A 129,366-nucleotide genomic window follows, 5' to 3' on the forward strand; every position below is an offset into this window, starting at 1 on the left:
CATCCTGCAATGCCCCCCCTCCCCAGTATGCACTGCCTTGTAATGCCCCCCCCCCCAATGTGCACTGCCCTGCAATGCCCCCCCCAGTGTGCACTGTCCTCCCAGTATGCACCATCCTGCAATGCCCCCCCTTCCCAGTATGCAATGGCCCCCTTCTGTGCCCCCCCCCCCGGGACCCACTGCCCGGGTCTTGCCAAGCTCCCTCCAGCACACGCTGCCTTGCAAAGCACCCCCCCCCCCCCACCGCCCCTTCCCGGGTTCCCCGGTCCCCTTGCAGAGCCCCCCCCGCCCCCGGATACACAGTGCCCTGCAAAGACGCCCCGTGGGTGCCCTGGTCCCGCACAGCCCCCCCCAGCCGTGCCCCACCCTGCACAGACTCGGTGCAAAGCCCCCCCCCGCCGCAGGCTGCGGTGCAAAGCCCCCGCCAAGGGCCCCCCCCAACCCCCCCACCCCAAGCCGCAGCCTGAGCCCCCCCAGGTGCGGGGGTTCGCCAGTGCCCCGGCGGGGCCGTGGGGTGGGGGGGGTGCAGGGGGTGACGCCATGCCCCCCCCCCCCCCCCGCAGCGCGGTCGCGGTCCCCCCCCCCCCACACCCCCCCCGGGCGCGCGGAGCCCACGCCGAGTGCAGCACAGGAGCTTTATTACAAAAACGAGAGCGGCGGCGCCGCGGCCGGTGCCCGGGGAGGGGGCTCCCGGGGAGCGGGGGGTGCACGGGGGGGGCGCGGGGGGGGTCAGCCCCGGGTGCTGCTCCCGCGCTCCCCCAGCAGCCAGTACGTCCTCACCTTCCCCTTGCCCTGCGGGGAGAGAGGTGTTGGGGGGGGGGGGTCCGTGGGGCTGGGTGCCCTGCTGGGACCCGGGTGCAGCGGGGCCCCACATCCCAGCAATTTCGGGGTGCAGGGGGATGCCCGATGCCCCAGAGGCCCCGGGTGCAGGGGGGCCCCAAATCCCAGCAATTTCAGGGTGCGGGGGGGGGGGGGGGGGGCTTGGTGCCCCGCTGGGATCCGGGTGCAGGGCGATGCCCAAAATCCCAGCAATTTTGGGGTGCAGGGGGACGCCTGATGCCCCAGTGGGAGCAGGGTGCAGGGGGGCCCCAAATCCCAGCAATTTCGGGGTGCAGGGGGACGCCCGATGCCCCAGTGAGACCCAGGTGCAGGGGGGGGCCCATATCCCAGCAATTTCGGGGTGCGGGGGGGGGGGGGAGCTCGGTGCCCTGCTGGGATCCGGGTGCAGGGCAATGCCCAAAATCCCAGCAATTTCGGGGTGCAGGGGGACGCCTGATACCCCAGCAGGAGCAGGGTGCAGGGGTGCCCCACATCCCAGCAATTTCAGGGTTCAGGGGGACGCCCGATACCCCAGTGGGAGCAGGGTGCAGGGGTGCCCCACATCCCAGCAATTTCAGGGTTCAGGGGGACGCCCGATACCCCAGTGGGAGCAGGGTGCAGGGGTGCCCCACATACCAGCAATTTCGGGGTGCAGGGGGACGCCCGATACCCCAGTGGGACCCAGGTGCAGGGGGGGGCCCATATCCCAGCAATTTCGGGGTGCAGGGGGACGCCCGATACCCCAGCGGGAGCAGGGTGCAGGGGTGCCCCACATCCCAGCAATTTCGGGGTGCAGAGGGCGCCCGATGCCCGGGGGGAGGCGCCGCCGGGGCTCGGCCGTGCCGTGCCGGGGCGGCGCCTCACCTTCATCTCCACGTCGCCCCGCAGCTCCAGCTCGAAGCAGCCGAACTCCTCCAGCACCGCCTTGGTCACCGCCGAGATGTGGATCTTCAGGGCTGGCCGGACACGGCGCCGTCAGCGCCGGCGGGCGCCCGGCCCCCCGGCCCCCCCCCGCGCCCGGCCCCCCCCCCGCGCCCCCACCTTCCCCGTTGGACTCCATGCGCGAGGCCGTGTTCACCGTGTCCCCGAAGAGGCAGTACCGCGGCATCTTCAGCCCCACCACGCCGGCGCACACGGGCCCTGCGCGACACCCCGTGAGCCGAGCCGGGGGGGGGGGGGCCGCGGGGGTCCCCGACCCCGGCGCCCACCCGCCGCGGCCCCCCCCGGCCCCGCTGACCCGTGTGGACGCCGATGCGCAGCTTGAGCTGCTGCTGCGGGCGGTGGCGGATCTTGAAGGAGCGGACGGCGTCCAGCAGCGCCAGGGACATGCGGGCCACCTCGCGGGCGTGCAGCTTCCCGTTGCGCACCGGCAGCCCCGACACCACCATGTAGGCGTCCCCGATGGTCTCCACCTGCGGGGGCACCGGGGGGTTCGGGCCTGTGCGGGTGCCTCTGTGCACACGGGCACGTGCTGCACGCGTGCGCGCCCGTTATGGGGGTGCGCGCCTCTGTTTTGTGCCCTGTGTATGCGCATGTGCATATCCTGAACGTGCAGGTGTTTGCAACTCCATCTGTGCACCTTCGGGTGTGCATGGCCACCTGTGTGCACGGATGTGAATGTGCCCATGGACATGAACGTGTCCATGGATGCACTTGTGCATGGATGTGAACGTGCCCATGGATGTGAACGTGCCCATGGATGCATGTGAGCAAGGATGCATGTGAGCACAGATGTGAATGTGTGCACGGATGCACGTGTGCATGGATGCGAACGTGTGCATGGATGCACAAGTGCATGGATGCACATGTGCATGGATGCGAACATGTGCATGGATGCACATGTGCGTGGATGCACGTGCGCACGGATGTGAACGTGTGCATGGATGCATGTGTGCATGGATGCACGTGAGCATGGATGTGAACATGTGCATGGATGCATGTGTGCATGGATGCATGTGAGCACGGATGTGAACGTGTGCATGGATGCACGTGAGCATGGATGCATGTGTGGGTGGATGCACGTGAGCACAGACGTGAATGTGTGCATGGATGTGCATGTGAGCATGGATGCACACCTGCGTGCCCACTGCAGGGGCAGGCGGCGCGGGCGCGCGCTCACCTTGTAGACGTCGAAGTTGTCGATGATGGCGTCGAAGCAGGTGTAGAGGTCGTTGAGCAGCGTCACCACCTGCGCCCGGCGGAGAGGCGGCGTGAGGCCGCGGGGGCCGGTCCCGCGCCGCCCCGCGCCGCCCCGGCGCTCACCTGCATGGGGGTGCTCTCGGCCGACAGCGCCGTGAAGCCCACGATGTCGCTGAAGTAGATGGTGACGCTCTCGAAGGCCTCGGCTTGCACCGTCTCCCCGCGCTTCAGCTGCTCCGCCACCGAGCTGGGGGCGCGGGGCAGCGGTGGGTGCACGGCTCGGCGTGGGGGGGGACGCGCCGGGGGGCCGGGGGCACTCACTGGGGCAGGATCTGGTAGAGCAGGGCTTCAGCCTTGCGCTTCTCCTCCAGGTAGGCCTGGGTGCGCTCCTCCACCAGCTCCTCCAGGTTGTTGGCGTACTGCTCCATGCGCGACAGCAGGTTGTCCAGGATGTTGCTGCTGCTCTCCCTGCGGGCGGCGGGTGAGCGGCCACGCGCGGCGCCCCGGCACGGGGACAGGCACGGCACGGGGACGGGCACGGCACGGGGACGGGGACGGGCACGGGGACGCGGCGGCACCTGTTGAACTTGCGGATCTGGACCTTGATCTGGCCGAAGTCGGGGCGCTCCAGCGCGTCCTCGGCCCAGCAGTGCTGCATGAGCTGGCCCAGCTCCTCCACGTGGCAGCCCACGCCGGCCGAGGGGCGGAAGCTGGGGCGCTCGCCGCTCTTCACCCGCTCGATGATCTCTGCGGGGCGGCGAGCGGGGCCGTGAGCGGCGCCCGGCGCTGCCGCCTCCGCTGCCCCCCGCCGCCCCCCGCGCTGCCCCGCGCTCACCTTTGGGGCTCAGCTCCAGCCCCTCCACGTAGAAGACGCCGTTGCGCAGCGCGATCTCTTGCAGGATGATGCCGAAGCTGTAGACGTCGCCCTTCTGCGTGCCCCGCGCCGGCGGCGCCTCCATCCGCAGCAGCTCCGGCGCCGTCCACAGCTTCTCTGCGGCGCCGCGCAGCGGGTCAGGCGCCCGCCCGGCGCGGGTGCCGGGGGGCCGAGAGAGCGGGACCCCCCCCCCCACCCCGTGCGGGTGTTCGGGGCGAGGGGAACCCCCCACACGGGCGCTGGGGGTCTGGGTGAGCAGGGACCCCCCAACACAGGTGCTCGGGGTGAGCAGGGACCCCCCAGTGTGGGTGCTGGGGGTCTGGGTGAGCGGGACCCACCCAAATGCAGGAGCTGGGGGTCTGGGTGAGCAGGGACCCCCCTGATATCAATGCTCGGGGTGAGCAGGGACCCCCCAATGTGGGTGCTGGGTGTCTGCAAGAGCAGGGACCCCCCCAGTGCAGGTGCTCAGGGCAAGCAGGGACCCTCAATGTGGGTCCTAGGGGTCTGGGCAAGCAGGAACCCCCCAGTGCAGGTGCTGGGGGTCCAGGCAAGCAGGGACCCCCCCCAATACAGATGCTCAGGGTGAGCAGGGACCCCCCCCCGCAGTGCTGGGGGTCTGCAAGAGCAGGGACCCCCCGGTGTAGGAGCTGGGGGTCTGGGCGAGCGGGACCCCCGCAGTGTGGGCGCTGGGGGTCTGCAAGAGCAGGGACCCCCTGATGCAGGAGCTGGGGGTCCGGGCAAGCAGGGACTCCCCTGATACAGATGCTTGGGGCAGCAGGGACCCCCCAATGTGGGCGCTGGGGGTCTGCAAGAGCAGGGACCCCCCCGAGACGGCTGCTCGGGGCGAGCGGGACCCCCCCCCCCCCCCGGGGCGGGCGCAAGCAGGCTCTCACTGGCGAAGAGGGCGTGCGAGTCGTCGCCGTCGGGGGCCAGGCGGAAGCTCTCCAGCCCGTAGTCGGTGATCTTCAGCACGAAGCGGCTGTCCACCACGCAGTTGGACGACTTGAGGTTCCCATGCGACACGATGACGCCGCTGTGCAGGAACTGCATCCCCTGGGGGGGGGGGGGGCCGCGAGCGGCTCAGCGCCGGGGGGCCGCGGGCGCCCCCCCCCGCCCCCCCCCCCAAACCCGCCACCGCCGCCTCGTTACCTTGACGATGTCGTGGGTGAGGGAGTAGCGGAACATCCAGTCCAGCGTGATGCTCTCGTTCTCCAGGATGTCCTGGGGGCGCAGGGGGTGACCCGCCGGCCCGGCCCGCCGCCCTCCCTCCGTCCCCCCCCCCCCCACCCCGGCCCGCCGCGGCCCCTGCAGCCCCGACGCCGGGCTGATGGGCAGCCAGGGAGCCGCGTGCCGGTACCTGGAGGCTCCCGCGCGGGCAGTACTCGGTGAGGATGCAGATGTTGGGGGGGTCGGTGCAGGCGCCCACGAAGCGGGTCAGGTGCTCGTTTTGGACGTCCCGCATCTACGGGCGGCGGCGGTGGCGGCGGTGGCGCGTGGGGCTCTGCCCCGCGCCGGGGACCCCCGGCCCTCGGTCCCCATCCCCATGCCGTCACCCCACACCCGGAGCATCCCTGGGGAAGGGACCCAGGCGTCCCGGCCCCCAAAAACGGGAGGAGAGGGGCAGCCCCCAGGGTGCACCTACGTGCTTCAGCTCGAACAAGACCTTGCGCGTCAGCTCGATCCGCTTGCGGTTGAGGTGCTTCACGGCCACGAGGTTGCCCTGGGTGGGAGTGGGGGGAGGACGCGGGGCGGTGGGTGCCCGGCGGGGCGGTGGGCGCCCGGCCCCGCTGCCGCGCCGTTTCCCCCCCCCCACCCCGCACCTTGTAATACGCCGTCTTGGCGTAGACCTGGAACTGGCCCTCGGCGGTCATCAGCGAGCCGTAGTTGGAGCCGCGCTGCGGGAAGCGAGCGGCGGTGAGCCCGGCGCCAGCCGTGCCGTGCCGCGGGATGCCGTGCCGCGGGATGCCGCGCCGCGCCGGCTCGCACCAGCGAGAGCGTGAGCTTGCTGCCGGCGCTGCGGAGGTGCTTCTCCAGGCTGCTCATCTGCACGTCCTCCCAGCGGACCCGCCACAGCTCGGCCGCCAGCTCCTTCTCCAGCTGCAGCTTCCTGCGCCGGGAGGGCAGGGTGAGGCCCCGCGGCGCCGCCGGCCCCCTCCCGGCCCCCCCGGCACCGCTCCGCGCCCCGGCGCCTGCCCCGCACCTGTAGATGAAGAAGGAGGTGACGGTGATGGCCAGGAGGATCAGGCTGACCACGAGGGACAGGATCTCCAGGGTGGACAGGTTGGCTGCAAAACAGGAGGGGAGCGGTGAGGGGCTGCGCCGGGCACCACGCCGGCGGCCTCGGGCAGAGCCTGGTGGTGCTGGGCCCCGGCGGCGATGCAGACCCCGGCGGTGCTGGACCCCGGTGCAGGACCCCAGAGCTGCTGGACCCTGGTGCAGACCCCAGCGGTGAAGGACCCCGGTGCAGGACCCCAGCGATGATGCAGACCCCAGTGGTAAAGGACCCTGGTGCAGGACCCCAGAGCTGCTGGACCCCAGAGCTGCTGGACCCTGGCGCAGGACCCCAGCAATGATGCAGACCCTGGTGCAGGACCCCGGCTGTGCAGGACCCCAGAGCTGCTGGACCCCGGCGCAGACCCCAGCGGTGCAGGACCCCAGTGCAGATCCTGGTGGTGCAGGACCCTGGCAGTGATGCAGACCCCGGTGGTGCTGAACCGCGGTGCAGACCCTGGCGGTGAAGGACCCCAGCGCAGGACCCCAGAGCTGCTGGACCCTGGTGCAGGACCCCGGCGGTGATGCAGACCCCGGTGAGGATGCAGACCCCGGCGGCGCAGGACCCCGGCGGTGCAGGACCCCGGCAGCGCGGCGCGGGGCCCCCGGCGCCCGGCTCACCTTTGCGGCACAGCGGGTCGCTGTTGTCGAAGCCGCAGGGCGGCACGTCGGGCGGCACCACGTTCCCCGGCCAGCGGATCTCCCGCCCCGGCACCATGTGGATCTTCTTGGTGGTGCCGTTGTAGTTGGCCACGATCTGCCGGGGGGGAGAGGAGAGACGCGGTGGGAGACCGGCTCCCCGCGGCACCGGGGGGCCCGGCACCGGGACCGGGGCTCACCTGGAAGTCGCCCCGCGCGGGGTCCATGTCCCACAGGGAGTAGTCGCTCTCCCGGTCCCCGTTCTCGTCGATCTTCAGGAAGCCGGTGACGCCTGGGGACGGAGACGTGAGGGACGCGGGGGGACCTGCCGCGGGGTGTCCCCGGCAGCGCCCCGTTCCCGCGCCGGGGCCCGGAGCCAGCCCCGCGGGGATGGCGGTGCCGCTGCTCCCAGGCTGTAAATCTCTGTCCCAGTGGCTCCAATCCCAAAATACCAGCCTGGGAGCGGGGCAGGCGGGCGCTGGGCAGGCGGCACCCAGCCCTGCCAGGCTGTGACGGGGACAGGGATGGGGACGGGGATGGGGACAGGGACAGGGACGGGGACGGGGACGGGCGCCCACCGTAGAAGGTGCGGTTCCACATCTGGCGGGTGATGGCGGTGGCATTGGTGATGGAGCCGCCCCGCTCCAGCGTCTCGTTCACGGCCTGGGCGTAGAGCAGCACCCCGTCGTGGAAAGCCGCCGCGATGTAGTTCATCTGGGGACGCGGAGACGGCTCGGGGATGGGGTCCTTGTCCCCAGCATCCCCAGCTCCATCCCGTGTCTCCTCCATCTCCAGCTCCATCCCGTGTCTCCTCGTCCCCGGCATCCCCAGCTCCATCCCGCGTCCCCTCCATCCCCAGCTCCATCCCGTGTCCCCTCCATCCCCAGCTCCATCCCGCGTCCCCTCCATCCCCAGCTCCATCCCGCGTCCCCAGCTCCACCGTGGCCCTACCAAGCCGTCGCGCATGGTGAAGTTGAAGTGGGCGCGCGCCTCCTCCTTGAGCCGTGCCAGGAAGGGCCGGTACTCGGGGTTTTCGGGCTCCTTGTAGGTGATGATGGTCACGGCCTGGGGGGACAGCGGCTGGGAGCGGAGGGGACGGGGACCCTTCCCCGGGTCGCCCTCCGGGACGGGGTTGCCCGCACCCCAGGGCGCAGGGAAGCCTGGCTTCCCGCCCAGCCTATTAATAGCCTCTGTTCAAGGCAGTGCCGGAGCTGGGACCTGGGGGAAATTAATCTCGCTTCCTTCCTCCTCATTAGCTGCCAGCAACGGGGAGCGAACGGGCAGGGCCGGCGTGGGAGGCCGGGCTGCTCCGCCAGCTCCGGTGCCCACCCCGGCTCCGCACCAGGCTCCGCTTGAGCTGGGAGGCTTGGCTCGCGCGGGGGAGAAGAGGGCACGTGTGCATGCCGGGGAGCGCGCAGGTGCATGCACGGGCACACGGGTGCACGCGGGTCTGCATGCCCGTGAGCACATGGGTGCATGCATGGGCACATGGGTGCACACGGGTCTGCATGCCGGGGAGCACACGGGTGCATGCACGGGCACACGGGTGCACGCGGGTCTGCATGCCCGTGAGCTCATGGGTGCATGCATGGGCACACGGGTGCACATGGGTCTGCATGCCCGTGAGCACAGGGGTGCATGCATGGGCACACGGGTGCATGCCGGGGAGCGCGCGGGTGCATGCATGGGCACACGGGTGCACGGGGCTCACCTCGAAGGCCTGCCGGGCGCTGGCATCGTCGCGGTCGCCGCGCTTCCAGGGCCGCTGGGGCTCGGGGAAGCGGGCGCCCTGCAGGCTGGCCCCGAAGATGTCGATGTAGAAGAAGGCGTAGTCGCCGCGCGTCAGCCCCTCGCGCCAGGCCTGCAGCATCAGCTCCCGCAGCGTGTCCGGGGCGCAGCACACGTAGACGACTGCGCGGGGTGACACGGCTCATGGCACCGGCCCATCCCGGCCGGCACGGCGAGGGCAGAGCCGGGCATCCCGGGGGTCCCCACGTCTCGCGGCTCCATCACTAACGCGCGAGGCAGGAGGGGACGAGTGTCGGGGTCGTGCCGTGGACCCCATGGGGCAGCGGAGCCGGCGGGCAGAGGGAGAACCGCGAGGCCGGATGCCCGGAGGGCGGCGGGGCTATGCCGGGCGCAGCGGGGCGTGGGGGTCCCCCACGCTGCTGCTCTGTCCCGCGTGCCGCCGGCGGGCCCCTGCCCTCCGCCAGCGCCCAGGCTTCCTGTTTTCCTGACTCCGTTTCCTCCTCCACACAGCCTGGATCGCCGGCAGTGATTTATTCCCGGCGGCGCTGGGACCGCTGCGGCCCTTGCGCCCAGCCCGGCCGGCGGGTGCCGGCTCCCCGCGTCCGACAGGGCCCCGGGGTGCCGGTGCAGGATGGACCTGCCGGATCCCGGTGCGGCTGCGTGCAGGTGCCGCCGTGCCCTGGGCACCGGCTCCGCCTGGCACCACGGGGTCCGTCCCCAAAATAGCGGCCGGCGGGACGAAATGGGGGCTCGGTCAGAGCTGCTCGCCCGATGCAAAGCAGTCCCTGCTCAGTGCCGGCGGCGTCAGGGCACCCTGACGGCCGGCAGCGGCCGTGCCAGCCCGGGGCAGGAGGTGCCCCGGGAAAGCGGCCGGAAAGAGGGAAGTGCCGCGGCCCCGGGGCCAAGATAACCGGCCGCGGGCCGGGCTCCAGGTCTGGCCGGCGCCCAGCGGGGCCGGCGGCCGGTGCCAGCCTGGGACGGAGCAGCTCCTGGCGCTGCGGAGTGCCCGGGTGTCCTGGGCACGGCTGCGGCAGGGCTTGGGGTGCAGGGGCACGACATGCGCATGTGCACGCAGAGACACATGCAGCCATGCATGCACACCCATGCACACCCGTGCACATGCATGCACACCCATGCACACCCTCCGTCCCCCTGCCCGCCACCCCGCCGCCCCCGGGGGCTCTTACTCCGGCCCTTCTGCTTGATCTCCTGGATGATGAAGGAGTAGTTGCCCTTGTCGCAGAAGACCACGTCCATGACGGTGAGGTTGCGCAGCGTGGGCAGCTGGACGTAGAGCCCCTCGGCGGCGAAGAAGCAGGGCCGGTCGTCCATCTTCTCGTCCCAGTAGACGAGGAGGGCGCGGCGGGTCCAGCCGAAGCGGCGGTGCAGCTGCACGCCCAGCTCGCCCAGCTTGCGGTGGCTGGGGCCGGCGCGGGTGGTGAGCCCGAACTGCCCCCGCTTGTCGTCGAAGCCGTGGGCCTCGGCGCCCGCCGTCACCAGCGGCAGCCGCCAGTGGCTGGTGAAGCGGGCCACGGGCGCCGCCGTGTACACGCAGCCGGGCCCCAGGAAGGCGGCGGGCTGGTGGGCCAGGCGCAGGTCGACGGCGGCCAGCGGCGCGGCCATCTCGGAGCAGACGCCGTGGCGGTCCTCGCTGCTGCCGAAGACCCAGCGCAGCGTGTAGCCGGGCAGCAGGTCGGCGCGGGCGTTGACGGCGGCGGCGGCCAGGCGCACAGCCGGCCCCACGCGCGGCCAGGCCCACGCGTAGCTCAGGTTGCGCTCGGGCAGCACCACCGCCAGCGTGAGCGTGAGCGCGGCGCCGCGGCCGGCCGCCGCCAGGGCGCCGAGCAGCGCCAGCGCCGCCAGCATGGCCCGCGCCGTCGCGCCCGCCGGCACTGGGCACCGCGGCGGCGGGCTGCGCCTTTCCTTCCCCCCGCTCGGCTCGGCGACAAAGGGCTGTTATCATCCGCCGCGCTTAACCCCTTCCTGCCCGCGCCCCGACGGCGCTCCCCCCCTGCCCGGCCGCGGCCGCGCCGCCACGCGGGACGCGCCCACGGGGCGGCCCCGCCGCGGCGATGCGCCCCGCCCGCCCGCCCGCGAGCGCGGCCCGCGGAAGGGGGGGACACGCGCGCTCCCACCCCCCCCCCCGAGGGCTGAGACCGGACAAACTCACGGCACGCACGGGGGGGGGGGGGGAGCGGGAAGGCACCGCCCCCGCCGGCTGCTGGCGCCGTCCCGCCGCTCCCCGTCCCGGTCCCGCCGTGCTGCGGAGGGGTCGCCGGGCCGGGGGCGTCCCGCGGGGTCCCAGCACCACCCAGCGGCTGCGAGCGCCACCGACCCCCCGCCCCGCACCCTGGTGACATCCACGGTCCCGGCCACTACGGGGACACGCACGACGCTGGGCACCCCGCGGTCAAGCACATTGCGCGTTCCGCCGCCCGTGTGCACCACGCACACGCGTGACACCCCAGCTGCGTCCCGGGACCGTGTACGGCGCTTCCAGCGGCCACGCGGGGACGCGCGGCGCCCCGGCAGCGCGCACAACGCCTCCCGCCGCCCGGGCAGGGGGCACCGCAGCACCCGCGTCCCCGCCCGCCCAACGCGGCCCCGCTGCAGCCAGGCAGATGGGCGTCTTGGCGGGTGGCAAACGGCAGCCCGGGGAGCACCAGAGGTGCCGGCAGCAATTAATGTAATTAGCTAAGGGGTTAATGAAGAAAGAGGGAGGGGAGACCAAAACAGCTAGCAGAGGATGGTTTCGATCCATCGACCTCTGGGTTATGGGCCCAGCACGCTTCCGCTGCGCCACTCTGCTTCTTGCCTATGTGGTTTTCTCAGCGCTATATAGATACATTACAGAGGCTTATTTGATATACACGCATGCGCACTGAGCACGCGAACCGCTCCATTCATGGACGTTGTACTCCCCCCAGTGGCCGCTAGCAGTCCAGCGCGTGCGCATCACGGCGCCTCCACTGACCCCTCCCACCCCTGCCCGGAGCAGCATGTGATTGGTCACTTCTCGCCCTCGGGCTTAGAGTGATGGCTAGTCGAACCAATGGTCTGAAGCGGAGTCCTCCCACCGACGGCCCTTGCGAGCGGCGGGAGCCAATCGGCGGCCAGGTTGTTGCGGGGTGTGGGAGCGCAGCCCGGCGGGTTCTCCTCGGTGGCGGCGGCGGGGTTCATTGTTCGGTCCGGCGGAGCCATGAGGTGCGCGGGGCCGGGGACCGCTGCCCCGTGAGGGGACGAGGGGCCGGGCCGGAGGGGTGGGGGGCGCTGCCCCGTGAGGGGACGAGGGGCCCCGGGGGGGCGGGCAGGCGCGGCAGAAGGACGGGCCGAGCCCCCGGGGAGCTGCTCTGGGGCTGGCGGGGGCTGAAGGTGGTCGCCGGTGGGCGGCCTGCACGGATATGGAGCCGGGGGGGGGGGCACTTCGATGTCTTTCCCCCTTCCCTAAAACGACCCTTTGCTCTCTTCCGCAGGGGCGATCGAGGCAGAGGCCGTGGCGGACGCTTTGGTTCCAGGGGAGGCCCTGGCAGTGGGCGAGTCTGGCTTCTGCTTTAGAGAGGGTGGCTCTCTAGCGTTGCAGGCTTAGGGGGTGGGTTACAGCCGCTCTCAGAGCGAGCTGTCGGGGGTCACAGAGGCCGGGGCTCTAGTTTGCAGTGTAGCACAGGGTTACTGTGAGGAGTAGAGCGGGTTGGGGGGGGGGGGGGGGACTGGCATCTCCAGGCCAGTTTTTTCACCGCTGCTGGTGCAGGGAAACCCTGGTGTGCAGCCACTGTCTGATCACTCCAGGGTGGTGGGGCGCTAAGGTATTGTTAGAGGGGTTATGAAGAAAGCTCTCCTATTTCTGTAGGGCCTTTCTTTCATCTTGGGGACAAATCTTAAAAGAACCGTGACTGAGGGGGGTAGCGGGAGGGTGGCGATGACACGAACAGCCGCGAACAGGTACACACCTCTACAGAGAATAAAGTTCTTTTTTCTTTCCCCCTTTAGGTTCCGGCCCTTTGTGCCGCACATCCCCTTTGATTTCTATGTCGTGAGTAATTGTATCCTACCGAGCTGTTTGCAGGCAACAGCTGTAGGACTTTTGTTTGTTTAAAGATGCTGTCTTAAAGTCTTGTTTGCTGACTTAATTTGATGGTTTAACTTCTTCTAGCTTAGCTGGAGTAGAGAAGCTCACTGAAAATGCAAACAGCTGTTGGTTCAGTAACTAACCTGAAATAGACCTACTTACTATCCCTGTTGGTTTGGATTGTTTGATGTACGTGTTTCACCTTGAATGAACAGTACGCGGTTAAGGAATCATGGTTGCAACAAATAATGCCTGCAGGTTTACTGCTTTTTAAGGCACCTGCTCTCCCAAACCCTCAACTCTGTCAAATCTGTCTGTAATATGAACATTTTAAATTACTTTGATAGCTGTCACTCACCCTTCAGATGTTCTCCAGGCTCCTTTGCAGTGTCAGTCCTCACAAGGACCAAGAGGAACACAAGCCTTTCTCACCCTTTATAGAGGGAAATCGTTTCCTCCTTCTGCTGAGCATCTGTGCTTTAAAGACATGTGACTCTGTCAGGGAAAAGAAGTTTACTTATTCTTGCCTTCCAGATATTGTGCCTGTGAACACTGTCATAGCAACTGAAAAGCTCTGGCTATCTGCAAACAAAGCATGTTACTCTTAAGGGACTCTAATGTAGCTACTTTTACTACTGACAGAGCTATTCTTAAATTAGGTCCACCCTGTCTCACATGCCTTAATCCTTTGGCTTAGAAACTAAACACCATGCAGTGCAGAACATACCTAAGTGGATTCGTACAGGCACTCTAGTGGCTAATGTGCCGCTTCTAGAGACCTGCTGTTCCTGTTAGAGCATGCGAATGTATATGGGCAGGACTGCCAGCTCTTTTTACCCCTTTAGGATAATGTAAAAGTTAAATTATAAAAGCAATGAACTTAAGAGCCTGATGTGGAATCACAAAGGAACCAAGCATCAGAGAATTAAAAAATGGAAATGTTTTATCGTCTTGCCAATGAGTGGGTTGAACCAAAGTCTGTTTCTTACTTGGGCATTGCATTCTGATGTCTGATCCTGTTTCAGTGCGAAATGGCTTTCCCGCGTGTAAAACCTGCCGCAGATGAGACTGCGTTCAGTGAAGCCTTGCTGAAGAGAAACCAGGATCTTGCTCCAACTGCTGCTGAACAGGTTAATAGAAGTGTGTTGCTTCATGTTGAAAATTACCTTAAATCCTCTAGCTAGATGTTACTGCAGCATTAGAGAAACCAGAGAGAGCCTATCCTTAGGAGAATATAGCTAATATGATATTAGCAGTTACTAGTCTAAGAGCAATCATTTGCCCCCGAAATAGGTACTGCAGTAGAAATATGGGTGGCATTTCTTGAACAATGGTTTCTAAACATGCTTATTCTTATCTGTTTAATAGCTATCTTACATTGGGGCTGTCTGCATTATGCTGTGTGAGATTGGATTATCTTTATCTCAAGACTGTAGTTGTACTGGACGATGGACTGGTACTACCACCCCTCTCTAATTCCTTTTCAGGCTTCTATTCTTTCTCTGGTAACTAAAATAAACAACGTGATTGATAATCTGATTGTAGCGCCAGGAACTTTTGAAGTGGTAAGTCAAACTTTTTTACTTGAAAAAAGCTATGTGGGGAGACATTTCAGCACATGGGGATACTGGTGTTCTAGCTACCAAACTTTGTGCCAAGTACAATTACCGTGAGTTTTTTGTTGCTTAGTTCATGCTTTCTCCCAGAGAAGTAGCACGTGCATTAACCGCATTAATTTTTGCTTTGCTCTTTCAACCAGCAAATCGAGGAGGTTCGCCAGGTGGGCTCCTACAAGAAGGGCACCATGACAACAGGGCACAACGTGGCTGATCTGGTTGTGATTCTGAAAATCTTACCCACGTGTGAGTATTATTTACTTTAGTGCTGCTGGCTGAGCACAGCAGTCAATCCTGCTCTAACTGCCCCTTCTGCTTCTCCCTAGTGGAAGCTGTGGCAGCCTTGGGAAACAAAGTAGTGGAAAGCCTGAGAGCGCAGGATCCCAGCGAAGGTGGGACACTCCTGTATAACATGAGGTAGAGGGGGCAGAGTTGAGGAGGACAGATACTGACATTAGTGTTCCTGTTCCCAGTCAACATGGGGACTGTCTTCCTGTCCCTCTGTGAGAAATTCTTGCTCTTTCTCCCCAGTCCTGACCATGCTGACCAACGAGACTGGCTTTGAGATCAGCTCGGCCGACGCGACAGTGAAGATCCTTATCACCACAGTGCCTCCCAATCTCCGCAAACTGGACCCAGAACTACACCGTAAGGGCTCAGCTCGCTCTGTACTGTATGTGGGGGTGGAGGGGCTTTTACAGCTCCATTATGGAGTGGGGACAGTCACCGAGTCACCCTAGACGTTCAGTGTGAACCTTCACTAGGAGAGGGGAGCCAGCTGGCCTCCCCTGGCTTGCGGCTACTCACTGGTTGAAAAATGAATGTTTCTGCTGCTTCTTTCAGTGGATATCAAAGTGCTGCAAAGTGCTCTGGCCGCCATCAGACACGCTCGCTGGTTTGAAGAGAACGCTTCTCAGTCCACGTGAGTTGGACCTTAAGCAGGAACTGTAGCTTTAAGGCCCGGTTAAAACAATCTCATTTACAGAGAATAAAACACCTTATATTATATAAACCTTATATATATAAACCACCCTCAATGCAAGGGCGTGCCTCAAGATCTGTCCCCTACATTAGTGATACTGAAGGCTCTTTTAAACTGGATGGTGACTGAACAGCGCAGTCTTAAATCCAGTTGTAAAGCGGCACCATGCAGCAACCCTGATAAACTCAGATATCCCAAATCAGTACCCTTCCACACTTGCTGCACCCGGTGGCTGTTCTGCCCGGGTCCTGCTGAACTGCACTGTGGGGTACCTGCTGCGCAGTGCAGTAACTGCCAGGGAAAGGGCAGTGCTTTCCCTGCGCTGCAAGGAGAGCTCCTGTTCCTGCGGCAGGACTGTGAGCGACGCATTATAAACACTGTTGTCGCAATCTTCTCCAGAGTGAAGGTCTTAATCCGGCTGCTGAAAGACTTGAGAATTCGATTCCCCGGTTTTGAGCCCCTCACTCCATGGATTCTTGACTTGCTGGTGAGTGCATGAGGGGGACACTGATGTTCTGCCAAACAGAATGTTGTACCTCTGACCTGCAGATTTTCCCCCCCTTGGGTACCTGCGGTTGCCTGCCTGGCTGTTCCTTCCTCTGCTATCTTGTAACTGCCTGCACATCCCTGGGCTCCAGCACAAAGCAGCTTCTTGTAGCTCCAGCAGCAGAAGGATTTGGGATGCTTACACTTCCCTTTTATAAAGCCATTCTTGTCCTAACACCCTCTTTCTCTTTTCCCCCCTCTCTCCAGGGGCACTATGCTGTGATGAACAATCCCACGAGGCAGCCCCTGGCTCTGAACATCGCTTACAGGTCTGTTACCCTCTTTGCTTCACTTTTATGAACTCCTATTGTCACCTTAGTTTTGAAAGTACCAAATAAAAAGCAGTGGTGTCTCAGGACTTTACAGTTTGAAGGGACCTGAACCGGAGACAAAGCAAACTTCTCGTGTGCCAGTGCCTATGGTGTCTGTCTGTGACCTACCCCCTTCACCAGCAGCAGGAGCTGGATTCCTGTCTCACTGCCTGTTTTGGCCTGCTTTGCAGATCTTCAGGCTGCGTTACTGTGCTAGCTACGGGCTAGTTCCTAACGTGCAATGTCTTGTCCGCAGGCGCTGCCTTCAGATCCTAGCTGCGGGGCTCTTCCTCCCTGGATCTGTTGGTATCACCGATCCCTGTGAGAGCGGAAACTTCAGAGTGCACACGGTTATGACCCTCGAACAGCAGGTGAGCTACCTTGTCTGCTGTGCGAGGTGGGACTAATATCTGCCCCCCAGAAGTCACTTCCTGCTAGATAACTGCATCTGGGAGTATCTTGCATCCTTGCTATGTACGAACCAAATTTCCAGAGAAACTATAGGTTTAACTTGTTGCAAGCTTGTTGTTTCTGTGGGTATGGGGAAGAGCATCAGGAGGATCACTGGAGAGACTAGTAGCAGTTTTCATAAGCTAATATTCCACATCCCTGCAGAGCAGATCATTTCTTACCTGAAGCAGAGCTGTGCTGCTGAAGGACTCGGCTCTGGCTAGATCTTTCAGAGTGTTGAGTACAGAATAGCAGCTTCTCTGACCTTGCGTCACGGAGAGAAGGAAAACCGAAGAGGGCGAGTCCAGTACTGCTCAGGGCTCTCGTAGCAGAAAGCCTCCCAAGTTGCTAGCTGGGACGGGATGCTGCATGTCCTCTGACTGTCATCCCCGTACCGTAGGACATGGTGTGCTACACAGCGCAGACACTCGTCCGGATTCTCTCTCATGGAGGTTACAGGAAAATCCTTGGCCAAGAGGGTGATGCCAGCTGTAAGTACGGCCTGTGTAACGCGTGGCTCTTCCTCCATGCAGACTTGCCAACACTTCTGCCTGGGAGTGCTCCAGGAGGGGGAATGGGACTGGTTTCCCGTGTTGCTCACAAAAACCCAGAAACGGAGTGGAGAGGCCCAGTTCCTGCCAGGAGCAGCTGTGCTGCCCCAAAGGGGAGGCTGCTGCCCCGACAGGAGAGCTAGCGCTGCTGGGAAGCAGAAGCTTCCTTGCCCTGAAGGGCCCTAATGGCTGTTTGCAGCAAGCAGCAGTTGTTGGAGCAGCTGCTTAGCTTTAGGGAAGCTTCTCCTAGCTGGCGATGCGGGGTGTCGTGCTTCCCCCTGCCGGCACCTGCCACGGCTGCACGCCTTGGGAACGGGGCTTGCCCGCGCTGCCCTGACAGTGCCGGGGGGCTGCAAGCTGCCTGCTAAACGCCGCTGTTTGCAGACCTGGCTTCCGAAATGTCCACGTGGGACGGAGTGATAGTGACGCCTTCTGAGAAGGCTTACGAAAAGCCCCCAGAGAAGAAAGAAGGAGAAGAAGAAGAAGAGAATCAGGAAGAAACCGCTACAGGCGAGGAGGAGGAAAGCATGGAGACTCAAGAGTGACTTGCCCAGGTAAAGCCTGCTGGGCAGTTGTCTGTCTACTGCTGCTTGGGGGTGTCTAACAGCACCCACGGGTGAGGGGAGCCCCAGGCACGTGCCTTTCCCCATGCTGTCCGTGCCAGGGCAGCGGCTGCTAAAGTAGCTCTGCTGCAGCATGGGCCTGACAGGGGAGGGGAGTGTCTGGGCTGCCCCCACCCCGGGGCAGAGCTCCCCCCGTAGCAGCCTGTTCTCTCCCCTGCAGCTTGACTCCCCACCTCTGGACACTGCTGGCCGAGGCACATGAAGAACCACAGCAAGAACTTGGCCTCTCCTCAGCGAACGCACCGAGTTGACGTGACCCGTTCCTTGTATTTGTCTTGTTTTTTATAGGTTGACAGTAAACTGCTCCCTGTTTTGAGTGCGTTCTATCTGTTCGGGTGGAAGAACCTCCCTTATAAAAATGGGTTGGAAAAGGGTCTGACACCCTGGGCTGGGGGGTGAGAGGGGGGGTGAGTCTGGGCCTCAAAACACCCCCTGTTCTGGGGGTGCTCAACCCTGGCCCCTTCTGTCTGGCAGCAGCACCTGCCCGGCTCCGCTTTCGCCAAGGCTCACAGGGGCTCAGGCAGCCATGAGCTGCATCTGTGACCCAGCGATGGCGTTAGAGTCACGGTGCCTCACTCGGTTCATAAGCAAGACGCAGTCACTTTTATTACAGTGCCTACAAGCCTCAAAATACAATACACGGGGTCGCCCCCAGTTCATTACGCTGTAGTAGAAAAGCTGCAGCTTCAATTTGTAGGACTTTTCCCCCCCCTCCAGTGCTGCGGCCGTTAAGAAAAGCATTGCTACAAACAGAAATACCTGCTCTGCTCGGGGGTGGCTCAGTCTGTTCACTGTCCTAAGGCAGGAGCTGGGTTATGCCTGCCGCCGACCAGGGCAGCTCCTGCTCCGACCCAGCCGTAATTGGGAGGCTGTAACTCTCAGGACCGTCGGCACAGCCGCGTCCCGAGGGAGTTGTACAGGCGGAACCAGCCCAGCGCTGCTGCCGGGGCCTCACTTGCCGGGCAGGCCCTGGGGGTAGCCGCCCGACGCCTCCAACATGGCCTTTCTCCGCACCGTCTCCTTGGCCACGCTGTGGTTGAGTCTCCGCAGCCGTTCCTGCGCAGGGGAGCAGCGGCCGTCGGGACGCGGGGCAGAGCTCGCCTTCCACGCCCCGGGAAGCCGGCGGCGCTTCCCAGCACCCGCTCACAGCCCCACGCCCCGTGGCACAGCGCGCCCCCCGCTCACCTGGGCGTTCTGCAGGATGTTGTTGACCAGCACCACCCTGCGCCGGGCGTTCAGCAGCTTCTTCACGTAGGGGTCGAGGTCGAGGGCGACTTTCTGGTCCTCATTGATGCGGCACAGCTCTAGGGAGAGGACGGGGGGTGACAGCTGCAACCCGAACCCCGCTGCCCCCCTCGCCGGCCCCCTGCTCGCCCCGCCCCGGGCTCACCTGCGGCCAGGCTGTCGATGTGCTCCCGCAGCTCCACCTGGCTCTCCCTGTGGAGGGGAGGGGCTCGGCGGTCCACAGCTGCAGCTCGACCCCCAGCCCTGCGCTCCCTCCCACGCGGCTGCCCAGCCCCAGGAGCACCTGCCAGCCTCCCAATCCAGCTCCCTGCCCCTGTGCTGCCCCACAGCCACCCCTAGGCCCTCTGCTACCTCCTCCTCTCCCCCCAGGTGCCCCTAATGCCCCCCAGTCCAACAAGTTGCCCCCCCTCCTCCCCGATACTCATCCTTTCTGCCCCCCCCAAACCAACTGCCTGTTCCTCTGCTCCCCAGCCCCCCCAAGTACCTGCCCCATAGTCCTTCTCAGCCCTACTCCCTGCCCCATAGCCCCCCCCCCCAGGCGCCTCTAATACTCCTCTCAATGGGTACCTGCCCCACAGCCCCTCATGCCCCCCCACATACCTGCCCCATAGCCCCTCTCAGCCCTTAATGCCCCCACGTACCTGCCCCATAGCGCCTCTCAGCCCCAAATGCCTCCCCCGGCCCACCTCATGCGCCCGCCAGGCGCCCTACCCGTCCCCGCGGCCCCCCAGCGCCCAGACCTGACGGCGTGGACGTGTCCGTCGAGCTGCCGCACCGCGGGCCGCAGGAACTGCAGCAGCCCCTCGGCGAAGAGCTCCCGCGCCGCCACCGGCCCCGCGCCCCCCGCTGCCGCCGCCGCCGCCATCTTGGCGCCCCCGCCGCGCGGCCCGCTGGGAAATGGCGCCGCTCCCGCCCAGCGCCGCAGGGGGCTGCCGGGAAATGGAGTCCGCCCGCTGGAGCCGCCGCGAGGGCTGCCGGGAAACGGAGTCCGCCCGCTGGAGCCGCCGCGAGGGCTGCCGGGAAATGGAGTCCGCCCGCCGCCCTCGCAGCGCCGAGCACCCGGGCGCAAGGAGCAGACACAGAGGCGGCAAAAAAAACCAAACCCCGTTCATTAAATAATGGTAAAAAAAAAAAAAAAAAAAAGAGCCACACCGCCTCGGCCCCGCCGCCCCCAACCCCCAGTTTTTGGTACTTTTACAATTTTTTTTTTTGGCTTTTTCTTACAAAATTAAATTAAAAAAAAAAAGAAAAGGGCCTCCAAGGGGAGGGGGGCCGGGGCCGCGGGGCCTCTCCCCCACCGCCGGGGGCCGCCGTCCTCGCTGCCCGGCAGCGCCCGGGGGGGCCCGGCTAGCGGAGGGGCGCGGGGTCGGCCATGGGCATGGTGTGCAGGACCTCGTCGAGCAGCTGCAGCGCCCGGTGCAGGTGCACCTCGATCCAGCACGGCGTGTGCTTGATGCTCTGCCGCGGGTAGTCGGGCCCCCAGCCCTTGACGAAGCTCAGCCGCAGGATGCAGAGGCGCCGCAGGTCGTCCACGCCGATCCCCGCCGCCGCCGACAGCCCTGCCGCGGGACACGGCCCGTGGGTGGGGGGCCCAGGCGTCCTGCCCACCCCCCTCCCAACACCCGCTCCCCGTGTGCTGCTCACCGACAGCGGGCGCGATGCCGCCCACCGAGCCGGGTCCCGGGATGCTGCCGGCCACGGCGGCCGCCTGAGCCGCGGCAGCCGCCTGGGCCGTGGCCGCTTGCTGCTGCATCTGGCGGTGGCACTGGCGCAGGTCGAACACCTGGGGACGAAGCGGGGGGACAGTCCTGAACCGGGGGGACCCTGAAGCCGTTCGGCGATGGGGATTTGGGGGGGGGGGGGAGGCCCCCACCTTGATGTAGGCGCCGGGGTAGATCTTGTGCACGGCATCCCCGGGCGCCCGCCCGGCCTCGCGGTCCAGGTAGTAGCTCTGCACGAAGACGGCGTGGTCGCTCAGGCAGCGCATCCACACGTCGCCCTCGCCGCGGCACTCCAGCTGCACGCCCTTCCCGATGTGCAGCCTGCCGGGGGGTGGGAAGGGAGGGGGGGACACGGCACGGGACGTCACCCCGGCGCTGCCGCACTGCCCCTGCGCCCCCGGACTGCATCGGTCCCGTTTGCACCCCCGCAACCCCGATCTGCCCTGTGCGTCACTCCTGTATCCCCATTTTCCCTGAGCATTCCCCATCCGCCCTCTGCATCCACCCCCAATCTGCCCCATGCATCACCCTCCGCATCCCCAATTTGCTCCTAGCATCTCCCCCCGTGCACCCCTGACCCGCAGCTGCCCCATTTGCCCCCCCCTGCAACCCCAATCCGCCCCATGCATCAGCCCTGCATCCCCGTTTTCCCTGAGCATTCCCCATCCGCCCCTGCACCCACCCCCAATCTGCCCCGTGCATCACCCCCGCGTCCCCAAATTGCCCCTAGCATCTCCCATCTGCCCCCTGCATCTGCCCTGTGCACCCCTGACCTGCAGCTGCCCCATTTGTCCCCCTGCAACCCCAATCCGCCCCATGCATCACCCCTGCATTCCCATTTTCCCTGAACATTCCCCATCCGCCCTCTGCATCCACCCCCAATCCGCCCCGTGCACCCCGATCTGCCCTCTGCTTGCCACATTTGCCCCCCTGTAACCCCTATTTGCCCCAAGCATCCCCCGTCCACCCCTTGCACCCCTGATCTGCCCTCTGCTTCCCCACTTGCCCCCTTGCAGCCCCTATTTGCCCCACGCATCCCCCACCCGCCCCCTGCTTTTGCTCCCTGCAGCCCCACCCGCCCGGCGTTGCCCCGGCATCCCGTCTCCACCACCCCCCCATCCGCCCCCCCCCGGCCGCCCCACCGGGCCCGCTCGCTGGCGTCGGTGCGGTGCACGTTGGAGAGCTGGCCCAGGCAGAAGCGGTCGCCCCCCGAGGGGTCCACGTAGCCGTCCACGGTGACCACGGGGCAGCTGGATGGCACCTTGAAGATCTCGCCCACCTGCACGTCCATCTCGAAGTAGGCGATGGAGCACCAGAACTCCGGCCCTGGGGAGGACGGGGAGGACGGGGGGGGGTCAGCGCACCCGCGGCTGCAGGAGGGGGCAGCTGCCGGGGTTGGGGGGCAGCTGCCAGGGTCGGGGGGCAATAGCTGGGTCGGGGGGCACTTACCGGGGTGGGTGGACACCGGCTGCGGGTAGGGCCCGGAGCTATGGTGGGGGGGCCCTGGGGACGCAGCAGAGCGGCGTCAGCGCTGCAGCGAGGCCGGGGGGGAGCGGGGGGGGCCAGGATGTGCACCAGCCGCGTGGGGCCGGTCCCAGGCCCCCCATCCCCTTGCCCCCCTGTCCCCCCCCCCCCCCCCCGCCGTCCCCCCAGACCTACAGTAGTGGTTGGGGTGGTGGAGCGGGGGCTGCGGGTGGCTCCGGGGGCCGGGCTGCGGCGGGGGGCCCCCCAGGCCGGGCGCGTAGACGGCCGCGGTGCCGCCGGTCCAGCTCGCCGGCGAACCTGGGTGGGGGGCAGAGAGGGTGGTGGAGGGGGGGGGACGTCCCAACGCGGGGACCCCCAGGCGGAGTTGGGGGGGGGGGGCATCGGCCCCGGTACTCACCGCGGTAGGGCGGCTTGGGGTAGCCGTTGTGCGGGGGGGGCTGCGCCGGGGCGGCCGGGGGCGGCGTGGGGCAGGCGAGCTGCAGCAGCCCCTCGCCGGGGGGCAGCGAGAGCAGGGAGCCGCCGGGGGCCACTGCAGTGGGGGGGGGGGGGGGGCAGAGCGTGGGGCCGGGGCTGGGGGGGCTCAGCCCAGCGCCCTGCCCCGGGGCGGAGGGGACACGGTGGGGGGGGACAACGACGCGGTGGGACTCACCCGGGGGCGACATGGGCAGCGCGGGGTAGAGGCTGGCGGGGGCGCGGGGGGAGGCGGGCAGCTGCAGGGGGGGCAGCGGCTGGCGGTAGGGCTCGGCGGGGGGCAGCCGCGGCGCCCGCTTGGCCCCCTGCTCCCGGCCGGGCGGCACCTCCATCTGCACACAGTCATGGACAAACTCCTCCTTCACCAGGCGCGCGGGGGGCACTGGGGGGGGGACACCGGAGACCGTGGCGGGGGGCGCGGGGAGGCGCTGGGGCGCGCGGGCCGGCGGCTCCGGGGACGCTCCGCCACGGCCCCCCGGCCCGGCTCTCACCTGGGCTCTGGATGCTCAGACCTGCCGGGGGGGGAAGGGGGGAAGGGGGGGTCAGGGGGCCGCCCGGCGGGACCGGGGCGCCCGGGGTGCCGCGGCGGTGCCTCACCGATGCCCGGGGACACCACGCGCTCGTAGTGGTAGGGGTTGACGCAGACGCTGTCGTACTTGAGGTCGAAGGCGAACTGGCAGAACTTGGCGTGCTTCAGCTCGTTCTTGTGCAGGTCGGGCCAGCGCCAGAGCCGCGCGTAGATGACGTGCGGGAAGCCCTTGCGGCCGGCCACCTGCGGGGGGGGCGACGCACGCGGGCACCGGGCGGCCCCGGCACCGGGGTCCTGCCCCGTGCATGGGGGGGGGCGATGCTCCGGACACGGTGTCCCGCGTGCGGGGGGGGGGGGGCGATGCTCCGGACCCGGTGTCCCGTGCGGGGGGGGGGCGATGCTTCGGATCTGGTGTCCTGCATGCAGGGGGGGTGATGCTCCGGACCCGGTGTCCCATGCGGGGGGGGGCGATGCCCTGGACCCGGTGTCGCGCGTGCAGTGGGGGGGGCGATGCTTTGGATCCGGTGTCCCGCACATGGGTGGGGGGGCCCACGCTCCAGAGCCAGTGTCCCGTGCATGGGGGGGGGCAATGCTCCTGACCCAGTGTCCTGCACGCTGTGGGGGGGGAGCAATGCTCCAGAGCCGGTGTCCCGTGCATGGGGGGGGGGGGGGGCAATGCTCCGGACCCGGTGTCCCCCGTGCGGCCCGATTCCCGCGGTGCCCTGGGGTGGGGGGGGGAGTCGCTGCCCCACGGGGCCGCGCGGCGCCCGGACCCCCCGGAGGGAGGGGGGGGGCTGGCGCCGGGCCGGGGGGCTCCCGCCGCGCTTCCCGAGGAGCCGCGCTCGCTGCAGACATAACAACCCCCCGGCTCGGCGGCTGCCAGACGGTGACTCATCGCGGCAAGGGGGGCCGCGCCGCGGGGGACGGGGACGCCAGCGCGGGGCGGCCGGAGGGGGCGGCGGGGGGGACGACGGCGAGGCCCGGGGCGCCCGAGGGGGGCTCGCGCCTGCCGGGGGCGGCCGCGAGCCCAGACACTGAAGTCAGCGTGGCCGCGGGCCCGGAGCCGCAGGCTCCCCCGGGCTCCCCCCCCCCCCCCCCCCCCCGCCCGCACCCGGACGCCTGGGCCCTCCCTGGCTCCGGGAGGGCTCCGGGGCTCCGGTGCGGCGGCGTTACCTGGAGCCGCCCGTCCAAGGTGCGCTGGATGGTGACGCACTTGCTGGGGTGGGCGCCGTTGGTGGTGATGGCGGCGATGAGCGAGTCCAGCTCGTCCTTCTTCTCCTTGAGCTTCTTGACGAGGCTCTCGATGGCCCGCTTGGCGAAGGTCTCGTTCTCCCCGCCCTGCCGGTGGCACATCAGGCTGTGCACGATGCTCAGGCAGGCGTCGCTGCTGGTGGGCGCGCCGAGGGACATGGCGCTGCTGCCCTGCAAGGCACGGCACGGCACGGCCCTGCCCGTCACCTGCGGCCGGCGGGGGCCCGCCGCCCCCCTGCCCTCGCCTGCGGGGGGGCCACGGGACGGCGATGAACCACCTTGCAGCGCCGCCGGGCCCCGGGAGGGCTGGCACCGGCGGGAGGCGACGCAGCCCTGCGCCTGGCTTCCCGGGAGGGCGGGAGGCAGCAGGGGGTCAGAGCGACGCCTGGCACACTTGGGGCGGCCCCGGGCCCTGCAGCGCGTCCCCAGCCGCCTGCCGGCCCCCGGCTCCGAGGGCGGCAGAGTCTGCCTGGCCTGGAGCCGGGAGCTTGCAGGGATGATGGTCAAAGGCGTGCGCGCACCAGCGCTATTACCAGTTGTGCGTGTGCGCAGTGTGCAACGTGCACGCACAGCGGCTGTGCGAAGGGAGCGTGCCTGCATGTGAGCAGCGTGCAATGGTGCACGCACGCCGGCTGTGCGAAGGGAGCGTGCCTGCGTGTGCACGGTGTGCAACGTGCATGCACAGCGGCCGTGCAAAAGGAGCGTGCCTGCGTGTGCGCAGCATGCAACGTGCATGCACAGCGGCCGTGCAAAGGGAGCGTGCCTGCGTGTGCGCAGCGTGCAACGTGCATGCACAGCGGCCGTGCAAAGGGAGTGTGCCTGCGTGTGCGCAGCGTGCAACATGCACACACGCCGGCCGTGCGAAGGGAGCGTGCCTGCGTGTGCACGGTGCGTGACGGTGCACGCACGCCAGCCGTGCGAAGGGAGCATGTCTGCGTGTGCGCGGTGCGCAACGGTGCACGCACACGAGCGCTGGCCCCGGGCGCAGGCCTGGTGTGACAGCCACACGCTGCCGGCCCTGGCTCCCTGCAGGCTGCATGGGGGGGCCCAGACTAAACAGAGCCGCAAGCTGCTGGCGCCGCTCCTTAACCCCTCGCTGCCTCGGCCGCTCCGGGACGTCTCCCCTTCCTGCCTCCCCGTGCACGTGCCGAGCGCCGGGGGCTCCCGCGCGTGCCAGGGTCCCGCGAGCACCCTGCTGCGTCGCTCCCTCCGCGCCTGGCTCCGGGGCCAAATCCCGGTGGTGGCAGCTGGCCCCGGCTCTGAGTCACGGGCGGGCGCAGCAGCGCTCAGGGCCTGGGAAAATCCTTGGGCCGGCGGCAGACACAACAAACCGTTAACCCCTGCTCAGCCCGGCTTATCCGCGCGATGGGAGCCGGTCCGGCCTGCCAACGCCGCCGCCGCCTCGTCCCTGCCGAGCGGGCGCGGAGCCAGGGCCCCCCTGTCCCGCGGCGGGCTCCCCGGCCGCCCGTGGAGAAGCGGAGCCGGGGGCCGCTGGAGCATTCCCTCCTGGAGCCCTGTGGCGGGGCCAGGGGACGCCAGGTCTACCCCAGCCCATGGGGGGGGGGTCCCTCTTCTCGCGGCCTGGGGCAGCGACGGGGAGGGAGACGCAAAGCCCCTGGGGCTGGTTGGGCCAGCAGAGCCCCCGGCGTGGGAGCCCCAGGGCTGCGGTGGCCTCACCTCCTCGCCAGCCCCCGCAGAGCCGGAACCAGAGATTGCGGCAGGGGGAAACTGAGGCAGGGAGAAGCCAAGGACGCGGCCTTCGGGCCCCAGAGCGAGCCGCTGGTCGGGCTACGCCGGCCAGGGCGGCCCGGTCTGACGGCAGCCACGTCCCTGCCTGCAGCCTTCCCGGGCGCACTCATAACCTGGGCTCGTTTTTGAGGCCAAAGCAGGGCAAAGCAGGGCCCAGCGGGGGGGTGGGACCGGCCGTGGGCCTCGGTCTCCAGTTCCCACAGCTCCGGCAGCCCGGACTGCCGATTCCCCCCCAGGATGATGCTCCTTCCAGCTACAGCCCCCCCCCCCCCCTCCAGCCCCCTTGGAAACTCAGTGCAGACCAGTTTGGGAGAAAGCGGGGCGAGCGGGGGCCGGAGACGGCTCCAGCTCCCCCGCAGCCGTGTGAAGCCCTGGAGCACCCTCCGGGCTCCTGGAGAAGACGTCGGTCCTCCTGCCACCTCTGCCCGGAGGAAAGACCCGGCGACATCCCGGCCGCATCCCCGCCGGCCCGGGGACCCACGCCGCCCGCCCGCCTCCCCGGCGCGGGCAGGGGCTCCTGCAGCCCCGGCGCCGCAGCAAATCAAAGGAACCATCAGGCGCCTCATGTCCCCGCTCCAGATGGGAAGTGACATTTCTGCGCTCGTCTTTTGTCCCAGCCGCCGCGGGGATGCGGCGCGGGGCTTTTCACGGACCTGTCAGGGCTGCTCCTGCGGATCGAGGATCTGCCCGGTATCGGCCCGGCAATAAAAACGCCTCATCCGTCTCGCGGCCCCAAACCCAAAGCCGCAAACGTGCCGCTTCCCCCACGCCAGGGGATGAAGGAGCCGGCGGGAGCGGGGAGCCGAGTCCGGCCGCGGCCCCCGGCCCTCCGTGACCTTCCCGGCTCGGAGGCCGCTAACTTTGCTCCCGGATAATCCCAAGGGCAGGGACAAAGGCTCCGGCGAGCAGCTGGGTGGGGGGTTTCGTTCCTCCCAGCCCGGCTCCCCGGCGCAGCGGGAGTCCCCCCTGCCCTGCCCGGATTTCCAGCCCGGGAGGATGCGGAGCGCGGGGAGGAAAGCGGGAGCCGGGAGGCAGCCGGCCTTCGCCCCCGCACCGGCTCCCACAACTTCCCTGCTGAGCAGCCGGCCTCCCCCGGGGGACCCCGTTCCCGGGGGGCACCCTGCTGTCCCCATCCCGGTGGGGGGGGCACGGGGATCTCCCCCAGGCAGGCACAACGGGGCTGTTTCCCCCGGTTTTGGGGGCAGCGGCGGAGAGGGGCTCCACGGCCCGGCCAGGGCCCAGCAGGGCGAACGGGGGCGGCTGCATCGCTCGCGCTCGGGCCGCAGCCGGGCAAGTTTCCTTGCTAGCGACGGGGGCGACGGCCCGAGCGCGGCTGGGGGAAAGGGACCGGGGGGCCCCGGGCCGAGGGGGCGGCTGAGGCTCGGGCTGCTCGGGGGAAGGGGCGTGAGCGGGGCCGGGGGCAGCGCGGAGATGCTACAGCGGTGGAGGGGGGAGGCACTGCCCGTGCTCGGCTAAGTGCCCCCCTCGGGCAGGGCAGGGCAGGGCAAGGCGGGGGGGGGAAAGTCCATGGCGCCAGGGCCGGGCCGGCTACTCACCTCCGCCGCCCGTCTCTGCTCACTCCGGGCCCGGTTCCCGGCGCATCTCCTCCGGCTGCCGCGGCCCGCTGCCCGCCCCGGTCCTGCCCGCAGCCCCGGTCCTGCCCGCGCCCCCAGACCGGCCTTGCCCTGCCCAGCCCTCGCCCCCGGCCGGGCCGGGCCGAGCCGAGCCGAGCCGAGCCCTGCCCGCTCCCTCGCCCTCTCCCGCTCCCGCCGCCGCCGCCGCCGCTCCCGCACCCCCCGCTCCGGCCGCCGCCGCCGCTTTGCAACTTGTTTGCTACAATAACAAAAGGAGAAGCCGGAGCGCGTGAGGCCCTGGCGCGCCGCAGCCAATGGGAGGCGCCGTGACAGGCAGCAGCCTCGCCGCCAGCCAATAGCGGCCGCGCTAGCAGGGCGGGCGGGGGCTGCTGTCTGCTCCCCAGACTGATCCATTTCCCGGCCCCCCCCGGCCGGGCGGCGGCGGCAGCGGGCGGCGGCAGCGGCGGCGGCAGCGGGGCCCCGGACAGGGCGGAGGCGAGCCCGCGCCCGCCTTCCCCTGCCCCGGCGCCTGCTCGCCGCCCCGCCGGCACCGCGGCCGAGGTCGCCGGGCTCCGCCGCTGCCCCGGCGCGGCGCAGGGAGGGGGCCGGGAGCGCGGGGAAAGGCTCCCGGGACGCAGCACCCCCTGCCCTGACACACGCTGCCAGCAAGCGAGGTCGGGGTGCGGCACCGAACAGGGCCCCGGGGGGGTGGGGGGGGCAGCAAGAAGAGCAACCCCTTCCCCTGCAGACTTACACCCCCAAACCCGGTCCGCTTTCCTGGCTGAAGGCCTTCGCGGGAGACCTGACGCTCCGCAGGCTCAGGGCTCCCCGGAGCCAGCAGGCAGCAAGAGGAACGCGCGGGCTTCAGCGACACGCACGCTCGCAGGAGCCAGGAAGATGCCTTCATACTCAGCGCCTAATGCAATAAATACAAGAAGCAGCCAAAAAGCTCTGGTAGATACTTGGCCGAGCAGCTCTGAGAGCTGCTCCCCCCCCCCCCCCCACGGGTGCAAGCAGGCAGTCAAGCACCATCCAGTGGCCAAAATAAGAGTTCACAGAGCACAGTGTTTTGCTGAAGCTGTGATTGTGCAAAGTACTTTCCCCCCCTCCGACTTCCCAGCATTTTTAACTCCCAAGTTCCTTTTCAGTGGATTTTCCCAAGCACTTACATCTGTAAACATTAAGACTCGGCTGGGGAAGTATAATTCAGGAAGGAGACCAAAACACAGTGGTTTCCTGAAAGTGATAACAGGTATTCCAGGAAAACACAGGAAAGTATCAGTATCTTGGAGTCTTAAAGCAGGGAACAGTGTTACGATAAAGCTGGACACACCAGCACACCTAGCGAGCTAAGCCACTCTTACTTCTTTCTGCAAACTGAAGAGTTCAGGGTCCTCTTAGCCCTTAAAAATGTCCTGATAAATTTGGAAAGTTAAACATTTCAGCTCAAGCACAAAATGTTTAAAGCTCCTCTCCTAGGTGGGCAGTGTTAAGAGTATCTCGTGAATTTTTTGGCTAAGATGAAAAGCTTCCAGATGGCACCAGAAGCTCTCCCTGCCTTTTCCGATGGGGCCATTTAGTAGAACCAGTTGCTGGGAGTGTGACCTGCACTTTTACCTACGGCACTGCATCAGTGTGCAGGAGAGGGTAAGGAAAGAAGCGTGCCTGCACCATCGTCACTGCCAGCGAGAGCAGTTACAATACCCGGACGCAAGGGGTTGTCAAGGAGGAGCACGCAGCTATTCACCAGCCCTTTGTACTGTATTCCCTGTGCCAGGAGCAGCAGACGAGCAATATCCTGCATGCGGAGGCTGGAAGCAGCAAGGGTTGACCACTCCCACCCCAGGAGAACCGAGGTTTCGTGTTGCAGCCCGGCTCTGCCAGCGCAGATGAAGGCGCGATTAGGGACTGCTCTATTCCGGAGCACATTCCAAAGAGTGGTTGTGATGTCTCGTCTTGCAGTGGAGGATACAAGCTTACTGGCTTCCTTTTGCCCCCTATAAAGCAGATTCATCTCAGGGTACCAGATAAGAGACCAGCAGCAAAAGGCACTACTTATGATTTACAGCATTTCAAGGGGAAAAAGAAAAAACCCAGAGTCCACATCATTTTTACAATTATTTCTCCTTTGTTACAACAAACCAGAAATACAAGATTCCATTGAAACTGGAACAGTTCACAGAATGGCTGAACTTAAAACTTCAGGACAGAGGGAGGAGCAGACCCCTTCTCAACTTCCAAAACCAATCTGGGTTAAGTGCACACAGAGTTGGTCTGATTTGAAGATTCAGTTTTGGTTACACTGAAAGGTAACAGCGTTCATTAGCAAACGAATTTTGGACCCCGTGTTTTAAAGAGACAGTTCTACCATGATTTTCTTTCACAGGTGTAATTTTATGTTCCTACTTCCAATTTCTTTAAATAAACATTTGCTCTTTTCCAGATCAGTATACAGAAACCACTGGTGCCATCCATTCAAAACACGATACAACAGAAATTCAAACTTTATCTAAAAGAAGAAAAAAAAGCAAACCAAAAAAGCCTTCAACCTGAAAGTCCTCTGCACTACTTTTTAACAGAATGCTAGCTATCAACAGAGAGGAACTTTTGGTACGAAACAAGAAGCTTGGCAATGTCTACAGAGGAGCACTATACCTAAAACCCGACTTGACTGTTAGCCCTGCTGGGAGGAGTTTTGGTAGGCTTGCTTCAGAAGGATCAAAACAAAACTGCAGGTGTAGGACTTGACCATTCAGTCACACTAAGGGATAACACCTATCCCAAAATGTAACCATGAAGTGTAATAGGCACAAACACGTGATCCCACACCTTATATTCAGCACCAGCGAGCACTTCACCTAAAGCAGCACAGACTGTGGCATGCATGCAGCGTTTCCCTTCATGCGCGCTAAAAGAACCTTAGTGACCAGTGCCGCCTGGTTGGAGCCTTGGACACATGCCAGCATTGATGTCAGTGGATTAACTGCAACAGATCTGTCACATTCTTGTTTGGAGTAGTTAGGAAAAAAATATAAAAAAAGAAATAATCAAAAAAAGTTTCATACAACACATAGTATCAAAGTGTTAGAGGAACACACTAAAGTCTGATCTCTTGGTAGAACAGGGTCGCTCCCTATTCCTGCAGGTCCTTCCAGCACGAATCAGGGTTTCCATTTTTAGCTTATGGGTATTGACATACACACTAATTTTGACAACAGTCTCTCAGAACAACCTTCAGTCATTTGTTTCTGGGTCTGTCTGAGCCATGTAAGCATCCAGCTCAGCATCGAGGTGTCCTTTTGTTTTAGACATGTAAGCATCTAATTGGTTGTCCAGCTGCTCCTTGGTCAACGCAGGACGTGCCGATCCTCTTCCTCGTCCTCTGCCTCTGCCACGACCTCCAAAGCCCCCTCTTCCCCGGCCTGCCATGCCACGACCTTACAGTGAGACAAGATGACAGTTACATACTACACCACACAGAGCCTCAGGGTCTGGCACAGCTATATTCCTCCGGAAGAGCTACAGCAGTCACTCCTCAGCGCCTGCACATCACAGCACACTTGCCAGTGCTGCTTCAGCATCTCTGAGCTCAAGTCATATGCAGCACCGCTTAAGCAGCTCCCCCACAGCCTGCCTCCAAAGCCTGGGCAGTGCAGTTTCTGCTGAGTTAAAGTTGCTCTCCAGGCTGCTTCTGTTTCAATCTAGAAACCCAAATGGACATTTGATCCACAACTATCTGCTACGCTCTCAGCTCATGCTACCATCTCACCTGCTTGTATTCCACTTCCACCTACGCTTTGCATGTTTTTTTCTTTCTGGTGGAATGCACTAGTCATCCAATGCCTTCAGACCCGTGGGACAGATACAAGTTTTTGGCAAAGCGGTAATGCTCCCAACTAGTACAGGCAAACTTACTACAAATACCTCAAATTTAGAGCCAGTTTCAGACTACTTCTGAAGTAGAATAGCAAGAGACCACATTGATGAGTATTCATTCATCAGGCTAAGAAATACAGCTAAAGCTACAAACCAAAATTTTTGAGGGAGAGACAGGTTCCTGAAGACTGCTCTAACTCCTAGAAACATTTGGCCGATCTCAAAGTCACACAACTTTTGCTTAACAGAAAGAGCATTTGGCTGATGTTCTAATCAAACATCTGTGCAAAGCATTAACAATCTTAGCATCAACAGCTGTCTCCTGTACTTCCTCCTGTATGCCTAGTTTACTCTGATCCTTCTCTGTCGTTGTTGACAGTGAAGAGTTTATTTACCCAAGACTTGCTTCATATCAATGAAAACTTAAATTTGAAGTCTGAAATTGAATCATCATAGAGGAAGCTGCTCACTGGCATGTAGGGGTTTAGGTTCTCTCCTCTATTAGTTCTCCCCATCACTCACCAGTTATTTTAAAAGCCTTATGGTTTACAAAGGCTAGACATAATTTGCTCTTTCAAATGCGAGAAGACAGTGCAGTCTTCAGTTCATGAAAATACTCTGTCTCTACTACTATTCAAAGCATCCAAGCAGCTACAGTGCTATCTGCAGGAGTGGACAACTTCACTGATACTCCCCAAAACCCCTCTGGCAACAGTGAAACAGTTAAGGATCTCATTTAGGCACAAGGCTTGCTAAAATGTTTCAGAAGAGGAAGCCTTCCTTTAGTACTACACTGAACACCACTTCAAGAATGGAGGGGTTTTAAGTCTGCACGTACTTACATATGCTAACCTGAAACAGGAAGATAAGAATTAAAACTTATTCCGACTTATTCAGCAGCAATGCCCTCACTCCTGAAGTTTGTGCTCACTAACCTCTGCCACCGAGTCCTCCACGGCCCATGGCTCCTCTGCCTAGACCACCTCTTCCAGGGCCACCACGACCTCTAATGCCACCTCTTCTCAGGCCCATCCTTGGGGATATACCACGTCCTCCCCGAAGCAGACTCTGACCTTCAACAGAGTAAAGAAATTCAAGTTAGGCAAAGAAATTATTTTTAACACTGAGCAAGTCATTGTATTAATCAATGCTTAGAAGGCAACAGAATCAGAGTCAAGCTGTAAAAAAAAAAAGACGGTATCACTGTCTGCTCACACATGAGCAGCTACAATTCAGCTACGGTACTGACCTCTGAGTGGGATTCCTCCTCTCAGCAGAGCTCTTGCTCCACGCCCACCACGCATGGCTCCTCGTGGCAAGCCTCTCTGCCCCATAGATATTCCTCTTCCTCCCATGGCTCCACGAGCAAGCGGTCCCGCTGGTCGGCCTAACCGTGCCTGAATGTTACTTTTACCGAGGCGCTGCTTTAAGCTCTTCTGGAATAGAAGATTTTTAAGGAACAGGAAAGTCATGCAGCAATCCCAGACTTACAGTGTAAACAGCATAGCAAGAAGCGTCACAGATCAGCAATAAGTCCGTGTGCGTGTATAACTACAGGGTCACCACCTCTCCACAATATACTCAAGTCTCAAAGGGAAGACAATCAAACCCGCTTAGGGAGGGATAATCTGTGAAGGTCAGAGAACAAAGACCTTTCCTGGAAGAAGCTCGCAACTTAAAAGGAAATATTTTTCTCCATTTTTAGCAGTGCTGCCCAGTCCAAATCAAAGCAGACACTTAATCCACAAGGCAGCCTAATAATGCTTTTTGCTGGAAGGTTACAGTATCAGCGATTAGCTCAAGTAAGCCTCTGAGATAGAAAGTAACTACCACCCCTACTGCAGAACAAGCCTAACCTACCTCTCCAGAGCTGGTGACATCTGTGCAGCCAAATGCCACGACCATCAGCCCCACTGACCTACTGCTACAACCCTTTCTTGGCTGGCTTCCACAAAGACTAACAGACAGCTAGGAAATGCATGAACTTTTCCACATGTTTTAAAGAGAAAACTCTATACAGGAGGAAGTCATCCTCACCAAAGCAACAGCATAATAATGATCTTGGCTTGTGCAGCTTTTACAGTGGAGTTTGTGTCCCGTATGCCCAGCCACCACAGGCTCCATTCCACAGGCAGAGCTGGCTTACCTTGGGACACTGTAGCTGCTCCTGGCCTCAACTGCCTGTACCAGAACTGCTGCAGGAATACCTCAACTGCCAATTTAAATCTCAGTTTGTTAACATACCCTGGTACCAGCAACCTGGTCTGTCTTTGCATGGCAGGCTATGGTTTCTGTAGCAACTGCTGAACCCCACAAAGAGCTTCCCCTGAAGCACGTGGGAACCTTTATGGTTGTCTCCAGAACAAGAGCTCTTGGTCCAAAGAAGTTAAAGCAACACGGATCAGTCTTTTACCACAGGTTTCAAGACTCACTTAAATTGACTGCTTGACAGCTTTACAAGCCCAGTTGACCCAAGTCTGTGAACAGCTGAACTGGTCCCTCTAAGAGCAGTATCTTCTGTAGCAGTAATAGGATTTAAGATTCACTGCCTCAGAGCTTAGACATTCATTCACTTTTCCAACAGCTGCAGCAGACAAAGATGTTAGCATCTCTTTTGCCCAGCTGAGCTGGCAGAATGGAACTGGAAAGTATGTTTATGTTCCAAATCCAGTTCTTAGTTTACATCACTTACCATAGCAGTTTAAGATAAGCTGCTGGACTTTGCACTGGAAGAACCTAAGAGCGCTTGCCTTTCTGCTTTACTAGAAGTGCTCAGCATGGTAGCATCTTGGTCTGCTCCAGCTACTAAGCAAATGCACGTCTAGAACCACAGCAAGTATAAAAGCTTTTAGATAAAAAACACAGCAGGCATACATAAACACATATGCACGCAGATGTGGAAGATGCAGAACACAAACCCACAAAGCCAGCACAAGCAGTGCTCCACAGCAGTTTGAAGAAGTACTTTTCTGAAGCACAGGTGACCCAGCTCTGAAATCAATGCTCCCCTACACTTCTGGATGTAGCGCACCCAAAGGCAGCAAAAAAAAAAGCTCCCGGTGATACCATGTATATTACTTGTGGAAAAACAAATCATGCACTACATCAACTTCCAAAGCAGCTTGCGATCGTCAAAGGACGACCCAACATTAACTGGATTTCCCCACAAGGCCCTTCCATAGTCCTCCCTTGCAACTGGGCAGAATTCAGGGCAGCATTTAATCCTAGAAGATCATGAAAGTACACCCACGCCAGACGGGCTAATGAAACAGGTAGCAGAGCTAAGCCCAAAGGTTAGTTCTTTCCTGTTCTTCCATAGCACCTCAATTTAGCAAGCAGTCACTTTACACTATAAACCCAGTTTAACTTACCACTTGTGACATTCTTTCTTAAGGTTTCAACAGATTTTTTTTTTTAAAACAGAAAATCATTTAGACTATCCATTTACACAGCTTTTGTTTACAAACTCTGTAAGGATAACTGGCACCGCAGTCTGGTTTTTCCAACAGAAGTCTCAAAAGATCTTAGAACGCAGTTATATTCCTCTTTATCACAGAGCCCCCAGTGCTAGCATGTGTGGCAGATTTAAGTATTCCAGCTATTCGATGAAGCAGCTCAGCTAAAAACCTTCCAGGGCTTTCTCCTGGTGTGCTAGATAACATAGAAAATTGCATTTAACTACTACTGTAGTCAAGTCATGCAGTGCTGCCATTTAAACTCAGTACACAGCTGCGTACCACTACCCTGCAGGTTTCAATTTGCACATACATTTCCAGCGAATCATTCCAACTCTTCCATTTAAACAGGTTTACAACTTGCAACAATCCTTTCAGTCTCACAATGAACGAACTCTAGTAAAACAGCTAACTCTTCTGTATGTTATTTTTAATTATTGCTGTAGCATGGTATTGCCCACCTCAACCGCCTCCCCCATCTTCCCTAAGTCCAGAGCTATGGACAAGCACATTGAGTACAGCAGAGGAATCAAAGGCGTTTGTTTTCTGTTCTACAGACAAAAGCCAATATGAGGGCCACACAGTAACCTGCAGTACTAATCACCAAAATATGGAATGATAAAACACTTTTATATAAGGAGAATGTTGCACTATTCCTTAATTTAAGTGAGCCCTGAATTCTAGTATGCACGAGCAATCAAAATCAGAGTTTGTTCATCTGGTCCTTGCAGCCAGCTGTTATCAAGGGAGTGCACCAAGAGAGGGTGGTGTTGGGGATGGGAGCAACCAGCCTCAACTGGATAGTAAGTACTGGAAACAATCTGCAGCAATTGTAGCTGCAGCTAGATTGAGAGGTGAAGCACTCAGCAGATCCAGAAACTCAGAATGAGAACATTTCTCTGAAAAAATAGAGAGGAGATATGAACAGCCAGCACAAAAATGATTAACTCAGTAATATTAACCATAAGATACAAAGCACTACTTATCTTAAGCAAAAATGGAATTTTCTGTTAGCCCCTTATGTCTCATCTTTAACTTTCAGGGACATTTTCCAAAATCCACCATATCCTGAAAAGCCATCAGCTGGCGACAGGCATCATCAACTGGCTGCACTAGAATATGATACTTTCTCTCACCTGTTTAAGTTTCAAAGCAGCCTGGACAGAAGGTCTATTCTCCATCTGCTGGGCCAGTCTTCTGTTTCTGGCACTGGCTAGCTGCTGCTGCTGCTGCATGGTAGCCCGAATATTCACTGGCATCGGCTGTTTGTTCTTCAGCATGTTAGTAAAGCTTCAAGGTCGAATAAAATGGGTGTTTAAATAAAGCTTTATTACACACATTTATTGGCATTTCATGGTTCTCAAGACTGGATCTCCAGATCCCATGAACCTTATGTAAAGAGTGGTACTTAGGTCACATCATATGCGAGTTACGTATTTCTTGTTTTCCACAAATGTGCAAGAACTGGAAACTTAGAAATGATGTGTATTAATTCAGAAGTGATAAAGTTTTAGGTTACTGATTTTAGAAATGGAAGAAGGAATGAAAACAAGCAATAAGCAGAGATGACCATGACAGATGAGAGAGGACACTGCAAAGAAGTAGAAAAGCAAACTGAAATCTGACTGCAAAATCCAAAATAACCTCAAGGAGTTTAGAAAACTATTTAAAGACTCAATGCCAGAAGACAGTTTTATAAAAGACACTGCCCTGAGAACAGACTGGTATGCCTCTGGCACACCACGGAAGTGGTGCCATAAGAAACACCACCATCTGAGGGTACTCATTTATAAAAAACAGTTCATTTGCCAATTTCTTTGGTACATGAAGAATCTGCTGCCTTTAAGAGCTATAGGGATTAGAACATACAACAAGATGGTAAGCTTCCTTAGCAGCAACCCAGCAGCTTTCTACTGCGTCCTGGAAGCTACCCAAGACAGCAAAATAAAGCTCTACAGAATGAGTAATATGGACTGACCAAACCACAACAGGCAAACAGGCATTCACTGCACTGCACCTCACTATTCCTCTTTCCAGGATAAAAGCCAAGCACTGATTCAGACTAAATCTCACTGCAGCACTTGCTGGAACAGGAACTGCATACAAATGGTTCATTTTTCCCTGGCTTAATGATATTAACATAGTTAATCCAAGAGTGATTAGTGAGAAAATGAAATATAACTGAAGCACCACTGTTAGTTGTCACTGTAGAACCACAAAAAGCTTAATGGCGTGGAAAAGCAGAAGGATATTCAACAGAAGTAAAGAAATCAGCACCAAGAAAAGAGAGAGATGGAGATGGAGCAAAGCATTTGCCTCTTACAAGGCCCCAAACATTGTTAAAGGGTCTTTGGGCTTGTTTAATGGCCGGCTGCATGCCTCTTACAGGCCAGACCACATGCACGTGTGTCTGCCTCGGACAAAGCAGCAGGCCTACTGCAGCTTAGGTAACATGCTACCATACTGCAGCGTCAGCTATATAAATGTAAAAACATGTGGAAGAAAAAGGGAGGGTGCGAGGTTTCTCTTTTTTGTTATAACACATCCCACCATATTTATGTGTTGAATAGTTTAATATTAACTGCTATGGATAAATTTCTCCAAAACAATTGCCCTTTTAACCTTGTGTACCACATCTGTTGCAGTTTAAGACAGAGGTGCATAGCCATCTGCTTGTTTTAGTGAGGTTAAAACAGGGCAGAAACCACGTTGGTTTTTGGAAACCAGACAGTGATAATTAAGTAAAAAATTTCTTATGAGCTGAAGCTGCTGTTGGCTTCCTCACCGCTCGTTCAGAGACATCTTGGTGGTGCTCTTTAGCACAACCTTCGGTGCTGACTGTGCAGCCATCTTCAGATCAAGAGAATCTGCAAAACACGAGAGCCCGATTTAAAAAACAGCAGGAGAACTCACATTTACTTGGTTAAACATTCAAAAACCTGCATTCCGTTTCAGGTTCTTTTGTGGAGAGAGCCAAGAACTTGGCAAATAACACTCTATTGATGCTTTTCTCAAGTTTCCTAGGCCATTATCATGATATGGTAAGCTTAATAGACTAACAAGCTATGCTATCTCATCCCTTATTAAATAGTCTTCTTTTCAGAAAGGGAAGATTTGCCATTGGCAGGAATAACACTGCAGAAATAGTTCATCAGCAGCCAAGATGGCACCCAAACATCTTGCTTGGTACTGCACCTAGTGACACTTCTACAGCTTCTAAGCAGTTAGCATCAATAAAACAGAAAAATGGGGTTTCCATCTTAAACAGATGCATACCATGCATTTGGTAATAAAATTCAAAGCTTATCTGAAGACTCCTTTTCCTACAGAAGACCTATATACTTTCAAAATATTACAGTCACATCCCCTCTTACTACCTTAAGATTGCCACAGCTGGGCTGGACAGGGTCACCCGTATGTTTGTGCAATTACTTCAGCTTCCGAGTATGTGATACTCTAATAGGCAGCTCACCAGCGGTCACAATGCGGCTCTCTAATACGAAATCTTGTCACGCTGCTCGTGAAAGCAGCAAAGGGATTTAAACTCAGCTGTTATTATCTTTGGATCAGAGCGCAAGTTTTAGCGGTGATGACTACAACTTAAAACGCTACGGACTACAGCTCAAACCCGCTAGCTGTTCAAATCAGTGCCTCATTTTTATAATTAGTAATGCATCTAGCGCTTAGATGACTAGGGAAAGCACTTATTCTCAAACTACCAGTAACAAATAAAATTTTTACGATGTTCCACAGTCCACTCAGCTATAAATTGAGCTAATAATCTGCTGCACCACTTTCTCCTCCCCCCCCCCCACCCCGAGGGATGGGGGCAAAGAGGTGTCTCAAAAAAAGCCTTTTTCCCCTGCCCACACAAACTCCACAGTGCAGGTGGCGGAGAAACTCCGCTGACAGGTGCCCACCGAGCAGCCGGGGCGGACGGCACCCGCCGAGCACCAGGCCCGGGGAGCAGGGCGAGGCCTGGCCCTGCCGGTCCGGCCCCATCCGAGCCACCTTGCGAGGCCCCAGGCGGCGAGCTCAGGGCAAAGCACCGCATTTCCCCCACACGCGGCGGGGACCCACCGCCTGAGGCCACCCCGCGGCCCCCCGCCTCCCCTCAGAGAGACGAACGGCCCCGGGCTCCGCCGCAGAGGCCCCGGACAGATCCGGCCGCTCTTACCGAAGCAGACGGTCGCCAGGTCTCCGGTAGGGGCTGTCTGGATAGCTGACGGGTGCGTGGGTGGGGTGCGGGGCTCGCTCCGGTCCCCTCCGCCCGCTCCCGCCGCACTCGAGCGCCCGCGACAAAATGGCGGCGGCAGCAGCCGCAGCGCCCTCCCTTTTCCCCCTCTACCGCCCGCGCCGAGCCGGGCAAAATGGCGGCGGCAGGGCGCAGGGCGCAGGCGTCGGGCCGCGCGCGTGACCACGCCCCCGCCGGCAGGGGGCGGGGACGATCTGCTGACGCAATCACCGCCCCCCTCGGCCATTGGTGCCCTGAGGCGCGGAGGGAGGGGCCTCGGGGAGGGGGCGGGGCCACGGCGGGGGCGGTGGGGCCAGCGGGAGGCGCGGGCTGGCGGCAGGCTGAGGCCGGCGGCGCGGCGCGGCGCGGCCCGTCCCGCTCCGTCGAAGCCGGGCGCCGTTTTCACACCCCTCCGCGGCCGTGGCACGTGTGGGGCGGGAGCCCCAGGGGCCCTGCCCGCCTCCCCCGCCCCGGGGGGGGGGGTGCACGGATGCCCCGCCGGGCCGCCCCAGGGTGGGGGCGCGGGGGGGGTGAAGACCCCCGAGGGGGCCCACGGGATGCTCCCGCCGCCCTCCCTCCATCCCTCCCTCCCGCTCCTGCCGCCCCGCGCTGCCAGACCCGGCGTGTGGGGGGTCCCCGGCGGGAGGGGAAGGGAACCTCGACCCCCCCCCTCCATGGGGGCACAATGCCAGCGAGTCCCAGCCCACGGACACCCCCCCCCCCAATGCCCCAATCCCGGTGCCCCCCACGCCGCCCCCATCCCGGCAACCAAGGAGGTGACCACACGCCGCCAGCCGGGTCGCTGCCTTTATTGCGGAGCTGGATGCCGGCGGGATGCTCCGGGAGCGAGGGGGTGCGGAGGGGTGGGGGTTGCGGTGGGGGGGGGGGAAGCTCCGCGTTTCGTGGGGGGGGGGGGGGGCCGGACGGGGCGGCCCGGCTCAGGCGTTCTCCCAGAAGAAGGTGTTGCAGGCCACGGTGAGGGCGGCCACCAGCACCACGTACTCCTGGAAATCCACCTCCCCGTCGCCGTTCTCGTCCAGGTCCTGCATGATCTTCTCCACGGCGCCCGCGTCCTTCTGCGTCTGCGGAGGAAGGGGCAGAGGGCGAGCGTCGGGGCTCGGCGAACCCCCCCGGAGGCGCCCGGGCGGCCCGCGCGGCCCGCGCCGGCCCCTACCTCCAGGAAGCAGCCCAGCTCGCTCTGCAGCAGCTCCTTGAGCTCCTTCTTGCTCAGCTTGTACTTGTCGCCCTCCTTGCCCGAGTAGTGGTGGAAGACGTTGATGAGCGTCTCCATGGCCCCCTCCAGCTGCGACGCCATGGCTCCGAGTGCGCCCGGCTGCGGCCGCCCGGGCACCTTAAATAAGCTCCAAGCCCCCTCCCTCCGGGAGGATCCGATGGCCGCAGCTGGACAGCCCGGCTGGCACCGCCGGGACGTGCCGCGGGGGCCGGCGCGCGGGGTGCCCGCTCCAGCTCCGGCCCCGGCTCCGGTGGCCTTTGCACCCCGCGGATTTGGCGGCACGGATGCCAGGAGCTCCGCGTCCCCCCTGCGCTGCTAAACCTCCGTCCCTAATTGCCCCCCGTGCCTGAAATGGGATGAGCCGGGCGCTGCCCGGAGCGAGGTGCCGGGTGCGGGGGGGGGGGGGGCACATCCATGCATCCATGCACGCCGCGGGGGGCAGCGGGGACCCCCCACCCCAGCCGGCTTCGCCCGCCGGGTCCGGCACCTGGCGGGGATCCCCCATCCGTTGGCCCCCTGGCTGCCGGCCCCCGGGGTATCCGGTGTCCTCGGAGCCGGCCGCGGCTGGGGGGGGCCGGCGGGGGCTATCGGGTGACGCAGCCCTGGCCCCTCGGGGCCGCCCGGCCCCCGCGCGCAAAAAGGCCTTTTGTTAAATTAAAAAAAAAGCCCCACTATCCCTGCTGGAAAGGTTGCTGCAGCAACCGCGGGGGCCAAGAAACCGGATTCCCCGGCTGGCATCAGCGGGACCGATAATCCCGGCTCTCGTTACGGGCCAGCGTCCGCGCGGGAACGGCCCCGGAGCGGGCACCGGGCGCCCCGGGCTGCCGGGTGGGTGCTGCCTGCGCCGGCACCGGGCGCCGGGGCCCTCGCCTTTTCGCAAGAGCCGGGTGGTGCCGGGCTCTTTATCCCAGATTCCGATCCTCGTTGGGAGCTAATTATATCCTGCTCCCTCCGTCCCGCCTCCCGCTTCCACCATGCGCCACGGCCTCCGGCTTCCTGTCCCTGCGGTTGCGCAAGGTGGGGAAATGGGAGAGATCCCGCCGTTTCCGAAGCCCGGCGCGGGGGCGGAGGGGAGGGAGGAGGCGGTGGGGTTCCCGCCGGACCCCCGGCCGCCTCGCAGCCCCGGGGGTCTTGGAAGCGGCGGAGGGGAGCGGGATCCGCTTGGCGCACGCGCGCGGCCGCGCGTCTCCGTGCATCCTGCGTCCGTCCGGCTACGCCGTGCGGTGCAAAAAACCCCCTTTGCGGCGAGGGCAAACGGCGGCCGGACGCGCCGCGCCGGCCTCTGATCCCGGCTTCCCGGGGCGCGCCGCCGTGGCGAAAGCACGCCCGACATGTCCGCACTGGCGGGCGCCCCGGACGAGCTCTTACCAAACCGGGAGCAGCGGGGGACGTGCCAGCGGGTTTACACACACCTTGGAACAGGTTCCAGCCTCTGCGACTCCCCTGCTCTCCAGTTAAACCAGTTGCTCCAGTTGCTGGTGCCGGGGCTGGGCCCATCTCGTCTCCCCGGCCCACGGGCTGCGCGCGGAGGAGGCTCGCGGGGAGCTTTTCCGAAGGCACCGGCGTGCCACGGCCTCCGGGAAGGGGCTCGGATGCAGGGGGCCGCCGGCCCTGGGATGCTCTGCTCCGGCGGTCCCGGGAGCAGCCGCTGCTCCCGGCCCGGCTCCGGGGTGGCCGCGGCGGCTGCTCCCGCCTGGCCCCCATCCCGGCACCCCGAATTCCAGGGCCGGCACGTCATGGTCCCGCCTGGCACCCGGGGCCGGTGACTCACCCCCGGGCTGTCCCCGTCCCCGACCCCGCCGGGCCTGACTCACCCCGGCGCTTCCCCAAAGCCGGTGCCCGTGTCCCGACGTGGGGCTCAGCGGAAGTCCCGGCTCCGGCCGCTGCCGTCACCCCGGGGCAGAGGGACAGGCCGGATGGGACCGCAGGAAACCAATTCCTGCCCCGTGAGCTGGTGCCGCGGGCGGGTGGGGACCGGGATGCTCCGTGCGGGCAGGAGCCTCCTATCCCCGTGCCCAGGCGGAGTGAGTGCGTCAGGGCTCAGCGAAACCGGGCTGGCCCCAGCGGGGGCGTCCCCTGGGCCGGGGTCCCCGGAGCGCCTCCGGCAACCGCGGAGGCATCGGCGGCAGCCCACCCGGCTTTCCCGGCGGATGCCACCTCGGCACGGCCCGGTCGCCTCCATCCCCTGCCGGGACGATGCCGGGGCCTGGGGGTGGCCGGGCGTTTCGGCGGCGGGTGCCCACGTCCCGCTCCTGTGGGAACGGCCCTTCCGGAGTGGGGACCCGCTCCGGCTCCTGCGCCAGGTGGAAACCGGCCAGGGCTATCATGTTAAAAATATATGATGATTAAAGGAAAACACTCGGGCAATTCCCACCCCCTAATTAATTTGGATTAATTAATTTTTTACAAAGCCCACTATTAATAGGGATGATGTCAGCGGGCGGCTGAGTCACCACTCTCACTTGGCGCGGGTCGAGCTCGCCCGGGTCCGCGGCGGCGGTGCCGAGGCCGGGCTGCGGGAGCCGGCTCCGGGGGCGAGGGGACGGGAGCAGGAAGATCCGGGCCGCGGTGCTGCGTTCGGGCCCCCGGAGCAGCCCGCTCCGTGTCGGAGCAGAGCCCGGGCTGCGCTCGGTGCACGTGTGGTTTAATGCTCCCCAAAAAGGTGCCGTTTGGGAGCGAGTGGCGGCTTTCGGCCGTGCTGAGCCGAGCTCTCCCGGCGAGGTGGCGTGGGCGCCCGGATCTGCCGGCAGGTGCCGAGCTCCCGGGGCCGCGGTCCCATCCGGCTCTGCCGGCCGCGTCGGGGCCTGGCGGGATTGCAGCAGCGCCGTGGACTTGGGACCCTGCCTGCTCCGGGAGGAGGGAGGAGACGGCGGAGGGGGGCTGGCTCCGCTGCCGGGCGGTGTCCGTGCGTCCGGCCGCTGCGGGAAACCCTACACTCCGGGCTGGGAACAAAGCGCCGCGCTCTGCCCGGCTGCACTGCCGCCGCGCGTAAAACCCCGCGGGGGGCCGCGGCCGCCCGCAGCGCTCTGCCCGCCGCCGAGCGGGGTAAGTAGGGTGCGCTGCCCCGGCCGAGCGGCGCGGCAGCGCCCCGGCCCCCCCCCCCCCCCCCCACCGGGATCCCCCCCGGCCCCTTCCCGCTGCCCCCACGTGCAGAGGGGCCCCCGAACGGCTCCGACCCCTCGCTGCGCCGGCAGAGCCCCTCTCCGGAGCGTTTGGTCTGCGCGGCATGATCCCGCTCAGCCTCGCGGGGGCCGGCAGGAGCTGGGCTGAGACCTCGCAAACTCGTTGCACCTGGGGAAAGGGAAAAGGCCCCGTTCTGCCCCCCACCTCTTGCCCAAACCCGACTCCGGCCAGCCGGCCGCCCTCCCCGGCGGCACCGCGCGCCCCCCACCTCCGGCTCCGACCCGCCGCCGGCTCCTCTCGCCCCGCAGCCCGTGCGCCATGGCCGCGGCGGAGCTGACGGAGGTGGAGAGGGCCATCGAGAAGATCGTCGCCGTCTTCCTGAGCCACGCGGCGGAGCGGGGCCGCGCGGGCGCGCTGACGGCTGCCGGCTTCGAGGAGCTGCTGCGGCTCGAGCTGCCCAACCTTGCCAAGGTGACGCGCGGGGCGGCCGGGCGCGGGGTTCCCCGGGGCGGGCGCTTCCCGGGATTTGCAAGCCGGCGGGGAGGGAGGAAGGAAAAAGCAAAAGCAAAAGCGCTTCGTGCCCGGCCGCGCCGACCTCGGCCCTCCGTCCCCGCAGGACGCCCCGTCCCTGAACGCCAGGATGCGGGAGCTGCACGGGAGCGGTGACGGAGAGCTGCAGTTCGGCGACTACTGGCGGCTCCTCGGGGAGGTGGCCAGGAGCATCCGCAGGGATGGAGCTGGCAGCAGGACGTGACGGCCCCGGCGGGGGCACCCGGCCGCACCGCCCAGCGCGGCCCTAATAAACGAGGTTTTCCTGGAGCACCGGCGTCGCCTGGGTTATTAGCGGGGGCTAACGGGTGGGGGGGGTCGCGCCGTGTCGGGGAGGGGGGGGGAACTGCCCTCCCGCTGCCGTTCCCAGCGCCAGCCCGGCTCCCCGCCGGAATCATGGCGCAGGATGGGGGCAGCGGGGCCGTTCCCACGCGCGGCCGTGCCGTGCCGTGCCGTGCCGTGCCGTGCCGAGGCTCCGCGGGGAGCAGCGGAGGTGGCCGGGAAGGAGGCGTTTCCCGGCCCCACGCTGGCGCGGGGCCAGGCTCCGAAACGCGACGCCTTGCCCCACGCCGCAGCCGGCGGCGCGCAGGGAGCTGCCGCTCACGCCTCCCCGCCGTATAAAACCCCGGCGCGGCGCAGCCCGGCCCGCGCACGCCCCGGCCAGCCCGCCGAGCAGGTAAGCGGCCCCGCGCCGGGCTCCGCCGCCCCGGGGGGCCCCGCCGCCCCCGGCCGACCCGACGTCCCCCCCGCCGGGACGCGTCCCGGCAGCTCGCCGCGTCCCTCTCCCGCGCCCGGCCCTTGCCGGGACTCGCTCCCCAGCGCCGCGCCGGGGCGAAACCCTCCCCGGGGCCGAGCGCTGAGGCTGGTTTTCTCCCCCCCTCCCCGGCCGGACCCCAGGATCCCGCGCGGACCCGTTGGAGAAGGCACCGCAGGCAGGACCCCGCCGCCGCCACCACCGAGGAGCTATCGATCCGCCGGGAGCAGCATGGGCCAGTGCAACTGCCGCAAGAAGCGCAAGGTTGCTGTACACCGCCGCGGCACGGCCCCGGGCACAGGGGGGTGCGGAGCAAGCCGGGAGGCTCCCGGACGGAGCCGGGTGCCCGCGGAGGGGCTACTCCGGCGGGGGGGGGGGGGGGGCGGATGCTGCCCCGGCGCCGGGCTCGCGGCTGCTTGAAGGCTCTGGGAACCAGGCGGCTTTCTGCAGCCGGCGCCTTCGGAGCCCGGCTCGCTCTTTGCAAACTCTCCGAGGATCCCGAAGGGCAGAAAGCCTCCTGCTTTCCTCGGCTTTCAAACGGGAGGCGCCTCCCTGCGCGCCGGGGCGATGGGCATGCCAGGCCCCGGCTCTGGCGCAGGATCCAGCCCCAGCTCTGGTTTGCTCCGGGACAAGGTGCCGAAGATTGCTGGTTCCTTCTTAATGGGCACCTCCTGATGTGGTTAAATGGTGTTTAAAGGGGAAACCGCGGCGCCAAGTGAATCACCATCGTTTGGCTTCGGCTAATTAGCACCGGTGTCCGGGGAGCCCTGGCCGAGCCGCGCGCCGGGGGTGAGGGCAGGGACCGGCCCCGGCTCTCCGGGAGGGAGCCGGGATGGCAGGGAGCGGACCGCGGCCCCGACCCCGGCCCGGCGGCCGCCCGGGCACTGACTCACGCCTCCCGCCGCCGCTTGTGCAAACGAGAGGAAGAACCAGTCGGGACGGCGGCGGCGCCCCGTGGGTGTAGCGCCCGGGGGACGCCGGGGCGGCAGGTCCTGCCGGGGCGAGCGGCCTCGCGGGGAGGAGCAGATAGGAGGCAGTGCCACATCTGTACGGGGTATCACATCTGTATGGGGCATCACATCTGGACAGAGGGGCATAGCACCTGCATGGGCTGGGTCACAGCTGCATGGGCTGGGTCACAGCTGTATGGAGGGGTATCACATCTGTATGGAGGGGTATCACATCTGTATGGGGGTATCACGTCTGTATGGGGCGTACTGCAGCTGTATGGGGCTTGCATGTTGGGATGGCACATCTGTATGGTGGGATGGTGCATCTGTATGGTGGGATGTCACATCTGCATGGTGGGATGGCACATCTGTATGGAGCGGTAGCACATCTGCACGGCGGGTATCGCGTCCCCGCGGTGCTGTCCCCTCCGTGCGGGGCTGCCGGCTCACCGGCTCCCCCCCCCCCCCACCCCCGCGCAGGACTGCCAGGAGCTCACCGACGTGGAGCGGGCCATCGAGACTGTCATCAACCAGTTCCACTGCTACGCGGTGAAGGGCCAGAAGGAGTACCTGACCCCCAACGAGCTGCGCGAGCTGGTGGTGCAGAAGCTGCCCCACCTGGGCAAGGTAAAGGCGGCGCCGGCGGGGGGCCGGGGCGGGCGGGCGGGCGGGGGGGCCGCCGGCTCCCTGCGCCCCACTGACGCCCCTTCCGCCGCCCCGCAGTGCGTGGGGCCCCTGGATGAGAAGATCGAGTGCATGGGCGACCCCGACGAGGCCAAGCTGGAGTTCGGCGAGTACTGGGACATGATGGGCGACGCGGCCAAGGGCTGCCGGAGGAAGTAGAGGGCGCCGGGGACGGGAAGGCGCGCGAGGCCGCCGGCTCCGCACCGAGATGCTGCCGGCCCCGCCGGGCTGCGCGCGGGACCGGGCAGCGCCGCTCCGCGCAGGCTCGTCCCCTCCCGCGGCCCCGGCCGGGGCGCCTGGGTCTCCCCTCTGGCTCCGTCCCTCCCCTCTGCCGCCTCTCCGTCCCGTCAGGAATCGTCCTTCCCATCGCCAGCTCTGGCCCCGCCGCGGCGGAGGGAGGTGTGAAGGGTTCCTGGCCCCGGCCCTGGAGCTGCCCGTCTCCGTCCTTTCCTCCAGGGCCCCTGCCCCCGGGGTGCTCCCGGCTCTGCTCCCCCAAAGCCCTCCGACTCGCACCCGAAAGCCTCCGGTTGCAGGTTGCCGGCCCGGAGCGGCGCCGCAACAGGAGCTCGGCCCCGGCCCGGAGCCTCCTTCCCGCCCCGGCACGCTCCGGCCTGAGCCCGGCTGTGCCGCCGGCTGGGAGCCGGGCCGCGTGTGCCGCCGCTGCCCCGCGCCTGCCCACGAAGGTTCAGGATGCGGCGCCGAGGTGCTGGCTGCGCGGCGCTCCCCCGCCTGCCCCTCGCCGCGGCCTCCCCGGCCGGCGGCTTCTTACCAGCTCGCATCACTTGCAACCATTTTTGTATAAATTAATAAAGGAAAACATGGGAAAAGACAGTGCTGGGCAGCCTTGTTTGTCCTCCTTCGTGTGAGCGGGATGGGGGGGGAGCACGGAGGGACAGAGGCTGCAGCCGGTCCAGCTCTGAGCATTGCTTGCTGCCTGGCCTCATGGCCGCGCTGGCTCCTGCATGGAGCGTGAGGGTGCACAGTGCTGCAGGTGTGCACAGGGTGCTGCAGGTGTGCACAGGGTGCTGCAAGTGTGCACAGGATGCGGTGGGTGTGTGCAGGATGCTGCAAGTGTGCACGGTGCTGCAGGTGTGCACAGGGTGCAGTGGGTGTACACTGGACAACGCAAGCGTGCACGGTGCTGAAGGTGTGCGCAGGACGCTGCAAGTGTGCACGGTGCTGCAGGTGTGCACAGGGTGCTGTGGGTGTGCATGGTGCTGCGAGGGCACTGCCGTGCAGCAGGTGTGCATGATGCTGCAGGTGTGCGGGGTGCTGCAGGTGTGCGTGGTGCAGCGGGTGTGCGTGGTGCAGCGGGTGTGCGGGGTGCAGCAGGTGTGCGGGGTGCTGCAGGTGTGCATGATGCTGCAGGTGTGCAGGGTGCTGCAGGTGCGCGTGGTGCAGCGGGTGTGCGGGGTGCTGCAGGTGCGCATGGTGCTGCAGGTGTGCGTGGTGCAGCAGGTGTGCATGGTGCAGCGGGTGTGCGGGGTGCAGCAGGTGTGCGTGGTGCAGCAGGTGTGCGTGGTGCAGCGGGTGTGCGGGGTGCAGCAGGTGTGCGGGGTGCTGCAGGTGTGCATGATGCTGCAGGTGTGCAGGGTGCTGCAGGTGCGCGTGGTGCAGCGGGTGTGCGGGGTGCTGCAGGTGCGCATGGTGCTGCAGGTGTGCGTGGTGCAGCAGGTGTGCATGGTGCAGCGGGTGTGCGGGGTGCAGCAGGTGTGCATGGTGCTGCAGGTGTGCGGGGTGCTGCAGGTGCGCATGGTGCAGCGGGTGTGCGGGGTGCAGCGGTTGTGCGTGGTGCAGCGGGTGTGCAGGGTGCCCGGTCCCCGTGGCCAGCCCCAGCCCGGTGGGTCCCCTCCTGCGGGGCCGTGCCGAGCCGGCGCCTCGGCGGGTGCCCCCGTGCCGGGCTGCGGGAGCTCGGAGGAGACCCAATCCTGGGCTCAGAAAGACTCGTGTGCCACAACGCCAACGGTGAGATCTGCTGGGATCCTCCAGGAAAGCCTGGGATTCTGTGCGATGGCCCCCAGTCCCCCGCATCGGGCCGAGCCAGGGTTGGCGTGCGGCAGCATTCGTCGAAGGAAAAATAGAGCCCAAACCCGGACGCGAGGCGACGAAAGCTGCGGCAGCGCCGGCAAGGGGAGGGCGGCAGGCGCCACGGCCGCCGCGGCAGCGCCGGCACGGAGACTCGGTCGCGGAACGTCTTCTGCCGCCTCTCACCTTGGGGTGGATTTCACAACGAGAATGACTATTTATTGTTCCTGCCTTGGAAATAAATACATGGAAATTAAGCAGAAAGGTGTGGTGTGCATTTAATTAGAGGCAGGAAATGTGTCAAATGATTGGAGCGACGGGAGGGGAAAGGGGGGCCGGACTCCTGGGCCCTCGTCCCGCTCTGGGCAGGGAGCCCCGGGGTGCAATCGGGCCGTGGGAGTGGGGACTCCTGGGCCCTCGGTCTGGTTTGGCGACTGCTCCCCGGGGTGGACGGCGATTCCTGCGGCGTGAGCCAGCCGCGATAAGTATCTGTTGTATCTGGGAAGTCCTGGGAGGCGGCAGGACGGCTCAGCCCACGCCGGGGCGGCCGGTGCCCCCTCGGGAATTGCTCCAGCCGCGGCCGCCCCACGCGGGGGGAAACGCGGAGAAGCCCCGGCTCTGTGCAGAGCCGGGCTCCCCGGCACAACATCCCCCCAAAGACCCCCGAAAGCCAGGATTTGGCGTCCCCCTGCCGCACGCAGCCGCCGCGGGGCAGCGCCGGGGGCAGAGCCCCCCCCTGCGAAATGCCCAGCTGCTGGGGGCCCTGCAGGCCGGGAGCGGGGGGTGTGTGTGAAAAAAGCCCCACGGTGCAATCGAAACGGCTGGGAACCCCGATTGCACCGGGTTTGCACCGCCGTGGCCGCTCCGAGCACACGCACACGCCCTGGATGCCTTGTAAAAATAAGGGCCTGGATGCGGTTGTGACATCTGCCAGCTCCAGGAGGGGAATGAAAGGCGGTGACGCAGCGGTGAGCTGTTTGCCTGCAGGGGCCGGGAGGGATGGAGGGATTCCCACCCTCCCGCGATGTTGCATCAACGGCACCGGAGCATCTCGCCGGGGCCAGGCTCCCTTCCTCCCGACCGCGACGAGAAGGAAGTCGGCCGGGAGCGGGGATGACACACGGCGCTTTTCCCCGCGCTCCAGCCCCAAAGAGGCCAGGTCGGCTGAGCAGGTGGCTTCTCTCCATAACGTATCGCCTCCAATTTTGCACCTATAAATGCGCAGCTCCCAATAAGCCCCGTATCTTATCTCGGCATCAAATCTCTGGGCCATTGCTCTAGCAGACGCGCAGGGGTACAATTTGCCGGGACAATTAATTATGGATGTAAGTTTACGAGCGCAGCTAGCAGCCAAGAAGCGCCTTATCTGCCCCGGCGCATCTGGCGAAGGCTGGGAGCTGGACCCGGCCCTGCTCGGAGCCGGCGCCTGGGCTTCCCGCCGTGGCAGGAGCCGGAGCCAGGCCGTCCCGCGATCCTGCCTTTAGAACGGCTGCTTTCGGTTAAAAGAAATGGTGCCCGCAGCACTGCCGGGAAGGCGCCCGGGCGGCGCCGGCCTCGCCGGCTGCGGGCGCGCGGGGCGGCGGGTGCCGGGGCGGGGGCGCGGGAACGCGCCAGGGCACCGGGAGGCCGCTGCCGCCCCCGCAGGGGTTTCGGGCTGGCGAGGTGTTTAATGGCCGGGAAAGGGCCGGCGGGGACCTGCGGCGCCTGCACCGGGGAGGGCGGTTGCAAATGGGGCAAAAAGCGGGGAGCTGCACCGCGCCGGGGAAAACGGGGCGCGAGCCCCTCGCCCCGGGCGGCAGCCGCGGCCCCGGCCCAGCACTGCTCGCGCCAGCCCGGCCGGGTGTTGCAATTGGCTGGAGCCTCTTCCCAGGTGAGCCCCAGCCCGGGAACGCCCCGGGAACGTCAGCAGCTCCCGGAAGGGCGGGAGCCTCTTTAAAAGCCAGGCCGGGCCCTGGCGATATGGGTGCAAGGTGAGGCGAGAGCGGGTCCCGTTGTGCCCGCGCTGCAAACCCGGAGCGAGCCGGCAGGGCACGGATACACGGAGCAGGACCCCCAGGCGAGGCCAGGTAAGGGCCCGGGCTTGGGATGGGAATTGCCCCTCGGGTGAGTATTTAGCAGGGAAAAGCCATGTGCAGCGGCAGCCCCTTGCGTGGCGGGACGTGCCGGAGCAGGTTGGATGGGAATACCCTGGAGCCGGAGGGGAAGCAGGGGCCGGCACAGGGCTCGCTGGGGGCTTGCAAAAGCCATCGGCGTCTCCTGTGTGCAAAGAGCCTCGATGTGCGGCGAATGCCTCGGCTCGCCCCACGGGACCGGCTGCCGCCGCCGAGCCCCCGGGAACGGGGCGTTTTCCCTGGCTTCCCCACGGCAATGCCGGGCCATGGCAACGCCCAGCTGCCGGCCCCGGCTCCGGATCCCAGGGCTTGCAAGGAAGGAAGGAGAGAGGCGAGAGAAGAGGGGTGACGTCGGGCATGGAGACCCGCGTCCTGCCTGCGTCTCCGGGGGTGGCAGGCGGGATGCGGAGCTGCTGGCGAGCCCCGGCTTGCCCGGCCGCTCTGCTTCGCCCCCGCCGCAGCCGCACGGAGACACCCACATCCCGGAGCTGAGCCGGGATGCCCCAAGGATGGGCTGGGCACGGGCAGGAGCCAGCTCCAGGGTGATCCCACCCTGGACGGGGATCCCACCCTGGGCACCGCGACCAGGGGCCGGGGCTGCAAAAGGACGCTCCGTCTGCAGACATCGTCCCCCCATGCCGGTGGGGCCGGGATGGCGCTTCCGAGCTCGCCCTGCGCCTGCAGGGCCGGCGCAGGAAAGAGCCGAGGCCGGGCCACGCCACGCAGTTCCCCTTCCCGTCCGCACGCATCCTGCCTGGGATGCAGCCGCCCGACCCCGTGACGGGGTCCATCCTGCTGGGCCCTTCCGTAGAAAAGCGCTTCCTGGCAGGGGGGCCGCAGAGGGAGGCTCGGACGTCCCCGCTTGCGGGCAGGATTGGATCCCGGGGCTCGGGGGGGGGACTCTCGGCTCGGGAGCAGGTAAACCCCTGCGGACGAGGGCCGGAGCCCGCGGTGCTGCCGGCCGCGGAGCCAGAGGAGGGCCGGCCGGTAATTCCTGCCCTCGCACCCGGGGCTGCTTCCCGCCCGTCTCTCCCAGCCCCATTCCTGGCTAATGAGCCCTGGGAACGGGCTGCCGGGAGCCGGCGCCGTGGGGCCCCGCGGCCCCGGCGCCATAATTGGGACCGCGGCCCCCGCGCGTGGGCGGCCGGCCCGGGGCGCAGGTGGGGCGCCCGGCTCGGGGCGGACGCTGCGCCGGAGCCAGGGCGGCTGGCACAGCGCGGCGGGCTCAGGAGGGATTTGGGGGTGAACCTGTGGGAGCAGCACCGGGGGGTCGCGGATGGTGCTTCCCCCGGGATGCGCGGCGCCGGAGCGCCCCGCGCGTCCCCTCGCCGCGGCGGGAGGACAAGGGGGTGCCGCGGCGTCCCCCACAGCCCCGTCCCCGCAGGCGACGGCGGGCGGCGATGGCGGAGGGCACGGAGCTGGAATGGGCCATCCAGATGCTGGTGAAGAACTTCGACAAGTACTCGAGCCGCTGCTGCTGCTGCCGCAAGCCCCGGCGCATCAGCAAGAAGGATTTCCGCAAGATGCTGAGCTGTGAGCTCAACCACATGCTGACGGTGAGGCCGGGCCGGGGCGCGCGGGGCGGGTGCGGGCGCGGGGGCCGTCGGAGCCGCCGGCGTGAGCCGCCCCGCTCTCTCCCCGCAGGACACCGGCAACAAGCGGGCGGCCGACAAGCTCATCTGCGACCTGGATGAGAACAAGGACGGGCGCATCAGCTTCGAGGAGTACTGGACCTTGATAGGCGGCATCGCCAGCCCCATCGCCCACATCATCCGCCAGCAGGAGCAGAGCGTCAAGTACACCAAGTAGCCGCCGCCGCCGCCGCCGCCGTGCCCCCCTCCCCGGGGGCTGCCCCTTCCTCCCGCCGCGCCGCCCTCGCCCCCGTTTCTCCCCCGTTCCAGCCCCGTCGGCGCGGCGCCCCCCGGCACGAAGCCCGAGGCAGGTCCCGCCTCACCTGGGACGCAAACGGTGTCTGGTCTCAGCCCCCCCACGCTGCCCCGCTGGCAGAAACCCCGCGGCTACAGGGATTCCCTCTTCCCTTGGGGAGCTTGGCCCCCTTTCCCCAAAACCCCCACCCGGACTCCTTGGGAAAACGGCGCCTTTCCCTCCCGTCCAAGCTGGCAGCGGCCCCCGGCGCTGCCCGGTGCTCGGGGACCCGGCCGCCGTCGGGGGGCACCTGCCTGGTTATTTATTGCAGCAATAAAGTGTGGAGGAGCAGCGGGTCGCGCCGAGGCTCTGCCTTCCCGGGGGGGGGGGGGACGGGACCGGGGGGGGACCGGGGGGGGGACGGGGACCGGGGGGGACCGGGGGGGGGTGTCTATTGCCCCGGCCGCCGCCGGAGCGGAGCGGCGCTCGCCGCGAGGGGTCAGCAGACACCGCCGCCTCCCGGCTCCGGCGGCCCGGGGGGGCCCGGGGGGGGCAGCGGCCCCGGGGCGGCGCCTCGGGCCGGGGAGGAGCGGGGCAGCGGGGGAGGAGGAGGAGGAGGGGGGGGGGGTTTGGCCTCCCTGATCCCGCCCTTTCCAGGCTCGGGCTTCCCCAGGGATCATCCGTGGGCAAAGGAGCTGCGGGCGCTTCTCCGCGGGGACACGGGGGGTGGGGGGACACGGGGGCCCCCGGCCCGACGGGGCGTCGCGTCGCGGTCCAGCTGCGCGGATCCCGATCCCCATCCCGATCCCGAGTCGCGGCGCCGCCTGGGGATTTTCCACTGGGAGGAGACTCAAGGGGAAGGAGGAGGGGGGGAAATGCCAGGGCCTGGGGGCCGAGCCCTCCTCCTCCTCCTCCTCGCCAGCCCCCTTGCAGCCGCCGCCCCCTCGAGCCGAGCCGAGCCGAGCCGCGCCGGGGGTCCCGGGGGGGCGGCGGGGCGCGGTGCCCGGTGCCGTCCCGGGGCTGAGTCAGGCCGCAGGAATCCTGCTCCGCCGGGGCAGGGCCGTGCCGTGACTCAGGCGCCTGTTTGCGGAACCCGGCTGCGCCCCGCTGCCGTGGGAGTGGGGGCTCCTGCCGCGACCCGCCTCGCCTGCAGGTGCGGACCGGCTGCTGCCCATGGGGCCGATCCCAACCCCCCCCTGCTCCGCACACGCTGCCCCGTCGGACCCAGGCGTCCGGGCCGGGGCTCGGAGCCGCGGCAGCTTCCCGTGCTTGTTTTGGTCGAGGCCGGGCCCGTCGTTGTGCGCTTCATGTGCCTGCACGGGTGCTGGGCAAACGCCCACGCGCAGGGAGCCTGGATGCTCCCGGAGCCAGGAGGGAGATGCCGAAGGGCTCCAAGGGGTTAGCAGGGCTGCCGGGGGGAAACGCACGTGCCAGGGTGGTTTGTGCGCCGGTGCACGGCGCTGGGACTGCCTTGGCCCTGCAGCAGAGCTGGTTTAGGCTGGACCTTTCCCTGCAGCAGGGCTCGTCTCCCACCTGCGCCTTGGGGAAGCGGCCGCGGGGCGGGTGCCCGGCTGCTGGCAATGCCCGGCTGCACCCCTGGGTGCTCCTCCCGGAAAGCCTGGGGACGCTTTGCACGGTGCCACGTGGCAGAGGAAGGGCTGCAGGGCCCCGGGGGTGAGGACAGGGCCACCAGGCTCTGCAGCTGCTCCCAATTTCGGGAGCTCAAGCGCTCGCTCCTGGCCGGATCGCCCCCGGGCACCAGCTGCTAGCCGAGTCCTGGCGTGGCATCAGGCACGAGAGGAGCCGAGCTGCCTGCCGCGCCGGCAGCCCTTCGGCAGCTCGGAGCCCCACGCACCCCCCCGGGTTCACCGCGGGGTTACCCTCCGGCTCGTGTTTCTTTACCCGAGGATTTATGCCGGCTCCCTCCTCCTAATCAAACAGGCTCTCGCGGCCGTGCAAACACACCCGGGGGCTTTGCGGGAGCCCCGGGCGGCTTCGCCCGCTCCTCTGCCCTCGCCTGCCCTGCAGATTTGCCGGCCCTGGCTGCAAATCCCGGCTCCCCTGGCCAGTCTGAGCCCGCGGCCTTGACGAAACCCTGCTCCGGCCTTGCCCATGCGGCTGCGCGCTCGCCTGCACCGGGGCCTGCCGGCACGCGGGCGCCCCGGGAACGTCCGCCTTGGCGGGACCGGAGCGGCCGCGAGCGCCCAGCAAAGGCGGCAGCGCTGGGGGGCCAACAGCTCCCCCCGCCAGCGCCCAAACCCAACCGCCGCCCGCTAACCGGATCACACGGCCCGCTAGGCAAAAACGAGGCGTGGGCGAAACCGCTGGCGCGGAGGCGCTGGGAAAGCCCGGGGGCTGCGCGGGCAGCGCCTCCCCGGCCGGGTATAAGTGCCCCCGCGCGCGTGCGCTGGCCGCGGCACCCGGCTCCTCGCAGCCCCCCGCGATCGGCGCCCACCCCGGTGAGTCTTCTGCTCCGCGCGGTTTTGCTTTCCGCCCCTGCACCCGTTGCACCTCGGCCGGGGGTGCCGGAGGGGCCGCGCCGTCCCCGCCTGACCCCGGCTCCGCGCGGCAGGAGCCGGCGATGGCGTGTTCCCTGGAGCAGGCGCTGGCCACCATGGTCTGCACCTTCCACAAGTACTCCGGCAGGGAAGGGGACAAGTACAAGCTCAGCAAGGCCGAGCTCAAGGAGCTGCTGAACGAGGAGCTGCCCGTCTTCGGCAGCGTGAGTGGTCCCGGGAGGCGGCGTTCCGCGGCTCGCGCTCCGGCCGGGGGCCTTCTCCTTTGCTTTGGGATAACCCCAGAGGGACGAGCCGCGGGGGGGTCCCTGCGCTGCGCCAAGCGCCCTGCAACGCTCACAGCCCACCGGCGACGCGCGGAGCAAGCCCCGGCCAGAGGGACGGGAGGAACCGCAGCCCTGGGGAGGAGGAGGAGGAGGAGGAGGAGGAAGAGACCAGGAGGACCTGGGCTGGAGCAGGCGCAGCTCTTGGGCTCAAACGGAAAGGAAACTTGGCTCTTCTCAGACCCACAAATCGTCATAGAAATATTTTGATTGGCAAAAAAAAAAGTTGTGCTCTGATTTCAGTTTATCTTCCCCCTTTTTTTTTTTTGCGCTTCCCCTTGTGGTTTCCAGTTTAAATTGGGAGGGGGGAGGTGAAACCTACCGACAGATTTTTTTCGTGATCGGGAATGACATTTGCTATAGCCACGTGCAGAAGCAGCCAGCACGCCCCAACCGCGGGCAAGTCCCTGCGCTCCTGAAGGCCCCCCCTTCCCACGGGGACGGGAACCCCCCCTTAAGAGCAGGGAGGCACAGGAGCCCGGCCGGCCGCTGGGATCGCCGTGGGCACGAGCGCCAAGTGCTCGAGCCCTTTTTGCACCCTCCCTTGCAGCAGCGGGGCCCCGGGATGGGTAACAGGGGCCTGCGGCTCTGCACCCCCTAAACCCCAGCCCCACGTTAGGCGAGCGCGCCGTCACCCCCGCGCCGGCCGCGTCCCCGCTGACCGACCCCGCTCTCCTCCCGCGCAGGGGCAAATGGACGAGGGGGAGTTCAGGAGGATCGTGAACGACCTGGACCACAACAAGGACGGCGAGGTGGACTTCCAGGAGTTCGCCTGCTTCATGGCCTGCATCGCCATGGGCTACCACGAGTTCTTCAAGGATTGCCCTGGCAAGCAGCCCCGCAAGAAGTGAGCCCCGGCGTCCCCCCTCCGTGGGCACCGTGTCACTGCTGGGCTTTTAATAAATAAATAAAAAAAAAGCTTCCTAAAGTGTCCGAGTGCATCTGCAAGGGGCTTCTCCGCAGGGACGGGTCTGGACCCAGCGTGGGGCCGTTAGCGCAGAGGTGGCATCAGCTGGGACGAGCGCCAGCAGCCAGGCCAAGCGCCCGGCCGGGTGACTCACCGCTTTCTCCAGCAGGTTCTTCCCTCCCCTCCCCTCCCTGTGATTTTCCATGCTGCAGCTCGGAGCCGGGAGACGTCGCTGGAAAACTTTGAGCGAAGTTGCTCAAAGCCGTTTCTGAGCGACGCACGCAGCCCGGCCGATCAGCCGGCCGGAGGCAGCCCTGCGGGAAGAGCCGTAGCACACGCTTAACTCGAAACACATGAGCGTCTCGGAGCCCAGCCTGGCTCGGGGCTTAGCACGAGCCGCCCCGGACAACGCATCGAACGCGAGCTTGGGGAGCGAAAGACCACGTGGAGGAGCCGGGGGGGGAAAACCAAGGCTCCTGCAGAGCATGAGGGCCACAGCACAGGGAAGAGCCGTTCCCGAGCGGCTGCAGGAGACCCTTCCCCGCAGCCCCCTCGGGACGCGGAGGAGCCCGTCCCGGGGTGCTGCCGTGCAGGAGCCGGACCCGAGCCTGCCTCGGCCTCCCCCAGCCGCCACGGAGCGGCGGGTGACAGCGGTTTCCGGGCCCGTTGCCCTGCGATACTGGCTGGGCAGGATGTGGCTCATCCCCTCGCAGCTTCGGCAGCTCCTGCAGGTCCAGGCTTGCTTGCAGGGAGCGTTGCTGCTGCTGCTGCTGCTCTCCAGCCATGCTCAGCAGCCCCAGACCCCGGAGAAACAGCCCTCGGGCTGGAAACACCTTTGCAATGCTTCTGCCTCGCTGCACAGCCAAGCCAAGCCTACCCCCCCCCCCCCCCAGCATCTCCCTGCTCCCCCAGCAGCTCCAAACCCTTCCCTCTGCCGTCCTGCTCTTTATAAAGGCAGCCGGCCCCCGGGAGCCTCTTCCCCCGCCCCAGGGATCTGCCCCAGCTTGCACCCGTTTCTTAATGGGGAGACGAGGCCCAGGCTTGGGGCTCTGTTTGACCAAAGTGGTCCTTAAAGAGAGCCCTCCCCGCGGGGGGGCCGGTGCTGACCACCTCGAGCAAGGGACGTGGCCCCGGTCCTCGCACCCGGGTGCACGGCGTGGCTTTTCCCACGCGCGTCCCTGCTTCGCCCCCCCCCCCCGAAGGCTCCCGGGCAGCTGCTGTAGGCAGCAAGGGGGCAGGAAACCCCCCAAAACGGGGCTGGGGTCCTTGCGGGACCCAGCGCTGCTCCGGAAGCAGTCGGGAACCAGGGAAGGGCCGTGGGAGCCGGCTCACGGCGGGAGCACGGGGAAGGCTCCTGCCGTGACTCACCATCCCCGGCCCTTCCCCAAGGCAGGCATCTCTGGGGACATGGCTTTTCCCAGCTCCGGAGCTGGACTGCGGCTCAGGGCCCTGCCAGCCGCTGCGTTCCCAGTGGAAACCCCCTCCCGCACCTGCCCCTCTCTTTTTCCTGTGGGTTTTTCCCCGTTTTTCCTGCCCCGGTGCCAGCGGCGGCGGGCGCCTCTCTCCCAAGCGGGGCGCTGGGCTCGGCGCGACTCGCAGAGGAAATTCCCGGCGTGCGGGCAGCAGGATGCGCGGAGAGGAGCGCGAGCGCCGGGACGCAGGGACCGCGGCCGCGGGCTTTCCCGCGCGGCTCCCTGGCACATGCCGAGGCCACGCAGCGACCAAAATAGCGCCGCGTTACACAACGAGGCGCCGCGCCGCGCCTGCTTCGCCGTTAGGAAACGGAGATCCCGGCACGCAGCGTTAGCTAAAAACAGAGAGGAAAAAAGAAAACAAGCTCCAGCGCTGCCAAAGCCAGGAACAAACCGTGCTGGGGGCTGCGCGGCTCCAAGCGCCGCCGCTGCCGGAGCAGGGCTGGCAGCTGGGCCCAAGATGCCTCTGGTTTGGTTGTGATTTCCGTGGTTAGACTTGCTGCACCGAGGGAAGAATAAATGCTTGTGCGCAACGTGCTGGCGGCGACAGCTCGCTGCAAAGGGGTCGGCGTTGTTCCCGGGAAGGGGTGGCGTTTTCCTGGGATTTCGCTGCGCACGGGGCATGGAGGGGCTGCCAAAGCCCCCGTGCATGGCATCGCGCTCCGCACTGGCATCTGCCCCCGGCTCAGCGCCCGCAGCCGCCTCCGACCCTCACCGTGCCCAAGAGGCCGGTTGTGCCCCCGTCCCCCCTCCTCGGCTGGGGGCCCCCCAGCCCCTGGCCCAGATCTTGCTCTTTTTAACCCAAAGCAGCCCCGAGGCGCCCTGGCCGGCCGGGGGAGGGGCAGGACGAGCCGGGGGGGGGGCTGCGCTGGGGGGCCGGGGCTGCCCTCGGGGTTTCCTCTCTTCTCCTGCCAGCCAATGCCTGGACGGACGCTGGAGCAGCGTCGGCCCCTTTCCATCGCCGTAGCGGGGGGGCGTCCCCGGCGGGGCTATAAATGCGGCGGCCTCGCGCCGGCTCCGCTCCCGCCCTGCCTTTCCTCCAGCGTGTGGTTTGAGCTGCTGGTGAGTTGTTTTTTCCTACGATGCTCTGGCGTCCCCCGCTCCGCCGTTCCTCCAGATGTTGCTGTGCGGGGGCCGGCGGCTGGCAGCGCGAGGCGCTCGCTGCGGCGGCCCCCGGGAAGCGTGCGCCCCTTCCCGGCCCTGCTCCAGCCCAGAGACGCGGGGATCGGGGGTGGCCGCTGGCTCCTTGCCACGTTTCCCCCTCCGCCTGGCTTTTCTCGGCAGCGCCCAGCCCGGCTGCCGGCGGGTGGATTTGGGAAGGAAACGGTGATGCATCCCTGTGCATGGGGTGGGCGGGGGGTGCCCGGCCCGCACGGGGGGCTGCGCCTGGGGGGACACCGCAGGCCCTGGCGCGGGGTTTCCCCAGCTCTGTGTCCTCATCCTCTCCAGCTGTTCGCACTCCGCAGACTCGCCGGCATCCCCATGGCTTGGCCGCTGGAGCAGGCGCTGGCCGTGATGGTCTCCACCTTCCACAAGTACTCGGGGAAGGAAGGGGACAAGTACAAGCTCAGCAAGCAGGAGCTCAGGGAGCTGCTCACCAAAGAGCTGCCCAGCTTCATCAGCGTAAGTGTCCAGAGCTGGGGCCCTGCTGCATCCCACGGGCCACGCCGGGCTCCCGGACACCTGGGCCCCTCAGTGCAAACATCCCGGTTTTCCCCATCTCTCCCCTCTGCAGAAACAAACGGATGAGGCTGGTTTCCAGAAGCTCATGAGCAACCTGGACAGCAACAAGGACAACGAGGTGGACTTCCAGGAGTACACGACCTTCCTGGCCTGCGTGTCCATGATGTGCAACGACTTCTTCCAGGGCTGCCCGGACAAGATGCCACGCAAGAAGTGAGCCCGGCCGCCTCGCCGCTCGCCGCCTCTCCCTCGCCGCTGTCACCCCTGCCCCCTGTTCCTCAGATTCTTTAAATAAAGGTTGCTTTAAACAAAGCCCTCTGCAAGCAGGTTTTTTTGGGCTGGGGATGCGGGCTTGGACGCTGTCGCGCCCTGTTTCCCCGCAAACTTTCACCTGCAGTTTGCAGGAGCAGGTGGTGCTGGACGGCGCCGCTTCGGAGCTGGATTTTGCCCTTGGGGTGCCGGAAGCGTGGGCACCTCGCTCCGGTGAGCGTGACTCGCCTGGGAACCGAGCCCTGCGGCTCTGCTTGCTGGCGTGAGTCAGCCCCGCGGCGGCACCCTGCCCGGCGGTGCCCGGCCGCTCTCGGGCCGTGCCAGCGTTTGCTCACTTTATTACCCTGCGGCTGCGCAGGGCTCGGGATGGGGGGGGGGGCTTTGCCCCGGGCTAAAGCCTCCCGACAGGCTGCGAAGGGCGATAACGGGGACAGCGAACCACTCTTTCGTCCCTAATTATTAATGACTCGCGGGCGCAGCGGGTCCCTGGTGCTCGGCGCTGCGCAGCCCGGCGCCCGGGGGCTGTGCAAGGGAGGCGGCGGGGGCGGCCGGCAGCCCGGGACCGGCCCCCCCCCCCCCCCCCGGGTCCCCGGCCGCTGGGGCCGGCGCCGATCGCGGCCCGGGGGCGGTCTGGCCTCGCCCGGCGCGGGGAGGGGATCGGGAGCGGCTTCCCGGCCCCCCTGGCGTGGGAGGACCCGGCCGCGGCTATAAAAGCGAGGAGGAGCCGGGCGGCGCCGTCGCTGCTGCCCCGCTCCCGCTGGTAAGTGGCTTTTGATTTCCTTTCCCCTAATTCCCCCCTCTCGTCCCCCCCCCCGACGGCCGCGGCCGCCCCGGGGGGCTCCGGATGTGCCCGGAGCCGCTCCAGATGTGCCGCGGAGCCGCTCCAGATGTGCCCGGAGCCCGGCTGGAGCTGCTCCCGGGCCGCGCAGCGGAGCCGCCCCTCTCCCCCCCCCCAAACCCCCTCCCCTCCTCGCACCCCGCTGACCCCCCGCTCCGGCCCGCAGCCGCCAGCCATGGCCGCCCCCCTGGACCAGGCCATCGGGCTGCTCGTGTGCATTTTCCACAAGTACGCGGGGAAGGAGGGCAACAAGAACACGCTGAGCAAGAAGGAGCTGAAGGAGCTCATCCAGAAGGAGCTGACCATCGGGCCGGTGAGCGCGCTGCATCCCAGCCTCCTCCTCCTCTTCCTCCTCCTCCTCCTCGCCGCTGCCGGGGTCTGGGTGCATGAGACGGACCCGGAGAGCCGGCGTGGGCAGGGGGCAGCGGTGCCGGGGGGGGCCGGGAGCCGCCCCGTCACTCGCAGGGCCCAACGCGGATGCCGGCACTTTGCAAGGCGGGGGCGAGCGCGGGGGTCCCCACCCGGCCGCATGGAGCGGGAAAGCGCATGGGGGCTGGGGGGGGTCTCGCGGCATCTCCCGGACCCGCATCCCGCCTCCCTGCAGCAGCGGCTCCGGCTGGGATGGGCAGGATGGGGCAGCGCGTCCCGGGAGCGATGTCCGGGCCTGCAAAGCGGGGAGGCTCCTCCGTTCCCGCGCGGGCGGGCGCGAGGGGCGGCTCGGCATCGTCCCGCGCCCACCAACGCCTCCGTGCTTTTCTCCGTGTTCCAGAAGCTGCAGGAGGCCGAGATCGTGGGGCTCATGGCGGACCTGGACCGCAACCAGGACCAGGAAGTGAACTTCCAGGAGTACGTCACCTTCCTGGGCGCCCTGGCCATGATTTACAACGAGGCGCTGCAGGAGTGCAGAAAGTAGAGCCGGGCCGCGGAGGGGCCCCCAGGCCTCCTGGCGCCCAATAAAATTCCTTTTTTGTAAAGTTTTGCTGCTGTGTTTGGGGTCATTTTTGAATCTAAAATAAATGAGGGGCCGGGGCCGCGGAGGAGGGGGAGCCGCCGGCGGGAGGGACGGAGGTGGGAGGCCAGCGAGGGGCTGGCTGAGCCGCAGCCGGGGCTCCTGTCCCGAAGGGCCTGATCCGTCCATGCACCCGCTGGGTGCTGGTGATGCCCTGCCCATTCCCGGGACCTGTGGGGGGGGGGATGTGGTTCCCAATTTGGGCTGTGCGGGGTGCCGGGAGGAGGTGCGGGGAGGGCCTCGCTTTCTAGGGAGAGATCCTGAGCAGGAACATGAGCGCAGCCCGTTTGAGGGCTGGGGGGGATTTGCAGCGGGAGAATGGGGAATAATGTGGATTTTTCCCATCTGGGATACCGGCTCTCTGCGTTCCCTCCCCGCGCCAGTGGAGGGTGCAGGGGCTGCTTCCGAGGCCCCAGCTGCCGGGAGGCAGCAGTCACCCCAGCGTCCCCATCGGCACCAGGAAGCAAAAACCTCTCCAGCCCCCCCCCCCCCCCCCCCAGCTCAGGGAAACACCTGGCAGCATCGCTGCATCCGCATCCCGCATGAAGGGGATCCCCCTGCCCCAGCTGCCTTTCACGTCCGGGGTCTTTTTTTGTGCCTGATCTGTGATTTTTGCACGTCACAGGCTGGTGTGACTGTGCGGGAACGGGGCAAATTTCCTGGGTGTCCCAGTCTGCCCCTGCGGATCCGCACCCCGGTTACTGCCCTCCCGCCTCGCCCTCGGGGCCGTGCCGGTGCGGACGCCGATGCCCCGCGGCAGCTCGTGCCCCGCGGCCGGAGCAGGGCCCGTGCCGGAGCTCCCGGCGTGCCCAGGCGCGCTGCGTGCACGGCCCATCCGACGGCAGATGGCAGCACCAAGACCGGCGGCCGCACGCACGTCCGTTCACGCCTGCCCGGCGGCGCACGCCTGCCCTTTCGCGCCTCCGAAGGCGGCACGCGCGTGTCCCTTCGTGCCTACCCAGATGGTGCATCTGTGTCCCTTCCCGGTTCCTGCCCGGCAGCCTGCCTGGCTGCTGAGCGCCCGCAGATGCCGGAGCTGGCTCCGAGACGCCACCGTGGGCACGTCCCCCGGCCGGCTCCTTCCCACCCCTTCCAGGACGATGCTTCCCAGCATCCCGTTGAGGACAGGGCTGGCGTCACGGCGGAGGTGACAGCGCCTGCGCAGCAAAACCAGCGAGTTATTGCCAGGGTTTGAAAGGCCCATGTGCCTGTCCGAGCCGTGCCGGGTCCAACCACGCATGCCAGCGACCGGGAGCCCGCGGCGCTCCGGCGAGCCGGGCCGTCCCCGGCGCCGGGAGCGGGAAGCAGTTGCCCGTGCCCTCGTTTTCCATTGGGTAGTGATAGCCGGTGCTGGGAAATGATGCTCCGAAGAGTGTCTGGCTAATTTCCGGCACGCAGACAAGCCCTGATTTGTAACATCTTTCTTGGCTCCGCAGAAGAGCTGTTGAGAAAGAGTTTCTGCAGGGCGCTGGTTTATGGTTTCGGAGGGTTGACCAAAGGAATGAGACCCATCTCCCCACCCCAGCACCCAGACAGCGGGCTGGGGACGGGACGCACGACATGTCCCAGCGGGAAAAGCCGGTGCTGCCACCCCCTGACTCACTAGAGACCCTCAGCCGGCGCCTTTCGTGCGCTCCAGGAAAACCCGTCTGTCCGCAACTCCCCAGCTGCCGCAAAGCTGCCGGGAAAGGCCCCGCTCCGGCGCAGCCCTTGCCCCACCGCTGACCGGCCACGCCGGCTCCCCGCAATCCTCCCGCTTTGCGTTTCCTTGTTTTGCCCTAACAAGTTTGGTGCTTCCCGTGGCGCCTCCCTTGTTGAGCTCCGGGAAAAATCGGTTCCTGGAGCCAGGCTGGAAATTGCCGGCTGGGCGTGCTGCGCCGCCTTGCACAACCGCCGGGGTTATCGCCCTTGAGGAAATTTGAGGGTGTCACAAATCGTAGCGCAGGGAGAGCGTATAAAAGCCACCTCGGCTGCACCGCGCATTCACCGCGCCTGCCTGCTGCTCTCGGTGCACCGCCGTCTCCGCACGCCAACCCGGGACACCTCGCCGGTGAGCGGGTCCGCACGAAGCGCTAGCCGCCGGCCGAGGCCGGGGTGCTCCTGCTCCTCCGGCGCCTCCGAACGGTTTGCTTCCTTCTCTTCCCCAGGCACAGCAAGATGAAGACCGACCTGGAGCTCGCCTTGGACTGTGCCATCAACATCTACCACCAGTACTCCGTCAAGAAGCCCCTGGACGACTACCTGAGCAGGGGGGAGTTCAGGGCGCTGCTGACGGAAAACGCCAAGCCCTTCCTCACCAACACCAAGCCGGTAAGGGCGAGCGCGAGCTTGCCGGGCGGTGGCCTCCCGGGGGCACGCGGGAGCCCGGGAGCAGCCCGAGGGGGAGGTGGATTGCTAAGATGTTCCTGAAACTGCTCAGCCTTTGCATCGACCCCCCCCAAGCTCCCGCAGGGACCGGGCTGGGGGGCGGTGGGCGAGCCCCGCGGGGCGATCCTGCGCCCTGCCGTGCTTCAGCTCGGCTCTTTTTTGGGTTTCTCCTGCTGCAGCCTGGCCTGGGCATCGATGCCTACATTGACCGGCTCTTCGTCAAAGCTGACCACAACCGCGATGGTCGCCTGAAGTTCACCGAGTTCCTGACCACGCTGAATCTCGTAGCCATCGAAGCCCATAAGAGGTCCCACCAGCATCCCAATGAGCCTGGCCACGGCCAGGGCCAGGGCCAGGGCCATGACCACAGCCACGGCCACAGCCACGACCATGGCCACGGCCCCCAAAACTGAAGCGGTTCCCGGGGTGACCGTGCCCATGGGCTTGTGCTCTTCCTGCTCTGTTGTTTGCTTCTGCCCTCGGTATTGAAATAAAATTTCTTTCTCCAAGCACCAAATGCATCTGCGTCCTGCTGTGTCTGGTGGACGCGCTGTGCACATCGCCCCAGCCCGCAGCTGCGGGGGTTAAATGCAGATTGCACGGGGAGCAATGGGGAGGGGAAGGTGGCCCAAGGGGGACTCTGCTCCCTGCAGGGCGGGGAGCCAGGACGCCTGGGCCCTGCCGCCGCGTCTCCTCGCAGACCAAGGGACGCGCTGCCTCGGGGGGGGCTGGTTTGTGCAGTTCCCGCGCCCGGCCTCGCCGCAGGCTGGGATCCCGACCGCCGCACCGCCGCGGCTGCACGCTCAGCCCATGGGACGGGAGGCGAGGAGACGGAGCGGAGCCGCACGGCTGCCGGAGCCGACGTGACACAATAGCGCTATTGTCCCAGCTGCGGCAGGGCAGCACGGTCCGGCGGCTCCCGGCCTCGCGGCACGTCCTGTCCCGCGGCACCCCACCACCGCACGGACCGGGCGGACTGCCGGGAGCCGGCTCAGGCGTCCCGGCCAGGGCTGCAGGCGCCGGGACAGGAGCAGGGCCTGGGGGCTTGGTGCTCCTCGGGCTCGGCCCCGCACTGCTGTGACCTCTGCAGGAGAAACCCACGGGTTTTTACTGATAGCAACACACTTGCAAGCCACCCCGGGGACGGGAGGCCCAAGAGGAGAAGAGGGTCTCTGCCCTTTGGGAATTGCCCACTGTCCAAGCGGGAAACCCGCAGCCCCTGGAGGTGTTGAGGCTGCTGGTGCAGGATGAAACCAAGGGCCTGGATCACGAGCAAGCACAAGTGGGGTTATTTGCTCCTCGTAGCACGGCTCTCTGCATATTACCATGGGGGAGCAGCTCTCTGCCCCCAGGGCTGGTGGGGAAACCTCAGCATCCCCCCAGCTCCTTGCAGCAAGGGGCCTCTCACCCACCCAAGGCACCTTCCCGGAGGGCATCGCTCCCCTTCCGTCCCTGCTCGTGGTGGAGGTCGGCGCAGCCTCCGTTTCCCCCCTGGGACCGGCCGGCCGCCCCACGCCACAGCAGGAAGGTGCCGGTGCACAGGGCAAACAGCCCCGGCTGCGGCTTTGCAAGCCCAGCTGGGGAACGAGGATGCAGTTTCGGATTGCCAACAGTCCCCAAGGAGAAGAGGGGGAAGATAAGGAGACAATAAGATGAGTCAGGGACAGCAGGACAAAGCTCACGCAACAGATTTTCATGCTCCCCCCCAGGGCTTGCAGAAGCACCCTCAAACAGGAATGGTGACCCTGTCAGGTTTTTTTTTTTGTCCCTACCCTCTTCCTGGAACCTACTGTGCTATTTTTACATCTCTTCATAGTGTCTTCGTCATTCTTCCAGTACCTGTTCTGCTTCCAGTACCTGTTCGTGCCCTGCAAGAGTGGTGGCATTGACCTGCTGTTGCAAAACACTTGCTGGGTAGTATTCCAGCTTGCGAGGACCCAGACAGCCGTTTTTCTTGTTTCGAGCCTGGTTTCCTCTGCAATGTTTCCAGAGAAAAAGGGAAACAAGTGGCACAAGCAATGTGCTAGAAAATCACTGGGAAAAGTAACTTATTGAAAGGTAGATACAACCTTCATCATTGCTGGTGTTTAACCAGTTAGTACTGCAGAAAATGCAGAGCCCGGGATCACATTAAGAGCAACAGTGGGAGAAAGCTGTCCTCCTTCCGCCGCAGTCCACCGCTCTTCAAGAGCGGAGAGGACAAAAACTCTCAGAACGTTACAAAACCTGCAAAGTTTCAGCAAGTCTTGTCCAAATGCACTTGCTCCTTTGGGGGTTACAAAAGCACATCCAGCGTTTCCCCCGCGCCGCGGCCCCTCGGGGAGGGTGGCGGGGCGCGAAGGGAGCCTTTCCGTGGCCCGGCGGGCGCTACCGGGAACTAGGCGCAGTGGACTGAGCCAGGGAGGGGTTCAAAACCTCCCACCTTGTAATTTCCAGGTACTGGAAATGCTAATTCAAGCTGCTGCTTGCCGCAGGTGTGTCCCGCTCGCTGATGAAAGAGGGCCTCGGAGGTGTATAAAAGGGCAGCCCGGGCTCTCGGATCACCACAGCCAACCCGTCCTCTGCAAACCCTCCTCGAGACCAGGGTAAGTGACACTGCAATGGCTCTTGCAGCTCGTTAGAAGACGAGGGAGAAGCGGGTTGGCGCGTCAGTCCACGCCGTGCATATTTGATCTCAGGGCCACGCTTCCCACCTGGGCAGGGGGAGGAGGTGGTTTTGGCTACGACAAGGCTTTTTGCCATTAAAAAACGATGGCGTTTCCATGTTGGGTCTAGTGCAGGCGCTCCGGCCGGCAAGGAGAGTGCCCTTCGTGGGTGTCACCTGCGCTGAGAGCAGGGGCTCCCTGCGCTCGTGTCCCCGGCGCGGGAGGGTTTGCAGCCCAAGGGGATGGGGGAGATGGAGATGTGCAGAGCCCGTCACCGAGCCGCCTTCGCTCCCTCAACTTCAAGCCACCCCTGCTGCTAGTGGCGCATTATAGATACGCGACTGCAACCCGACGGGTTTGTCCGACTCGCCTGTAAAATGCCTTCAGGCCAGCAAGGCTAAGCCACTTCCTGGGCAAAGCTAAAATTAGAGGTGGTTGAGTGAAGCCATAAGACGGTGATATTCCTAAAACCACTCATCATGCGCTCGGCGTCAGGGAGCTGCTAATGGCTCGTGGGCACGGAGGTGCTGCCGGCGGGGAGCTGCGGGAGCGCTCCGGCCTCGCTGCAGCCCCCCTCGGGGAGGGGATTTACCCCGGTGGGTGCCTGGGTCGAGAGCATCCACCTGGCGAAGGGGCTTCGCCCCGCACCCGACGGCCGCAAGGTTTCTCCGCAGGTATCCCGAGCGCCCAGCCATGTCCGCCACCACCCTTTCCCAGCCCCGGCAGTTCCCGGGAAACTGCACCCTGGAGATGGCCCTGAAAGGCATCGTGGACATCTTCCACCGCTACAGCAGCAGGGAGGGCGAGCTCGACCTGCTCAGCTACAAGGACTTCCAGTCGCTGCTGACCGAGCAGGCGCCCACCTTCCTGGCAGCCTGCGTGAGTGCCGCAGCGGCGCGAGCCGGGCGACGCTCCGGAGAGCGGGGAGGCTCCGGGACGCACCCCCTCCCCAGGGCTGGGCCGGGAATCCCGCTCCGCGGCTCTGCCCTTCCCGTCGGTCTCGGGGTGACCGCAGCCCAGGGAGCGGGTTTGTGCCCCGAACCAGCGTGTCCGTGCCCACGCGGAGCCACCCGTGCTCATCCCACCCGCACGCGCAGGGAGGGGATCGTGCTGCCGAGGGGGCTTGGGGGGGAGCATCTCCATCCGGGGTGTTATTTAGGAGCTAATCGCAAAGCAAAGGGGGTCACGATGACTGCGCAGCTTCCAAACGCTTCCCTGGGCGTGCAAGAGCCCAGCTGGCTCCGTTTCCACCGGCGGGTCCGCAGCCTGGGGGGAAGCAGGCTAACGCACCCCCCCCGTCCCCCCCCCCCCCCCCCTTGCAGGACAGGAACCGCCGCGGCTACCTGAAAGAGCTCTTCAAAGAGACCGACATAAACAAGGACCGCGAGCTGAGCTTCGAGGAGTTCTGCATCGTCCTGGCCAAGGTGACCGACGACGCCCACCGCATCATCCACGGGAGCGACCGCTGCGCGCCGGAGACCGACTGAGCCCGGCAGCTCGACCCGACCGGCTCCGCCTGGGACAACCGGGCTCTAGCTACTGTCCGTCTGCTTGAATCTCTCCCGCTCATGAGACAATAAAGCATTCCTTGAAGTTCGGAGTCCTTCCCATCCCGGCGCTTCCGTTCGCATCCGTATCAGTGGTGTGGGAGGGCAGGTGACAGGGGTGGAGGGCTCGTCCTTGCCGCACTTCTCCCCCTGTCCGTGCTGGACACAATCACCCATGGGCAGGAAAATGCATTAACACCCACATGGACAATTCACACCCGGACACAGTCTCCACCACGAGGACAAGCCAGGGGGCTCTTAGAAAAAACTACATGCAGAACTCGCTATGTACATAATGAGCTTCTACCCCATGGGAAATTGAGGTTTAAATTTTTCCCCCTGAATCCCAGTGAGAACTCAAAATTCAGAGTTTCCCACAAGGCTCCTGCCTGAATCCCTGCATCACCTGTCATCCAGCGGAGATCAAACGCTGGGGAAACAAGCTGCCCCGGCCGGGGGGGGGCAGCGCAAGCGGTGCATTCCCACGGAGCACGTTTCCCATCTCGGGGGTTTCCAGCAGTAAAATATTCTGACCCGAACCCTGGTGAGCTCCAGCAGGGAGCGAGGGTCTGGACCTCGGCAGGGCTGTGCAGCAGTGATGCCCATGGACCGGGGGTGAAGGCAGCCATGGCCCCACATTAAGCTCTCCCAGCAGACCGGTTCCCTGGGCACTAAACGCCCTGGGATGCCGGCCCTGCTCCTCGCAGGCTTCCCCCTCCCGGCTGCGCTGGGGCGAGCGCATTCGGCTGCTGCCGCCCCGCGGGGCCGAGCACGCCGCCGCCCCGGTGCAATCGCAGCAGCGGCGGCAGAGGCGAATGCAACGCTCAGATCCGCCCCCTGCAGAGCCGGCTCCCGGCTCCCCTTGTGCTGCCGGACGGAGCCGGGGCCTGCCAAGCTGCGGCGAGCTGGGAGCCGCCCGACGTGACCGAGCGCCTGCTTGTGGCCTGAGCCAGAGGGCAGGGCCGTGCCTTCCCCACGGGACTGCCCCGGCTCCTGCGTCCCTGCAGCTGGAGCGTCGCCCATCTAATGCCCCTCAGCAGCAAAAGCCACCAGCGGCACCCAGGGCTGAAACCAGGTCCAGGGGCTGCTCGGCCAGAACTCGCGTCCTGCTCTGATCCTGGGCTAAAACCCACGGTGAAACGTGGCCAACCGTGCCGTGACCCTCCCTGCCGTGCCCGGCCCTGCCTCAGCCCGGCGCTCGCCCTTTGCTTCGCCTGCCAGTAAATGCATATTTTGAAAGCGCTTTGCAACCGCTACCGAGCACGGGGTGCCCGGCCAGGGCTCTGCTCCTCAGGGCAGGACCTGCCTCGATTGCCTCAAACCAGATCTTTCACTCGCCGTGACTGTAGGATGGCTCGTGCCTCGCCTGACACCCACTTCCCACTCGTTCCTCGTCACAGCTTCAGGGAGCCGACGCTTGCTCAACTCCCGCAGCCCCGGTGCCGGCTTGCAGCTCGCGGCCGCTGCGGGGCACAAGGGCTGGGGGCTCCCCCTGCCCCGAGGGGGCTGCAGAGCCCAGGAGCGGCCCCATCCCATGGTCCGTAACCCATCCGATGCCCCATGTCCCATCCTCGCCAGGGGCGGTGCTGCTCCGTCTCCGGGATGCTAAAATGACAAGAACTGCAGTTTCCTGAAATTGCCACAAAATTCTGCAACTGCGCTGACGGTCCCGAGCACCCTGTTGTGAAACGCCCCGTCCCCTCCCCAGCTGTTTCGTGCGCCAAAACACCCCCGTTGTGAAACGCGGCGCATCGCCCTCGGCGAGGGCCGGCGTCCCGCGGGGGCTCCGGCACCGGGCTGCCGCGTTTGCGGCTCGCTGCGGGCTGTGCACGGCCCCGTTCCGGCCTGCGCTTCGTGTCCGAGATTAGCATCACGTTCGGCAGGTTAAACAAACCCCCGAACCCTGAGCGAGTCAGCTGAATGGGCAGGGAGGGCTTTTAATAAAGCAGCACTGGAAAATCCTGTTTCGCTCCTAATCTTAGCCGCTCCGAGCCAAACCGTCTGCAGCCGCTCTCCGCAGCGCCGAGATGAGCACGCAGCCACGCGGAGCGAGGGCTCTGCCGTTCAGCAGGGTAAAAATACACCTTTGGGCCCCACCCGGCCTCTGCGGTTTGGAGGAACACCTTGGGTGGGGAAAAAGCAGCTTTGGCACCGGCTGCTGCTAACCGCAGAGCTGAGCCGGGTTCCTGGAGCCCAGCCAGGCTGGGAACTGCCCCGTGCCGCTTGCGTTTTGAGGATAGCTGCTCGCCCCAGGGCGCTTGGGCCCAGTGCTCAGCACCAGCTGATGGCAAGCGGGAGAAACGGGGAGGTGACTCCGCAGGTCCCCTTGGCCTCCTGGCATGAAAAGCAACCCCAAAATCGGAGCAGGAGAAACCAGGCCAAGTTAAAGCAGCAGCCGAGGGGATTTGTGCTGGGAGGTGGCACAAGCTGCACCCCAGGAGCCCAGGTCAGCGATGCCACCATGCCCCAGACGCCTCCCACGACATCCGCAGGGACGTGACACACCGATGTTGCGGGAAAAGCCGCAGAGACCCCTTTTAAGGAACTACCTCCAAGGCTTAAGCAACGCACAAGTATGTCATGACCATGGAGTGGAATTGGATGAAACAGAAGCATTTCACAAGCGGGGGGACGGCACGGCCGGCCAGGCTATAAAAGATGCCGCTCGGCGAGCGTCTCCACTCCAGCCCGAGTCCGTCTCGCCGCTTCGTCAAGATGAGCCAGGTGAGTGCAAGGGCAGCGGGCTGCTGGCCGCCGAGGTCTCTTGATGCTCTTTTCTAGGTGCGCATAGGAGCTTGGGGACAGCTCATTTCGCACTCAGCACCTGCATCTCTGCTCAGGTTTTTCCAAGCCACCAGCTATGTTGGTGGCTCCAGTTTCACCTGTTCAGCTGGAGGATCTTCCCAACAGGTCCTGCCTGGCAGAAGGCATTTGAGAAAAGCAGCTTTCCGATGTTATCTTTAGTTGCACATCCCAGAGCAGTTGCAGGCAAAGACCACAAACCCCTTCAGCCTCCCTCGGCTTGTAGATAAGAGCACACCAAAACAAACAGCCCTAATCTGCTCCGACACCAGGACGACCGTAAATAAAGCCAGGCTGCCTCCTCCCCCGGTGCAAAGCAGGCGGTTATGCCGGAGCCTTGCTGATTTACATCAGCAGACCTTCCCCTCTCCCGGGGCTCCTGAAGTTATCCCACGCAATCCTTTTCCTTCCAGGCCTGCCAGACACCCCGGGGACCACTCTCTGAGCTGGAAAGGTCCATCGATACCATCATCGATGTCTTCCACCAATATTCGAGGCGGGAGGGGGACAAAGACACCCTGACCAACGCGGAGCTGAAGCTCCTGATCGAGAGGCAGCTTGTGAACTACCTGAAGGTGAGCGGCGGTGAAGCCGGGTGTCGTGCACCCTGCACAGGGAGGGAACTGGGCTGCGCTGCCGCTTGCCAAACACCCTCCGCCAGCTGCCGTAAAGGTGGAGGAGGAAAACGCAGCCCTGAACCTCTCGAGCCCTGAGGCGGTGCTCAGGGCTGGGCTGCGCGTTGGCTTTCCGCAGCATTGCCGACGCGCAGGGCAGAGCTGTGCAGCGGTCTGCTGCGGCGGGCGAGGGCAGCCGGGCCACGGCGGGACGGGGCTGCTCGGGCCGGCGGGCGCCTGCAGCCGCCCGCGTTATTAGCAATTGCCCAACTACTCCTTTGCCATCTAGATGTGAAGGAGCCAGAACTACAAACCGAAATGCATGTTTTGTCACAACCCAGAGCAGAGGGTGAAGTGCTTTTAAGCTGTCGCCAAGCGGAGATGCACAGAGAAAGCGGTTCATGGCTACGAGCGGGAGGGGGACATTCGAGCTGGTCTGGGACCCAGCCGTGCCTGACGGGGCTTCACCTTCCCTCTTTTGTCCTTCCTTTGCAGCACGTGAAGAACCAGGTCTCCATCGACCAGATCTTCAAGGACCTGGACACCAACAAGGACCATCAGCTCAGCTTTGGCGAGGTGATGCTCCTCATCATCAGGGTGACCATTGCCACCCACGACCACCTCCACTTCTGCGAGGACCAGCAGCATGGTCAGCAGCATGGCCAGCAGGGCCAGCAGCATGGCCAGCAGCAGGGCCACCACCACCACCACTGAGGCGGGCCGCGCTCACCGGCACCCACCGAGCCGCAAAGCCGGGCTGCCCCCACCAATCTGCTCTGCCTCCCTCTCTTCTTCCCTCCTCTCAGGTCCAATGGTTTTGCCACCGATTAATAAAGATTTGCTCAGGCTGTCAAAGCTATTCTGTGTGTCTGTGTGTCTCAAGGCAACAAGCCTGCACCTTCCTCTCTCCCCCACCATGGGTTAAATTAAGCAAACTGAGGTTTGAAATAGGACACAATTTTCTAGGGGCAAGGTGGGAGCTTGGGGACAGCAAGGGAGGGAAGAGCAGGGCTGGTTGCAGGGGCGTCCATGGTGCAAACCTCCACCCTCCCCATTGCAGTGGGCTCCGTAGCTCAGGGCAGATGGGATAACTGGAAAAGCAGAGATCTTCTCAAATTAAAAGAGCTCCTTTCGGGCTGGAAGCATCCTACGTCTCCGCTAGGAGCACACCACAGCGGTGGGTGAGCGAGGGAGGGGATGGAGGAGCAGCCCGCCCGGTGCGCTTCGCTCCGCAAGGCCCTGCTGGAAGGGAGCTGGGGCAGCGACCGCACCGCTGGCTGTCCCTGCACCGGATCAAACGTCCCTGGCTAACAGCACAACCACCAGGAAGGGCGCAGGCAGCACTCAGCTGCAGCTGCTTTTGCCAGGCCTGGCCCAGACCCAGGAAAAACAGCAAAAACTTTTACCTTGGCCAACTAGTGCTTTTTAGTATACTTCAGATGAACCAGGAACACCAGAGCCAAGCTCACACCGCCTCTTCGGCGGTGCTGGGTATCTAATATAGCAGCAAACGTTTCGGAGCTGGGGCAGGGAGCGTGCCAGGGCGATTTCCCCAAATGCATCTGCCAATGCCAACCAGCGCATGCTGCTGCTCGTCCGCGAGCTGGGTGTGCCAGGCTGCTGCGGCCAAGGCTTGGGTTCTGCTGCCGCATTTCATGCGGACAAGAGACAGCTATCTCCATGCCTTACTCAACACAGCGCATCTTGGCTTCGTAGTGAGGAGATAATCTGTTACTAACCACTGCTTTCAGGAACAGGCAGCTGGGAATCCCACATAACGCCAAGCTGCCTCGCACCACGAAGGAAGCAAGCCTGGCTATTGATCTGCCAATGCATTTTTAGAGGAAAAAAAGGAACAGTTGTGATTTCCTAAGGGTGAGTCGAAATCCTGAAATCACCCCATTCTGTGAAGAAACTCGCCGCAAGCTTCCCAAAAGCAGCGGCACTGAAGCAAGCGCCCCGTTTTGCACAGGGCCGCCACAAGTTTGCTTCACAGCGGCTGCCCAGGTTGCTTCAGCTTCCTTTGGACGGATTTTGACACGTGAAGTGTCTCAAACGCCTTCCCACGAGGGAGAAGGCATGCACTGGCCACAGCATCCCCTCATCCAGTGCACCGAGCCGGATCCTGCATCCCATCCCATAGCTGCGCTTGGCCAGGGCCTCCGCAAGGGAGCACGGCCCCATGCTGGGGGAGCAGCAGCAGCTCATTGCCACTGCTGGAAGCACCTTGCAGCTCAAACCCCTTTTCAAAGAGAGGCACCAGCTCAGCACAGTCGCCCACTGGTGTCCAGCTGAGCTTGTGCACAAGCCAGCACCCAAGGGCTGAGCTGGCCCCACCAGGGCTGGCCCATAAGGACGTGCTCCCGCTTTCAGGACACAGGCAGGTGGTTTGGGGCCCTGGTTCCCCCTGCCCCATGGAGGATCGGCTTTTCAGAGTGCAGCACTGGAGGGTGTTCAACCTCTGTGCTTTAGCATGACAAGGTGGAGGTCTCCCTGTGCAGGGGCCAAGTGCACATCAATCTGGGCACATCTGAGTTGCCCCCGGTGCCCTCCACCAGAATAAAGACAGAAGCCGCCCCAGAGCTTGCAGTGCTGGTGCAAGAGGATGTTTGCCAACCCAGCAGGCCATTACACAGGGCTGCTGTTGTGTCACCCTCCGGGGCAGCTGAACATCACACTGGGAAATAGCGAACATGCCAGCCAAGGTGTGCTTGGTGGGCCTGTACCTGCAGGGCCTCTGAGCAAGCAGAGGCAACCCGGGTCATCATGCAACAGCCGAGCAGTTTCCAAGCCCGCACGCGTCCCCCAGCCAAGCTCACAGCTCCCGACGGGAGGAAAGGCCAAAGCAACGCACGGAGGAAGGTGTCAGGCGCCGCAGCCGCGTTACCGCTGGCGCGGCCGGGGGACGCTCAGCGCCGCAGCCGCGGGGCTCCGCGCAAGGCGCCTCGCTGCCCCCGGCGGCCCCGGGACGAGGCGGCTGCTGCGGCGGGTTCCTGCTGCCACCTCGCGGCCCGGGGCGGCCCCGACCTGCTCCCCGGCGCCGCAGCGAGCCCGGCCCCTTCCCTTAACCACCCCCGATCCTGCGGCGTAAACGCGCCTTGCTGCGAGCAGGGCTGTTTTCCTGCCAGAAGCACCTGCTTCCCACCACCTGCAACACCTCTCCCGCGCTCCCCCTGCTCGAGCTGCATCGGGGTTTTGCCGGCGAGGGGTCGGGGTCTTCCCCGGTACTGTCACATCCTTCCACCCCTCTGACTCACGAGGGCAGTAAAAGCAAGAGGCAGCACAGTTCCTCCAGGGCAGGGCTCAAAGGAGCAAGGTGGAGGCAGGTGAATGCCAGAGCCGCCCTCAGGGGTGGTGTACTCCACATTGGTCTCCCCGAGCATCACCTCCCTGCTCACCGCCTCCCACCAGCGCTCACCCCAGCCAGAGAGTCCCTGCAAAGCTGCTCCGTGCCTACCTCCGTGTCCCCTCCAAGTGGTGGGTCCCTGCTGCAGGCACAAGCCAGGTCTCTATTCCTCACCCTGCAGCCAGAGATGCTTGTGCATCACCCCTGGTCTCTGCAAAACAGCCTCGGGGTGGCTCTGCAGAGCCCCAGCTCTGCAGATCCCCTCTCCAAGCCCCCCAACTGGATTAGTGCAAGAAACCCCTAGCCTGTGGGGCTGGGCTTTATGAACGGCCCTGAAACGAGGGGATGTGACCCAGCTGGGGCTGGGCCGTGCCCACACCTGGGCTGCAGCCCGGCACCTGGCTCGTCCCCTCTTCCGCCCTTGGCTCCCCGCTGCAGGGTCAGCAGCCCCAGAGGTGTTGGGTGATGCCCGGCGCTGTGGCACATCGCCTTCGTTATCAGTGCAGGCGCACCAAACGGGATGAGCCACCCGGGGCAAAAACGGTTGATGTTGGGGTGCTGGCGAGGGCCAGGGCCAGGTGCCGACCTGCCGCTGCCGGCAAACCAGCACCCAGCACCCAGCGAGCCGGAGCCGGAGCTGGGCCCGGCCTCCAGCAACTCCTTGGTGGCCGATGCAGCCGTGTCGGCCCCGGGGGAGGACGAGCCGCAGCGGGACGGCACCGTGGTGGCAGCCGGCTGGGAGGGAGTAGCCGGTGGGAGAAAATTGCTCGGAGTGATTCAGAGCAATTTTCCTCCTAATTCCCCTCGTTCCCTGGGCGGATGTGCGCTAATTGGGACGGCGGAGGGAGGAGTACGACCGTCGTAGGTGCTGTTGTGGTGCGTCAACGTCCCGTCCTCCTCCGCAAGTGCTTCCTGCCCCGGCGCCCAGCCGCCCCACCGACGTCCCGGGGCCGTGGCGCGCACCGTGCCGGCACCGGGTCTCGGCAGAGTGATGGATTTGGGAGCCTGCGGGGTTGTTCACATCGACCAAGCGACGGGCCAGAGTCCGTGCTGCCTCCAGCCCAGCACTGGATGGACCCGCGGTGGAGACCGGAGCAGCCCCTGGGCTGCTCTGCCCGGGCGCACGTTAACTCCGCTCCGGGGGCTGCGGCTCCTTGGCAGCCCTCGGGCTGCCGGAATGCCTGGTGCTGTGGGACGGGGGCGGCGCGGCCCAGCTCCCGTGACGCCTCCTCCCCAGCTCCACGTGGGTGCTGCCTGCGGAGGCCCAGGTCGCCGCCGGCTCCGTGCCGTATCTGACGATCTCGGGCTGCCGAATGAATGCTGGCACACCCGCGGCGGCAGCGAGGGCTCGTCACAACCCCGGGCCCGTGAGCAAGCCCGGGGTCACCGACTCCCCTGAGCCCACGCTGGCACCGGGCGTCCCATCCCAGCCGCGCTTGCCCCGTCAACACGTGCGATAAGAAATGCAGTTTTCAGGTTTTCCTGTCTGAGCTGGGGTTAAAAAAATAAACTCTGCGGATGGATGCAACTAAACACTGTGCATTTGATTTTTTGCGCCTTCAGTTTAAAGCTTGGCCTGGCCAAAAAGCCTCCCCCTTCCTCCTCCCCCCCCGTCTGCCCTCATTGCAGGCTCCCGCACCGGTCTCCCCCGGGAAGAGCCCGGGGCTCCCCGCTCCGGGCCCCCGCCACGTGCTGCCCTACATACGCCTTTCCCAAGGGAAAACATCCTCCCCAGGGAGGTTCTCCGGGGAAGTGTGGCAACACACACGGAGAGGCAGCCGGAGAACAGGACTGACCGCTAGAAATCCTCGCCCTCCGCCTACTCGCTGGCAGCCCGCGACGAGCTTGCACGGAGCCGCCTCTGCCGGCCCAATTTGTGCCCGCCGACTGGTTGATGCAGGTGAGCAGGGTGAGTCTCCTCCGTCTCTTTCTGGGCTTGAAATGAGCTTTTACGTTTCCAGCGCAATTCTGCAACTGGTCCTTTCCAGCCAGGCTCGGGGCGGGAGGGACTAAAGACACAAGCACAGGGTTAAACCACCCGGATTCCCTTCTCCCGGCGCTTAGCTCAGCTCCGGGAGCTGATTCATTAAACCCATCAAGTGTTTGAGGTGGTTACGGGGGACGAAGCTCCTTTTAATTTACTCACCTCCCCAGGGAGAGAGGGAAAGTGGAGGGAAGGAGTGAGCTCAGGGGAAAGTCCCGAGAGCAGCCAGGGCAGACGATCGCCCAGATTGCAGCATGCAGAAAATGGATATTTTCTGGTGACAACATTTAGAAAGGCTGAACCTGAACTGAAAACGTTCTGCACTGTCGGACCTGATTCGGGTTAATTAATTCTATGGGATTTCAACATTTCATCTCAATGCAGGTCAGGAAAAATGCTTAACGTGGTAAAAGTCCCCCCCCTAAAGCCCCTGCCTGGCCCGGCTGCTGTTCCGCTCTGCCTCCGGGGCTGCTTTCGTGCTGCTGCGCCGGGCGCCGGGGTGCGAAGCCGCGCGGTCCGGCAAAGCCCTGCCGCCGTGCGCCGTCCCAGCCCTCGCTCCTCCGCAGGCCCCCAGCGTCGCGCCGGCATGTCCAGACTCCTCAAAGCCATCGCGGACGTGATGGGCAGCCACCAGGGCAGCGCCGGGAAGGGGAAGAAATCCGAGCCGTTCAGCAGGAGCGAGTTCAAGAAGCTGATCCAGCAGGAGTTTGCGCCTGCCAAGGTAGCCGCGGGGGCGCGGAGGAGGGTGGGGAGCAGGGCGCCGGGCGGCAGCGGAGGCGGCCGAGCTCGGGTCGCTCCCGGCGCATCCTCCCCGGCCCGCTGCCGCCGGCCTCCCACCGGCGCTGCTCCCGGTCCGGTCCGCCCGGCGCGGAGGTCCGACGGGCCCCTGTTGCTCCTCTTCTCCCAGCGGTCGCCCACCGGCAAGTACCGGTGCGTCTCCAGCTTGGATGCGGACGCGGAGCCGATGAACCAGCCGGAGAGGGGCGCTGCCGAGCGCTGCGTGTACTGAGGCGGGGGCGGCCGTCCTGCCCCGGGGGGCACCGGCGGGTAACGCCCGGCTCTGCTTGACCCGGGGGGGGTTCAATCAGCTCTGACGGCTTCATGGAAAACCGGGCGCAAAGCTGGGAAAGGCGCAACATCCACGGGGCTTCGGAGCAACTCCCCGCTGCGTTTTCCTCCATCCCCTGCTGGATCCCTGCATTCCCGAGATGGCAAAGGAGCGGGGTGCCGGTGCCTCCGGCCAGTGCGGCGTCTCCCTGCGGGAACCCTGCTCCTCCGGGACAGGCAGCGCCTGCCCCAGCCCCTGTCCCCCTCCACTTTTGTCTAGAAAGCGAAAAACCTCTAGTCGGCAGGGCTGGAACGAGCTGCAAAATTAGTTGACTCAGGCCGTACGGTAATGAAGAGTAAGGAGAGGCAGTTAGTCCTGCACTGAGAATTAAAGGGCTATGGCTGGGAGCTCATCTGCAGCGTATTCGAGTCTATGACAAAATTCCCATGGAATTGGGGGGGGGCAGAAATTCATCCCAACGCTTACAGGAATGTTTCAGTCTAATAAATGAAGCTGGGGCCATGCACTGTCTTTCTTCTCCATTAAAAAAAGGGAAACTCAGCCCTTACTTTTATTTTGGGAAAGCTTTTACCCGTGTCTTTGCGTGATCAGTTTGCACAGAGAAATCCTGCCTGGCAGCGAGGGAGCAGCGGCCGGGGAAATGGGATGGCTCCGCGCTCCCGACTGCAAACCAATAAAATGAGGCTGTTGTGACAGCAAGAAGGGGATGGTAGAAACCATTTGTTCCACCGGGAAAAAATATTGCATATAGTAACCGGGTCTGCAGTGTTTGTATCCTCATCTACACCGTCGAGTAAAGCCGTGGACAGGCAGGTAGTTCCTGGGAAGGATCACTTTGCTGTAAGGCTGGGGGTTTTCCGTGGCAGTGTGTTCCCGTCACGGCAAGGGACGCGGGATGGGATCCACAAGCTGTCTGGAAGGGTCTGTGCATCGGCCCCCTGACCTGGGGGTTTCTGCATTGTACATATCGACGAGGTTTTTAGGGTTATTTTTCTCTTTGTTACATAAATGGTTGCAATACAATTAAAAAAGCAATAAAAATATACCCGTGAAGCAAGCCGGACTGTCATGAGAGACGCAGTGACAACCAGCGTCCTGCGGCAGGCGGAGGACGAAGCCCTCGGCAGAGCCGCCCCCGGCAGAGCCCCGGCAGCTGCCGAAACCCCGGTGCTGCCGCCGGAGGGAAGAGGGGGAAGACGCTGCGAGCCGAGAGGCCGGGGCAGAAAGGCGCCGCGGGGCGGCGGGGCGCAGGAAGAGCGCGGGACCGAGCGCGGCAGGGTGCGGCGAGAAACGGCCCGCGCGCAGCGGGGGCGAGCGCGTGCACCAGCTCCGCTGCAAGCGTGGACGACGGGGAAGGAGAGTTTAAGGAAGCACCGACACAAGGGAGGGCTCAGGAAATGGTGGTTTTATTGGCTCCCGGGCAGCCGAGGGGCCGCGGCGCAGCCTGGAGAGCGGCAGGCAGCCGGCGAGCAGGCAGGAGCGCGGCCGGGGCAGCCGCTCACTTCATCTTCTGCGAGGGCAGCTGGCGGATCTGCTGCTGCTGCTGCTGCTGCTGCTGGCACTGCACCTGCGGCTTCCCGTGGCAGCCGGAGCCGCCGCCGCTGCTGTGGCAGCCGCCGCCGCCGCTGCTGCCGCCGTGGCAGCCGCCACCGCCGCTGCTGCCACCGTGGCACCCGCCGCCGCCACCGCTGCTGTGGCAGCCGCCACCGCTGCTACCGCCGTGGCAGCCGCCGCCGCCGCTGCCACCGTGGCACCCGCCACCGCCGCTACCGCCGTGGCAGCCGCCGCCGCTGCCGCCGTGGCAGCCGCCGCCGGTCTGGCGGGTGTAGCGCTCCTGCTGGTGGCACTGGTCCCTGTCCTGGCGGGAGCACATCCTGGCGTGTCCGCTGGCCTGCGGGGAGAGGAGCCGTCAGCGCCTGCCGGGCGAGCACGAGCCCCACCGGGAGCTGCGCCTGTGGCAGGCACCCGCCGCTCGCACGGCCGGGCAGGATCCCGGGAGCGGGCTGCGCCTTCGGAGCAGCCGCCGCATCCCCGCGGCCGCCCGCCGGGGATCTCAGCAGCCTGCTATTGCAGCGCCGCGTGGCCGCAGCCGTGAGCCGCGACCCCGGCCGCCTCCGAGCGCCTGCCGGTTTGGGAGCATCCCCGAGCAGGAGGGTGCCTTGGCCCTGGTACCTGGCGCGGCAGGGCCGGGAGGGCGAGCACGGCCTCCGAGCGAAGCCTGTGCTCTGCGGCCGCCAGCGGAGGAGAAGTCCCAAGAGGAAAGCGTGCCGGTGTCGCCAGGCTTACCTGAGCTCAGAGGAGAAGCCGAGAGGAGAAGTGGGTGCAGACGACCAGGACGGGGGCAGCTTTATACGGATCCCCGGTCCCCTTTCCGGAAATGAGACAGCTCTCCGTCATAGTGATTTATTAATGCAATACCCAATCCCCATCCAACCACCCTCTGTTTACATGGCTCGCCTGACTCACTGGCGATGGATATCATTCCTATTTTATCTGTTTCCTGTGCCACATAAGTGTCTAATTGCCAGCCTCACCTGGCTTAATGGGGAAACCCGTGGGTGCCCAGGTTTCCAAGGGCTTATCTGCTTGGGTTTTGTTTTCCTAAATTAAATCCAGGCATAATTATGGGCCCATTTCGTGAGGCCTTGCTCTTGGAGTCTAAACCCTGCTGTTGGGCCGGCACTGGACAAACCCGGGAAAAATCCCAGCAAAAAGGAGCAGAAAGTCTCTCCCTTTTCTCCCCCGGCAGCTTGGCGCGAAGGCTGCGCCAAAGCGGCTGCCGTCAGCGGAGCAAGGACGTGACGTTCCTGGGCTTCCCCTAAGGAAGCGTCTCGGGTCTTCGGTCTTTCTTCTCCCCTCCATGACCTTAGGGATGTGGGTTTCCCCCAAAAGGCCCCCGAGCTGCCAGAACACGGTCTTGGAGCTCCCCGAAAGCTTTGCAAGCTCTGCTGTATCTGTGCCCGTGTCTCTGGGCACTTCACGACAAAGTCCCTAAGCACTTTGTTGGCAAAGAACAGGGATTTTCATCCTCTTAATTATAGAGACATGGAAATGAAGGCTCGGAAATTGAAAGACCCATCTGAAGTTACCTACTTCACCAGCCTGCCCAGATCTTCCCTGCAGAAGGTGCATTGACCCATAAAGAACACAGACAGCTCTTTATTTAAGGGATAAAAGCGAGAAAAAGTCTGAGACGTGGAAAATAAGGTTGGAAACCACTCAGATAGGTGCTAAGATGCACCTTGGTAATAAAGAGGAGTGCTGGAGCAGCTCTCCAAGGCGGAGGGAATAGCACACGGTCTCGGACTGTTAGGGCTGGGAGCGGACGTCTTTCCCAAGAGACACTTCAACTCATCCTGGTTTGTCACGCTCGGCACCGTTAGTGACATGGAAAATGAGTTTCTTCCTGCTTCTGCCGGAAGCCGTTGGGCTGGGTGGCTCCTGTTGGGCTCCAGACAAATTCCTGTTGGCGGGGGCTGAATCGGTGCCCGGCTCCCTGTATCCCATGGGTGTCCGTGCTTGTGGTGAGGGGACCATGACACTGAGCAGGAAGCGTCTTCCGGGGCTGCGGGTCTCCCACTTGGAAAGCGCCCGCTGGCCTCGCCGAGCACCATGCGCAAGCTGCCTCGACCGCACTCGCTGCCACCGAGGCCGGGAAATTTCATGTAGAAACTGGTGGCTGCGATCGCAATTAGCAGAGGAACTGGGCAGGCACCCAGGTACCCAGCTGGGCGCGCTGCGGGCAAGATCCGCGCGGCTCTCAGGGCGAGCGCAGACACGCAGGGAAGCGGCTGCCTCGTGCGCGGGGCGGGTGCAGCGTCCCCGAGGCTGGTGCTGGTGCCGGTGCTGGTGCCGGTGCCGTGCACCCCTCCTCGCACCCGGGCCACAGCCGGAGACCGGACTCTCAAAGACAAACGCGCGGCTGCACAAGGCACCTTTGCGCGGCTTGGAGCTGGTGCAATTTGGCCTTTCCCAGAGGATTTGGGCAGCAGTCAAGTCTCGCCCAGATCAGGGACCCATGTTGTGCACGGGAGAATTTAGTGCTGATTTCCCTGTTGGGTGATGATGTCATTTGTTCACTGAGAAGGGACATAGCAGAGTTTTTAGGGTAACCGGCTGTGCACCAGGTTTCCTAAGGGCTGGTGCTTCCCTTTGCCTGAAGGAATTAAGGAAACGTGTCTGGGAGGCTGGCGTGCAGGAAAGATTTTTTGCTGCAACGATCCCTTCGCCGAGGTTTCCAGGCTGCTTTGCTTCCCGGCGCCAGCTCAGCTCCTGCCTGTGTGCGGCGCGTCCCGGGGCCACCCGTGCGAGCGGCGCCCTGCGGCTCCCTTCCCACGCCCGTGCTGCGTGCAAGCAGCATCCCCTGAGAAAGCTGCCCTGTCTGCAATGGGAAAACCACATCCCGACCCGTTCCCCCTGGGATCCGACCAAAGACCTTGCTGTTCCTGGCTCCTAGCAGGAAAGGGGGCAGCTGGGGGACGAAGCGTGGTTCAGCCCTGTCTGCGGGAGCCGAACACGAGAGCTGAAGGCTTAACTGAATTCCATTAGCTTTTAGTTCCTCTATTATTATTATTATTATTATTATTATTATTATTATTATCCTCTATTAGCTCTGCTATTTCAGGAAACGATACCATTTTCCCCTAAAAGTGAGGCCCAACGTTCTCCTGGTGCCCGTGTTGAAGGCCGGGCACCTCCTCAGGGCGCCGTGGCGTGGATGGAGAACCGGCTGCAATTCTGGAAGTCGGGGATTCGTTCTTCCTCTGATTACGATATGTGATGTGTTAACAACGGGACAGACCTTATATTCTCATACACCCAGCTGAGCCCCCGCGGTGCGCGTGGACGATGGGGAAGGAGAGTTTAAGGAAGCACCGACACAAGGGAGGGCTCAGGAAATGGTGGTTTTATTGGCTCCCGGGCAGCCGAGGGGCCGCGGTGCAGCCTGGAGAGCGGCAGGCAGCCGGCGAGCAGGCAGGAGCGGGGCCGGGGCAGCCGCTCACTTCATCTTCTGCGAGGGCAGCTGGCGGATCTGCTGCTGCTGCTGCTGCTGCTGCTGGCACTGCACCTGCGGCTTCCCGTGGCACCCAGAGCTGCCGCCGCTGCTGTGGCAGCCGCTGCCACCGCTGCTGCCGCCGTGGCACCCACCACCGCTGCTGCCGCCGTGGCACCCGCCGCCGCCACCGCTGCTGTGGCAGCCGCTGCCGCCGCGGCACCCGCCACCGCTGCTACCGCCGTGGCAGCCACCACCGCTGCTACTGCCGTGGCAGCCGCCGCCGGTCTGGCGGGTGTAGCGCTCCTGCTGGTGGCACTGGTCCCTGTCCTGGCGGGAGCACATCCTGGCGTGTCCGCTGGCCTGTGGGGAGAGGAGATGTCAGCGCCCGCCGTGTGTCCCGCCGGCCGCAGCAGCCCCGCCGGGAGCCGGCGTTATCAGCGGTGCCGGCGCATCCCATCCCGTCCTGTCCCGTCCCTTCCCCACTGCTGCTTTCCCCAGGAGGAGGAACCGGGAAGTCGCATCGATCCCAACTCCCACGGTCGTCTTTGCGCCTCTCCCGGGGTTCCCGGGGCGCTTGCGGGGTCGTCCCGGCTCCGTCTCCGAAGCGGGTCCCACCTCGCCGTGTTTCGTACTCCCGAAACGGGCGGAGCGAGATCCCGCAGCCTCCCTTCGCCTCCGAAGCTCCCTGCCCCGCGCCCCGTCCACGCCCGCCGCTCCGGCCCCCTCCGGCTCCTGGCGTCACCGCGTCCCCGAGCCGCGCGCTCACCGAGGCGCTCGAGCAGCGCGGGGACGAGCAGCCAACGCGGCTCCCCGGGTGCCCCACGCGCTTTTATCTCCTTTCTGCGAAGCCCGTCCGGAAACGCGGCACCTCCCCGTCGCCGAGGTCTTTTTTTTCCGCCTCTCCGCCGTTCAGGCCGCTCGCGTGACGCACGCTCGCCCGGGACGGGCATCGCCTCTTTTTGCCGGTCGCCTTCCCCGCGCCACGGAGATGCGTCACCGCCAGCCCTGCCCGCGCCGCGTGCGGCCGGGGAGCCGCGTGGGCGGCCGGATTTCCACAGCGTCACCGGTTTGGTTTTTTTTTGGGCTAACTGCAGCTAGAGAGTGCGCGGCATTCGCTGCCGGGGCTCCAGAAAGATCCCGGGGACTCCAGCGGGAATGACAGTTCCTAAAAACTGCCGAATTTGCGAGGCCTAAAGGTGCTTCGGTCCCGCAAATGCCCGTGAACCCAGAGCTGCGACTCCAGGCGCAAAAGCCCTAACGGCAGGTCGCTTAGCGCCGCCGTTGGCTCGTCTCGGTTAAACCAGCTGAAATGCGGTCGAGTTGTGAAGGTAGAGAAGAGACAGTCCGGCAAAACCACGTGCCGGTCGGAAGCGCGCTGGTGTTGCGGAAAGGGCCTGGAGAAGCCGGGCTCCTTGTTTTCGGGAGGGGGAATATCTGCCCCGGGTAGTGGTCTGGGATTAGCCGAGCGCGTAGTTACGTGGTTAACTTCCACGCTGTGAGCAACCCACACGGAGCGGCCGCGCGGCGGGGAGCCGGCGGAGCGGTGGGTGCCGTCCGGCTGCCGGGGGCAGGCGGCGGTTTTCCCAAACCTTGTAGGAGCATCGGTTTTGGATCGCTTCTCCCGGCAGCCAGATTTGCTCTCCTGCCTTTCATACGTCTTCCCCTGTCCCGGCCGAGCTTGGCGTTGCCGCTGGAAGACCGTCAGGGCAAACCGTGCCCGGCTCCGGCACCGGCATCCGTATCTCCGGCCGTTTAGCTCCGCTTTGGGGAGGGAAGCGGCTGATCTCGGCCAGGACTCTAGAGGCCACTGTAATGTTAATAATAGCGGAGTTTGGATAAAGAAAAACACAGTGTCGACAAGATTCATTGCTAACCGATGGAGCTGAATCACTGAAAGGGAGAGATCCGTGAGGAAATCCCAGCGTGTCTGGGGATATTTCACAAACAGCAGAAGAATGAAAATCTGTGTGAAACTATTATTCACGGCGCAGCGCTAATTATACCCTGGACGATGACAAACATGTTTATCGTCTCTCTGGGACATGGAGACACCTCCTGAGCAGAGCCTGCCGGCAGGATGCTCACGCGCCCCGGAGACCCGGGCCACCACGAGACCTGCGGATCGCGGGTCCCGAGCGGCTTGTGTGTGGTGGTTGCTCTTCCATATTTCAGCTCCTGGTTTTCGCTCGGTGCAGCCGTGAAGCCGCCGTCGCAGGGAAGGGCAGCTGAGGCCTGTGCTCGCTGCTTTGCTTTTGCAGATCCTCCTGCTATGTGGGGCCGGGCGGACCATGGGGACGGCGATGGCGGAGGGTCTCTCCTGCGCCGGCCGTGCAGTGAGCCACCGGTCCCGGGTCCCCACGTCGGCTGCGAGCGGTCCTGCCGGGCAGTTCCTCTCCTAAACCCACCCGGCTCCGTCTGATCAGGGGCTGAGGGCATTTCGCCCCGCTAGAGCAAGCGGGTCCGGCCAGTCACTCGCCTCTTGGTTAGAAACCAAGGTTTTTTTTTCCCAGGGCTTTTTTGGAGGCTTATGAGGCAAGTCAAATTGTACCTGTTGCTTCCTCAGTGAGTGAGACGATGTGCCAAGCAGACCCTCTTATTTTTGCCTCTCTGATGAAGCGTGTGGTTATTTCATATTAGTGTTTAATTGCTGGGTTGCATACACAGCCCATGATGAAAACTGTTAGTTCCTTCCGAACAAAGATTTCTTTCTTTTTGGTGTATCTAGTACAGGAGTAAGGTGACACCAGGCTGAACCAACTAGCGACCTAGATGGGAGGGTGGCCGGGGACACCGCAGGCATCAGCTTCAGCCACCGAAGGGACAGAAGCAGTTCAAAGGGATGAAGTGGAAAACACTGATACAAGGGGACTTTATTATCTCTTTATTGCCTCCACATCTGCAGTGAAACAGAAATGTAGGAGGTGAACTTATTACAGCGCAGAGTACTTCAACATTGCATTACCCTAGAGGATAAGTTACAGCACTTAGTATTTCTCACTGAGACAGTGGGTTGCATCTTCAAAGCGTGCTACAGGCCAAACGACAGCAAGAGGGGAAATCCGAGTGACGCAGGACGTGCCGAACATCACGGCAAAGTCGGGAGAATGAAAAGTTTCTTCATTCACCCCAGCTCCTCGTGCCCATTACTTTATCTTCCGGACTGGTACTTTGCAGACCTGCTTTTGCTGCTGGCTCGGGCATTGCTTTGCCACCGGCACGCAGCCCTGCTGCATCGGCGGGGCGTATGTTTGCACCGGGCAGCACTGCTGGACACGCTGCGTTGGTTTGCCGTAGCTCGGCTTGCCCCCCTGGTACCCCGAGCCGTGGCACGAGGACGACGGCTCGGCGCACACGGCTCTGCCGCCCTCGTGGCAGCCTCCTCCGGACGAGCCGTGGCACCTCTCGGAGCAGACCGACCTCCCGTAGCTGTTGCATCCCCCTGATGACCCGTAGCTGTACGTGGGCCTCCGGACGCAGCTCGACCCACCGCCTCCCTGGCAGCCTCCTCCGGACGAGCCGTGGCACCTCTCAGAGCAGACCGACCTCCCGTAGCTGTTGCATCCCCCTGATGACCCGTAGCTGTACGTGGGCCTCCGGACGCAGCTCGACTCGCCGCCTCCCTGGCAGCCTCCTCCGGACGAGCCGTGGCACCTCTCGGAGCAGACCGACCTCCCGTAGCTGTTGCATCCCCCCGAGGACCCGTAGCTGTACGTGGGCCTCCGGGCGCAGCTCGACCCGCCGCCTCCATGGCACGAATTAGCCGTGGAATAGCCGTGGCACCTCTCGGAGCAGACCGGCTGCCGATAGCCGTAATGCCGGTAGTCGTGCCCGCACATGCCTTCGACGCCTTCGCTGTCGCACCCTGAGCAGGAGCCGTACCCGTAGCGGAACGGCGTGCGCCGCGTGTCCAGCCAGGACCCCGAGGGACCGTACCAGGTTGAGTTCAAGTTGAAGTATGACTCTCTTCCGGAAGAGTATATCATGTTTGAGTTGTAGGGAAAAACCTGAAAAACACATGGCCGAACAGGGTATGTCTAGCGTTTCCATCCCCTCTGTTTTCCTTGAATTTCCCGCAAAGCTCATCCGTGCACAGACCAGCCTCGCTTAGCGTGAAAGCCTGCACCTAAAGGCAATTCTGGCAGTTGCCCAGTGCTGGCCAGACTACGTCCGAACCCTCTTTCTGACCTTACCCTTAACCGTTTTTTCTCAGAGAACAGAAGCAGCCGTAAGGCGCTGGAGCACGTCGTGACGGTGCTGCGGATCCCGCATCCGAGCCCCCAGCAGTCCGTCTCTCGGCTTTGCCCACCATCCTCCGGCCCTCGTGCTCGGAGGACGGTCCGAAGGCCGGAGCAAGAGCGCCCAGCCCGTAACCTCCCGCGTCCAGACACACATCCGAGCGACCTGAGCTCCTCCGAGCTGCGTCTTACCCGAGAGGCGAGGGAAGGCAGGCGAAGACCAGGGGAGCAGACTGTGAGAGGCCCAGGGGAAGGAGGCCTTTTATATCGTTTCAAGCCCTCCCCTTGCAAATGAAACACGCTGTAGGAACGAGGACTAAATTATTTATTGACAAAACTTCCCCTCCATTTGGGTGCTGTTCCCTGCGCTTGGCATGTTCTCGTTGACTCATTAATCCTGATAAGCATCGCTTAATTATAATGAAGTTACTGAGCAGAGCACATGAAGGACTCACGTCGTTAAGCCGCACATCAGCTACACGAGGTGGGTAATAACGAACTTATTCACCATCTTCAGAGGACTGAGCCGCGGGGCGGAGGCTGCCGAGCGCCCCATGAGTCAGGAAGAGCCATGTGCCTGGCGCTAATGTCCCGGTGTTCCCATCTCTGCCGGCCCTCGAAAGCATTTCCAGGCGCCCGAAGTGCAAGAAGGGGATGGGGAAGAGCCCGCGGAGTCACCGGGAGCAAACCGTGCCGGCGGGTGGCTCTGGGGCGGCGCTACCTGGGCTTTCGGCGCCGTCTCCCACGGCACCTTTGCGCTTCCCCTGGGGGAGACGCGGACCGGAGGGGCAGCTACTGGGGGGGAACGGCTGGCGGCTGCTCAGGTGCTGCTGTTTGATACCCTCCCGAGCGCCCTGGACGACGGGATGGAGGGCACCGGGCAGATCCGCAGGCGGCACCAAGCTGGGGCCGTGGTGCCCGCCGGGGGTGCAGGATGGGGCCGGGGCAGGCGGAGGGAGAACGGGGCCAAGCGCCGCCCCGGGGGCTGCGGCGCCCCTCCGTGAAGCCGCTTTGCGGGAAAGATGGACCGAAGCAGGCCGGGATGCCGCAGCGGGCGCGCGTGCGTGCAACGCTGCTGCAGGCATTGCAGGCTCTGGATCGGCCACCGCGCCAGGGAGCGGTCTGGGAACCCCCCCAAGGGGCTTACGGGAAAAGAGGCTTGGAGGAAAGCAGCTATAAAATAAGGAATTTTTAAAGGTAAAGTTCAGCTGAATTTCAGTGCAGGTGGATTTCCTTTTGGTTGAAATTTGAATTTCCCACTCGCGGGTGGGAAGAGCCCGGTCTGCCGCCTCCCGCACCAAGGGAAAGGCACTCCTGGCACGCAGACACACCTCCCGTGCTGAGACACGTGCTTCCCTGCCAGGATTAACGTTTATACGAGGGAGACCCTCCCAACGCAACGCTGCCGTCGAGCTAACGAGGGCACGGCACACATCACAGAGCAAGTTGTTTGCACCCAGCTCGCTCGCTGAAAGGGCACGTGCTGGACCAGAGCGGAGTCCAGACGTCGGGCCGGTGGCGGATAACCACGGTGGAGAAGGTTTCACAGCACGCCACCGGAGTTCAGCCTGGTAGAAACGCTATAGCCAGAGCTGAAATCCTGATTTTGTTTTTAACCTTGCAAGTTTTCTTGCGAGAATTTTAATGACTTTTAATATGTAATGTTGGTGATGTTTTCCAGGGGAAAAGAAAAATCAAGCTTCAGCTAAGTTTCATCAACTTTATTCTTGAACACACAGGGAGAAAGTAAAACGGCAGGAGTCCCTGATGCCCCTGCGGTCATATCGTGTGGCTATTTTTCATTGCAGCCCTGTCTCTGTTTTCAAACAGCCGTAAAATCAGGGTTCGCAGAAGCCGTGGGAGAAGGCGAATGCGCGGCAGACCGTTTGCACATCCTCGCTCAGGCTCTTTCCTTCAGTTTAGCCATCTCAAGAGCAGGGAACTGGCTGCTCTCGCCCCAGGAGGAGCAAAGCGGGGCCTGGACGGCGAGAGCCCTGGGAATTGAAGATATCTGGCGCTAGGGCCAGGCAGGGGACGCCTGCTCCCGGCCCGTCCGTGCGGAGGGATGACTGCTGGCGGCGGCAGCTGCGCCGAGGCGGTTTGCTGGGAAGCGAAGCGCGTGCACGGTGAAGGCAGCACGTCGCACGGGGCGGGAGCGCGCAGGCACCCAGCGGGGGCTCAGCACCGCGCCGCTGCCGGCGTCACTCCTGCAGCAGGCAGGGTGGCAGGGCAGCGAGCTGCTTCTGCTGGTGCTGGCAGGGGCACGGCGGGGCGGGCGGCGCGGCGCGGTGGCGGGGCGGGCAGCACCGCTGCGGCACCCGCAGGGGCACTTTCCCGGGCGGGCAGGGCGGCGGCGCGGGCAGCTGCTCCACTCTCCGCCGGGGCTTGCCGCAGGTCCCCGGCTCGCAGGGGTGCAGCGGGGGGCGATACTGCTGCAGGGGCCGGCGGTGGATTTTCACGGGGGGGCAGAGCGGCTGCTCGGGGGGCAGCTCCACTCGCCTCCGGGGCTTGCTGGGACAGCGGCTCTGCGGCGCTGGGCAGCAGCTCCAGATGGGCCAGGGCTCCAGGGGCCGTGCGGGCTTGCCGGGCGGGCAGCCCTGCGGCTCGCTCTGGCAGGAGCCTTCGATGTCGCGGCTGAGGCTGCCGGGGTCGTGGCAGGGCGACAGGCCCCCGGCGCCCACCGGGCTTTCGGGGCACCACCCCGACGAGCCGCTGCACGTCGAGCCCTGCTCCGCACACGCCGAGCCGCCGTGGCACCAGTCCTGGTCGCCTTCGCCTTTGCGGTACTGCATCTCGCGGCGGAGGAGGCAAAACCCTCGGGGATGAGCGGCCTGTCAGCGGGAAAAAATGCCACCGACTTCTTCTCTTTTGCTTTTTCTAATGGAAAACGCTAGGAATCAGAGGCAGCTGAGAGAATCCAACTCACCGTGTGAGCTGCGATGGATGGGCTGAGCGGGGAGTCCGAGTCCTGTGGACGGCACCGGGGCCGAAAGCTTTTATACGCGGCCGCGCGCTCTTGGAAATGAGGCATGCCACGGGAATGAATAGCTGAGCTCTGAGTGCCACTTCTGAACGCGACTATTTCTTCTGGCGCTTGCTATTGGACTAATCAGCTGCAATTAGCACCTGCCTTGCTGTAATGTCAGTATAGCCCTTTGCATATGCAGTGGCCATTATCTAATTAGTTCTTCCATTGGTTGCGTTCAAATACACTGCGAGTTACATAACGTTAGTCAGATAGGATCCTGGGATAAGGATACCTGGAATACCGTGATGCTGAGTGATGTGCCCAAGAGGAGGCTCTCGTGGCATCGGGAAAGCAGCAAACAGGCCCCGGCGTCCTGGCGGCCAGCCGCACAGCCAGGCACCCCGTCGCTAATGTGGGGAGCAGAGGGGTGGGAATGGCAATGGTCCTTCATGGGTTGAAAGAAAACAAAGAAAAACTGGTCGTAGAAAACAAACAAGCTTCCTGCCAAGACAAAGAGCATTTTTAAAAAAGCAAAACTGGGAAAAACAGTAAAATCCTGTTTTAAATAAGAATTGATTTTTCAGGGGACCTCTATTTCAACTCAACCGTCCTGACCAGCTCTAAAACAGGAACCTTCACGCTTCCAGTGGGCTCCACGGAGCCGGGGCTTCTCCCCACGGAGCTCCCTGGGTGCTTATCCACAGCCACGATCCAGTCTCATGCTGAGATAACGCGCACAACGGAGAAGAGGGTATTTTACTACCTCTTTGTACTTTGCTCCATGCTTTGTGCCCCGGTATTCACTCTGCAGCTGGAACTGCCACGTGCTAGAGCAGGGGCTATGCTCATTTACCTTTTCTCCCTGAATACACTTAGTAGTGGGAAAACCTCTTCTTATTACGCCAACGGAAAGAAGCCGACTGCGTTCCTGCGACCAGGGACCGTCACTGCACTTCCCTCCTCCCAATTTCCGTGCAATCCCTGCCAAGTCATTGCTATGTCGAATCCACTAACTTGCAGAAATATTGGGAGGTTTTCTGGGGGATTGCCACAATTGCCCCTCTCTTGCCCCTGTTCCCCTTCCCGCTGGGCTGGATGACTTTGGACCTTTCCCAAGGCTGCTGTCCGGCTCCTGGAGCACCGCCACCAGCTTCCTTGTGCACAGACAGACTCTGGCAGGCACTCGGATACTGAGTCAGGCTGTGGAGGGGATGCATTTTCCACTCAGTAGTGAAAATAGAAGATATGGTTCAAAAGAATTCATTCCTTTCCAAGTGAGGAGCATCTCAGTCAAGTGAACAGCAATGACACCGAAAGCCTTTTTATGCCTCCCTCTGGAATGAGGATGCCACAGAGCAGAGATGACCTCATTAATTAACAGTTCCAAGCTGTGTCAAGGACCATGTCCACCTCCTGACTCTCGTGCTTTGACTCATTCTCCATGTAGCTGCTCTGCTTTGCATTTCTGTGGATGGCCACGGCATTTTTTAAGTACCGGCAAAGTATCTCTCGCAGCAGCCCCAGGCTGCAGGTGCAGAACGTATTTCCCCGCACCGGTCACTCTGCAGTCGTGTCTCCTTAAGAGATGCTCAGAGATTCGTCCAGCGATGGTCGGGTTTGAATCACCTGGAAAAGCATGCGCAGAATTCAGGGGTGTGAATCCAGGGCGCTGGCCTGCATCAGCCGACTTTGCTGCCATGGAGATAATTTATTCTTCAGCTGCAGGCAAACTCTAATTGCCTTCCAGGAAGCCACAGGACTTGTACATAATGATGGAAAGGGCCTTGCTATCTGCTAAGGGTGTACTAGGGGTTTTGATTCTTAACACAGTCCCAGAATTATGCTGTTTTCACATAATTTGGATTTTCATGCTAGAAAAGATATTTTGGACTCACTTTACCTCCTGAGGGCTTTATAAACCATGAAGCGCAAATATGTCACTTCTGAATCTCATCTCCTAAAATTTGCCAGATTTTAATAGGATTCCAGATGAAATTAGATAGTATTTCTGAATCCTTCAGGCTGAACCTATTTCTTCACATCTTTCAGGGACTCTCTCTTTCCCTGCACCATCTATATTCTGATAAGATGCCTGCTTGCCTATTGAATCTTACTGATAATCCATCAGGCCTTTCAAGAAGCCTGCTTTCAAGCTCAGCAAATTCACTGGAAAGACTTCTGTTAACAAAAAAAGGCCTTTAGAGCAGATGCTTCTATTGCAGACTCTGTACTTCTTCAAAGTGAAAAGGAGGGGAAACAAAGTGGGGAACCGCATGGCTGAAAGAACACTCCTGCCTCTTAGATAACGTGCTGACATTTCCCCACACGAGAGACTGACCCAAGAAGTTTCTCTTCACTGGCTCTCCTCCGGTGCTGTCATCTGTACCACGATGGATAATTGAAAATACTTTGTAATCAGAAACTAAGCAAATTCCAAAAAAGTCCCAGATCAGAGATATAGTTAGAAAAAAAGATAAATGAATGAACACATACCAGAAGTTTGCAAAGTCATAAACTATAACTTTTATTGCCCTTCATGACTACTTGGAGATTAAAGCAAGAAAGCGGAGTTTGATGCAGCAACAGCATTAAACATCCCATACACCAAAAGGAAAATTAACAGCAGGACTAAGGCTTACAAAGAAACATCTCACACTGTTGAGTGGGTAGCAACTTCAAAAGCACGTTACAGGCGTTTGGTAACGAAGGGCAGGCAAAGAAGAGGAGAGAAAGTCTACAGTCTCTAGGCAAAGGAGGAAGAGCGTAGGGCCATATCCAAATCCACATCTGACACCGTGTGAGCCGGCTGGGAAGCAGCAGGCAGTGCAGCGGCAGAGGGGGCGACCACGCTGCCTGCCCCGTGCTAAGCAGGATCAGCAGCCGCCACCACCGCAGCAGCTGCTGCTGTTGTTGTTGTTGCTGCTCACGGTGTAGCAGCAGGCCTGCATGGGCATGCAGCAGGACTGCATGGGCATGCAGCAGGACTGCATGGGCACGCAGCAGGACTGCATGGGCATGCAGCAGGTCGTGGGGCAGCAGGATTGCATGGGCATGCAGCAGGGTGTCTTGCAGCTAGACTTCTGGCCGTAGCAGCGCACGGTGTAGCTGTTCCCACTGCTGCCGCAGCAGCTATTACTACTACCAGAGCAGCATCCGTAAGCCATGATGTCTGTAGTGTAGGCAAAGCTGGAAGGGACAGAAGCAGTCTGTCTGTGACTGAGAGCATGATAATATGTTTGGAAATGCAAAATTCATTCAAAGCTCTGTTTATGCTAAATTTAGAGATTCAAGGAATCAATGCCCAATGCTGACTTGTTTTGTAGTAAATCATGCTCACAACACTTCTCTCTGTCTTTTTCCCTGAAACGTAGATGCCCATCTACTTGCACCAGGGCATCCCAAATGTCTTAGCAAGGACAACACAGCACAGTGCACATAGTCTTGGCTCTCTTCTGAGATGTCCTCGATCCCCCTCCTGCGTGGCCCACTGACCCTCCCGTAGCCTCTCCAACCTTTAACACTTCTAGTTTGTCCCCATAATTCGTAGTACATAGCTCATAAAAACCAAGCTCTAGGCAAAGTCCCAGTCCAGACACACAGTTATATTTTAGATATTGTTATAATGTATCCATACAATTTTTCTTTTGTGGAAAGGAATATTTAGATGTTCTCACTTACCCTATTGACCAGTGAGGACAGGTGAAGGGAAGAGAAGACAAGCGAATGAAGTGAGCTGGGTTGGGAGCCCTTTTATAGTCCCAAACACCTTCCTCCTGGAAGTGAGACAGCCATTGACCATTTGAAGTTCCCTGTTTATTCACGCCATCCCATACTTCTTAGCTTTACGTGTCGTCCGGTATTTACACTTTGCCTTATTATTTGTGATCACCACCTTTGTTTTACCTCATAATTATTTAGCCTGCAGATAATCAAAGGGCTTCTATGAATACTAATGAATTTTTCCTCTCTGCAACCTTGCAAGGGAGCAAAAAAATGCATCCTTGTATCTGAAAAATGCAGAGAGTGACAGCTAAAGATGCTAAGGGACTTACTCAGAGGTAGATGGTGCTGAATCAGTGTTAAGAGCCAAGGCTACAACCCGTGGACTGTGTCTTTGAGGCACGTGAGGGGCTGTTTCACTGGACTGGTGTTTGAAATAAATATTTGGCAGATTTCATGAAAATAGGTATGCTTGTTGCTGGTCACAGGACATTCACATGAGGACGGAGCAACAAAATCATGAGTTCAGGACATGGTGGGACTCATGCTGGTTCCAGGTCTCAGTCAGCTGCAGGTGACTCTGTGCTAGATCATCATCCCCTCCTGAGTGCTAAGAGCACCTCTGCATTGCCTTTGGGTTTGTCTAGACTTTTGCAAATCCTCCAGGCTGGGTGATTTAGATTTGCATGTGGGCACTGCTAACACAGGCCAGACAAGAGTGCTTAAGTTCTGCTTTGCTTTGCCGGGACTTCTTTCTTAGGAACATTTTCTAAGCCTCTGAGCTGAATTAGCATCTCTTCAGAATCTTTCGCATTTTAATTAAAAACTCAAGGGGCAGCATTACCTGTGCAAATTGCAATGCAAGCGGGCAGGGCTCTGGGGCCAGGTGTGATGTATTGCAAGTCGCAGTGTCCCTCCCGCCACCTCTCCTTGTATCCAGCTAAAATCCCATTGCATGCCAGAGCCCAGGTGCCCCTGGGACCACACTGCTGCAGCTCCTGGGGCAGCACATCGCGGGAGTGCAGGGTTGGAGGCTGTGCAGGACCCTTTGGGGCTGCTGGAAGCAATAAAAGAAGCAGCCCCACATGGACTGAGAGGGTGAGAGGAGGCTGAGGGAGGAAGAGCAGGAGAAGAGCTATGACAGGTGCAGGCAGAAAATGAGTCCCAGCTGGGGCCACGGAGCTAAACAGGAGGCAGGAACACAGAAGTGATGCAGGGAGAGACATTGCTGAGCTGGAACCATTTTCCTGGAGGGGAGGAAGGTCAAGGTAAGGCAGGGCCTTGGGCAACTGAGCCAGGGCAAATGAATGCTTGTTTAATGCCTGTCACTGCCTCTGATGCACTTTGCTGTGGGGCTTGATGATGGCAGGAACACAGGGTATTTGGGAGGAATTTTTTCCATGGCTTAAAATTGTGGCTCTTGTTTGAAGACCTCGCAACATTACCCTGAGAGGAGTGCTGCCTAATGAGAGGATGGTGGATCCTGCCTGGCAAGTTCCCTGCCTCCTGTCCAACACCCTGCAGGATCCTGAAGCTGGCTGCACCACTGTGAGCTGCTACCAGCCCCGAAAGACACAAGCCAGGACCCTGTCTGCTTTCTGCAAGCTGCGAGGGGGAGCAGACTGAGACTCCTTCCCTTTAATGCCACATTGCTCCTGCAGTAGATCCAGTCAGCTTCTTTCCAGGCTTTTCTGGAAGAAGAGTAATTCCTTGAGTAAAATGCTGAAGAAGCAAAACACGTAATGGCAACTTTTCCAGAAAGGGTAGAAGAACATCCATGGCCTTTCCTTTCCAGCAGGTACTGGGGAGGCATACACTTGCCTGTCCATGAAAACTGATTAATTTGCGAGGAATTAACTGGGCAGAAACAAAGGGGCACACTTCACTCCTGCCTGCAGAGGGGCAGTTCTCATTTGCAAATCCTGCAATTGCAAGAACAAATAATAAAGGTGGGCACATCCTGCCCATGATAGTGGTGACCAGGCTTGCGTGTAACCTAAGTATTCAAATGGTCTTTGGTGAGTGGGCTACAGATCCTAATGCAGAGCAGGGACTGAGAGAGGTTGCAACGCAGTCAGTAAAGGGCATTAGACACAGGAGGAGGACTGTGGTGCAGATCTTGCATGCTATGCTTTGGTACAAACTCAAACCTCAGCTCTTACTGACTCAGTCACTCCTTGAAGATGGTGGAGGCTTCTCAGCGTTTGTTCTAACATCTCAGCTCAAAATCCGGTAGCCCAGACATTTTAGCAGAGCCAAGACCTCCTTCTCATAAGTGTTGAACTATTTATAGGGACTCTTTATATGTTCTGAAGAAGACCCTTAGCTGATTGAAATACACAGAGCTTTCCTAGTCATGATGTGCCCGTGTCAAAGCATTCAAGAAGAAATTCAAGTCCTTTACACATTTCTATATTATTTTCTTCCTATTTCTTTGTAGTTTTACAGTGCAAGGAGAAATACTGGTCACATAGATACCAGATACTAAGTTCATTTTTGATCAGGCCCATGGATAAGCTCAGAGCTGCATCAGGGATGCACTGATTTTCTTTGTGAAGCCAAAACCCCCTAGTTAACATCTCCTAGATGGGAAGATGTGCATCATTGGAAGAAAAAGGAATGAGAATGTGACAGGCATGGTGATGCATTCTGGAAGCACCAGTTAAAAAGCAAATAAGCACCAGGAGTTTTGCAGTGTCATGAACTACAGATTTTATTGTTTTTCAGACAGATTGAAGCAAAAGAGTGATGAAAAGAATTTAACATCCCACACACAAAGAGGAAAATTAACAGCAGGACTAAGGCTTACAAAGAAACATCTCACACTGTTGAGTGGGTAGCAACTTCAAAAGCATGTTACAGGCGTTTGGTAATGAAGGGCAGGCAAAGAAGAGGAGAAAAAGTCTACGGTCTCTAGGCAAAGGAGGAAGAGCGTAGGGCCATATCCAAATCCACATCTGACACCGTGTGAGCCGGCTGGGAAGCAGCAGGCAGTGCAGCGGCAGAGGGGGCGACCACGCTGCCTGCCCCGTGCTGAGCAGGATCAGCAGCCACCACCACCGCAGCAGCTGCTGTTGTTGTTGTTGTTGCTCACGGTGTAGCAGCAGGTCTGTATGGGCATGTAGCTAGTCCTCACAGGGCAGCAGTACTGCATGGGCGAGCAGCAGGGTGTCTTGCAGCTAGACTTCTGGCCGTAGCAGCACACGGTGTAGTTATTCCCTCCGCCGCAGCATCCGGACATGATGCCTGTAGTGTAGGCAAAGCTGGAAGAAACAGAGATAATTCTTCTGATATGGAGTATGCTTTTTCTCTGTCTGAATTTCTGAGTAGTTTATGCAGGTTAAAGCACGATTATCCCTAAGTGCATCCTGAACTGGCTTTGGAAGTCCTTGCTGTCTAGTATCCCATGACAACCTGCCCCTGAGTTCTCCATGTTTCAGCATTGCTCACTAGTGCATTTGGCATGTTTTCCAGCACTGGTTCCATCAGAAGGAAGCCACCCAAGTGTTTCAAAATCAGTCCCAGATCAGACACTATAGGAAATCATGGATGAGTTCCTGCAAAAGCACACAGAAATACAGCACAGTGCAAAAGGAAAGGCAGGTAGTAAGCTCTGACTTACCCTATTGACTAGTGAGGGGAGGTGAGGTGAAGTCAAGATGAGCGAATGAAGAGCACTGTGATGGGCAACCTTTTATATGCTTCAAAACCATCCTCCTGGAAATGAGACATTCTTTGGCAATTCTGACTTCACCGTTTATCACCCAGTATATGCATTTTACATCTCTTCCGGTATTTAATCTTTACCTCTTTCTATTTGCTCATCAGCTCAGTTCTGTACCATAATTAGTTGTACACATAAACAGCAGGTGTAAATTTTCTAATGAATTTGCATTACGGGGAACCGGAGGTAGCTATAAAGTATTTGTATCCACTTCCTAAGGAATGACCTTGAGACACAGAGACGCTTAACAACTTGCCTAGGGGAGGCCGGTGCTGAAGCAGTGGGAGAACCATGACCGGAACTTGGAAATGTCACTGCTCACATGCCTCCTCTGCACGTGGTTGGGATTTTGGGGGGCAAGTGGAAACTATTAGCAAATGCAAATCCTTTTTTCCTGCCTCTGAGAGGTGGTTGTGTGGCCAAAGTTAAGACTGAAGAACTTCTCTTTTCTCAGGCTTGTGCTCAGGTCTCCCACTGTGGTGCTTTGTCATCACACCTGTGCTTTTTATTTCTTGTATTCTGTTAAGGATTTTTTCCATTTTCATTCATGGAAGGGATGGATTGAGTCTATATTAAGCAGCTTTCCAAACAGCAGTACACAAATTTCAGCTTTTATCTGTATTGGGGATGGGGAAGGAACTGGTCCGTGTAAGAAGGTGGTGTTGATGGAGTTTTCATCTGATGAGAGGGGGCATCAATATAAGAAAAGAGTCTCAAGATACTGAGGCAGCATTTATTTGTGCCAATTAAAGGTGCCATCATGTTCAGCGGACTCTGAATGTGAGGCTGGAATGGTGGCAGGTGATCCATGATGGCTGGGACACGTAGTTTCTTCCCAAGACGTGAATATGGTCTCCTATGGCATTGAGTGTCTCCCCTGGAATCGTCCCCAGGGGAGCATCGTTCCGGTCACGTGATAATAGGCAGATACCTGCCTGCAGAAGGTAATGCACTCTTTGTGTAAGTACTCAGACATGCTGTCCACTGAATAAGTAATTTATCTCCATTTTATCAGGTTTGATTATCGGAATATTGGTCAAGATGATCTCTGGATAGAAATGCATGTGGACCCTACGAGGCTGTTGCTAATCAGGGTCTTTTGCTGATGCTGTGGAGACACTGGGATTTAATGTCTATCTGTGTCAGAAATAACACCTTACACACTAACTTCCTTTTCTATAATATGCTCTGTCTTTGTAAACTTCCACAGTGGTCAAGTGAATTTGGGAATGGCAGTATTTTTTGAAGTGGGAGGAATCTGTGATCCCTTGCTCTTTCAGCATATGCTGAAATTAATATTCACAAGATCGCCTTAACAGAATATACTTCTGTTATGGTATGGTATAGGGTACATTTCTGCCAGTGTAGAGAAACTTATTTGCTTATTAATCAAAGACCCCTAAAGACCTGAATAATCTTTTCATGACAATCTAATGTGGTAGAGAAGATTATTTAAATCCAGACTTTGTATATGCTTTGAAGGTTAGCGTGAGGGAAGCAATCAAGAGAGTGCTCAAGGCATTTTCCGCAGACTGCAATTCAGAACTGTGTCCTGAATTTTAATAATAAAGGAAGTCCCAGCCAGGTATAGAGGCTTTGTTGACTCATGTGCATGCTATTTTAAGAATGGAGCTTTTAAGTTGTATTTTAGCACCTGGGTTTCACTCTGGCTCTTGTAATCCAGGAATACTGCATGCATGGCATGAAAAGCTCTGCTAATATAAAAATAATTAACCATTTTAAAGTGTCTCTTAATTTTATTTTTGAAGATGGTAGTGGAAGAAGATGGTACCCGGTATTCAATGAGTAGTGAATTCCTCTTTCAGTACATATTGAAATTCTCATTTCCAGTATCAGTGACGAATTCCTATACATCTCGGGGAGTGGTGCATTTTCAGATGGTAGAACTATGCATGCTTCATTCCCACTGTGTTCTTTATGTTTTCTTTAACATAAGCATTTAGTTTTATAGTCAAAATTACGATGAGTCTCTGAGGTAGAGGGTCAGTAGGTGCAAAAAGGTATCACACTGTTCTGGTGCCTTTAGACATGGCCTAATTTATGCCAATGGAAAGCATGGCTGAGCAGATCTTTATGTTTTCTGAAGGCTCTGACATGATATGGGAGCACATCTGTAGTCATGAGCAGTCTGACAGAAAACAGAAAATGGCACCAGAGTGAGGACGCATTCTGGGCAGAGGGTTATAAGAACAACTGAATGACAAGATATTTTAGGATTTGCTTAAGAATAAGTTTTATTGTCTACCAGCCAAGAGAGAAAATGAAGAATGAACCCATTAACAACAAACATATCCCATGTCCCATACACCAGGAAGACATACTTATGTATAAGATTTCTTTGCCTTACACAGTGGGCGATGTATTCAAGTACACTACAGAAGTTCAATAATTAAAGAACAGAGAGAAAGAAGAAGACAGCTTAATTTTCAAAACAAGAAGAAAATCGTTGGGCATTTGCTCCATCATCATGTGAACCAGAAAGTAATGGCAGGTTGTCATCTCCTTGTAGTGCCTGGTCTCGTTGCACTCCAGAGATGGCAGCTGGCAGAGCAGCTTTTCCTACCCTAAGCGGGGTCAGCAGCACTTTTTGACTGAGTAGGAGCACTGCTGCATGGGTACGCAGTACTTTCTCATGGGAGAGCAATAACCGACCGGGCTGCAACACACCACAACAGGCTTTCTCTTCACCACGGTTGAGCAGCAAGACAGAGACCCACAGCAGCAGGGGATGCAGCCACAGCGGCTACACGGTAGGCATCGCTGGGTGCAGCAATAAAGGGGCTTCTTGCATGCCTTGACACAGCAGGTGGATTGCTGGCACGGGTCGCAGCAGGTGGATTGCTGGCATGGGTCAGAGCAGCTGGATTGCTGGCATGGGTCGCAACAGCTGGATTGCTGGCACGGGTCAGAGCAGGTGGATTGCTGGCATGGGTCGCAGCAGGTGGATTGCTGGCACGGGTCACAGCAGGTGGATTGCTGGCATGGCTTGACACAGCAGGTGGATTGCTGGCATGGGTCGCAGCAGGTGGATTGCTGGCATGGGTCGCAGCAGGTGGATTGCTGGCATGGGTCACAGCAGGTGGATTGCTGGCATGGCTTGACACAGCAGCTGGACTGCTGGCATGGGTCGCAACAGCTGGACTGCTGGCATGGGTCACAACAGCTAGACTGCTGGCACGGCTTGACACAGCAGCTGGACTTCTGGCATGGGTCGCAACAGCTGGACTGCTGGCATGGGTCACAACAGCTAGACTGCTGGCACGGCTTGACACAGCAGCTGGACTTCTGGCATGGGTCACAGCAGCTGGACTGCTGGCATGGCTTGACACAACAGCTGGACTTCTGGCATGGGTCGCAACAGCTAGACTGCTGGCACGGCTTGACACAACAGCTGGACTTCTGGCATGGGTCACAGCAGCTGGACTGCTGGCACGGCTTGACACAACAGCTGGACTTCTGGCATGGGTCACAACAGCTGGACTGCTGGCACGGCTTGACACAACAGCTGGACTTCTGGCATGGGTCACAGCAGCTGGACTGCTGGCACGGCTTGACACAACAGCTGGACTTCTGGCATGGGTCACAGCAGCTGGACTGCTGGCATGGCTGGCTGCAGCACACCGTCTTTCCAGAGGAACAGTATCCGCTAGAGCACATGTTTTATATAGTTGTAGTGCAGGCAAAGCTGGATGGAACGAAGACCTGAAACACAGCGTACTCTCAGATACACCCCATCTTTGCAAGTTTATCAAGCCACCTGGCATTATCCCAGGGATATCTGTATACCTTTTGAACTCTTCTGAGAACTGCCTTTCCTATGCTGATCCATGAACATCACTTCCTGAATTCCCAACCCCAAAACTTTGTTTTCCACTCCCAAAGCCTGAGCTCTTTCTGCTTTCTTTTGCAGTAAGCAATAGACCAATACGCTAGGAAAGTCTGGATTTCAGACAGAACTGTAGATCAGATACAAAGACTCTTTCAGACTCATTGCTTGACCAAAACCCTATTAGAGTCCTTGTTAACAGAGAACGTTGCCAGTAGGTAAGACTTACCGTGTTAACGGAGTGGTGTGGTTGAGTGAGGAGCAAAAGGATGGGAGGCCTTTTATTTAGCCCGAAATCTGCCTGCCGGAAATGAGATACCCCACAGCAATTCTGACTTCATCATTTACCCACCAAACCTATACTTATTTTTTGAATGTGCCCTCATCTATTTAGTCTTTGCCTCATTATTTTTGACCACCCCCTCAATTTTGTATTATTACCAATTTGTTCTGTAAATTTTTTACAGTTTTTTAATGTCAATTTAATTCTTGTGAACTGCTTTAAAGGTATGTTTCTGCTCATTTCATATATGGTAATGTCATTACACAGAGATGTTAGGTGGCTTGTTCAGAGGCAGTGAGTGCTAAATTAACATAAAAATCCTAATTACCATTGAGAAGTGGTGGATTCCAGAGGCACGCGGAGGCCTTTTGGAGGCCCGTCACTCTGTCACCCATGTTTTGTTTTTGGATGTAGAAATGGCTAAGCCTGACGGCCTTCTTTGGGGTCTCTGGTCATCAGAAGAGCAAATATGGAACAGAAAGTTCTTGACATCTCATTTCTTGTTCAGGACATGGGAAAATGCAAGCCCTGGGCTTTGCCAGTATGAGAAATTTTAGATGAAAGAATTGTGAAAAAATTTGGAGTAGAGTTTGGGTCAAATCAGATTCCAGATTTTTTCCAATTCCTTTCTGACATCTTTAAATAAAAGCAAAACACAAAACTTTTCTGGAACTTTTGCATCCTGTTTCTGCTTAGCATAATTTGATCTGCAAAGTTCCTAGTACTTTTTTTTTTAAAGTTCTAGTATGCCCTCAAGTAAGGAAAGACCCACCTACGGATGTCATTTTTGGAATAAACTCTATGCTCAGCTCTCAGTCACCCATTGGAAGTCATTAGTGCTGATGCTAATGATCATGTTGCAATTATTCATTAATGGTGTCAGTATTTATTTTGCATGAAAGCCTGAAGGCCTCACATGATATGCTGAGCATCTTCGGGACTCCAAATTAAACTATGCGTTTTTAAAAAATTGTCTCTCTCTAGTCAGAGGGAATTCACGAGACCCAGGAACAGGACGTATATCACTAAATGTTTCGTTTCTGAGATCATTTTGGGATGGAGGGCTGCTCCTGCCGCTGTGGGTCTGAGCATCTGTGGTATGAGAGCACTGAAGGGCCCTCGGACCACCCTCCCCGATAGGATACAAGAATATAGAGTGGAAATTCACTATTACATTATTTAACACATACCCGGTAGAGCAGAGATGTTCCTCTTGGTCATCTAGAGTATTAGATGTAGAGGACTTCTTCCCTTTCAAAATTTTTATGGTCTTTGATTTTTTAGTTATTCTAAAGAGGTAAAAGCTTTGATTCTTGCTGTTCTGAATGGCGAACTTTCCAGGACTGACAAGAGCTTCTTTCTTGTTTCCAGGTTTTTTATGCAATCTCACTGTCTACTGGCTGCGGTCAGTATGGGTTCTGCGGGAACTGTACAAGGCTAATACAAGGCTCCCGAAGTTAATGGAAACTTCTTACCCAGCACAGTGGACAGCATTACCACCCCAGAGGCTCTGAGCATTTTGTGGGACTAAAAAAGGAAGAGGAAATAAAGTATTCTGTATTAGCCACAGAATAGAGAGCTCTAGACCTGGTGCAGGAAAGGAAAGTGAAGGAAAACGAACAAACATAAAAGACAAAACTACTCCTGTGAATTGAAAGACTTATTGACTTGACACCCACTAGTACACAGGCGAAGAACGAACAAGGAAAATATAGTGTTCCCAACGGCTGCATGAAAATGAGCCATCTCTTAGTAATGGTAACAACATGAATGTAGGTCTGTAATTAATTACCCTCTGTATCCCGTTTTCAGCTTTTCCTCTTTAATAGGCTGTTCCTCTATAATGACAATTTTCCCCATAACTTATAAATAAGCCATTCCAATTAGGTATTTACCAGCTGGTTATTTACTAGGGATTTCCAGAACCCCATCCATCCAGCTTATTTATTTCACATGTCTGCCCTGAGATGGATGAATCATGCTCAGGGAACCTTCTCTCATTATACACTGTAAAAAAATTTTTAATTGAGGTTGTTCCAATTCAGGTTAAAAAAACTGCAGGATTTGCTTTGTTTTGTTTCCAAATATAGCAGTGGCTTTTAAAGATCATATCTGCAGTAAAAACATGAATGTGCAAGCCAGGCCCCCGGCTGTATCTGCTGAACCCACATTGCATCTGCTGAGCTCTGTGCACATACTCCGTTTTCACACCTGGCATGTTTTCCTGGCCCTCCGCACGTGGAGAGGTGTTCCTGGTACCGTGGCAGGCGCCGTGGGCATTTCCTGCAACTTTCTTTTCCACAGCTTTCCATGAAGCTTAGCTATTTTAATCACTGACTAAAGCACAGGTCTAACCACAAGGAAAAACATGCCCAAGATGTCACCAAACAAGTAGGTATCAGGGAACGGTGACTAAATACACCCAGAACTATACGGTAGCCTTGAAGCACAACTTTTATTGTCTTGCTGGAGACAGAAGCAGAAAAGCAAGACAGAAACCATTCATAGCAAGCATTGCACTTGGCATTGGCAGAAAGAACACAAACAGCTCAAAGATAATTAAGCTGAGATACTTCACCCGATCACTACGTGACCCATCAGCTGTTTTAAAAGCATTTGCTTGCAGAGAAGCAGTAGAGCTAGCAAGTGATGAAACAGGAGATGAGCTTGAGGCCTCAAGGGAGGAGGGAGCCGGCAGATCTGGGCTCAGGGCTGGATCCTGCGGCTAGTACTTGGGGCACGACGGGGGCAGCTTGCAGATGTTCTTGGTGTACTGGGGGCAGCACGGGACCGGGGGGCAGTACTGCAGCAAAGGGGGGCAATAGCGCTGCACCGGGGGGCAGCATGGTGACACGTAGATGTACTTCTGCACGGGCTGCCTCTGGATGATGTAATGGCAGGAGGGTTCGGAGTCGTGGCAGGAGGACCGAGCACCATGGCACGAGGACCGGGAGCTGTGGCAGGAAGATTCGTAGTCGTGGCAGGAACCGTGAGAGCACATTTTTCCGGAGTACCAGCAAAGCTGTTGGGAACAAAAGACCATCCTGGTGAAATGAGCCCTATATTTGCTTCTTATTTTTTAGTTTTTATTTTTCTCTGGAGTTCCCCAGGGAGCTGTTTCTCTATTTCTTTCACCTGCCTAATCCAGTTCAGGTCCGAACGCACCCTCGTTTCTGCCTAAGCGTCAGGGGTTGCTCTGGCAATTCGTGCACTAAGCTTGGCCCCGGCAGGCAGGTGCAATAGGCCCCACGAGTTACTCCCAAACCACATTCCTAGTCCCAGGGCCCTTGTGAAATGGTGCTGAGCTTTTGCTGCCAGTTTCCCTTCGCGTTCTCCCCCTGCAGTTTCCCTTTCCTTGGCATTTGCGTTCCTTTCCTTTCCTCCGCGTTCTTCCACCTGTGCCCACCATACCTGTCTTTTAGAGCACTGTGAACGTACAGTCAGACCTCAGCTAGCTAAATCCCAGCTCTAGGGAGGGAGAATGCGTTTACGTCAATAAAAACTTCTAATGGAAGTATCTTCTCTCTGATCATAAGCAGAAATAGTAAAATTGGTCTTACCCTCTTCAGCCACAGGGAGATACGTCTGGAAGCGAAGATGAGTGACTGAGGAGGACTGGGCTGAGAGATCTTTTATACGGTTCCGAAAGTTTATCTCGGATATGAGACATCTCTTCGCAATGACAATTTAATTATTTACGTACTCAATACTGCACATGTTCACGCCATCCTATTTTTAGTGCTTCCGCTTTGACACACGGTATTTCGTCCTATATTAATTCCTAATGAATTCCCTATAAGGTTTTAGGAAGGTATTTCTTTCCCGTTTCCTGGCGACTGACACTAATCTCGGAGATGTTAATTAGCTTGCCAGTGGGCAACTGGGATTGCATCAGGGACAGAATCGTCTTTACGTCTCACAAATGCTGACTCCTGGAGTAGGCCTACCATTCTGGGCAAGTGACAGCTCAGGATTTTAATTTACAGGTTGCTTAATGTCAAGAGGAAATGGGATTACCACCTGCAATAGACGGGTACGGCACGATTCCAAAGTCTAGCTTGATCTCTTGGGTTCCCTGGAATGGTCAAAACTAAAATATTTCTGATTCTTCATCTTCTCCTCAATTTGCCAGATGACCTTGCTGACCCCAGCAGTTTTTTCAACATATATCGAAAATCACTTAGTCCTTAAGATCAGGGGAAGAGGTCTGGCACTGAGCTCTGCTTGGGGTCTGTGTATTTAAATGTTCCTATTCTTTGGTTTCTCTTTCACTTCAGTGCCTTCTGACTCCTTATAGCTGAAATTTTTTCACCTGACCTCATCTGCAGAGATGTATGGAAAGCCATGGATTCAGAGAAAGGGTGCATTTCAGCTGAAGTTTGAGCAAATTTGGGGCTCTGACACTACTGGCAAAATTATGGGATTTATAATCCTGTTTGACTTGGTCTTTGAAGTGTAAGAAAACGAAGCCCTTAACTCAGCGACTTTGAAAAATGTCACCCATTAGACTAATTCACTAACTGCTAACAAGAACCTCTTCTTCCCTCTCTCTAAAATAAGGGTGTCCTACAGCTTTTCTTCAGGCTAGAGGTGCTACAATTGCTTGTGGTGAGTTTTGTGTAGCTCAGAAGGATTGCATGAATTCCTCAGGCACATTTTGTGACTCAGTTGCGGGTCAAAAACTGAAACAGGCTGTAGCTGCCCAGTCATATGAAATTGGTGCTTGTCCGGTCTCAGTGCCCATCCTGCAGCGGCAGTTCTCATTTCCATTCCTTCGCTGCTTTGTGATGGACCTGCACACTGGTGCTCCTGCTAAACCGTTCCACCTCCTCACCAGACTTCAGAAATTGAGGTGTCGTCAGATTCCACCTACTCAAAAATGTTTCTGAATCTTTTAAATACAGGTTGTGCTAAGAAAAATGTGATCTCCAAAGAGTTCACCCATCGCTTGCAGTTTTTTTATAGGAGTAAGTAAGGAAAGCCCAGTCTGCAATGATGAAATGTAATTTTCAGTGATGCATAGGTCAGTATTTGCTCAGCTATATTCAACACTGTTTGGTTTATGATCTCTCCATAATGATATATTATGTTGTTATTATTTGTATGATGCTAGTGCAGTAGAGTCTTACATGAGATGGACCTTCTCCAGGCCAGCCCATTTCTCTATTCCAAAGTATATGCTAGTGATACAGCAACACTGGAATACAAAATGGAAGTTCATGTCTTCTGTTTTTCAGAGGCACAGAGGTATTAAGGTATTTGAAAGTATTTATATGCCCAAGTTCTGAAGTTCTGAAACTGAGTTTAAATTATTGAGTATATTGAATAAGGGTATTAGCAACTGTGAACTTTTTATCCTCCTTTCATTTAATGAGCTTGTCTTCAAAAAAAAAAAAAAAAAAAGACCAAGCCTTTACATTCAATTGTTTTTGATTTTGTTGTTTTCAAAATGATGGGACAAAATCTCTGCAGACCAGCTCATCTTCTGCTGCAAACAGGGGAAGCTTTGTGCTGCTCAGCCTTTTAGATCCATGCAGATTTTTGGTACCTGAGAACTTTTTCCCTCTACTAATGTGTCTGTTTACTTCACAAATGGATGAGGGAGTTGTTGTTATTGGTTAACAAGTATTAGGGCATTCCTAGAATACAAGGAAATTTGATTGAAGAACCCAGAAAAAAAAGTGCCTAAAGAGAAGAGTGAATAAATAAATTGAAAGACAACGCAGCTCTCATGAATTGTAAGCTTTATTGTTTCCCACACCCAGCTGAGTTTAAACCAGAAGTGCATGCACAAAAGATTCCTAACAGTAATTATGCGCTGAATAATTAGAAAGGACATTTCCTGAATAATTAGAAAGAACGACATCTTGAACGATAATTAGAGGAACACTTCATCCAGAAGAGTGGTGAGGTACATTGCAGACACCCAGAGGTTTCAGCAGAATAAGATGATTTGTGGCCATAGCATCCAAGGCAGGAGGGAGCTGGCAGCTCCAGGCTCAGGGCCGGATCCAGTTGTTAGTACTTGGGGCACGACGGGGGCAGCTTGCAGATGTTCTTGGTGTACTGGGGGCAGCACGGGACCGGGGGGCAGTACTGCAGCAAAGGGGGGCAATAGCGCTGCACCGGGGGGCAGCATGGTGACACGTAGATGTACTTCTGCACGGGCTGCCTCTGGATGATGTAATGGCAGGAGGGTTCGGAGTCGTGGCAGGAGGACCGAGCACCGTGGCACGAGGACCGGGAGCTGTGGCAGGAAGATTCGTAGTTGTGGCAGGTCCCGCGTGAGCACATCCTTCTGGAGTATTGGCAAAGCTGTTGGGAACAGAGAGGCCGTCACCCTGGTATGGAAACTCCACTGTAACCTGCAATTTCCTCAGCTGTTTTTCTGTAGGGTTCTGGGGAAGTTCATTTGCCTCTGCTTTGTAATATATATGGGAGATCACGACCCTGAAAGTGATCCTGCCTTGTCTTTTGGAAGATCTTCTACTGTTTCCTGTCTTGCATGGTCTGACTCTGATGGGAATTTCCCTAACAAGATGCTGCTGACTGCTTTTGTTAGCTATAGTTTACTTTTAAAACTTTGCACTGATTCACCTGAGATCTCTCTCTTGCTCTCTATCACCAAATAGTCTGGGAATTAATTCCTTGCTGGGCCCCAAGACTTTGTGTCTTTGCAGTTCCAGTCCTTCAATTATTCCCATTTTTCTGTCATCCTATCTGCATGAGCACACCACAAGCATCCTTTGCATAGCTTAAATAAACAGGCATCCATTCACATACCAAGAACAACAATTTTCTAAGACAAAGATAAGGTCAGACATAGAACTAATCAGCCAGAAGGTGAGTTCCTGCTGCTGAGCAGAGTATATATCAACATAATCCAACTTACCCCTTGTTGGAACAAGCAACAGCAGAGAGAAGTGAAGCTGAATGAAGGAGGAACAGGGAATGGAGAACTTTTATATACGTCCAAAGGGTTGGCAAGAAATTATGTATTTCCTGATAATGATGACAATTAATTACATAGCCACATCCATGTTTATCTTCTGTGTCTATTTTTTAGCATTTCCTATTTGACACAGTCAGGAAAAGCAATTATGATTTTTCCCATAACATGTTAATAGCCAATGGATTTCCTAATCTGCTTTATGTGGAGATTTTGAAGGTAGCTGCATATTTACATCTTAAGAATGAACCTAACCCTAGAGTTATTAAGTGATTTGGTGTTGGGCAACCAGTATTGCATCAACTTACAATTCAAAAGTGTTGACTCCTACCCAGCATGCTGCCCCTCTGTCTGCCTGGCAAGCTCACATTTTGATTGATATGTTTTTTCATAACACGAGGAACTGTAATTAACAGTCACAACTCACATGGATTGTACTTAGAGAGGTGGAAATCTAGCTGACTAGCTCCTACACACTTAATGCCTCAGCACTGGAGATGACATTAGGAGAAGGATGTTCCCATTTGCAAGGTTTTTATTCAATTTGTGAGTTTCACCAGCTATCAGATGTGTTTTTTTTTCTTGTGCCTCGATATTATTCTATTTACTTTCTTTCTAGAAGAAGAGGATTTCAAATCCTAAGAAGAAATGATTTGGGCTCGGAAACTGTCATATGTTAGCATCCTGTTTTCAGATCACTAGTAGCTTCATGCTCCTGACTTACTTAAGCAGTTTTATAATTTTTACTCATTGCAGTGTTTCACTATTTACTACTGAGCTTCTCCTACAGTGGCCTAGGCCTTGACTTTAGGATAATGCAACATGTAATTGTTCCTTTCCCATGACTTTTATTCAGGGTGGTGCTGCAGGAATTCTTTGGGAATGCTCTGTAGGTCAATCCTGATGTGATGGAATTAGAGGATTCCTAAAAGTTGCTTGCTGAGTTCACAAGTCAGGAGCTATTCCTATAGAGATGGTCTTCACATCTTCCAGGGCTTATTTTCATGTCAAATTTGAAAAAAAAAAAATCTGCTACTTTGCCAGCATTTTTGCGAAATGATAATCCATTCTGAATCTGAAAACACACCCTGGGACAACATGTGTTTATGTTCTAGTTGCTCCTCTTGATTTTGCAAGGCCACCATTCAGCAAAAAATACCAAAGTCTTAAAATGAACCCTTGTTTAAGAAAATTTGATCTGCAACCATTTGGACAACCCTGTGAGTTGTAAGTAGTGTAGAAATGCAAGTAGTGTAGAAATGTTTTCTCGAGGTTGTTAATGAGTTATTTTTTGGGAAGACCCTTGTGTCGGTTCTCTGTCTTGTAGGGTGCATTCATTTCACCTTATGTTAGACGCTAAAAGTTAGTTGTTTAAATTTAAGCTAGTTGTCTAGTTCTTGCTAAAACCAATGCAAAGGAACAGGCTCTTGGCAGATGTAAGCGAGTCACACTGTTCTGGAATAGATGTCCCAGCTACATGGCTGACAGCTGAAGAGATAAAGATAGTTTTAGGTTGTAAAAAGTAGAGAGAGATTTAGGATCTGTTTTTAAGTGTATGCAATTTTCAATGAAAACAGTAATTTGAAGATCAGTAAAAGAAGGAGGGTTAGAAAAATCTTCTAGGCACCTATTTGCATTTATTAGGCAACTCAATACCTTTGTAATTCTGAGTCTGAGTGACAAATGAAGTATGTGGCACTACTAAATGAGGGAACTGAAAATGAGAATCCTTGGCTAACAAAGGCATAGATGAACATCCTATATGCTATACATAAATACATCCACATGCAATAGAAATATATCTGGATTTACCTGCTTTCATTCATTTTTAAACTTTAGGATGTGGGTTTTATATGATATGTTTGAGAAACAAAGGACCAAGAGGTTGTGTCTAAGAAGTCAGAAACAGAGATAATTTTCAACTACAGAGGTGAATGAGTAAATACATCATGAATTTTTGCTACTTTTGGAAATGAAATTTTATTGTCTTATATGTATGTTTGGAGGCTGACACAGAAACATTGTATGTAAGCCACTGCCAGTAAAAATCATTCAGAGACTTTTACAGGAAGAACATAAACACGGACTTGCATGATAAATAAATAAAACCACATCAAATTCATACTTTGATGAAACATAGAAGAGGTTCAAGGATTTATGCAAAACGAAGATGAGAACAGGGAGCTGATGATCCACGCTTTGGCACTGAGAGCATCCATGGGAGAAGGGAGCCGGCAGATCTGGGCTCAGGGCTGGATCCTGCGGCTAGTACTTGGGGCATTGCGGGGGCAGCTTGCAGATGTTCTTGGTGTACTGGGGACAGCACGGGACCGGGGGGCAGAACTGCTGCAAAGGAGGGCAATAGCGCTGCACCGGGGGGCAACAGCGCTGCACTGGGGGGCAGCATGGTGACGCATAGGTGTACTTCTGCACAGGCTGCCTCTGGATGGTGTAATAGCCGGAGGATCCTGAGTCGTGGCAGGAGGACCGAGTACCATGGCACGAGGACCGGGAGCTGTGGCACGAGGATTCGTAGCTGTGGCAGGTCCCGCGAGAGCACATCCTTCTGGAGCACTGACAAAGCTGTTGGGAACAGACAATATGTCACCCCAGCATGGAAACTGCTGTTGCCTTCTCTAATGTGCTGTGGAATTCCTAGGAAGCTCCCTGTTCTTGTTAATTTCTAGTTCTTTGAGGATATGGCAATTTCAATGCTGCTTAGGTACTGGAAGATGACCTACATCTCCTACTAAAAACTTGATCTTTTATAGATGCAATTTGCTTTTGAGAGAAAAGATCAAAAGATCCATTGCCCATACCAAGACTCAGACTCCCCTGTCCCCTCTCCTCAAAAACTGTGGAAGTGTCTTCTCCATAAAATCCTCTGACTGTACTTCTCTCTCTGTAGCTTCATGTCTTTCCGCTGTTTTTATTTGGTCTGAGCCTCTGCCTATTAACAATATATCCCACTTGTAATTTGCATTAATAAAATAGCTTACCTACAGGGACTTGGTCTCAGGCTTGACCAATGTCCAGTGGTAAGGAGTGAATTATCATTCTCCAACTCTACCAAAGTTTGTATGAAAGCAGCTGGTCTTTACTCAGGAGAAACAGAAAAATTGGACTTACCCCTTCAGCAACAGGAACAAATGTGTGTAAGTGCAGAGAAGTGAATGAAGGAAACTGGGAAGAGAAACCTTTTATACCATTTCAAAGGGTTATCTAGGACATGAGACATCTCTTAGCAAGTGTAACCTAATTACATATTCCAGCCCATTTCTATCCACTGTATTCAGCTTCTGACATTTTTCCTTTGATGCCTTGTGTTTTTAGCATTATAATTGTCCCATAGGTTATTAATAGCACGTTAATTCTTTTACATCTCTATGAAAGAGATTGGAAGGTATTTGTGCACCTATTTCACGCGAAGTGACGCCAGTACCGACGATATTAACAGATCTGGTCATGGACAACAAGTATCAAGCGGAAGAGATGTTTGTGATTCAGAAGTACCAGTTCCTTAAGCTGTGCGGGGATGTCACATGGACCAAGAGTTAAATACTCCTGCGTGAAAGAAAAAAGATTACTAATGGCAACTCATGTGGATGATGCTTATGGCAGGAATAATCTAGCTGAATTGCTCAATGGTACTGGATATTTTAATGAGAGATTCGGCATTGGCTGTAAGAAGTCCCTCGCTTATAATTTCAACCTATCTGCACAAAGTGTCCTACGAAAGATTTGTTTTTCTCCTTCAAAAGATGCTGTTTCAATCTAATTTTGCAATATTGTGTTTATGGCAGTGATATCAAATCCTCCAGCAGAAAGGTTTGAGCCTGCCTGACCTCCCAGAGGTGAGATTACTTTCAGTTCCCATTTTCCTTTGTCCTTCTTTAAGGTATTCCCAATTTTCCCCAAGATTTTAAATAAAGCATGTTTTCAGAAGCAGTTTTCAGAAGCAGTTAAATGATTTCTGGAGCTCTTTCCTTTAGGCCCTTCTGAAATGTTTACCAGTTGTGGTTGTAAAAAGATGGGCCATGTGCCTGCCTCCAGAGTAAGGTTTAAGCTCTTTCATTTCATGATAATGTTGAGGCCATATTTGGACTATTAGCTGACATGGAGACCTCTCCTAGTACTGCTGTCCTGATTTCAGCACTCAACCCTGATGTTTCTGTAGCTTTTCTGGAAATATGCATTAGATAGGGTTGTAGTTCAAGAAAAAATAAACAAAACAGTGTAATGCTGTAGAGGTAGATGTTTCTGAATCTGGACTTTCCTGTGAATCATGGATGAACTCAGGTCTTCCTTCCCATGTCTACTTACAGATCATGCCCATCTAACCCAGCAATTACATTTTCTTGTCACATAAAAGGCAAGGATGTGTCAACACTGGGATAGCATCGTGGGATTAGACGCCAGGCACAACTGATTTTGAGTGATGCTCTACTGACTCACTGGGATCCCTTGAACCAGTTCATTTGCATCTGTGCCTCAGTATTGCAATGTACAAAATGAACCTATAAATACTTTGTTGTAAAGTCTTATGTAGGCCTTAGTTAGGCAAAGCCTTTAGAAATCTTTGATCATGTATGGGATTAACTCTATCTCGTATAAAAGGGAGAGGATGGTAAAAAAGAGTGAGTCAGGTGTAAATGTCAGGAACCAAGGGTAGCCAATAAAAATGGCTGTGGTCAGGGGAAAATGAAGCCCCCATTCTCCAGTGGTGGCTCACCACTGAAGTCTGAAAGTCTATAAAGATCTCCTGTTCCAGTCCATTCCCTTTAGTTTGAATTTGCATCGCCCTGTTGTTGACTAAGGTACGTGATTAGACTGGATCATGAAAACTTATTTTTCTATTATAGCTCTTTGTTTATCTACTATGTCTTGACAAGGCTCTGTCTAAGTCCAAACAGCTTGTTTATTATAAATAGTGCGAGAGATACTTTCTACAGAATAATCCTTATATTTCATTGTTAACCAATATCCAGTCATTGAAAATAATAACAAACATTAGTTTTTCGGACTAAATATCTCATTTGTGGGAGGAATATTACAGTGTCTGAGACTTCATTCAGAAGATAATATTTTATAGACAATGACAATACAGAATAAGAAAGTCCAAATCTGCTGTAGGAAAGGCCTCTGCTTCTGATTAGCCCTACTTATCTCAAAGCTCAGTAGTGAAAAAGTATCCCTGTAAAGGTGAGGGTGGTCAAACACTGGAACAGGTTGCCCAGAGAGGTCGTGGAGTCTCCATCCTTGGAGACACTCAAATCCTGACTGGACATGATCCTGAGCAACCTGCTCTAACCGACCTTGCTTGAGCAAGGACCAGATGATCTCCAGAGATCCCTTTCATCTCCAACTAGTCTGTGACACTGTAAAAGAAATTTGTTTGCTTCCATCACAGAGATATCTTTTCTTTTAGGTTTACCCCTTGATCCTTGACCCAAAATGACGTGCTCTTCTGGGAGGGAGTCATTCTTCAACTTGAACTCAACCTGGTATGACCCTGCAGGCTCCTGGCTGGACACCCGGCGGACACCACTCCACTATGCGTATGGTTCCGGCTGCGCAGCACGTTGCAACTGTGGCGGGGACTCATGCCAGGGCGGTCATGACTACCGGCACTACGGCTACCGCCGGTCAGTCTGCTCCAAGAGGTGTCGCAGCTCCTCAGCACCATGCCATGGAAAGGGGTCTTCCCAACGTGCCAGGACCTCCGCATGCAACTACAGGAGTTCAGGAAGATGCTTGAGTGACAAGATGGCTGTCTGTGCGGAGCGGTGCCAGCAACCCTTGGGGTCATGCCATGGGAACAGGGATGGCGTCTGCATCATGCAGCCAGTGGGTTACTGTGGCTCTGCTGGAGGGTGGCAAGATGGGGTGAGAGCCTGCTCTCTGGGGTGCCAGGGTTACGGCTGTGTTGGCGGGCCGACATACAGCTATGGGGCCTATGAGGGATGCCATAGCCATGGGGCAGCCATCTGCTCGAAGGGGTGCCAGGGTTACGGCTGTGTTGGCGGGCCGACATACAGCTATGGGGCCTATGAGGGATGCCATAGCCATGGGGCAGCCATCTGCTTGAATGGGTGCCAGAGATTTTATGGAGGATGCCACAATTAACAGAAGACCAGGGTGTGCAGGGCCTCCAGCCTGGCATGGCCTGGGATCACCATGTTGCAGCACTGTCATAAGGCTGCAGGTTCTTTGATACGCAGCTGTGGTGGCGAGGACAGAAGTGCCACGTAGCGCACCACAGAGTGCAACGTCATGTGCAGAAACATGCTCTGAGGACCAGCCCCCTTGCCTCTCGCACTCCTAATGTTTGCCTTGGGTTTATCATGCTTTTGTAGTCTGTTTCTTCCCCCTCATCTCCTGCTCACTTGAATGAGGCACTGTCCAGAAAATATCCTCTGCAGAGGTTGCCCTCTGCCCAAACATCATTGCTGATGGGGCCTTTGTGTTCTGTGGTGGGATGGGGAAGGTGAGGACTATTTTCTGCTGAATTTATGCAATCCACTTTCTGGCTTCACTTTCCAGCTGTGTATGCTGAGATGATAAAACTTACAACTACGGAGAGATTTGCTGTCTCTCTTCCTCAGGCTCATACTGAGGATCTCTTCAAATGACACAACCTGCAGCGCTCCAGGTTGGCTGACAGCGTAGGTGAAAACTTGGACTGCCTAGAAAGAATTAAGATGGGAGATTTTATCTCCCATTCCCTCAAACCTTTCTAGTCAGATTCAAACCCAGCCCAGAGCCTCATCTGGTTTGGTTTCCATCTCCTGTTTGGTGCAGGGTGGGTTCAGCATTGGCAAATGGGTGTCTGAGTATCTGGGTGGACGTGGACTGTCCATGACACCATGAAACGCCCTCCCATGATTTCAGAACTGCGCATCCCTGACTTTGCATTTGCAATCATATACTGCAACATACTAGAATGAGGCTGCTCATTATTTTAATTAACAGTAATAATAAAACAAGTGCTAATAATAAGTTTCTTGTTCCTTTCAAAGATTTAGTACAAACCTTTTTTCTAATTAAATATCTAATGCATTACACACAATACTGTACTCATCCCACAGAGGCACGAATTTCCATAGCAATCTTGCCTCTATGTTGGCAGACACCGGAAAAGAACCTAGGGATGAATCCAGTGAAATGAGAAATACAGCTGCATATTTTTATGGACAGTTGTCCATTTGCTATTCCCTCTTGTGGGATTAACAAGAGATGCAGCTCTCTGCACCTTCAGCCCTAGACAGCTTTTCGAAATCCAGCATCCAGATTTGTCTGGAAGATGCACAAGATACAGGTACCAAAGATGTGAGCTTTCACACATCACTGCTATTGAAGTGCAATGGGAAGAGGGGAGGGATGCCCTGCTGTTTGCAAGCTGTAAAAAGCAGCATTCATTAACATAGGTGGGCTTGGGAGTGATGCTAAAGATGAGACAGAGCTAATGATGGAAGCACACACTAGGACACCAGTACACTTTGTGAGCTTTAGGTTTTAATATCATATCTTTGCTACTGGAGACAGAAGCAGGAAATCAATGAATTCAAATACTGGAACACGAGAGAATAAATCACATTTCTGACATGTTAACACCACTTTGCGTTATCAGAAGAAGGAGATACTATTTGTGCTGGAGGGAAGCGGCAGGGCCTGCCCAAGCTCAGGGCTGCATCTTGAGGAGGAGAGGAGAGAGCGTAGCCCTGTAGTGTGCGCTGACCATGAGCTCGCCCTTGCTCCTTCACTTCTGCTGCTGCGGGGGCCACTGCACTGGCTGCTTGATCTGCTGTTGCTGCTGGCAGGGGGCAGGGGCCACTGGCACCTGGGTGACCACGGGGCACTGGGGAGGGAGGACCACCACCGGTGTCACATCCGGCACAGGTCTCACTTCATGGCAGATGACTTCCTCGGAGCCATGGCAGGACGATCTCTCATTATCGTGGCAAGAGGAGCCTCCGCTGTGGCAGGAGGAGCTCTCAGTGCTGTGGCAGCCTCTGTCTCCACGGGAGCACATTTTTCAGTAGGTGCAGGGAGCCCTGAGAAGGAGAAGACCCTCACAGTTAGAATGCACAGATGGCAGTGTGCTTTTCTCCTCTCTGTTTTGGGTTCAGATTTCTTCTATGTGTTTATCAGCCTGCGATTTCTGATCACTCATCTCCCGAGGCTCCACAGCATTTGCCTGTCTTCCTAGCCTGCTTCCCTGGCTTGAAGCTTCATTCCCACAGTGCTACACCAGCTGAATGCCTTCACAAACTCCTGCGGCAGCCTTAATCTCCATTTCTGCCAGGCACTGCATGCCATTTCCCTGGATTCCCTTTCTGTATCCCAGGAGGACTCGTGCAAGAGGCCCTGGGATTACTTCAGGGCTGTATAACGGAAGAGCTGATGTGCTTCAGACTGCAAATTTATTTTGCAAAAGAGTCTCAAAATCTGGAGCCTACATGGGCGCTTGTACAGCTGGTGAATTTACAGCTGGGACTACTGGCATTGGAGCCTCAGCAAAACACACTCTCAAATACAGTTGCTCAAAATGAAGAGAGTCCCATGCCTACTTCACTCCTTGTCCCCTCCTCACCCCTGCGCTCTCTCTGTGTCCACGCAGACCCGTGGCATGCCGCTACCTGGTTTCCTAGTAATGCTAAGGCGCAAGGCTCACAGGAACGCATCTATCTGCGTACATCTAATCTCCTTCCAAGCAGGTAGGCTCACAGAGCTGAGACTTCCATGGGGTAAAAGCACCCAGGATGACTCCTGCTGATTTGAAGACTCTACAAGCTATTCCTTCCTCTTGTTTTTAAAATCGCCTTCTCAGTTCAGTCTCACATTTCTTCAAGGATATCTTGATACTTTCAACTCCTGAAGATTTACATTTTCTAGAGGAATTTATTAAAGGAGTCAGGCTTGTAAATACTGTTAAAATTCCCAGCTTAAGCAGGAACTGGACACCTAACTCCCAAGATCTCTTCTGAAAAATCAGCCTACCATCTCTCATTCATTCTCACATCCCATTCTTTACTTCTTCTATTTCCAGTTTGTCCTTAGAAAACTAGGAAACCTGAACACTACAGTAATCTGAATATATTAGTACATAATAAGAACAATAAATTTTGCTTCTTGGTATTAGCAGTTTTGAAATCCAGTTCTAATTGAGCAAAATTGCCCCAGCCACTGAGAAAGATCTTGGCTCTCAACAATCTCAGCACCCACAAACAGACCTATCTTTGCAAGAATATAGCTCAGCACAGTTCAGCAAATTTTCATAGAAATTGTTAGCCATGTAGTAACAACTTACCCTGAATGTAGCTGGGAACACTGAGAAGAGGGAGCAAAGACGAGTGAATGAGGTGCTCTCTGATGTGAGAACTTTTATACGGTTCCTAGCTCTCTTCCTGAAAATGCAATAACCCCTGAGGAAAAATGACCAATGTATTTACAAAACAGCCACACCTCTAATTATCTACCACCTTCAAAAGCTTATTCAACCTGGTTCCTTTGATTGACTTGTCATATTTTAGATTGTCTTCCTTGTGTTACACAGTTTTAATTGCCACCCTGCCCCATGCAAGTGGTAATGCACGAAGAGTGAAAACTGTGTGGGTGGCTTGGCTGTCTCACTCGCTGTCATGCTGGGATGAGTTTTATATTGCAAAACTGATGGTAAAGGTGGCGCTTTTTGGGTTTCAGTTCTGCTGAAACCTCTTGCCCTAAGTCTGGCAAGGATGTGAGGTTACAATGCCTGACCATGGCTTCCTCTGACCATTTCTGGCAGGACTGGGGTTTTGCACAGTGGACAAGAGCTACCACTTCACCAGAAAAAGGGCATGTTTTTAGAAATTCCTCATCACACATCTTCTATGAATTCCTAAAGCATCTTTAAAGGTGCCTTCACCCTGTAAGATGCCTACAACTGCCCGCAGTTGTGTGACTTAGCAGTGGAGGGACTCGATATCCCCTCCCTACCTTCTCTCTCTGACTGCGGCTCATTTCCCTAACTTCATCACTTTCTACAGCAATAAAATCAAGATAATGAAACCTGCGACCACTGCAGAGGGCCCTGAAAGCTCAGAATAGAAAGTGCTCTGTGAAAACCAGAGGATCAATACTAGTAACCTTTGTAAGTCTTGGCTTGTACTCATGAATTTCTAAAACCTATAGTGCGGTTTCTGTGATTGTATTCCTTTCCTTTACACAGGTTTTACAGTCATTTCACTGATTTTGACATAATTACCACTAATCTACATAGCTGAAATCTTTCCTGGCCAATATTGAAAAGTTGCAAACAGAATTCTTCTTTTAAAACTTTGTTTTTTCTAATATTAAATTTTTTTTATTTAGTCTCTCTCTAAAGCATCCCCTGTCCGTGATGGGAAAGGCTCACTTACAGGTGCCGATTGGGCAAACCCTGTGTGTGTGAGTAAGCTGTGAGTAAAGCGCTGAGGTCAGAGGCCACTTATCAGAGCTCACCACACAACTCAATCTCACCCAGCTCTTCCCTGGGGCAGGTAGAGGATGGCAGGAGAGTGTAGCCTCAGTGCAAAGCAGTGGACTGCCGCAAGCACGGGGCGCTAGCCTGGCCCCGATGCAATCAGCCGTACAACCACGGCTTTGCACTTCACAGATGCTTATGGAGCGTTCCCAGCTAGGGGCCGAGCTGTAACAGCCCTGGCTTTTTCTTTTCCCTCCCATTAGCGTCTTGACCATGCAGTTTCAGCAGTTTTCATTGGACGGTTTTACTGAGCACCTCATTTTGTGTCTTAATCTCTCTGCAAACACTGGAGTCTCAAGGTTTCGGAGGGCAGAAAGCAACTGAACATCCGAGGCAGAAGAGGAGTGGCTATCACTTGCTATCTCCAAAAACAATTTCTTTAGTTTGTGTCTAGAGGCATCAGGCAGTAACTTTCATCTTCTGCGAAGATGCCAAATACGTGTTTACCATTCAGCCTGCCTGTCTACATACAGATGGTGATGCACTCAAGCAGAAGGGTACAGCTTTTGCAAGCACTGACATGCTCGTGGATGAGATCTCTAAGTCATTACAGTCTCCAGCAACAAAAAAGTTATCGTTCTTCCCATATTGCGCAGGGAGTGAGGCGGGGAGGAAATATGCATGTGCAAACGTGTGTGTCTGTATGTCTGTAAAATTCAGACTCCACCTATTTCTAGCTTCCCGCTGCAGGCGAGCCGTGAGTGCGGGGAGAATCCCTCTCCAGTGCCGCACATGACTGCATCCTGCTCTGCTCTGACGTGCTCTTTGCATGTTCCCCCAAGCCCATGGCTTCAGCGCAGCAGTGCAACATTCAAGTGTTGGATGCAAGAGCAGTTTTCCCCTTCTTTACTGTGTCTATTATATTATCTATCTTGGTTAATATCTAAGCTTGTGGAGTCATCTTTGACACAATCCTCAAAGAAATGGCCAGGTGGGACAGTGAATAACAAGTACGGAGTTTAAAGTATTTCAATTTTCTTTTCCTTTTTCAGTGAAATTTAGGGATGACTTTTGGTCAGTTATTTGAATAATCAGAACTTTTTGAACACCCCTCTGATCAGTTTTCTTGAAGTCTCTTGAAAGTTGCTGGAGCTTTCTGAATTCTTCACTACCTTTGATACTAACAGATGAAATAGAGAAGATAATAGAAAGGATATATAAAGTAGTAGATCCTAGAAAAATAAATAGATGCAAAAGAATGATAAGTCTGTCTAATTTTAGAATGGAATTTAAAATGTCTGGTGACAAAATCTTACGTAACATTTCCTGCACCATAGCTCTCCGGTTTTACATTTTACAGGGTGAAAGATAGCTGTTGAGGCACTGAACACAGGGCTAGAGTTCAGCAGAAGATTTTGGTTTTGTAAATGGTTGTACATTACAAACATCAGGGCAAAGTTTTCTGGATTTTTGTGGAACTGAAAGGGTCAAAGTTCTCACAGGTTGGTGAAAGCAGCAATGGTAAAAAATTTTTTACAATGGAATTTTATGCTCTTTTCTCTCTCTTTTAAAATGGCACAGACATATATGACCGTTTCACTGGGTGTTTTTTCCTCCATTATCAATATTTGGATGAGTCCAAAAAAACAGAGAACAGTCCTGAAATCCTAAGAGTTTGGCAAATACCAAGTCACAACCAGCACTGGAAGTTCAAGACTCCTTGGCACTGTCCCATCAGCACGGCACAGAGGAACCATAGGATCAATGTCTTCTTCCTTCTGCCTAATTTAGGACCTGTTTTTATCAAAAAATGTCATGGGGCAGGTTACTCCAAAGAAGAAAATGAGTTCATTCATGTTGCCTCATGCCACCGGTACAAGCAAAGGTTTACGTGCTCTGGCTTACAACATCGCCTGCAATCTCTTTGGGACAGGAGCCTGGTATGTAATTGTTTCCAAGTAAACAACCTTGCATTCCCAAGGTCACCATGTAAATAATAATCAGTCGCAAATCACCTGGGAGTTTTGCCTATCGGCTTAACTTAGCTCGCAGAGTCTGGCCTGTGTATTGAGGCAAAGACTCTGGAGAGGGCAGAGCGTTTCAATTTGACTGCGAGAGATATGGGGGAAGCTCTGACTAGCTGCAGAATTAAGTAGCTTCTCTTGCTATTGAAAACTATGTATTTTAATTGTACTAAAATATATATTAAAATGTATATCATATATGTTGAAAGATAAATCTTCTGTAGCCAATTTTGAAAATCAAAGATCCATTCATATTTTGAACAAAGAAGCCAGGATTAAAGAAATCGTACAGATACTGAAGTTCCAACAGACAGTAAGGTTTTATTTCCCATTCCATGCGCAAAAGGAGATGGAGGGAGCAACCTCTTCCCAGCACCAAAGCACAAATCACTTTTTTGGCAGTGCTCACAGCAGCGTTACAAGCACAGCCCGGCACGGGGAATGCAAAGCTCCTGAATGATAATGACAAGGCTGGAGAAAAGCTGTGATGTGGCACACCCGGGGCACTTCTGCTGGAGCACAGAGGGAGCTTCTGGGTCAGTCACTTCTTCTGGCTGGCGGGCCAGTGGCAATCCTGCTTGGTCTGACGGGACTTGATGTCAGGAACAACCACGGGGCATTTCTGCTGCATAGACTGGGAGGACCCACTGCCTCCAGAGCTGATCTCTGGGCCACCACAGTACCCTGATCCACCACCCATTATGGACTTGTCTCTTGATGCATCACACCCGTAGCTGCTGTAGTCCAGTCTCCCACTGTAGCAGCTGGATCCTCCACCACCTCCTGAGCTGACAATATTGCCCGAGTCCTCAATGCTGTATCTTGGTCCTCCCCCTGTGTCGCACACTGACCCCCTTGCAGTGCCCCATGCAGGTGACCCGCTACTGTCCCCGCTGACTACTACAACAGATCCATCGCTGCCATGTCCGTATCCCCTTCCAATGCCATAGGTGGAAGATGCTGTCATGGAGGGGCAGGGTGAAACTCCCCTGCTGTAGATGACCGAGCCTTCCCCACCACAGAAGAAGGAGCCATGTCCTTGGAGGTTTGACACGCCCCCACTGCTGCCATAGCCTCCTCCATGATGTGATGAGATCTCATGGCTGTAGCCTCTGTTCCGGCGAGGACACCTCCCTCTGAGATACTGGTATATCTGGAAGAGGAAAATGTTCTCACAGCTCACAGGTACAGAAGACACTGCCATGTTTTGTTCCATTCTTGTACCACAGCAGGAGGGGAGACTGCAGTCAGTGTGGTCACAAAAGTTTTATCAGGACCTGAGGGAATCCCAGTCTGAGAACCAGGGCACTGCCCAGCTGTTCTTCAACTACAGGAATATCACTGGCTGCAGCTGGGATAGTTTTTCTGTTTTTTATCTCTAGGGTATAGTTCTGGAGAATCAAAATCTGAATACATGCTTTCCTGTTAACATATCTAATAACTGATACGGTTCTCCCTGCTCATCATCTTGGCTGTAGCTGCAGAGCTGTAAAAATAGCAGGGATTATCCTTGTTTATGTTTTTAAAGTGCTGCAAGAGCATTGGAACAATATTTCTGTGTAAGACGTTACTGGCTGCACGTTTGCTGTCGTTACATAGTATCCTCAATGATCTTTTAGATAAGTTAATCAGCACAGCCACGAGAGATATGTAATCATTACAAAGTACAGTATAGGCTTGTTATTGAATAATATGGAAAATGTGTCCAGGACTTCGCAAGCATGCTTAAATCTGCAAAGAAAACACAGTCACCATGTGCTGGTCCCACTACAGACTCATCTGGGTTTGTAGCCTCCTAAAGCACATGGTTCCTAGTACTGTGACCTGCCTTTCCCTTGCTTCCTAGCCATACATACATAATAATAAAGCCTCAGAAAAAGCAGACTTACCCTCTTCAGCCATTGGAAACACATTTAGAAGATAAAAGCCGACTGAATGAGGAGGTTTAACACACAGGAACTTTTATATGGTGCCTAGCTTATATGGGAAGTGAGACACACTACGGAATGGCAATAATTTATTTACCAGACTCTGATTTAAATACTTGCTTTGACTCATGACTTCTGATCGATATCTTTGTGCTGCTTTTTGCATTGCATGGAGCTGTAATTGCTACTTCTGCCTAATGATCCTATTCCTGTGCTCTTGTTCTGAGCTACAGGGGACCACTCTGGCCCACAGAGCGGCAGCTATGCTGGGGGCCGGGGCTGCTTTTGAGAGGCTGAAGAACATGGTGGGAGCGTGGGCACAGGGAAATGCCAAGCAAGAGGACTAGCGAGTGCGGGGCAGAGGCTGGCACACATGTACTACAGATGCTCTGAGAACGCTAGGGACCCTGGAGAGAATCATGGAGGTGAATGTCCTTAAATCCACTCATGGCTGAATTATTCTGCTAAAGAAGGGACAATCGTTTTTGTTAGCCAAATGCCGTCCTTGTGTGTTTTCCTATGCTACGTCCTTCCTCTGACTTGGAAAGACCACCAAGTACCAGGGAGACTTGTTTGGATGGCTGCTGGGGGAGAAAGCACTGTGGCCATGCTGCTAACACTGCCTGAGAAGACGTGCGCACCCCAGCCTGGGACATTACGGCTCAGCTCCACAGCACGGCTCTTGCTGGCCGGACTAGGGGCTGTTCAGCTCCGAGAAATTTTCCTGTGGGGACACTAAGTCCCAGCTTTGGCAGAAGGCCACATATACCAACCACTAAGTAGAACAAAGTGGTGCTGCTACTGCCCTCGGTATGATGTTTCGAGGCAGATTACAAGAGCTTGGGCAAGGAGGGATAAAGTCCTTAAGGCATTATTTGGTATCTATTGAGCTGCCTCAGGGCAACCACGCTGCTGGATTTCCTTCTGCCCAGGGCTGGTTTGGCTGGGCCAGTGAAGGAGATTTGACTTCTGGAAAAAGCTGCTCTGAGGTTCTCAAAGGCAGGAGGGGAGGGAGAGGGTAAGGACGTGAATGACAGCATCTCTATTGGCCATAAACAGCAGAGTTTTGGGTGCGGGGGGTACAGCAGTGCCCTGTGGAAGAAGCCACGAGCCGCCCTGCGCCCACCCCAACCGGTCCCAGCTGGTTCCAGCCGGTTCTGTAACGGCCGAAAGCCGCGCAAAAACTGCGACCAATCAGCGGAGCGCGTGGTGCCCCTTGCGCGCCTAAGCGTCAACCAATCAGAGGCGCACGTGCTGCCGCTGCTCTGGGGGCATGCGCGGGGGGGGGGGGCGTCACGTGCGCGCGCACGAGGAAAGGCGGAGGGGGACGCGGTGAGGGGGGCGCGGGAGCTAGCGGGGGACCCGCGCCGGGGCAGGGGCGACCCACGGCGGACCCGACCCGACCCGACCCGACCCGGGGCAGGGTCGCCGCGAGGGACCGCGAGCCGCCGGGGACGCGCGCCGAGGCAGGGACGCCGTGAGGGACCTCCGTTTAGCTGCTTATATCTTGTTCCTCAATGCCCGAAAAGGTAATTAAACGCTTATGTTAACTGGCGGGGGAAATCGCCCGAGCCGAGACCGCTGTGCCGGCGACGGTAACGGGGGGGGTGGAGGAGGCGCGGAGCAGCGGGCGGGGCCGCGCTGCGGTGGCGGTAACGGCCGCTAACGGCGGCGTGGTCGGGGCGGGGCGGCCGGAGCGGCCCCGGGGCGGCTGGGCGGCAAAGCGCCGTCCCGGGGCACAGTTTCCTTTAAAGAAACGCAGGACACCTACGACACCGTCTCCCCGGGGAGATGCCCCTGCCGTGGCGGTGTTGGGAAACCGGATCTGTTGGGATATAGCTGATGGGTCGAGGGAGCATTGCTCTGCGGGGTCTCTGGCACTTGTAAACACTGCACCGGGCGAGGGAGGAGGGCGTTGGGATCAGCTCGTGGAGGGATATGTGGAGCAGTGGCCTGATCCTGCAAACGTGATTCCCTGTGGGCGGGCTGGGAAGGAGCAGGTAATGGTCCAGCAGCTGCTTGCACTGCTGGAGTGTGTTCACAGGCAAGGGGGAGCAGACTCCGAAAAGGTCGCGATTGCTAATGCTGTGGTCCGATGCCTGGGCACAGTTACTAACCCCTTCTGGTATCACCTGATAAGCTGATGGATGCTCTTGTGATCAGGGAGTGACCTGTGTGTACTGTACTGGGGGAAGCATGCTAGAACACAGGTGTGAGATTAAATTAAATAAAGTGAACTAAATTAAGACTAATTTCCTGAGTCAAGATTACTTTGCCCATGACAGCATTGCATTACCAGCCACTCCAAGCAGGAATAGCTGCTAGCATGGGTCAGCACCACTCCCCGTACTTCAGAACTGAGCCAAGTTGAGCTTGCCTGTGTCTCCCAGCAGCACTGCGCTATTTCATGGACATTGTTCATGGGTGCTGCTTCCTCAGGAGACTTTGAGCCAAGAGCTGAGATAGCTGCACTGGGAAAGCTCTGTGCAAAAGTGCCAAAGGGAAGTCGGGGAGATGTGGGAGCTTGCTGTTTTTAGGCTGTGCTCTTAGTCTCTTCACATGAGCTGGGCCCAGGGGGAAAAAGATGGTGCAAACTTTCTGGGACTGTAAGGTGTCTTTAGAGCCGCATCTATGGCAATTCACTACTCATCCCACCATCTTCTCTATGGAAAGATTAAAAACGAAGTGTCTCATCACGTAGATGTCTAGCTTTCAAAATCATAAGAGGCTGCTCAAGAATAAAGGAGCAAAACAAGGCTTTCCTGGGGTATTATTGTATTTATTAGATCTTGCATATACTCTTGGAAAAATCAGCAGAGCCTGATCAAAGGCATAATAAACCCAGAACTAGGGTAGAGCATTGGCACAATGAGTCCACAGCACAGTGATGCAGCACCAAGAGAAGAGGACATGCTGGGAGGAAAGAGGCAAACTTGGAAGAGAGTGCCGGATCTAGAGAGAAAACGGTGACCTGTCATGTGGAGGGCTGTTCTTGCTGAGCACTGGGACCATCTGTGGCCATTACTTCTGGTGGCTGGGGGGCCATTGGCAGGCCTGCTTGGTTTGATGGGATTCAATGCTGGGAATGCCACTGGGGTATTTCTGCTTCATGGACTGGGAGGACCCTCCGCTGCCTCCTCCGGAGCTGATGATGATTGCATGGCCGGAGGAACCTCCACTGCCACTGCTGAATCCTCCACTGCAGCATCCAGATGATCCCCCACTACCTCCACCTCCTATTATGATCTTGCCTCCTGAAGATCCACCACTGGATCCCCCACTGCAGCATCCGGATGAGCCACCTCCTCCACCTCTGGAGCTCACAATGATCTTCTGGCCTGATCCCCCACTGCCACCACCATAGCCTCCTCCCATGCCATAGCCTGAGGATCCTCCGCTGCAGCCTCCAGATGATCCCCCACTGCTTCCCCCTCCTCCTATTATGGTCTTGCCTCCTGAAGACCCACCACTGGATCCTCCTCCCATGCCATAGCCTGAGGATCCTCCGCTGCAGCATCCGGATGATCCCCCACTACCTCCACCTCCTATTATGATCTTGCTTCCTGAAGACCCACCACTGTAGCCTCCTCCCATGCCATAGCCTGAGGATCCTCCACTGCAGCCCCCAGATGATCCCCCACTACCTCCACCTCCTATTATGATCTTGCTTCCTGAAGACCCACCGCTGGATCCTCCTCCCATGCCATAGCCTGAGGATCCTCCGCTGCAGCATCCGAATGAGCCACCTCCACCACCTCCAGAGCTCACAATGATCTTCTGGCCTGATCCCCCACTGCCACCACCATAGCCTCCTCCCATGCCATAGCCTGAGGATCCTCCGCTGCAGCCTCCAGATGATCCCCCACTGCTCCCCCCTCCTGCTATTATGATCTTGCCTCCTGAAGACCCACCACTGGATCCTCCTCCCATGCCATAGCCTGAGGATCCTCCGCTGCAGCATCCGGATGATCCCCCACTGCTTCCCCCTCCTCCTATTATGATCTTGCCTCCTGAAGACCCACCACTGTAGCCTCCTCCCATGCCATAGCCTGAGGATCCTCCACTGCAGCCCCCAGATGATCCCCCACTACCTCCACCTCCTATTATGATCTTGCTTCCTGAAGACCCACCACTATAGCCTCCTCCCATGCCATAGCCTGAGGATCCTCCGCTGCAGCCTCCAGATGATCCCCCACTGCTTCCCCCTCCTCCTATTATGGTCTTGCCTCCTGAAGACCCACCACTGTAGCCTCCTCCCATGCTGTAGCCTGAGGATCCTCCGCTGCAGCTTCCAGATGATCCCTCACTGCTCCCCCCTCCTGCTATTATGATCTTGCCTCCTGAAGACCCACCACTGGATCCTCCTCCTATGTCATAACCTGAGGATCCTCCGCTGCAGCATCCGGATGAGCCACCTCCTCCACCTCCAGAGCTCCCAATGATCTTCTGGCCTGATCCCCCACTGCCACCACCATAGCCTCCTCCCATGCCATAGCCTGAGGATCCTCCGCTGCAGCCTCCAGATGATCCCCCACTGCTCCCCCCTCCTGCTATTATGATCTTGCCTCCTGAAGACCCACCACTGGATCCTCCTCCCATGCCATAGCCTGAGGATCCTCCGCTGCAGCATCCGGATGAGCCACCTCCTCCACCTCCAGAGCTCCCAATGATCTTCTGGCCTGATCCCCCACTGCTACCACCATAGCCTCCTGCCATGCCATAGCCTGAGGATCCTCCGCTGCCGCATCCGGATGATCCCCCACTACCTCCACCTCCAATTATGATCTTGCTTCCTGAAGACCCACCACTGGATCCTCCTCCCATGCCATAGCCTGAGGATCCTCCACTACCTCCACCTCCTATTATGATCTTGCTTCCTGAAGACCCACCACTGTAGCCTCCTCCCATGCCATAGCCTGAGGATCCTCCGCTGCAGCATCCGGATGAGCCACCTCCTCCACCTCCGGAGCTCACAATGATCTTCTGGCCTGATCCCCCACTGCCACCACCATAGCCTCCTCCCATGCCATAGCTGGATCCTCCGCTGCAGCCCCCAGATGATCCCCCACTACCTCCACCTCCAATTATGATCTTGCTTCCTGAAGACCCACCACTGGATCCTCCTCCCATGCCATAGCCTGAGGATCCTCCGCTGCAGCATCCGGATGATCCCCCACTACCTCCACCTCCTATTATGGTCTTGCCTCCTGAAGACCCACCACTGTAGCCTCCTCCCATGCCATAGCCTGAGGATCCTCCGCTGTAGCCCCCAGATGATCCCCCACTGCTTCCCCCTCCTGCTATTATGATCTTGCTTCCTGAAGACCCACCACTGGATCCTCCTCCCATGCCATAGCCTGAGGATCCTCCGCTGCAGCATCCGGATGAGCCACCTCCTCCACCTCCAGAGCTAACAATGATCTTCTGACTGGAGCCTGTGCTGCCCCCGCCGGATCCACCCCCACTGCAGCATCCGGATGACCCTCCACTGCCACTGCCAGACGAGATGATAATGGAGCCCCCACTGGATCCTCCTGCCATGCCGTAGCCTGAGGATCCCCGGATCTGCTGGCACGAGGCCATGCCCCCCCCATAGCTGCTGGAGCCTCCGCTCCCACAGCAAGAGGAGCCGAGCGCCTGGTAGCTGGAGGAGCTGCCACCATGGCAGGACGAGCCCCCACTGTGGCATCCTCCGGACTGGGAGGATGTTTCGTGGCAGCCTCCGGAGTTCTGTCGGGAGCACATCTTTGAGCAGCAACCCTGCAAGGAAGAGTGCTGTCAGGAAGGAGCACCAAGGAGATGCTGCTGAGCCTTTGAAGTAAACTAATAATTAAGTGGTACCCAGCAAATGTCATCCCTTCTGCCCTAGCCTCAGTTGTCCTAGAGGAAGGGCAGCTTCATAAACTCCCTTGGTAGGAAAGTCCTGCCCTGGAAAACACACAGCAACTGGTTTTCAGATGAAACAGTTACAGAAAAACTGCCTGCAGGAGGACTGAGAGTACTCCCTGAGATTTGCACATGTGCTCTGACATGCACAGAGCAACCAGTCTAAAAGCCTTAGTTCCAGTGTAGATCATTCTTGATTTACAGCCTGCTAAGCCTCACAGCAGCCAAGAGCTCAACTACATCTATGCGCCCTGGGACTAGCATGGACAACTCCCATCTTAAAGGAAGGCAATCCCCCAGGCACACCCAACTGGCACACCACATCCTGCCTGAAGTAGAACTGGCATGATTCCCTTGCTTAAGCATGCTCCAAGACGGATGGATGGAGCGACTTCTCTGAATTGTGGTTGAAAAAATTTCTGTATGAATGAGCTTACCTTCAGTGCAA

The 129,366-nt window shown here is 58.9% G+C and overlaps 19 protein-coding genes and 1 non-coding gene across 30 annotated transcripts; 9 read left to right on the forward strand and 11 right to left on the reverse strand.

Moving 5' to 3' along the window:
• Positions 1-704: 704 nt before the first annotated feature.
• Positions 705-10,357, reverse strand: NPR1 (natriuretic peptide receptor 1). Of its 2 annotated transcripts, none has more exons than XM_067313395.1 (22): positions 9,679-10,357; positions 8,454-8,653; positions 7,694-7,807; positions 7,321-7,456; positions 6,943-7,034; positions 6,725-6,860; positions 6,033-6,117; positions 5,819-5,939; positions 5,653-5,727; positions 5,475-5,552; positions 5,190-5,294; positions 4,982-5,053; positions 4,726-4,885; positions 3,794-3,949; positions 3,537-3,705; positions 3,280-3,426; positions 3,082-3,130; positions 2,939-3,007; positions 2,057-2,231; positions 1,861-1,959; positions 1,684-1,775; positions 705-792 (listed from the first exon to the last, which is right to left on the reverse strand). In XM_067313395.1, exons 1-22 carry the CDS (start codon positions 10,355-10,357, stop codon positions 730-732), a joined length of 3,072 nt encoding a protein of 1,023 aa, XP_067169496.1. In that variant the 3' UTR covers positions 705-729. The 2 variants fall into 2 exon arrangements, with proteins under 2 accessions (XP_067169496.1, XP_067169495.1); XM_067313394.1 differs by having other exon boundaries at positions 3,082-3,205.
• Positions 10,358-11,228: 871 nt separating this feature from the next.
• Positions 11,229-11,300, reverse strand: TRNAM-CAU (transfer RNA methionine (anticodon CAU)). The gene has a single exon. It is a non-coding gene; the product is annotated as a tRNA-Met (tRNA).
• A 301-nt stretch (positions 11,301-11,601) lies between these two features.
• ILF2 (interleukin enhancer binding factor 2) lies at positions 11,602-17,952 on the forward strand. 3 transcript variants are annotated; one of them, XM_013942465.2, is made up of 15 exons: positions 11,602-11,695; positions 11,965-12,024; positions 12,479-12,521; positions 13,583-13,687; positions 14,045-14,122; positions 14,317-14,419; positions 14,500-14,565; positions 14,705-14,821; positions 15,017-15,095; positions 15,555-15,642; positions 15,909-15,970; positions 16,269-16,383; positions 16,863-16,953; positions 17,398-17,567; positions 17,797-17,952. In XM_013942465.2, the coding sequence occupies exons 1-14, from the start codon at positions 11,691-11,693 to the stop codon at positions 17,556-17,558; spliced, it is 1,173 nt and encodes a 390-aa protein (XP_013797919.1). In that variant the 5' UTR covers positions 11,602-11,690; the 3' UTR covers positions 17,559-17,567; positions 17,797-17,952. The 3 variants fall into 3 exon arrangements, with proteins under 3 accessions (XP_013797919.1, XP_067169425.1, XP_067169426.1); XM_067313324.1 differs by having other exon boundaries at positions 11,965-12,004; positions 12,477-12,521; XM_067313325.1 differs by lacking the exon at positions 11,602-11,695 and having other exon boundaries at positions 11,969-12,006; positions 12,478-12,521.
• Positions 17,953-18,220: 268 nt separating this feature from the next.
• SNAPIN (SNAP associated protein) lies at positions 18,221-19,976 on the reverse strand. The gene is made up of 4 exons (XM_067313339.1): positions 19,622-19,976; positions 19,027-19,073; positions 18,822-18,940; positions 18,221-18,692 (listed from the first exon to the last, which is right to left on the reverse strand). The coding sequence occupies exons 1-4, from the start codon at positions 19,744-19,746 to the stop codon at positions 18,588-18,590; spliced, it is 396 nt and encodes a 131-aa protein (XP_067169440.1). The 5' UTR covers positions 19,747-19,976; the 3' UTR covers positions 18,221-18,587.
• A 34-nt stretch (positions 19,977-20,010) lies between these two features.
• LOC106484276 (mothers against decapentaplegic homolog 4-like) lies at positions 20,011-27,721 on the reverse strand. Of its 2 annotated transcripts, XM_067313337.1 has the most exons (12): positions 27,644-27,721; positions 24,261-24,509; positions 23,156-23,330; positions 23,050-23,070; positions 22,737-22,940; positions 22,485-22,616; positions 22,262-22,384; positions 22,052-22,105; positions 21,745-21,928; positions 20,755-20,923; positions 20,526-20,664; positions 20,011-20,440 (listed from the first exon to the last, which is right to left on the reverse strand). In XM_067313337.1, exons 2-12 carry the CDS (start codon positions 24,495-24,497, stop codon positions 20,229-20,231), a joined length of 1,650 nt encoding a protein of 549 aa, XP_067169438.1. In that variant the 5' UTR covers positions 24,498-24,509; positions 27,644-27,721; the 3' UTR covers positions 20,011-20,228. The 2 variants fall into 2 exon arrangements, with proteins under 2 accessions (XP_067169438.1, XP_067169439.1); XM_067313338.1 differs by lacking the exon at positions 23,050-23,070.
• A 2,045-nt stretch (positions 27,722-29,766) lies between these two features.
• CHTOP (chromatin target of PRMT1) lies at positions 29,767-39,339 on the reverse strand. Of its 2 annotated transcripts, none has more exons than XM_067313181.1 (6): positions 39,170-39,339; positions 37,778-37,859; positions 36,129-36,282; positions 32,787-32,970; positions 32,473-32,610; positions 29,767-31,098 (listed from the first exon to the last, which is right to left on the reverse strand). In XM_067313181.1, the coding sequence occupies exons 2-6, from the start codon at positions 37,840-37,842 to the stop codon at positions 30,896-30,898; spliced, it is 744 nt and encodes a 247-aa protein (XP_067169282.1). In that variant the 5' UTR covers positions 37,843-37,859; positions 39,170-39,339; the 3' UTR covers positions 29,767-30,895. The 2 variants fall into 2 exon arrangements, with proteins under 2 accessions (XP_067169282.1, XP_013797915.1); XM_013942461.2 differs by having other exon boundaries at positions 32,787-32,973; positions 39,170-39,338.
• Positions 39,340-40,156: 817 nt separating this feature from the next.
• On the reverse strand, positions 40,157-40,861 carry S100A1 (S100 calcium binding protein A1). Its single transcript, XM_067313238.1, has 2 exons — positions 40,401-40,861; positions 40,157-40,308 (listed from the first exon to the last, which is right to left on the reverse strand). The coding sequence occupies exons 1-2, from the start codon at positions 40,539-40,541 to the stop codon at positions 40,165-40,167; spliced, it is 285 nt and encodes a 94-aa protein (XP_067169339.1). The 5' UTR covers positions 40,542-40,861; the 3' UTR covers positions 40,157-40,164.
• A 2,370-nt stretch (positions 40,862-43,231) lies between these two features.
• LOC136994610 (protein S100-A14-like) lies at positions 43,232-47,351 on the forward strand. 2 transcript variants are annotated; one of them, XR_010886625.1, is made up of 4 exons: positions 43,232-43,505; positions 43,892-44,054; positions 44,200-44,391; positions 45,030-45,107. XR_010886625.1 is itself a non-coding variant. In XM_067313287.1 (4 exons), exons 2-4 carry the CDS (start codon positions 45,118-45,120, stop codon positions 46,677-46,679), a joined length of 300 nt encoding a protein of 99 aa, XP_067169388.1. In that variant the 5' UTR covers positions 44,356-44,419; positions 45,030-45,117; the 3' UTR covers positions 46,680-47,351. The 2 variants fall into 2 exon arrangements, 1 of the variants encoding a protein (XP_067169388.1); XM_067313287.1 differs by lacking the exons at positions 43,232-43,505; positions 43,892-44,054 and adding exons at positions 46,317-46,463; positions 46,560-47,351 and having other exon boundaries at positions 44,356-44,419; positions 45,030-45,150.
• A 3,088-nt stretch (positions 47,352-50,439) lies between these two features.
• S100A16 (S100 calcium binding protein A16) lies at positions 50,440-52,873 on the forward strand. 2 transcript variants are annotated; one of them, XM_067313353.1, is made up of 3 exons: positions 50,440-50,611; positions 52,041-52,212; positions 52,301-52,873. In XM_067313353.1, exons 2-3 carry the CDS (start codon positions 52,057-52,059, stop codon positions 52,463-52,465), a joined length of 321 nt encoding a protein of 106 aa, XP_067169454.1. In that variant the 5' UTR covers positions 50,440-50,611; positions 52,041-52,056; the 3' UTR covers positions 52,466-52,873. The 2 variants fall into 2 exon arrangements, with proteins under 2 accessions (XP_067169454.1, XP_067169455.1); XM_067313354.1 differs by lacking the exon at positions 50,440-50,611 and adding an exon at positions 51,502-51,574.
• Positions 52,874-53,542: 669 nt separating this feature from the next.
• On the forward strand, positions 53,543-56,263 carry LOC106484283 (protein S100-A4-like). 3 transcript variants are annotated; one of them, XM_067313351.1, is made up of 4 exons: positions 53,543-53,675; positions 54,464-54,981; positions 55,095-55,244; positions 56,048-56,263. In XM_067313351.1, exons 3-4 carry the CDS (start codon positions 55,104-55,106, stop codon positions 56,210-56,212), a joined length of 306 nt encoding a protein of 101 aa, XP_067169452.1. In that variant the 5' UTR covers positions 53,543-53,675; positions 54,464-54,981; positions 55,095-55,103; the 3' UTR covers positions 56,213-56,263. The 3 variants fall into 3 exon arrangements, with proteins under 3 accessions (XP_067169452.1, XP_067169453.1, XP_067169451.1); XM_067313352.1 differs by lacking the exon at positions 54,464-54,981; XM_067313350.1 differs by lacking the exon at positions 53,543-53,675 and having other exon boundaries at positions 54,310-54,981.
• A 2,464-nt stretch (positions 56,264-58,727) lies between these two features.
• Positions 58,728-59,735, forward strand: LOC106484282 (protein S100-A4-like). 2 transcript variants are annotated; one of them, XM_067313355.1, is made up of 3 exons: positions 58,728-58,802; positions 59,190-59,363; positions 59,476-59,735. In XM_067313355.1, the coding sequence occupies exons 2-3, from the start codon at positions 59,223-59,225 to the stop codon at positions 59,638-59,640; spliced, it is 306 nt and encodes a 101-aa protein (XP_067169456.1). In that variant the 5' UTR covers positions 58,728-58,802; positions 59,190-59,222; the 3' UTR covers positions 59,641-59,735. The 2 variants fall into 2 exon arrangements, with proteins under 2 accessions (XP_067169456.1, XP_067169457.1); XM_067313356.1 differs by having other exon boundaries at positions 58,734-58,802; positions 59,207-59,363.
• Positions 59,736-60,354: 619 nt separating this feature from the next.
• On the forward strand, positions 60,355-61,510 carry LOC136990961 (protein S100-A6-like). The gene is made up of 3 exons (XM_067313311.1): positions 60,355-60,453; positions 60,698-60,844; positions 61,301-61,510. Exons 2-3 carry the CDS (start codon positions 60,707-60,709, stop codon positions 61,442-61,444), a joined length of 282 nt encoding a protein of 93 aa, XP_067169412.1. The 5' UTR covers positions 60,355-60,453; positions 60,698-60,706; the 3' UTR covers positions 61,445-61,510.
• Positions 61,511-63,474: 1,964 nt separating this feature from the next.
• On the forward strand, positions 63,475-64,411 carry LOC106484288 (protein S100-A12-like). The gene is made up of 3 exons (XM_013942445.2): positions 63,475-63,590; positions 63,688-63,850; positions 64,087-64,411. The coding sequence occupies exons 2-3, from the start codon at positions 63,698-63,700 to the stop codon at positions 64,318-64,320; spliced, it is 387 nt and encodes a 128-aa protein (XP_013797899.2). The 5' UTR covers positions 63,475-63,590; positions 63,688-63,697; the 3' UTR covers positions 64,321-64,411.
• Positions 64,412-66,433: 2,022 nt separating this feature from the next.
• LOC106484290 (protein S100-A7-like) lies at positions 66,434-68,145 on the forward strand. Its single transcript, XM_013942447.2, has 3 exons — positions 66,434-66,492; positions 67,227-67,431; positions 67,875-68,145. Exons 2-3 carry the CDS (start codon positions 67,246-67,248, stop codon positions 68,037-68,039), a joined length of 351 nt encoding a protein of 116 aa, XP_013797901.2. The 5' UTR covers positions 66,434-66,492; positions 67,227-67,245; the 3' UTR covers positions 68,040-68,145.
• Positions 68,146-70,769: 2,624 nt separating this feature from the next.
• On the forward strand, positions 70,770-72,374 carry LOC106484285 (protein MRP-126). The gene is made up of 3 exons (XM_013942443.2): positions 70,770-70,823; positions 71,315-71,476; positions 72,011-72,374. Exons 1-3 carry the CDS (start codon positions 70,815-70,817, stop codon positions 72,227-72,229), a joined length of 390 nt encoding a protein of 129 aa, XP_013797897.1. The 5' UTR covers positions 70,770-70,814; the 3' UTR covers positions 72,230-72,374.
• A 13,679-nt stretch (positions 72,375-86,053) lies between these two features.
• Positions 86,054-86,893, reverse strand: LOC106484275 (loricrin-like). The gene is made up of 2 exons (XM_067313600.1): positions 86,264-86,893; positions 86,054-86,209 (listed from the first exon to the last, which is right to left on the reverse strand). Exons 1-2 carry the CDS (start codon positions 86,891-86,893, stop codon positions 86,054-86,056), a joined length of 786 nt encoding a protein of 261 aa, XP_067169701.1.
• Positions 86,894-92,986: 6,093 nt separating this feature from the next.
• Positions 92,987-97,074, reverse strand: LOC106484274 (keratin-associated protein 5-11-like). The gene is made up of 4 exons (XM_067313109.1): positions 96,894-97,074; positions 95,655-95,755; positions 93,792-93,886; positions 92,987-93,299 (listed from the first exon to the last, which is right to left on the reverse strand). The coding sequence occupies exons 1-4, from the start codon at positions 97,072-97,074 to the stop codon at positions 92,987-92,989; spliced, it is 690 nt and encodes a 229-aa protein (XP_067169210.1).
• Positions 97,075-100,152: 3,078 nt separating this feature from the next.
• LOC136994573 (keratin-associated protein 4-6-like) lies at positions 100,153-101,235 on the reverse strand. The gene has a single exon (XM_067313110.1). The coding sequence runs from the start codon at positions 101,233-101,235 to the stop codon at positions 100,153-100,155; it is 1,083 nt and encodes a 360-aa protein (XP_067169211.1).
• A 20,410-nt stretch (positions 101,236-121,645) lies between these two features.
• Positions 121,646-122,320, reverse strand: LOC106484272 (loricrin-like). Its single transcript, XM_013942425.2, has one exon. It carries the CDS (start codon positions 122,318-122,320, stop codon positions 121,646-121,648), a length of 675 nt encoding a protein of 224 aa, XP_013797879.2.
• A 3,733-nt stretch (positions 122,321-126,053) lies between these two features.
• LOC106484271 (uncharacterized) lies at positions 126,054-128,615 on the reverse strand. Its single transcript, XM_067313112.1, has 4 exons — positions 128,366-128,615; positions 127,616-128,236; positions 127,385-127,483; positions 126,054-126,595 (listed from the first exon to the last, which is right to left on the reverse strand). Exons 1-4 carry the CDS (start codon positions 128,613-128,615, stop codon positions 126,054-126,056), a joined length of 1,512 nt encoding a protein of 503 aa, XP_067169213.1.
• Positions 128,616-129,366: the final 751 nt, after the last annotated feature.

Source organism: Apteryx mantelli, chromosome 31 (assembly GCF_036417845.1).
Source record: "Apteryx mantelli isolate bAptMan1 chromosome 31, bAptMan1.hap1, whole genome shotgun sequence".
Lineage (NCBI taxonomy): Eukaryota > Metazoa > Chordata > Aves > Apterygiformes > Apterygidae > Apteryx > Apteryx mantelli.

What these genes read in the sequence shown, in the direction of transcription:
- LOC106484275 (XM_067313600.1), bottom strand. Translation starts at nt 86,893, where the DNA reads ATGATATACTCTTCCGGAAGAGAGTCATACTTCAACTTGAACTCAACC. An exon ending in GCCACGAGGGCGGCAGAGCC is followed by an intron (nt 86,210 to 86,263) that starts GTGTGCGCCGAG and finishes CAGGGGGGCAAG; the next exon opens with CCGAGCTACGGCAAACCAAC.
- LOC106484272 (XM_013942425.2), bottom strand. Translation starts at nt 122,320, where the DNA reads ATGGAACAAAACATGGCAGTGTCTTCTGTACCTGTGAGCTGTGAGAAC.
- LOC106484271 (XM_067313112.1), bottom strand. Translation starts at nt 128,615, where the DNA reads ATGGCCTCGTGCCAGCAGATCCGGGGATCCTCAGGCTACGGCATGGCA. An exon ending in TGGCATGGGAGGAGGATCCA is followed by an intron (nt 127,484 to 127,615) that starts GTGGTGGGTCTT and finishes GTGGGGGATCAG; the next exon opens with GCCAGAAGATCATTGGGAGC. An exon ending in CATAGGAGGAGGATCCAGTG is followed by an intron (nt 126,596 to 127,384) that starts GTGGGTCTTCAG and finishes GTGGGTCTTCAG; the next exon opens with GAAGCAAGATCATAATAGGA.
- S100A1 (XM_067313238.1), bottom strand. Translation starts at nt 40,541, where the DNA reads ATGGCGTCGCAGCTGGAGGGGGCCATGGAGACGCTCATCAACGTCTTC. An exon ending in AGCTGGGCTGCTTCCTGGAG is followed by an intron (nt 40,309 to 40,400) that starts GTAGGGGCCGGC and finishes CTTCCTCCGCAG; the next exon opens with ACGCAGAAGGACGCGGGCGC.
- LOC106484274 (XM_067313109.1), bottom strand. Translation starts at nt 97,074, where the DNA reads ATGTCCGGATGCTGCGGCGGAGGGAATAACTACACCGTGTGCTGCTAC. An exon ending in CAACAACAGCAGCTGCTGCG is followed by an intron (nt 95,756 to 96,893) that starts GTGGTGGTGGCT and finishes TTGCAATTGCAG; the next exon opens with GATTTGCAAATGAGAACTGC. An exon ending in TAATCAGTTTTCATGGACAG is followed by an intron (nt 93,887 to 95,654) that starts GCAAGTGTATGC and finishes TCTCACTTCCAG; the next exon opens with GAGGAAGGTGTTTGGGACTA.
- LOC106484290 (XM_013942447.2), top strand. Translation starts at nt 67,246, where the DNA reads ATGTCCGCCACCACCCTTTCCCAGCCCCGGCAGTTCCCGGGAAACTGC. An exon ending in CCACCTTCCTGGCAGCCTGC is followed by an intron (nt 67,432 to 67,874) that starts GTGAGTGCCGCA and finishes CCCCCCTTGCAG; the next exon opens with GACAGGAACCGCCGCGGCTA.
- LOC136990961 (XM_067313311.1), top strand. Translation starts at nt 60,707, where the DNA reads ATGGCCGCCCCCCTGGACCAGGCCATCGGGCTGCTCGTGTGCATTTTC. An exon ending in AGGAGCTGACCATCGGGCCG is followed by an intron (nt 60,845 to 61,300) that starts GTGAGCGCGCTG and finishes TCCGTGTTCCAG; the next exon opens with AAGCTGCAGGAGGCCGAGAT.
- LOC136994573 (XM_067313110.1), bottom strand. Translation starts at nt 101,235, where the DNA reads ATGTGCTCTAGCGGATACTGTTCCTCTGGAAAGACGGTGTGCTGCAGC.
- SNAPIN (XM_067313339.1), bottom strand. Translation starts at nt 19,746, where the DNA reads ATGGCGGCGGCGGCGGCAGCGGGGGGCGCGGGGCCGGTGGCGGCGCGG. An exon ending in CATCGACAGCCTGGCCGCAG is followed by an intron (nt 18,941 to 19,026) that starts GTGAGCCCGGGG and finishes TCCTCTCCCTAG; the next exon opens with AGCTGTGCCGCATCAATGAG. An exon ending in ACATCCTGCAGAACGCCCAG is followed by an intron (nt 18,693 to 18,821) that starts GTGAGCGGGGGG and finishes TCCCCTGCGCAG; the next exon opens with GAACGGCTGCGGAGACTCAA.
- NPR1 (XM_067313394.1), bottom strand. Translation starts at nt 10,357, where the DNA reads ATGCTGGCGGCGCTGGCGCTGCTCGGCGCCCTGGCGGCGGCCGGCCGC. An exon ending in CTCGCACGCCCTCTTCGCCA is followed by an intron (nt 3,950 to 4,725) that starts GTGAGAGCCTGC and finishes GCGGCGCCGCAG; the next exon opens with AGAAGCTGTGGACGGCGCCG. An exon ending in GCGCATCGGCGTCCACACGG is followed by an intron (nt 1,960 to 2,056) that starts GTCAGCGGGGCC and finishes GGTGTCGCGCAG; the next exon opens with GGCCCGTGTGCGCCGGCGTG.
- LOC136994610 (XM_067313287.1), top strand. Translation starts at nt 45,118, where the DNA reads ATGGGCCAGTGCAACTGCCGCAAGAAGCGCAAG. An exon ending in ACTGCCGCAAGAAGCGCAAG is followed by an intron (nt 45,151 to 46,316) that starts GTTGCTGTACAC and finishes ACCCCCGCGCAG; the next exon opens with GACTGCCAGGAGCTCACCGA. An exon ending in AGCTGCCCCACCTGGGCAAG is followed by an intron (nt 46,464 to 46,559) that starts GTAAAGGCGGCG and finishes GCCGCCCCGCAG; the next exon opens with TGCGTGGGGCCCCTGGATGA.
- LOC106484276 (XM_067313337.1), bottom strand. Translation starts at nt 24,497, where the DNA reads ATGTCCCTCGGCGCGCCCACCAGCAGCGACGCCTGCCTGAGCATCGTG. An exon ending in CCTTGGACGGGCGGCTCCAG is followed by an intron (nt 23,331 to 24,260) that starts GTAACGCCGCCG and finishes CCCCCCCCGCAG; the next exon opens with GTGGCCGGCCGCAAGGGCTT. An exon ending in CGTGGTGTCCCCGGGCATCG is followed by an intron (nt 23,071 to 23,155) that starts GTGAGGCACCGC and finishes CCCCCCCGGCAG; the next exon opens with GTCTGAGCATCCAGAGCCCA.
- LOC106484282 (XM_067313355.1), top strand. Translation starts at nt 59,223, where the DNA reads ATGGCTTGGCCGCTGGAGCAGGCGCTGGCCGTGATGGTCTCCACCTTC. An exon ending in AGCTGCCCAGCTTCATCAGC is followed by an intron (nt 59,364 to 59,475) that starts GTAAGTGTCCAG and finishes TCCCCTCTGCAG; the next exon opens with AAACAAACGGATGAGGCTGG.
- LOC106484283 (XM_067313351.1), top strand. Translation starts at nt 55,104, where the DNA reads ATGGCGTGTTCCCTGGAGCAGGCGCTGGCCACCATGGTCTGCACCTTC. An exon ending in AGCTGCCCGTCTTCGGCAGC is followed by an intron (nt 55,245 to 56,047) that starts GTGAGTGGTCCC and finishes CCTCCCGCGCAG; the next exon opens with GGGCAAATGGACGAGGGGGA.
- CHTOP (XM_013942461.2), bottom strand. Translation starts at nt 37,842, where the DNA reads ATGGCTGCACAGTCAGCACCGAAGGTTGTGCTAAAGAGCACCACCAAG. An exon ending in AAGATGTCTCTGAACGAGCG is followed by an intron (nt 36,283 to 37,777) that starts GTGAGGAAGCCA and finishes TCGACCTTGAAG; the next exon opens with CTTTACTAACATGCTGAAGA. An exon ending in CTGCTTTGAAACTTAAACAG is followed by an intron (nt 32,974 to 36,128) that starts GTGAGAGAAAGT and finishes CTTCTATTCCAG; the next exon opens with AAGAGCTTAAAGCAGCGCCT.
- LOC106484285 (XM_013942443.2), top strand. An exon ending in AGCTTGTGAACTACCTGAAG is followed by an intron (nt 71,477 to 72,010) that starts GTGAGCGGCGGT and finishes CTTCCTTTGCAG; the next exon opens with CACGTGAAGAACCAGGTCTC.
- ILF2 (XM_013942465.2), top strand. An exon ending in CGCCAGGAACTTTTGAAGTG is followed by an intron (nt 14,123 to 14,316) that starts GTAAGTCAAACT and finishes TCTTTCAACCAG; the next exon opens with CAAATCGAGGAGGTTCGCCA. An exon ending in CCAAGAGGGTGATGCCAGCT is followed by an intron (nt 16,954 to 17,397) that starts GTAAGTACGGCC and finishes CGCTGTTTGCAG; the next exon opens with ACCTGGCTTCCGAAATGTCC.
- LOC106484288 (XM_013942445.2), top strand. Translation starts at nt 63,698, where the DNA reads ATGAAGACCGACCTGGAGCTCGCCTTGGACTGTGCCATCAACATCTAC. An exon ending in TCCTCACCAACACCAAGCCG is followed by an intron (nt 63,851 to 64,086) that starts GTAAGGGCGAGC and finishes CTCCTGCTGCAG; the next exon opens with CCTGGCCTGGGCATCGATGC.
- S100A16 (XM_067313353.1), top strand. Translation starts at nt 52,057, where the DNA reads ATGGCGGAGGGCACGGAGCTGGAATGGGCCATCCAGATGCTGGTGAAG. An exon ending in AGCTCAACCACATGCTGACG is followed by an intron (nt 52,213 to 52,300) that starts GTGAGGCCGGGC and finishes CTCTCCCCGCAG; the next exon opens with GACACCGGCAACAAGCGGGC.